Source organism: Dermacentor variabilis, chromosome 7, assembly GCF_050947875.1.
Source record: "Dermacentor variabilis isolate Ectoservices chromosome 7, ASM5094787v1, whole genome shotgun sequence".
NCBI classification, from domain to species: domain Eukaryota; kingdom Metazoa; phylum Arthropoda; class Arachnida; order Ixodida; family Ixodidae; genus Dermacentor; species Dermacentor variabilis.
In genome coordinates, this window is record NC_134574.1 from 122356685 (window position 1) to 122500863 (window position 144179).

Sequence of the window (144179 nt, forward strand, 5' to 3'; positions counted from 1 at the left end):
TCTTGATAAGTCGAACCAGTCGCAAACCAAGGCGAAATCTGAGATTAAGGAGGCTCTCTCTGCCTAACGATAGCATCAGACAAATCAACAACCGACTTAGTCATATTGAGTGTAGAAAGGAGGAATCAGGAATCAGGCTGCAGAAGATTGAGACATATCTTATTGAGACGGTAGTTCCCGTCACGGAGAAAATCTGTCCCAAAACGCAACCAATGCAGCACAGGTATCTCAGTAACTCTCAATTCACTAACATATCTCCAAATAATCAGGATGGCGCCAGCTAAAAGGGATTTCAGATTTTGGCGAAGGAACAGCAGGGGAATCAGTTTTAAATAGGCTGCCCTCCTGCGGGTAAATACATGGGAGGCTGAGAAACCACACGCAAATGTGCTCTAAGAACACTGACAATCAACCTTTCCTTGGCGGGCTACAAGTTGGAGTCTTTTCGAGGAGATAGAGGCATGGGTGTCGCCATTCTGATAAACAGGAAGATTCCTTATGTCCGACATGAGCTCCGCACGCTACACAGTAATGTTGAATTTGTTGCGGTTGAGATTGTTTTCAACACTTACGTAGCCAGTAGCAGTAGCATATTTCTCCTCAATTTGTAAAGTAGTTCTAATGATTCCAGACAGCACTTGAAATCCATCCTAACCAAGGTCCCTAAACTTTCTAGGGAGGCTTCACTGCTTGTGTGGGGGACTTCAATGCACGTCTTCAAGCCGGGGATACCCCTCTCACCGGCAAGGGGGAAATGCTGTGCATGCACGCTTCGGTCCTTAGTGCAATTCTTGTTACAGACCCCGAACATCGATCTAGATGCACTAGCTCCTAGTGTAGGGATTCTACTCTCGACTTGACTTTTGCCAGGGGGATCGCGGGTCCATTTGGCACAATAACGACATTTATCTGGGCAGTGAGCATTATATACTAACAATCAAACGCGATATAGTCGTTCTAAAGCTAAGGGAATATAGGCTGATTGGTTGGGACAACTTCCGTAAATTGAGAACCTCGGAAAGCTCACCCCCAGCTACGGCTGATCCGCGACTCGAAAGCTGGGTGGAGCAACTCGGATCTGACATCAGGGCGTCGGAGACGGTTATTGTCACGGACTTCCAAACGGATAAGATGGAATCTAGGCTCGCCTACCATTTAGAGTCCAAGTAATCGATAATAGCACGGTGTAAAGGTCAACGGCTGAGCAACAAAGCAAATAATAGCAATATTTAATAATAAACTCGAGGAAAACTCTAGAATTCTATGCAGGCAGCAGTGGGACGAGGTATGTCTTTCCCTAGATGTCATACACGGAAAAGGTGGCGGCTGGGGCCTCCTGAAACATCTCTTGGATGAGAGCGGCTCCAAGTCCAAATCTGCTCAACGGTCGCTAATATACAAAATTATTCACAAGGTGAGAAAAGAAATGGGGGATGACAAACTCTTGGATGACCTAACTAGTCAGTACCTCCCGCTCAAGAGTACGCAATCGGTCATCCCCTTTCGGTCGAATACTCGGAGTCTCCCAATCATGCGCTCAACGGAGATTTCTCACAGGGGGAAACTCGCCTTGCGATTGAGAAACTTAATAGTAGAACAGCCGCTGGCCCTGATCTGCCGCTGGCCCTCAAGCAGAGTTGCTACGATCTATATCATGCCCGACCCCAACCATTACAGCGTGTGAAGGAGGAACTCACCGGCCTTAAGGAAGAAAATGGCTAGTTCCTCTTTTCTCGCTCCCTTTCTAGAGTGTAGTGTTACCTTGTAATGCACTACTTTAACAACAATAACAAATAGTTATTATAGCAAACTTTAGATATGAATGTCTGAGCGCAAACTATACCAACTGGTATTTTGAGCTCTATCGGGCTAGTCTTGTTTCGCCTGTTTAGGTGATTAGGTCCAAAATCAAGGTTGACTCAATTCATTCCCACAGAAATGAAGGACAATCGCAAATGCGTGGCTCGAGTCAATATATTAGCCGGCAAGCTGTTTAAAGCAAAGGCATCAGTCTCTTGCCAGAAATCCACGGGATGGAAAACAAGCAGGGGTGCCCCCTGGTCTTGAGCTCGGCCATATGTAGGGGTTCTCATCTCGAAAGAGGAAACTATAATGATGTCATGTTCTATGAGAGCACTTTGTTCAACCACTGATGGTTTTGTAGCAATGTACTAGCTTCGACTTAATAGTTAGACAACCGCATATTTCCCTGTGCAGTACGTAGAAGTGCGCCCACGGACAGCACGCTCGCTTATTGCAGAAGACTATACCTCCCAAACCTAAAACACCCGAGATCACCTCAGCAAGCATAGATGGCTTTCGAGAAGGAAGATCGCAGTATCTTTATGACGGAGTGTCTAAGCACTGAGACGTTCCGTCTTTTTTGAAATTTTTTTCTTGCAAAGCATGAATAGGTCTTGCTCTGTAATATGTCCTATGATGCGAAGCGCCGAAAAGTACACGTACTTCTGGATGGCCCGGGTTGAAGAGCGGGGGGGGGGGGGGGGGCAACGGCATGCTCCTGTAACTGTATTACTCAGGTGTTACCTAACTGGCCATCGGCAATTGATCCCGGGCCACGCACCTGCGATTGACCCGCGAGGCCACCCGCGTGGCAACCTGGTGGCCGATAAACGATGAATTCAACCCTGCTTAGTGTCTAGCACACTCGATGAAAATGGAAAATGCACCCGTTAGCCAAAGCTTCTATGCCGTAAATTGCTATTGGTTGCGTGCTCGAGACTCACCCTGGAGTCTCCAAAGGCAGGCGACTGTTTTGAGCACAGGCGGTTCACGGCTGCTTCTCGGTATAATCCGTGCACTTGAAACAGTGCATGCAGTGCACGCACCTAATGTCACAGCGCATCTAAAGACGAAACTCAATCGAACAAATGCATTCATGAAGTAATTACGGAATAAAATACAAACGACCGTGCATATTGACGGCGCTCACTGACGCTTTAATGAAAAGCACATATTATGACTTAGGTTAGGATCAGTGACAATGCTGCATTAGTGGCTAAAAATAAATATACAAAGAACGTTCGCATAAAAATTTCATTAATGGTAGGCAGGAAAACGAATCAGAGGGAGATAAAACACCTTATTTTTTTCTGTAAGCTTACGCGCCGTGGCCGTTTAGTGGTCCTAGCGTGTTGCTGATGAGAACTACTGGTGTAAAATCCCTCGCTTCGGAAGCGCATGCATTGCCGGAGCCTATCGGCTGAGCATATTGCCGATCGCAATCTATCTTTGAGCCTAAATGGTGATCTGGTACCCGTATTTATAACGGCAATTTAAACAGCTAGATAATGTTAGACAGCTGTTTTGCGAAGATGGGACAATCGTGGCCAGTTATCCTCAACCTCTACGTAACTAGAGGCTCCAGAAGCAGCTTTCGCCCCTGCATCTTCCCAATCTCCGCACTATAGTCCCTAAGAAGAACAGAAAACTCAGCCTAAACTGGAATGCAGCTCAAAGAAAGCAGACTTCATTTTCAGGTGGAGAAGCTGCATGACACCGCTTTGTGGCATTGATCCATCGAAAATGGAATAAAGCGAGGGCAAGTGGCTGTGTAGAGCGGAACGATACGTGCATAGGCAGTGTGAGCTCATCAAAAAGATAATGGGAAAGTGAAATCATTCGCAGAGAGCTTCATTACCTGCAGCAATGCGGTGTTATGCCTCTGAGCACTGCTGAGCATGAATATGTCGATGCGGAAGTGCTGAGCCCAGCGACAACTGAATTGAATGAAGTCGCGATAAGCTGTACGCCATTCAGGGGAATATTGGGAACACAGAAGGAGCTGCGGTTCCTAGAGTCTAGTATGGTATCAAAATGATGCACTAATGACGCAGCAAACACATAGATTCTTTACGTACAGCGTTCTTAATCAGTCAGGCATTCAGAGCAGATGTCTGAGAGCACAAGCATTTGTTTGTTAATTTACCCAAATCACGTTCGGAAACGCAGCGGGAGGAAATTTTTCAGTATATACGCAAACAGGCTATTAAACGGCGATTGTATTGCCTACGTAACCTAGTATTAAAAACAGAAACAATCGCAACGAATGCGTAAAGCCCGTAAACACAATCACAACAACATTGAAAGGACAAAGCAGCGTACGACGCAGGTATGCCTTTGCAGAGGGGGTGAACAAAATCATGGTTCAACAATACGAGCTGCAGAGCGATGGCATGAGACAGATACAGCACACTCTATTAATGTTGCGTATATATATATATATATATATATATATATATATATATATATATATATATATATATATATATATATATATATATATATATATATATATATATATACACGTCAGAGTACAGATTACTGTGCTCTGACGAAGGCTAGTCTACCAGCTGACCACGTTCAGTTATTAAGTCTACCTAAGATGTCGTCGTCGCTTTCCTGCGTATGCTACGTCGGGTCCTGCGTGCTGAACTTTAAAGAAACCCCCGTTATGTATATATATATATATATATATATATATATATATATATATATATATATATATATATATATATATATATATAAATATATATATATATATATTTATGCTCAAGCACCATCTTTTAACAGATTGACAGATATCGATATAGATAAAATGAAGCTGCACGTCTTTTATTGAAATACCAAATATAGGCGCACCTCAGGCGCATTCTTCGCCGTCATCACCGCCGTACCCGTGATGTTGTGTATACAGTCCCAGGGTGGTACCACCGTCGCCGTGCATGGTTTGTTATGTGTGTGTGATAGCACTCGAATGTGAGACGACGATCCGGCTCGCGCGGTCAAGGGAGGAAAGCGTGGAGGAAGCGCGCCGTCTTTCGTCGCACGCACAGAACTAGGGGGAGGGGAACTTGTAGGACTGAGAGTGGGGAGGGGGAGATAAGTTGTGACAACACACTGGCTTTGTCTTAATGGCGATCGGCTTTAGGCATAGAGTTGAGGTGGGCCAAAGGATCACAGCTTTAGCTTGCTGTGTTCTCGCCATTCAGTTTGCGTTGAAGCGACAGACAGCACGAAGTTGACGTCGATTCCTGCTGCTACCACGCTTCTTCATTCAAGCGTTTTGACAGTGTGTGCCCGCGGTCAAAAATGTGTAATGTATTCACGTTTGCCCGTATGCGCGTCACACCACGCTTGTTCCTTTAATCAGCAAGCGAGTGTTTACAAGTTTATACGCTCGATAACAGTACTGGCCTTACTTCGTGTGGATGTGTTGTAAATTGCTATTACAGTCAACGCTTCGCCTTTCAAATGAAACTGCGACTTTTTCTCTTGTCCCCCTACTCTTTAACGCCGTAGCCTAAATGTCATACATAGGGATAAGGTGCGTGAGAAAGGCTGGCCCACGTTTCGAAGGGACGACCTAACCTTATCGGAACGATGTCCAGGGTTTCTGAGCCACCTTGTCCCTGTTTAGAACATTTACACCACAGTGTGCTACTCCATTTGGATTTTGCTTTCTATAACTGTAATAGACTACTGGGTCTGCCCTATGCATGACAGGTCCCGCGAAAAGTGATTTCCTCCTCTGAAGTTAACTATGACTATTGGCTACCCAAGTAAGCTTCGTAATTCATACTGCTCTCTTGTTCTCTCACGACCATTAATTCAGGTTCTATATGTTTCTCCACTGTTTTAAGGTTTTCAATCTTGGTCGTTATCCTGAAATTTCCTCTAACCTGCTTTGATTTCACTAGAATTGAGTATTTGGGCACGTTTTTATTCTAAAATAGGTATAACGTGGCTGTCTAAAACTGGTAAGCACTGTCGTATTCGCTCCAACTAGCTGTTATTCCAAGAACGAATTTTCCCGATCGGGGTTTCCTGTGACTAATCGGCGTAGGTATTCTAAGGGCTGACTGCCAATTAAAATTTCTAGTCCTCCTACCGAGATCTTGAAGATTAGTGGTCTGAATTATGACTGTATGGCTAGCAGTATACATGTTGTGTGCTCCATTGCTCTAGTAAGAAGTTATGGTGACGACTTCCAGCAAATGAGGATCTTAGCTGGCATAGAGACTGAAATATTGACGCGATTGAGTTTCTTCGTTCAACTCCGTTATCAATTGTACACTTATTCACAAACTGATTCAATGAAATCAGCCGATCCTGTAATGCGTGCCGGAAAGCTTCGGACACCACCGATAAAACACTCGCCCCAACAAGAATATGTGCAGTCGTGTTCAATATGAGCGGGAACACGCTTCCTACGGGTGAAGGTGCCCTAAAATTGCAAGCTGGCACCTACAAACGAGATATTACAAGAAGTAGACGTGTCTGAAATTACTAGTATTTATAAAATTTATTTATTTACTTATATCGGTACTACCGTACGGCCTCTTAATCCCTTCGACCATGGGTAGCGTGATGCAGCTCTTATTGAACGCGAGTGTATATTTACAGTGATGACGTACATATGCCTGCATTCGCGTACAATAACATGGCCATATGGAGTGGCTTAGTTTAGTTTTCCAATCATGCCGAACGACGGTGTGCCATTTGTGATGATTTCTATTCTTTGCTATACTTCTATAGATAATTTTTCTTTTCGCTCATTTTCGTATAACTTTAAAGCGAACGTGAAGAGTATAACATTTTTAAAATTGTGTGAAAAAATACTTTGGCCACTGAAGCTCTGCCGCTGCGCTAACAACATATTACTCAAGAACGGGCAAAAGAATGTTGAAAGTCATGAGGTGGATTCAGAAAGTAGCCGTCGTCTAAACTAGCCGGAGAACACTATGTGACATGCACAGAAAATTTAGATGGTAGGGAAAGAAACCAAGTAGGCGACATGTCAAGTCAAGTAGACTTGAGATGCCATCTCAAGTCAAGTTGACGGGGCACCAAGACGATAACATTTCTGCGAGCATATTGAAGACGTTCAAATTCCAGCCGGTCGACGCTCGCTCGGCGCCGTTAAAGTGGAAGGAGGGCAATGCCTTTTCTAAACGTCAGTGACCTGATTAGATACACTGAGTACGTAGAAATTAGCCTTCGTTTATATACCACATAATCAAGGAACGGAACTGCGTGCGGAGTGTGACAGTACATGCAATGCTTGTACTAAACTTCTACAAGATTATATAAATAAGAAGCACTTGAAACAGCGCACGAAGATGAAAGCAAACTGTGTGGTAGCGTTATTTTCTAATACACTGTTTGCAATTAGCTATAACAAATGACCACGATATTAAACACCTACATATGGGCGAAAGAGCCAAAGGTATCCTATTTGTTACATTACGTTCTGTTATCTTTGTGCGGTTTCTGTTTTTCTTCTTATCTGTTGAATGCTCGTTTTTACTCAACGCATGATAAGATAGGCGTCCAACAAGCGCAATATTCTTGCGATAAGCATTGGATAATTCTAAACGCACACTGGTGTGCTGCTTGCAAACCATTGTTACATGGCTATCCTACATAAACACATCCTATGGCGGCCTTGAACCGCTTTTCCTCGGCAAAGCATTTTGTGCTCTCCCCATGTGATTTTACGCTGCTTCTTAAGCAGAGTAAAACACAGAAACAGTAATATATTACTGTTATAGAATCATCGTCACCACCAGCCTATTTTATGTCCACTTAAGCACGAAGGCCTCACCCTGCGATATCTAATTACCCCTGTAGTGCCCCAACCGATTCTAACTAGCTCCCACAAATTTTTTAATTTCGTCGCACCACCTAGTCTTCTGCCATCCTCTACTGCCCTTCCCGTCTCTTGGTACCTACTGTGTCACCGTAAAGGTCCACGGTTATCTAATCTGCGCGCTGCATGACCTGCCTAGCGCCACTTTTTTCTCTTATTGTCGAGTAGAATATCGTCTATACCCGGTTGCTCTCTCATTCAAACCGCTATCTTTCTGTCTTTTAATGTTATGCCTGCATTCTTCGTTCCAACGCTCCTTGCGCGGTGCTCAACTTGTTTTCAAGCTTCTTTGTCATTCTCCAAGTCTCTGCCCCATATGTCAGCACACGTAAAATGCACTGATTGTATACCTTCCTTTTCAATGATAACGGTGAGCTTCCAGTCAGGAGCTTGCAATGTCTGCCGTATGCGATCTAAACCAATTTTTATTCTTCTGTGAATTTCCTTCTCGTGATCAGGGTTCCCTGTGAATTATTGACCTAGGCGAACGTGCTAGTTCACAGGCTCTAAAGGCTGACTTACGATCCCGAACTCTTGCACGCTTGCCCGGTTATTGATCACTACCTTTGTCGTCTGCATATTAACGTTCAACCCCGCTCTTACACTCCCCCTGTTAAGGCCCTCAATCATTTGATGTAACTCGTCTGCATTGCTGCTGCAGTGTTGCTGCCAATAGAAACTGACCGTGTCAACCTTTAACAGGCGAACTCTGTGGAGTGAGGTTAGCTTAGCAGTAGTCTTTCAGGAACTATCAGACGTTGTTTCGCATATTGTCGGCCTTAGTGAGATTAGAAGAACTGGTGAGGCCTATACATTCCTAAATAGCAGTCATGTACTGTGATTTAGAGGTCTCCCTGATGAGAAGCAATACGGGGCAAGATTCCAAATCCATAAAGACATTGCGGGCAACAATGACGAATTTTACAGAATTTATGAGAAGGTAGCAGTAGTCGTAATAAAGCTTAATAAGAAGCATTGATTAAAGGTAGTACAAGCCTACGCTTCAACATCCAATCATGACGATGAGTAAGTAGATCAGTTTTATGAAGATGTTCAATTAGCGATGAGAAAATTGCAAACTTCGTATACAGTACTAATGGGTGATTTCAATGCAAAGGTGGGGAAAAAGCAGGTGGGTGCACAGGCAATTGGCCACTACGGCGTCGATTCTAAAAACGCTAGTAGAGGGATGCTGGTAGAATTTGCAGAAAGGAATAAGCTGACAATAATGAACACCTTTTTCAGTAAACGTAGCAACAGAAAGTTGACCTCGAAAAGCCCTAATGGTGAAACAAGAAATGAAATTTATTTCATGGTTTCTGCGATCCCAACATAGTGCAGGATGTAGACGTTATAGGTAGGGTAAAGTGCAGGGATGAAAGGTTAGTGAGAGCAAGAATTTACCTCAATTTGAACAGCTAAAGAGTAAAATTGGTCAAGAAGAAATAGGTAAACTTGGAGGCAGTAAGGGTAAATGTACAAAAATTTATGCTGGTGCTTGCAAACAAATTTGCAGTCTTAGAACAGGGAGATGATGACGACATAGAGCTAATGAATGAAACCGTAATGAGGCTCGCTTCAGAGGCAGCAATTGAAGTGGGAGGCAAGGCACCAAGGCAACCAGCAGACAAGCTCTCCCAAGTAACAAAGGGCCTAATAAAGAAACGACAAAGGATGAAAGTGTCCATTTCAAGAGATAAGATAGAATTCGTGGAACTGTCAAAACTGATAAACAAGGCGAAAATAAGTAATATTCAAAATTTTAACCTGCGAAAGACTGAAAAAGCTGTAAAATATAGACGCAGGTTGAAATCAGTCAGAAGCAGACTTGGCATAGGACAAACAAAGAAGTATGCACTGTAATATAAGTAGTCTAATATCATCAGCAATCTCGAAGCTATAATAAAAGCAGCGTAAGAACTCTATACTGACCTGTTTAGTAGCCTGAGGCATCTGGAGTGTTCCACTCGAAACATATATGAACAAGATACGGAAACTGCTCCTATAACTAGAGGTGAGGTAAGAAGGGCATTGCAAGACGTGGAAGAAGGAAAAGCGGTGGAAGACGTAACAACAGTCAATTTAATGAAGGAGTCGCAATGCTAGAAAAACTAGCGGCTCTCTATACAAAGTCTCTCTCGACTGCAAGGGTCCTAGAAAACTGGAAGAATGCAGACATTATACCAATGCACAAAAAGGCAGGCGTTAAAAAACTGAAAAATTATAGGCCCGTTAGCTTACTCGCAGTATTGCATAAAATATTTACCAAAATAATCTCCAATAGAATAAAGGCAAAACGACTTGAGTCAAGTATAGGAACAGGCTGGCTTCAGGAAGGGATTCTCTACAATGGATTACATCCGTGTCAATAATCAGGTTATCGAGCAATCCGCATTGTACAATAAGCCTGTCTATATGGCTTTCATAGATAACGAAAAAGCATTTGATTCAGAAGAGATACCAGCACTCATAGAGGCATTGCGCAATCAAGAAGTACAGACCGCTTACGTAAATACCATGGAAAATATATTCATATTCCACAGCCGCCTTAAAACTACACAAGAAAAGTAGGAAGATACATATAAACAAAGGAGTCAGACAAGGAGATACAATCAATCCAATGCCATTCACTGCGTGCTTGAAACAAGTATTCAAGCTAATAAACTGGGAAGGTTTAGGAGCAAGGATCGACGGCGAATACCAGAGCAACCTTCGGTTTGCCGATTACATTGTTCTGTTCAGTTATAGAATAGGAAATCGAAAATGGAGAAGGGGTCTGAAAGATGGAGTAGCACACAGTTGTATAAAGCTTATAAACAGAGATAAGGTGCCTCAGGAAGGCTGGCCAGCGTTTCGATAATGTTAGATGGTCGTTGCGAAACGTTGGCCAGCCTTTCTGACGCATATTATTTCTGTTTATAACCTTTACTCCACAGCGTTAAAACATAAGGTGAGTAGCGAAAAAGTTGCAGTTTTACGGAAAGGGGAAGCGTCGACTACGATAGCAACTTACTAGACAGCCAGACGAAGTAAGGACAGCATTATCGACCATGTAAACTTGTAAACACTCGCTTGCTGGTTAAGTTAACAAACATGGTGGTACGCGCACACGGGCAAACATGAATACATCACACTTTTTGAACTCGGCACTCAGTCAAAACGCTGGAGTAAGGAAGCGCGGCAACAACAGCGAGCGAAGTTCACTTCGTGCTCTCTATCGTGTCAACGCAAGCTGAGTCGCGAGAACACAGCAACGTAAAGCTACTATCTTCCGGCCCACCTCGACTCTGTCCTTAAAGCAGATCGCCATTATGACAAAGCCGGCGCATTCTTGTCGAAGTACAACGCCTCCCCCTCCCCCACCGCCTCCTGCAGCACCATGTTCCGCTTCTCCCGGTTCTGTACTTGCGACGAAAGATGGCGCGCTTGCTCGAGGCTTTCCTCCCTTGATTGCGCGCGATATTCAGCCTTGATCGTCGGCTCACCCTCGCATGCTATTACTCGCACATATAGCATACATCGCGCGGCGACAGTGTTATCTTTCTTCCAAGTTATACTGAACATCACGAGGACGGCGGTGATGATGGAGAAAATGGGCCTGGGTGTGACGTATACAGTTTGTGGGGTGAAAGGATTCTTGCCTAACAGCATAATGTCAACAATAGTGTGAGCGACGAATATGCGACTGCAGCTCACAAATAAAACAGCTGACGAAGCTCGCAACAATATACACAAAACTTGTGCTTTAAATGTACAGCAAGGAATAGTCTACGAAGTAGGACCTCATATCCGCGATAAGATGGTCTTTCGCATTATGAGCAAAGCATAAGAAATCTCAAGTTTGCTGTGTAATTTGCTACTCGTCATGTCTCAGCGTGCATCGCATGTGGAAGTGCAAGTGCGTGCGACACTGACAGCTGTGGGGGCATTACAACGACATCCTTGCTTTTGAGGTTCACTGTTGTGCTGGCACGGGCACATTTGTGTGAAAAACAATATTTCAATCAATGTCCCTCTATTCGTGACTCAAATATGAAAATGTAAATTCGTTGCACGTGTTTTGCCTCGCTTGCACAAAGTTGCAGACTCACTAAATAAACGTGTAGGATTGAGAAAAAAGATTATCAAAAGCTCTTACAGGTATTCCTCAGTTAGGTGCAGTGTCTCCACATAACTTAGAATTGGAACAATATAGAGCATTGATCAAAGTTTAACCGCGAGATCTCGTAATTTACGTCGTTTAGTTGACGTAGGACTTCATAATGCCCTGTGTAGCGAGAAAGAAGTTTCTGGGAGAGGCCGACCCGACGACATGGTGACAAAAGCAGCACCCAAGCCCCTGGGGCATGCTTAACATCACGATGGCAACCATCGTAACGCTCTTTTTGCATATGCTGCGAGGCTAATAAACAAGATCGGGCGACTTGACGCGGCATGTGAGCGCGATCGATGACTTCACGAGTGTACTCTGTTGCAACACGTGGCACAGAAAATAGGAAGATGTCAAACGGCAATGTGGGGTCGCAACCACGGAAAATATCAAAGGGTGAATATCCTGCGGTACCATGTCGGGACGAGTTATACGCGAATGTCATGTAGGCCAGCGAGGCGTCCACGTCTCGGTGATCGTTGGAGACATACATCAACAGCATCTCCGTGAGTGTTCGGTTGAGACATTCCGTAAGACCGCTCGTTTGTGGGTTGTAGGTTGTGGAGAGCTTGTGCTCAATGGGCACATGAGCGGAGGAAGGCGTTGACAACTCGAGACAAGAAAGAGCGGCAGCGATCCATAAGTAACTGTCGGGAGGCACCGTGGTGGAGAATGGCATCGTGGCGGAGAAAATCGGCGACGTCAGTGGCACAACTAGTCGGCAACGCCTTTGTTATCGCGTAGCTTGTCGCGTAATCAGTACTGACGGCAATCCACCTCTTCTCTTTAGTTGTCATCGGAAAAGGGCCAAGCAGGTCAAAGCCTACGCGAAAGATAGTTTCGGAGTGAACTTGAATCGGATGGAGTCGTCCAACAGGTGCCAGCGGAGGTTTTTCTGGACCCTGGCACAATTTGGAAGTTGCGACTTAACGAGGCACATTGCGGTAGAGACCCGACCAGAAAAACCGGCGTTGTACGCGGTCGTATGTACGTAAATCTTCATGGTGTCCCGCCGTCGGTGCATTGTGATGTTGTTCGAGAGGGCTGGATCGCAAGATGACGAAACAGGACAAGGAGGAACTCAGGGTCATCAGGGTTGATATTTCGGCAGTAGAGGATGCCGTCATGCAGCACGAACACACAGCAAGTGCCTTTGGTGCTGCCAGAGTGCACTCTTGCAATGATGCGCCTTAAGGATTTGTCGCCTCATTGTTCAGGGCACATGTCGGTCATGTCAGTAAAAGCCATCTTGCAGGCCACCAGATCGTGCGTGAACGGATCAGGAGAATCCACGGGGTGACGAGAGAGGCAGTCAGAGTCCTTGTCCAAACGTCCAGACTTGTAGTTGAAAATTAATGAAAATTCTGGGACACGCAAAGCCCAGCGACCAAGCCATCCTGTCTGGTCCCGGAGGGAAGACAGCCAACAGAGGGTGTGGTGTTGTGTAAGGACCTAAAACGTGCGACTGTACAAATATGGCCGGAACGTGGCGACAGCACAAAAGAAATCCAAGCGCTCTCACTTGGTGATGGAGTAATTTCTCTCGGAAAGTGAGAGCAGGCGGCTGGTATAAGCTATCAGGCACCCGGTACCATTCTACTTTTGCGCAAGAACAGCGCCGTTGCCGTCGCCGCTTTTCGGACCTGGTTTTAGATTGAATGCGTCAACGAGGTTTCCCAGCACGGTAATCTGACGGCGCCGGAATTCACATGTCGTGGAGTTCAGGTGCAGGCCGGCTTTTCGGAAGACCTCAAGAATTGCATCGATTCGCATAAGCTGGCTGCCGAACGTGAGAGAAAAAACAATAACGTCGTCAACATGACGGACAGGTGGTACATTTGTAGCCTCGCTGAGGCGAGTCCATCCTACGTTCTAATGTCGCAGCATTGCATAGGCCAAAATGCATGATTTTGAACTGATATAAAACATAAAGTGAGGCGAAGGCCGTCTTCAAGCAGTCCATTTTATCAGCTCAAGTCTGCCAATAGCCGGATCGAAGACCAATGGACGAGAAGTATTTAGTTCCGCGCAAGCAGTGCAAGGCGTCACCGATGTGTGGTAGTAGGTAGACGCCTTCTTGCGTGATCTTGTTTAAATGGTGGTAATCGGCGCAAAAACGCCATGTACCATCTTTCTTTTTGACAACGACGATAGGCGAAGCCCAAGGGCTGGCTGATCAATTGATGACCCTTTTGCAGAGCATTTTGTACACTTCTGATTGGATTACTCTACGTTCAGCATGCGATACACGATGGGCACGCCGATGAATAGGATTCGTGTACGATACCAGCTGGATATGTTCGTGGCCTGTGCAAAGGTAAGGTCAGGTGCAATCATGTTCTCGAAGTCATCCATTAAGTAACTAAAGCTGTGAGCTGCAATTGGCCCTAAGAAACCACTCTCGGCACTCAGACTCTCAATGCCAAATTCATAAGTACTAGAAACGCTGGGCAAGAACTTGCTGGCTGGAAGCACTTGAGGGCAGAGGCTGAAATTCAGAAAGGGAAGAATGACGCCGTTAGCGGTAACCGTGACCAGCGTATGCGGAAAAGACACGTTCTGGTTGAAAAGCACGTCGACGATGGGGCGAAGCACACATTCACCGTCAGGAACCTGGGGCTGTGGGGTCAAAGCGACGTAAGTGATTGCCTCGGGTGATAGATACGCATCTTGAAGCGAGCACAAGCACGGTGCTCGGCGAGTTGAGGCAGTGATTACTGAAGAATGCCGGTTTCGCAGTCGATGAGAGTAAAATGATTGGATCAAAAGTCTAATGCAAGAATAATGTCGCGAGGGCAGTTGGCGATTACAGCTACGAGACTAGAAGTAGGGAGGCGGGCTATACTTAAACGTTCAGTACATAATTCAAGAACAACCAGCACGCCGCTGTCAGCCACACGAAGCCCTTGTGCAGCTGCTGTGGTTAGTGTCTTCTTTAAAAGTCTACGTAGGCTAGCACTCATCACAGAAACGTGGCTCCAGTGTCGAGGAGTGCTTGCACAGGTACGCAGTCTATTTTAACATCAATGACAGTTCTGTTGATCTGCAGATACAGATAATTTGCTGCAGTAGTAGACAATACGGCATTACCTCCGAGGCTGCATTTCTTAGTTTTTCTGAAAGGGCGCATTCAAAAGCAACAGGGGACGAAAGGCGACGTGGCTGGGTGAAATGGAATATGGGCGACGAGTTTGCGGTGAACGAGAATGGGGTCCACGCCGTGATGGTGGGTGACTGTACCACGTATTCTACACAGGTGACGTTCATCATTGTAGTTGTAGTTGTTGTCAGTGCTGTTAGACTCGGCGGCGGGCGAAGCATTACGGGTATTTCCATCAAAACGGCTTAGGTCGGTCGGTATGCGAGGTGTTGTGGGCCACGAGTTGGAAAGTATCGGGCGAAATGACTAATGCTGCGACATGGGAGACATATCCGCTGGTCATCCGCAGTTCTCTACTTAGCCGGGTGGCGATAACGTCGAGAGGAGCGTAGGGGTGGAGCGAAAATAGTAGAAGGGCGTGCGTTGGGCGCTGGGGTTGGCGATGGCAAAGACAGAGTGTAGACCAATGTTTCCAAGTTCCTGGGGAACGATGGCTTGTATGAGGGGAACTGAAAAAGGGGTAACATCAGGGCTACGACAGCAGAAAGCTGCGGGCGCCATCGCATCCAGTTCCCGTCAAACGATTCGCACCACGTCCTCTGACAGCGACGCGTGCTGCTGTGCGGGCAGATCTTTCCACGTAGACGTTGCGGTAGTATTGGGAAGTCTGTCGAATCGCTGCAGGACGCATCGGCTTCTGGCCTGTTAGAACTGCCGGAACTCTTTGGTGATGTCACCAAGTGCACAGCAGCATTTACATATAAGCAGATTAAAGGTGTCGTCAACAATTCACTTGAACACGTACCCGATTTTCAGAGCTTCTGTCCTCTCGTTATCGGCTTTACGACAAAGGGCTCGCTCGTCCTGGATGTACGAGACATAGCACTGCGTGGGAGATTAGGCACGGGTGACCACTTCCTGCTTGACGGCGATATTACGCCAGCTGGTTTGCCAAACAACTCTGTTAACTTCCTTTTGCATTGGTCTCATCTCATTAGCTTTTCTTCATGGTTTTCATACCCCACATTTGCCGTGCCGTATAGGTAGAAAAGGTTAGCTAGCATAATCGCAGGATCATATCTGTTCATTCCACTCACGCGTTCTTACATAGCGATCCACCCTTCAGCGTCGGTGCCATCGGTCCTGCAGAAAGTGCCGAGATCCTTGTGTTGCACAACCACAAGAGAAGGGGACAGCGACATAACTGGCGACGGTGACGTTGGAGGCGGCAACGAGGTAGATCCCGCGTGCTCACCGTCATTCATAACGCGGACGGTGGTGCGACGGTCACTGCGGAGCTCCGTTTCCAGCTGTGGTACCCCGCCCCTCAACAAGTATGCTACGGGGACGTTGGGAGTATAAACACCCTCTATTTACATTATATATACAAGTTGATTCGAGGTGGTTAAGATGGCTGAGCAGCAACAATGCGCAGCAGCCAACGTTTCGCGATCTTCTTCCTTTCTATTCTTATAGTTTCCGTAGCAATATCAAGGTTTTTTTTAGAAAATTGGCCATAGAAGAATAGCTTTGGTGATTTTCACAGCTTTGGTTGCAATTTGGCTGCTTCCTGTTGTGTCTGGAAGCTTCGCTTCTAGTCCTTAGATGTGCAGAATTGTAACGAAGCGCTTCGTTTGCTTTTTTACTTCGCTTTGCTTATAGGCATTTCTAAAAAGTCACTTTAATCTACCCGCTGACATTTACGTGGTTGTGGGCGAGCGTCAACGACCGGGGCTAGAGCTGTGTTCCATCTGTGCTTTAGCTCTGCTTGATTTCTTTTACGCAAAATACTTTCGTATACTGGCACGATATCTTTCGATGTTTAGCCACAGACGTTTGACTCATGCATGAATTCATGAATTAAATTTGCTTGGCAGTATGGCCCCTTCTCGTATCGCTAAGAAAACCAACACCTTCGCTCGGGAGTTTTTGGAAGGCCGTATACGATCACTTCTTTAGCACTGGTTGTGACAACTGGAGCCTGTGCTGATTGCTCCCTACTTGCTCTACAGTTATTTGGGTGCAGCTGTCCTCAAGGCAAGTGTGCGGCGCAGCAACTATCAAGACCAGCGGTCATCGCATCCGGAAGAGGGCGCCTGCTAGCCTGACGTCACCAACGAGGATTTAAAGGACGCGACCCTGAGACCCGCGTCATTTTTGAGGCAGTGGTTGCGGTAACTGGAGCCTGCGCTGATTGCTTCCTACTTGATCTGCAGGTTGGTGTCTGTTTTCTACACGAGATTGTGCATTCCTTTTTGCCATGACTGCTGCCTAGCCGTACGGGTGTATTTTACAGAGAAGCTGTATACCTCTAGCGCCCAAGAAAACCTCTAGCGCCCAAGAGATCTTCAAGAGTGATAAGAAGGTATTCGTTCCAGTCATCCAAATTTTAGATTGAGCAACGTTGGGCCATTCTGGGCATTGGAAGATAGTGTACGTTGCAAATGGAAAAAAAACATATATAGGAGCCGGTGTACACAACTTTGTACCCATTATCACACTCCAAAAATATTGTAATATAATTTATGATTCATCCACGTCTTTCACATGCATATTCACCAGGTACGGGGCGGGCGAAAATTAAGACCGTGAAATTAGGTGGTACTGTACTCAATGCCGCCATTACTCTGGCAAGCTCGATAAAGCATTCCCGAACACAAGAATACGTACAATGCCAGTGATGCTGTGTGCGGTAGCGCAGTTCTATCGAATGGCGCGGAGGCTCGCAAACACCCCAGCGTTGCCACAAGGACGCTGACAAAAATATGCTGCATCACAGCATACTTACCTCAGCAGTTCTTCAGGAACTCATCTTGTAGAAACTGCAGAGTCGGCTCAACCACTTCATTGTCCGTGTTAGTGGTTATTCTCAAGATATGGCGTCACAGTTTTCAAACAGTGCAAATAGCAGTTATACATATATATATATATATATATATATATATATGGGCTTGTATACGCAATGTTATCGTACGGCATTCTTGTTTGGGGAACTACGACATCTAGTAATTTTTTTTTGAAATCTCTTTCCAACTAGGAAATGCGCTACAGAGATGTCCTATGGCCGAGCTTCAGTATTACCCACGACACCATTATTTCAGAAACTTGTCATCTTGATAGCAAAAAGAAGCATATAAATATTGCATGTATACATATATACATCCATGGTCACCATTTGCCCTGTTCTTGTCTTGATAATTCTAGCAGTGGATATCTATTCAGGAGCAAACGAAAACGCGTACCACTATGCCGCACTCATTGCAGCAAGAAAACACTTAGCTACAAAATTAAAGAAAGTGTATTCGTGTGTCTTATGTGCTAAAACCAATATTTTATTAGGAGCAATGCTTATTGGAGCACTCTGGATTAATCTGGACCAGCTGGGGTTCTTTTACGCGCATCCAATGCGCGGTACTCGTGCATTTTTGCATTTGACCACCACTGAATAGTGGCGGCCGCGGCCATGTTCGTTCCAAGGCCTTCCGCCTTCTCAGCGCAACGTTATACGCACTACACCATTGCGGCAGCTGCACTAAGCTGCCAAGTCCCCACACTAAATATGCACTTCTTTTTGAAATGGAATGTTACTGTTCAAAAAAGAAGCTTGAATTCTCGAATAGCGAACGAAATAAATGTGACATTTCTCTACTCGATATACTCTATATTTATTGTGTTAACTTTGAAATGATTTCACGTTTCCTCCATTGGCTTGAAGCAGCTCACCCTGTCGCATATATTTACTTTATATAGTGGGACTGTACAAGTATATACCGATGGTTCGGTCACGCCATCTGCCACAACGGCCGCATTTGTCATCCCACAACTTGAAATTACTCAACGATTCCGATTAGACCACAAATCGACATCTACGGCTGCGGAACTTGCGGGAACACGGGAGGCTGTCCGTTTTATGAGAACGCAGACACCCCATAAATGGACAATATTGTGCGATGCCAAATCAGCGCTACAGGCGCTAAAATACTTTTTAAACAAAGGACCATACTATCTGCTCGTGCTTGAAATCGTCGAACTTTATCACAGTGCCGAGTTAAGTGGCCACGTGATCACCTTTCAATGGGTGCCTAGCCATTGTGGTGTTTTTGGTAATGAACTCGCTGACAGTGAGGCAAGATCGGCCTCCTCTTCCTCTGATGAAGTACGGATTGCCTACTCGCGACCTGACACCAACTCCATGATCAAGGCACTCATGCAGGACCTTACAAAGGCTTACAGAGCCCACTCTGATAACATTCACAGACGTCTACATATGATTGACCCAGACGGTAAATTCTGTTTGCCCCCGAAGCTTACACGGAGCAAAACATCATTGCTACACAGGATTCGGCTAGGCGTTGCTTTCACCCGTCGCTACGCACACCTCATCGGCCAATCGAACAGCCCTGATTGTGTACACTGCCAGATGCCCGAAACACTGCAACACGTACTGTGCGACTGCCCGGCATATATGCTGGAGCGAAGGACCTTAGACAGTTTCTTAGCCAGTGTTGGCAGGCAACTACTGTTGGAGGAAGCTATCCTCGGCCCATGTCCTGACACTGCAATTTCAATGCGTGCAACAAAAGTATTGTTGGAGTTTCTGCAGGACACCAAGCTCGACGAGCGGCTCTAGCGAGGCAACTGTCTCATGTACATAAGCACTCACCACTTCTCTTATCATCATCATCCATTCCAATACTTTCACTCCCCTTCCCTCTTCCCCAGTGCAGAGTAGCCGACTAGAGCGCACTAGCTCAGGTCGACCTCTCTGTCTTTCCTATCAATAAATTCTATTCATTCATTGAAATGATTTTGTTTTGAGTACATGTGTCTACTTGGAAATATTGATCAGCGTTTTATGAGTGACACGTTTTGCATGTCTATAAAAAGAACGCATATGTAGTTTGTATTGGTCATGCAGTAGGTTGTGTATGCATTAGTTATTTTTTCCGCGTGTAAATTTCGAGCGTGTTGACTTACTGACTTATCCTGTTCAGCATGCTTGTCAAATTTGTTGTGCAATTCTTGTAAAGTGCTTCTGCACAATGCAAAATGCTTCACGGCTGACCCGGACCTTGTTAGGCTCTTGCGTTTTGCTTGGCACGCTGTTTCCGTTGACAAGAAATGAGCTTTCACTTTCATCATTTCCCATGTATTTGGCTTTTACTACGTTTTGAATTGTCGCAGTTGGAGTTCTAGAACATTTATTCTTTTAAAGACTGTACTTGTTTCAGTTTTACTTTAGGCTTTTTTGCCGAGTAAGAAGAGTGTCGAATTTTTGGATTTGTAATAAAACAAAGCCAAACTGTTGGCATTCTGCTCTTGCGATACCTGCATAAATGGCGACAAGCCCAGGTAAAATAATGATTGCACAGACAATAGCTACATAAGTGAGAGCGCAACCAGGTATTCTCCGAAATAAGCTGTCCTTTGCAACAGCTTGAAGTCTATAGTCAACATGCATTATTGGTTTCAGCCATAGGCGTACAATGTTGGTGCACCCTAAATACAAAGCGATTGTACATTTGGTGATGGTACCGCAAGGCAATTTCGTTGCGGGGGGCATTAAAAACTTCCAGCTGGTTGATACTCGCTGAGTATTCTTAAAAAGTTGAGCGCCGCACATTGCTACAAGGTTTCAAGGCAAATACTTCATTCTAAGCGTCAGTGCTGTCAGCGGGGAGAAGCGTCAGTGGGGACATAGCAGACATAAATGATCCATTTATATAGCAAACAGTCAAAGAATAGAAGTACCTGTACCGTTACATAGCATATTTTAGGCATGTAATTAAACATGTAGTTCCAGCGTACATAAACGCACTAGAAATAAAACGCGTGGATTAAATCATTCCTAGGGTTAGCGCTTTCTTGTAATGCACTACTCAAACTAGCATAATTAATAAACAAGATAGAACACCTCTGCTCATCCATGGCTGCTTCTCAGACATGGATGATCGAGCGCAAATTATGCGAACTGTTATTTTGACCTATGTTGTGCACGTCTCGTTTCTCCTGTTTAGGTGATTAGGTCCATATTCAAGGGTGACTCAAAACATTCCCACAGAAATGAAGGAAATTCGCAATCGTGTGGCTGGAGCCACTGTTTTTGCCGGCAAGCGGTCTAGATTAAATGTATCTGCCTTGTGCCAGAAATCCATGGTTTTGAAAAAAAGCAACGGTGTCCCGTAGTGTTTAGCTCGGCTACATGTAGGGATCCTCACCTCGAAATAGGAATATATAATGACTTCATATTGTGTGGGGGCACCTGGTTCAACCACTGACCGTTTCGTAGCAGATCAGCCGCTTGGGATTAGAAGTTAGACAACCCTACGTTAACCTGTATAGTATTTAGAATTGTGATATTGTACGTGAATTGTGCTCACTGTGGCTTCCAAAGTTAAAACAAGTGCATAAAATGTTTTCGAACGGTCTTAGTGGCGCCCACAGCTTCGCTGTAAAACAACGACTTTTGACGAGAGCAGCGGGTTGCGAAGCACAGAATAACAAATTCAATATAAACGTGTTGTTTAGCTTCTTGAGGACAATGAATTTACGAACATATTTCAAGAAGTATGCACATCGCGCCGATGTCCGGCTTCCTTTTTCTTTATTTTATTCTTTGCAAAGTGCACTGGTAGTTCGTATATTTTTGGAAAATCTTATAGAAAGTAAACACGAAGACACGCCTAGAAACACGTAGAAAACCCAAACGCGTTCCAAAGACAAGGAAATCACGCATTTCTAACGCAGTCTTCTTCTTTGTTTCATGCTAAATATTTTCATTTTTCGTGTCCTTTTGCTGGGCTATTCTTCTAAGGTTAAATGAATTTACCCCACAACATGGTAGCCAACTTGTCCATTCACGGGTTAATGTTCTTACGTTCTGACTTCCACTTTGGCTCTGATAGAATATTTTTGCTACTCAGTGGGAAGACATTCGATAATGATCGGTCTGCTTTAGTGAACTTCATAGTAATGCAATTTTACACTGTAGTCAAGCATACAGAGTGTATTGTGTTGACGCTTATGTGTTCTGCATTGTAGCATACCTGATATAAAAGGGAGACAATGTCATAGGACATACTACATGTTCCGTTATTATAGACGTGCGCCAGCAGCATCTGCGGTCATGCTTGCAGAACTTAGTTCTCTAATAGATGCATTGTCATGCCTTCAGAACTATTTCTGGCTTAGCTGAGGGCATTCAAGCTCTTGCTAGAGCTGCCTTGTGCATCTCCCATAGGAAACCTCTACGGGGCCTAGTAGCCGTTCCTTAATTAAGCAAGTGCAGAAGCGTCCTCGCTAGTCGCACGGGCACTTACGCTTCTAAGAAGAAGAGTAGCGGCAAGCAACATTCTTACTCCTCGTCGCAATCTGATATGCAGGGTGCACATGAAAACGAAAGAAGGGAAAACGTTAGCCAAGGGCACGTCAGAAACCACAAAGTATGCCTGCCCCTCTACTTAGCCGTCCCACGCCTCGTACTGCGACCACTGGTGGTGTTTTCACGCTTGTGTTATTAGGTGACCCGTTGAAGGCCTACGAAAGTGCTTTGTGATCGTATTAAGGTTCCCTGAACCAAATCTGTGCTTCGCCAAAATACAATGTGTAAGTTTTATTACACAAGAATACTAACGCCCTGAAGTTGAACCAAATAATTTGAAATAAACTCTATTAGAAAATGCGTAGAAACACGTTCCAATGAGTCTTTTGAACAACGGAGCATGTGAATGTTTACATTACCTTTTTTACCTTTCAGGCAGCCATGGGTGTTAAGCATGCCGCATTTCTTTTGGTGCTGATGGCCCTTTCTGTCAAACTAAATGATGGTGAATAACCCTTTGTTTGCAGTGTTATTTTTTTTAAGAATCTCTTTTGACTGACTCGTATATCACTGCTTCTAGTTTCTCGACAAGTTTTTTAGATGCTTTTGGGGTTTTTTTTCTGTCAATAAATATTTACGGAGATGATGTGCATATTGCACTATTTTGGCAAGCCCCACCACATTTTCTTGTCAGCAATCTTCCATAACGCCATTCCACGGTCTAAATTCTTCGTAAATTTGTGCCTTTCACATGCACAAAATCATTACATTGCCTGGATAGATCTACAAGAACGCACTTCTATGACATCAAACATTAAGGGAAAATATATATTAAAACTACAACCTCGCACTTGCAATGCATATATAGAAGTGTTTTGCGACATACTTCCATGCAAGCAATTACCTGAAAGCTTTCTATTGCTACATAACTAAACGAACTCCTGAATTAGATAAATTTACAACACAGCAACGTACACTCATTGTTTAAATCTGGTGCTGGTATTTCTATGAAACGTATCTTTCATATACGTATATTTTACAACGAAAGCGAACTGAAATCGTATCTTCATATTATAGAACTGTTACAACAGGAAAGTGCAATGGGGAATTTTAGCGTTAGTAGCATCCTCTCGTGTTAATGTTTATATCAGGTCCTGTAGTGGATGATGTACATTCTATAATGGATTGCATTGAATGAACATCCCAAGAACTGCATAATAAGATAGAAAGAAAATACAGGTGCGGCAATGCTGCGTATTTTGTCGTACCGTACACTTGTTCTATTGTATAGTGTCTGTATGGTAAATGTTCAGAAGTTATAACACGTTATCTTGTGCAAATTCATGATTTACATTCCTTTGCAAAACAGGAAAATTCACCGTAATAAGGTGGAATGATGCGACATATCAAGCTTAGTGGACTCATAGTAATCAGAGGCCCTTAATATTACGTGGAAGCAGAATATTGCTTCCGGGAGCCTAACTTGGAGTTACTGCTGAGAATATAAATTGCTCACTAAATATTTCAGAATTTTTCGCAAAAATGTGCTCCACGCCTAGGTTGTTCCCGCAATATTTGCATTAAATAGCAGAAGAACGCTAATGTTAAGTATTAGAACAAAAATCTCACGCACTTTTTCTACTGTCGTACATATATTTTATCCCCGAGAATTTGTCAGCTGTAATGACCTGTATGCTTGCTCGATTGTGATGACGTTCTAAATGTGGTCTTGTTTATGCGTACTTGTCGCTTAACCTATTCTGTTTATTGCTAAAGTATGTTGACTGTCGTCTCTCCCCGGAAGCGTGAGACAACCCGAATTGAAATTAGCATAAATGTGTCAACAATTTCACTGTACATCTTACCCATGGCGGCACAAGTACAAACGACATCGCATAACAGGTTTAAAAAGTGTTGCAACATTCAGTGCAGATTAGTCAAAATCAGCATTTGTATACATAATAAAGCCGTCGGGCTTTGTGAGCCTTTCGTTTGCGACATGCATGGTAAATATCGGAAGCCGCAGAAGACGTCCCATACAATGTGCGCTCGTGACTTTGATTTGCTGGAATTCTAAACAGGGACATTTGATACGTAGATCATCAGCACAACTTCTCGCGGAAAAACATGACCTACGTAAATTTGTTGCGCAATTGTTTCTGACTGCTGCACGTACCGTTTCATTTTCTTTGTGAGCGTACGTTTCATAGCAATCTGCCTAACCTGCGTTATAACATGACCAAGGTAATTTAGTAAATGCTTGGTACTAGAGGATGGGTTTGTAATCTAATAAACCTGGTAATTCATGGTTTCTAACGATGTCTAGGCTAGAATGCACAAGTCACACGCAAGTTAAGTTCTAACTATCAATCTGCTGTGGCTGCCTATTGTTCTTAAGTTTATCAAAGAACCCGCTGCCATAAAGTGTAAGGGTGTTTCTTTTAATATGGAAAAACTGTAGGAGCGTGTATGTTTGACTTTACAGGAATTTCTGGCCGATGGTAAAGTGTTTCTGAATTATCGCTCGCAGACGAGCGCCACACGTATCAATGAACTTCCCGCAGATGCCATGCAAGCGTACAGGAACAATGACGTCGTGCGGGATTAGGCAAAACGGGAAACCAAATGCAATTAGAATATTTCCATAGCAGTTGACGTGAAAACTAAATACATTTCTTATTCAATAAAATGTATTCATTTACCCATTCATAGCAAAATCGCACATCATAATGAATGTTTAGTAGTAATACTGCCTTACTCAGCTATTACATACTAGCTAGTAAAAGGCATTAAAAAACAGAATGACAAGGAGACCTATGAGTATGCCAAGTTTATAGCGTTCATACGTGTGCTGAAGACAAAGCTTATAATAAACGTGGTGAATTTTGTATTCACAGGCAATTACATGTGCGTACAAAAGACATGTTATAATGGGCATAAGCCTAATTGCCTCATGAGGCAGAACGGCAGCCTCCTCCATCAGTGCAGTAAGTACTTCCTATGTGTATTATAAAGCTACTTCTAAGCTTGAGCTTTTCAAATAAACAATTGAAATTGTATTAAAAACAGTATATTATGCAAACGCTACTTGCATGTGCCACACATAAGGGTGCTTTTCTTAAACCAAACATATATTTCTTATATAAACAAGGTATAAGTGTTGCGAACGTGGTGTTTTCGCGGAATAGCTATAAGGCCATGTGCACATACCTTGCCGCTAATAACGTGAGCTTCGGTAGAGTAGATAACAAAATAAAAAAAATAAGCTTTGTTTTTAGGGCTGTTTAAACGGTAAATACAGAGGCAGAGCATGTATTACTCCAAACCATATTTTGAAAACTTGAAAGTTGCATTTTATTCGTAATATTCATCATTGATCGTCTATGTATGCGCTGTAAGTGACGATTGATACCATGGAACACCAACTAGCACGTACCCAAACCTTGCTTCATTATTTAACTCCCATGGTCGTTTCCGGCAATGTTGCAAACGAACTGGCCGAGAGTACAGACAGGACGACTAACTTTATTATTAGGCAGTGGTGGCACGCGACGACAAGCATGAGCAACACTGAAACTGAAGGTCTTTGCCAGTCGCAGTGGCTACTGATACGGCATGATTGGCCTGACAAGCACGTGAGGCTGTGTGCGGTGTCAGGATCTGCTTCAACAAGATATCATTCAAACCTCTTCCCACACTTCTTTAAGGGCATCGCAGTCCAACGCGCCGCGAGACGCGCTCAGACTCGATATTGCCTGGACTGAGCATTGGAATTCTATGAGGAATATCTAGAGTAAACTGCGATTGCCTAAATTTCATTTAAAAATGGGGGTGCACTAAAATGTCACAGCTTCCAAATTTGCGATATCGACAACTGCCCCGAAAGCAGCAATAAAAATTACTTCATCATTTGTTCGTATTAGCTTCTTGAAACTAACGTTATTATCGGCAAAGAATGTCCACTTCACCTAGGAACTCGTCTGCAAAACCTTCACGTTTGCACGACTGAGACTGTTTCTTCTGAAAAAATGTATCGTCTAAAAAAAAAACCTTATGGGACCCATACTTTAATACCAACTTAAAAATGTGACAACGAAAATTTTCCTAAAATTTTCGAAGGCAACGTCTTCCAAGGCGAGTTACTGACACTTTTCCGTTTCCAGTATGTATGTTTCTAACGCAATTTTCTTGGTTTTCTTCGTGACCTGATCCCAACGATAGTGCACTCCAAAAATATGACAGCGCATATAGCGAGGAGTATGGAAAATATTGTTATTACTTCTGGAGAATGTAGCAATGTCGCATTCTGACTTCTGCATTTCGCGTGCCGTAATCTCCGTGCCCCATTTAAGTATACGTGGAATATCAGGAATATCAGAATGGCGGGATATCCGGCTTGCGCCTAAGCGGCTCAAATGGTATCAGTAAATTGTTCCGCTTCCTTCCCAAATCTGGTGGCTATGCATCGGCCTACTCAAGTTTTCTACAGTTGATTAGTCCCTCTTCTCTATATATGCGATGCTGACGAACCCGTCCATCCGGTCACCTAAAATATCCTGAATGGTGCGGAGGACTATTAAAACTGCAAAGAAAAAAAGAGATTATCGACACCGAGTGGGGCGGCTCGTGTGAGCGCCATCTAACTCGCAGCTATAACAGCAAAAAACCGCATCCTACAGAAGGCATTTTTTGTTTTAAACATCGCTAGCAACCCGGGAGAAGGTTTGCTTCCTACAACGATGATGGAGCGACTGGGACTCTACAGGGGCACACTAAAGTCCTGTGCTACGAAACTAGTCTCGTGCGTTACAGAAGCACTGCAAGCCGAGCTACCGTCAGTGTGTCACCTACAAGTCACTTCAGACTACCTGCACTAAGGAGACTCTGTCCTTACAGGGCGCAAACATTGTATATCTTACGTACAATCATGTCGAATCCGATAAGGAAGCAACTGTAGCAGTGCCATCTCAGCCCAGGATTCGCAACACAATTAGGCGGGTTCGCTTCCTGCTGAAGACTGCTTGTATGCCCGCAAGCTTCAAGCTGCCACCCCGAGCCATGTAAGGAACCAAGCCACCGAATGCGTCTTAACTCAAGCGAGTTCGGTAGCACCAATACAACGAGTTGCCCTAGTGAAACCAACGGTATCCGTCAGTTCCGTGAAAATTACTCTGAGAGAAATTCGCCTGTCATACCAACCTCGTTGGTGACTGTATTAACAGTCAAATTGTCATGGGGTGCGTCAACCGCTCTTCTGAAGTATCTCAGTTATGGAAACTCACCGGAGGTGCCTTCAAACAAGCAGCGTCAACAATCTCGGAGTTCTAGCTGAGGAATATGCAGTGCTACTTCATCGTGTCCTTATGCGCTCGCTTCCCGAAGGCATGGCCATTCTCTACTCTTAGCTATTAAAGGAGAGTGAAGCCAACGATGCTGCTTCTACGACGCCACGAAAAGCGGAGGTGCGACAGGTCATGATGTTCCGGCAGGTGCAAGTAGAAAGTTGAGACGACATCCAGGTGTTTCGTTCAGAGTCCCTACAGAAAGTCACCACCTTGGGACATGGGCTCAACGGGCCCTCTCTAACAACCTAGATAACTCATGGTTATATTGCGCTCAGTTTTACAAACACGATACTAAGGAAGGGCAGGACGTGGACGGACGAAGCGCAAACTACCAACTGTTTGATACTGTTAAAGAACGCGCTTATATACAAGGAGATATGGTGCGGGGGGGGGGGGGGGGGGCTAAATATAAAAAGATATGACAAGGTGACGACATGTGGTTATAGTTTGGGTCAGGCATACATCCTTCACATTACCCGCACCATATCTCCTTGTATATAAGCGCGTTCTTTAACAGTATCAAACAGTTGGTAGTTTGCGCTTCGTCCGTCCACGTCCTGCCCTTCCTTAGTATCGTGTTTGTAAAACTGAGCGCAATATAACCATGAACGTTCACCAACTAGCCCCCTTCATTGCTTTACTAAACCTAGATAACATCAACACTAGGTTTGGTCGCAGCGTCTGCATCAAGTGACCATTTCTGTGGTGCACTGTGCTCATTTTCAACACCACACACTAAAGGATTGCTACTCGGCATTGTCATCCGATGAGAAAATGTGGGTATTGACTGGGAAGCATTGCTGTTTTAAATGCGGCTAAGAGGGGTAACTCGCATGAGCGTGCCGCAGCGCAGTATGGCTCAAGTGCAAATACTGCTAAAACATTGTTTTAGCAGTACACGTCAAATTTAAACAGAAAAGCAACAGCGCTTCCCTGAAAACAGTCAGAGCCGTATCAACAATGAGTCTATAAGAAGTTAGAAATTTCCAGTGATAAGTGCTTCGGTTAAAATAGCTACGTTCACATCGGCCCTCATAGAAACGACCACAATTTGAGCGTGCGCAAATCATCATTCTGGTTTAGTTCGGCTACTGCATGACACCGGAAGACAGAGAAAGCTCGTTTGAAGCACCAGAATGCTAGAACAGCTTGCGTTCGAACACAAGGCATCGTTCTTTCGCACGATTGGTGCTTCCTTGCTTTCCCGCCATTACTACTCTCAAATCGTCAGACCTAAACTGCATTGCCGGTTAGACTTCAGCCAGATCATGCTAAAGGTGTTGAGCGTCAATAATCGGCACCGTTAAGACTCCAGCCATAAGACAAGACCAATTTTCACGGTTTTGTGAACGCAAGATTATTACCGCTGATGAACACCGAGAGGGCTATCGGTCGAGACCGACAATCAGCATTGTTAAAGGTCTGGTCTATTTTAGGTGCCTACTGTACCGGAAGAATTGAGTGCCCTGGTAGTGCCTTCTACAGAGTTGAGGCGGTCTTCGGTTGGTCGGTGCAACGCATCTACTCATCACAACCCGGTAACGGCTTGTATATTTGTAACTTCCGCATAGGAAAGAAGCATATGAAATTTGACAGCCAACTGAGATGTGGTTACTTGAGCTAATAGGCATCACTGACTCTCTGGATACTGTCAGCATTTATGAGCATGCATCAGTTACTCAATCCCCAATCTAAGTGCACAAGAAAGCTATACGTTACGGTGTTTTCCTCTAGAAAAATGATTTGATGTGTCTGACTCGCACAAACTAAACACTGCCGCAAACCGGCCGAGGCGCAAGTTTCAGTGCTTCGAAGAACTGTTGCGCCAACTGCAGGAATATAACCACACCTTAATGTGTGCGCAAAAGGCAGCCATGTCGAGCGTGTGGATGAGTCTTTAAAGCCCGGAACGATGGTTTACTACTTTCGCCTAATGCAGTAGTCCGGCGAGAAGTCCTCACTACGAAAATTTTCAAAGTTTTTTACGCCTGTTGCTTTGAATGTTGGCAACTTATCCTTGAAATATACTTTTGAGAAAGGGGTGACTGTATTGCGGAGCTGCACCAACTTCTCTAGAGTTCAGGATGAATGCAATTATCGTGACAGCCAACATGCAAAAAAACTGTATTTTCAATGTTTTAATGCCACGAGAATACCCCGATGTTCTCTCCTTCCGATGGGCGGACCAACTACCTGACTAAGAGGGAACGATATCTGTAACTATACAATAGAGTCGCAGCCCAAATACTGCGAGAAAATAATGTAGAAGCTAGACACAAGAATTACGGACGCTCTCATCATTGCGTCATATTTTTTTTTCATTCCGCGAAGGATTCCACCATTTTAACGTCACCTGTTATGCGATGGTTTACTGCTGTACGGTTTGTGTACATCCGTTAGGTAATAAATAACAAAAATTTAGCAGGCTGCTCATAAGCAATGGCGCGGCCACACCAATGAAAACTATCTAGCTAGCAAGCCTGCAAGTACTTGCGTGCCTGTTGGCTATGTGGCAAGTAATCAATATGATTATACTGGATTGCTTCAGGCGCTAAACGATGGGAGAGGTTCTTGAAAAAAACTTGCGCAGCTTACTCTAGTGGTGCAAGGTTGGAGTCAACAACGGAGCTTGTTATCACCTAGCTTTTGGGTGGCTTGCCGAAGTTGTTTGTAGGTTTTTCGAGGCTTGGCTAGGTTTTGCTAAGTCCTTCTCTCGGCGGGCTTGACGGCGGAAGTCTTCGAGCAATGTCAGGCCGGGATTGCTTAGCGACGTCAAGCGTTAAGGCGCCGACTATCGTGTTCTCTGGACTGAAACTCAGGATCCTCGAATCGGCATTGCCTCTTCTCAGCCGCAGCTTCGGCGTGGTGTTCCGGATCAGCTCGGCGGTGACGCATCGCTTATCGCTTGGGAGTACGGCGCTATTCCTCGTATTCGGCTTCTTATTCGGGCGGTGGCACTCTTCGGTCTTCACATGGCAGCAATGTGTACGCACGGGGTAGAGGAGGCGAGAGGTGTGTCGCCGCGACAGCTGTTCCGAGCTTTTACTTGCCGGTGACATCACGACTCCGCCCTACACCCGTGGGGTGCGAGGAGGTTACGTGGTTCGGTGCTCTCGCAGGTGGTTGCTAGGCAATGTGAGGCAGCGCACAGCTGGGCTGAGTTTTCTGGTAACGCTCCACGGCGAAACTAAAAGCTTCAACAGCTGTGCGGTTCAAATCCTGTTCTCAACACAGAAAGCCTGGATTCCGGCTATTCTTGGAGGCATGGCGCAGGCCCAATCCAACGAATATGCGCACGCATGAAGCGGCAGCCATGCGACTGACAGGCAAGGCTTTGTGGTGGACTGGTCCTTATTGTTGTTACATCCTCATCTGCAATGGCCCCTGCGAAGATATTTTCTTTTGCTCGACTGGAAGCATTTTCTAGCGAGACCGATGAAGGGATATCAGCTAGTCCAAGTACCCTACTGGCGCCCCCTCCGCCACCACTATGTGCTTCAGATAGCGAACTTTAGAAGCCTGTCTCGTCTGCTCCGAGTGACGGCTTCGATCACGATCTTTCGGCGCGACGCTATACTAAACTACCTATGTTCTGGATCACTGAGGGCGTCATAGTTGCACCAGGTAGAGATGCATGATAACTCTGTATTTCCTCATGGTTTCCTGTCTTCTCACGGTTGTGGCGGCAGGAAAAAGAGTGAAGTTAATTGTGTCATGCAAGTTATTTGTCTGCAACTTTTACTGCGCCTCATATCTACATCTTCCAGTATTACACCAAACTATGTCCTCCGTTAAGAGTCTGGACAATACGAATTCCTTTCTTTTCGATAGGGATAAACAGCGCTTGAAACGGGGACGTGGAAGCACGACAAACGAGGCGCTGACCAATACGAACTGGGTTATCGCGGGGAATTCAATATATAGGACAAGTAGATGCCGTGGAGAAAACTGCCAAAGCATGATACCTGCGCAGATAAAGAAATACCATTGAAATAATCCCATCACATGCTTCGTTGTAACAGGGTTTCACGTTTTTTAACAATTCAATTAACTAGTCTCCCAGCCAAGCAGGGAAACAGAAAGTACGCTGATACAGGAGTTTCCGTGATTGGGTAAAAGACGCTTCGCTAATGTCACGTGATCTTGGCTCTTTATATCGTTCTAATACTGTGCAGTTAACGAGGATAGGTTGACAACCAGATTTTTTACAGTTCTGAGCTAAAGGGCAAGGTATACAACCATGTAGCGAGTATGCATGCTCTCTCAGCTGGTCATAATAACATCGGCCGCTTTGGCCGATGTAGCACCACCCGCACGTGCCCCTGAGTAAAAGGGACACTCAAGGCAAATTTTAAGTCAAGCTAAAGCATTAGATTAGTGCTAAATAATCTCTAAGACGTCTATATTATGCCGAACATAGCCTTAATAATCGAGAAATATAGGTAAATACCGGACATGATTACAGGCTCCCCTGTACATTTACGTATACTTGCTCGATGCCGAAACGACTCCTCAGTTTATTTCTGTCACTAGTACTCACCCAGTCGTTTCAAAAACATCCTTGTATTATAAGGTGAAATAAAATGCCACTTCTTACTCTCTATTTTACTTTTAGAAAAAGAATAACTCATTGAAAGTACCCTTGTCAATGACGCGGCTGGTCGAAAGGTTTCATTTTCATTCGACCGCGTGCCGCCCACGCTTTCGCGTTGCAGTAGTTTTGTTTTCGCGTAGTGCTCTGCTGGTTTTCCTGGCTCCTGAAACTCACAAAGGTAGGAAAAGAGTGGTGATGGCGTATGTAATGTCACCACTCCCCACCCCCGATTCGGTGGCGGGAGTTATGAATTTCGAAAAAGGTACTCGGACCCTTCAGATGTAATTTACTCACAAACTAAGTGTTTTCGTGGTATGCAACAAGCATTGCGAGGTTGTTGGAATGGTATTTATACAGCCCACATCGACTTAGTATTTACATTTGCCATTAGTGTGCGAGAAGATACAGACAAGTTGCTTTGTTTACTGCACTTACGCCGTGTCAACAAGAAACTGTTCACGGGCCACCAATAAATGACCACCATTTATTGCCACAATGCCATAACGATGACGGCATGTCGTTAAAGGGTTCGCGAAGCTGCACTCACGATGAAAGAATGGCAACGACTGAAGGACACAAAGACATGATGTCAATGGCACGGCGATCACGGTCTGAAGACGATGAAACGGCGGCGACGGCATTATAATCACGGCATGTGGGTGTCGATATTCAAGTGCACGCTGTTTCGATCCCACCGCTGCCACCAGATGTTTGGATCGCACCGCTGGTACGATCTGTTGGGAACTCGGCGCTGACGCCCGCAGTTGTACCCCAGGCCGCCAGGCCAACGCTACCCTTGGGGCTTGCGACCCAGGTACAACCACGGGCGTCAGCGCCGAGTTCCCAACAGATCGTACCAGCGGTGCGATCCAAACAACGCTTAGGCAGACAAGCTGCATCGCGGATGACCTTGATTTGCACTATATCCGGTGTTTGCATGCGCTATGTCCGGCACCGGCCAAATGTAGAAGACGGCGGCGTGATTAACACAATTTCAGTACGACCCACGCATTGAGCATCAGCCGCATCGATAAGAATCATATCCGGTGTTTCTTTACCCGCCGCGGTAACTTAGCGGTTATGGTGTTGCGCTGCTAAGCACGACGTCGCGGAATCATACCCTGGATATGGCGGCCGCATTTATATGGGGGAGAATGTAAGAACACTCACGTCCCCTTTGTTAGATACACATTCCACGTCGCCTCGGGGCCAAAATTAGTTCATATTCGCTTACTACGCCGCGCCTCACAATGAAATTGTGGTTTTGGTGCGTAAAACCCCAGAATTGCAATAAATTTTATTTCAGTGTTTATACAACTATGGCCACTAGTGGCTAAATATATAAAAAAAACAATGAATTGGAATGCGTCACCGCATCGCCTTCGCCTTGACCTTCTGTGTAATATGCAATATGGTATGAAGGTTATAAACGGGGATAAGGTGGCTCAAAAAAGACTGGCCAACATTTCGATAGGAGGACGTATCTTTGTCCAACGCGAAAATAGCTCCTCCTTTTAAAGCATTGGCCAGCCTTTCTCAGGTACCTACTACCTCTTTATATACCTTATACCACAGTTTACTAATACACCTGTCAGCCCCATACTTTATTTTGTAAAGTACAAGTGCGATATGCTGTGTGTGCAAGAGTGAGCCGAAAAGTACGGCATCTTACCGTGCGCAGTCTTCCCACGCACCGTCTTCCCACGCGCCCAATGCTGCAGGACACGTCCTCAACAGTGCTCTAGGGCATTGCGTCCTGGTAGCTCAAGTCAGGTGCATTCTGATTGATGACGTCATACTATCTCACCTTACTACCATAGGTTCTAATCTAAATGCTGCTGATAGAGGCGCGGTGATCCTAAAATCACCCCTTTCGACACGAAGAAATTTCAGGCCAAGTAGCATGAATTCATCAAGTATCGTGTTCAGGACTCCTATCTAGAAAGTGTTGCCTACGGGAGGAAAGGGGGATCGCATGCAGTAACATGATCAAACATGCACTAGGTGGCAGGCGAGCACCCGTCTGCTCTTCAAATCAGGTTGTGATGATGCATGGCTGTTGGAACAGCAGGGGCAATTGGCGGCGCCCGAGACCTATTGGAGGTAGTCTGCTGCGCGTAAGGAGGCAGAATGTGCGACCCCATGTAGCTCACCGCACGCGCCTACCTAAATGTCATAATGTGCGAGGTCGTACTTGCCTGTGCTACGCGTCTGGCAGGAAGATTCTCGAGTGGCAGAGATATCTTCCCATGCCACATATGAGCGTGCGCTGTGCTTCAGAAAGGGCCAGTCGTTCGCTTACATCGCGTGAACGGCGTGCAAACGTCTGACACTGGTGTTGAAAGAAGTTGCGTCCCGTTTGGCTATGTTTATATGTTTATAAAGTTTATGTCCGTGTCACTTTGAAATCAATGCAGTACCTTTGAGAACTGTAAAAGAAATAGAAAGAAAGCTTTATAAAATTTATAGTAAACTTTTCCCGAACCCACGCACGAAATAATCTGATAACGGTGCGCATCCCACACTGTGCTACGCCCGATGAATCACGCACATTTTGGGTGTAATGTGTGGCTGCTAGCCCTCCCTTCGTCACACGTGTAGCATCTTAAAACCGCGTAAGCTCACGTGCACGCATGCGGACACTCCTATTGAGGGATCCACGATGTCGGGCCCTAAAGGGGATATGCGACGGCTCATAGCTTCATACGCACATTCCTCCCTGGAGCTTAGGGATAAAGCTCCTGTAATCACAGCTTTCTAACGCAATGAAGCAAAAAGGTGCGCGAACCGTTCAGCCCTGACGACGGCGCTTTTCATCATGACAGCGTTGTGATAGCGAGTGTTCGTGTTGATCGAGCATGATCAGTTGACGTTGGTTTGTGCGGGCTGGACAATATGGCTAATAATTTAGCCAGAAAAAGAATGTTTACTGTATATGTGCGGCCGATCCTACAAATCCTACTTCGTGCAATTGTATAATGCTTTGCTATTTTGGTAACAGCTTTGCCTTTTGGGCGTTAGTCCATCTTTTTTGCTGCTAGAATTTCCCCTATCATATTTTCAGCCCCCTTTGGAAAGGCATGTCCGAGTGCGTGGAAGTTTTTTTGTACTGGAGGGAAACATCTTACCTGCCCCCATCAAAATAAAACCTGTATGTGCTTCTGTAGTAAGTATTAGTTTCGAGATTTTTAGAGAGCACCTTGGTAACTATAGCGTTCATTGTGGCACATGCATGTTGGGTTAACAAACTGACTTCATTTTTTGAAGTTTTGTTTTATAGTGGCTAACCCCAGACGCATGGTTATAAACCTGCAAGAAATAAATTACAACGCGCTTAAAATGAGTATACTCAGTAACCGCACAGTAATAAGCCGCTGCACGTTGTATTTCAATAGGTCTATTTAATGACGAAAGGAGGTATTTAAGCCTGATCTGTAATTGTTGACAATGGAGAAAGACAACAATCTAGCACCGCCAGTACTGCCTGTGCCTGCAATTCGTTTCCTTAATTACTATGAAATATATCTTTGTTTAAGGGCCTAGTCTTGCATAGTTTCAGTCGTAAATTCACAACACCGACATAACCGCCCACACATTAGGCCTCTATGCGTTCCACTAATAACAAAACAAATGATCATTCAGCAGAGTGTCGGGAAACCTCGTAGCGCGTAGCGAAAATGCAGGCAAATACGCAAACTTTAACGGACTTCTTTATAAATGGCGCTATCACAAAATGGGGCCAGTGCTTGGAAGAAAGCGCGGGTGATACGCTCTTTGCCACTTTGCAGGAAAATGATATTTGCTTTTTTTATTTCCAGTGATGGTTGTTTGGCCTTCTTCCACATAATTAGGGTAACTGGTTTTACTGATGAACTCTGGAAAAGCTACGCTCATGCAATATATGTTTTTCTGCTTCACTCTTGTGTCAATCATTTCTGCAAAATGATTCGTACAACTTCCCGTAATACCGTACTTTATTCAGTTGGCACACCTGCTTGTCCTAATGCCTTTGTGGTTAAATTGTTATCATTCCGTCGTCATACATTCATCGTGATGTACTCGTCAAATCAACGTCATAAAGCCATCGCGGTGATATCTTCAACGTGATGATATTCACCATCGAACTTTCGTCATGATGTCGTCTTCATGCCATCCACATCACGCATTTATCGCCATACCAATGAGGCCATGCCGTAATCGTCTGACCACATTCGTCAATCCTCACCCGCCGTGGTTGCTCAGTGGCTACGGTTCTGGGCTGCTTAGCACGAGGTCGCGGAATCGAATACCGGCCATGGCGGCCGCATTTCGATGCAGGCGAAATTTGAAAACACCCGTGTACTTAGATGTAGGTGCACGTTAAAGAACCCCCGGTGGTTGAAATTTCTGGAATACCCCACTACATCGTGCCTTATAATCAGTAAGTGGCTTTTGCACGTAAAACCCCATAATTAAATTAAAGTCGTCAATCCATCCACTTAATTTTATCGTCTTAAAGATGTTGTCATTCGATAGTGATTATTCGCCATTGTTATGCCATCGTCATGAGACAGTCGGTATGATGCATCCGTTTTTATACACTCTTCGTCTTGACATCCCCGTTGTTTCGTTGTCGTCATTCGAGCTTCGCTATCCCCCTAATTGCCATAATCCCATCTTCGTGACGCCTTCGTCATCATACATTTGTCGTCATATCTTTGTACTCTCGTTGTAATCGTCACGCTATCATTGTTACGCCATCTCATTATATAGGAATCATTACCTCATTGTTAGGATGCCGTCATCGTCATAGCGCACTTGCCTTTCCATCGACGTCATTTCTTCCGTATACTTCCTTCGTCGTCACTGCGTCGACGTTATTCAGTCGTCATCGTGGGCAACCTTAGACAACCTTAGGCAATATGGGTAACATGGGAAACATGGGCAACATGAGCAACCTCGGCAAGCGAGTGCCATAGCAAAGTTCGACGACAACGGTTTATTTCACATGTAGTTGGAACAACTGCCGTCTCGCAATGACCACTACACAGGTAAATAGTACATAGTTATGAAATACGGTGTATCGCTATATTGCTCGCATGGTAATAGCAGTAACGTGGACATTATTCTGGGGTTGAATTGTGTCTTCATTTTTTTGAACACATTAGTAATGTCATCGGACGCAGTGCATTTCTTCGCGCCAAGGTTTAGCAAAATGTTTAATTTACCACGCTCTCAGACAAATACATATCGCACAGGGGCAAGAAACAAAAGCGGATGCCAAAAAATCCACGTCATCATTATCGAAGCACAATGGTGAAGCGCGGCTGCATCTCGCGGTTTTTACATAAAAGGTTTCGGCGGTATAAACATGTTATGTCGCTATATTGCTTGAATCTAATGGAATACCGTCAACAGTCATCGTCTGATGTATTTCTTGGAGATCAGCCAAAATCTGGTATAATTAATTTTCGCTTTCTTCATGACTACTGTAAAGCTCCTTAGCGTATACCTTCATTGTTGGCTTACTGTATCCGAATATATATTTGCGCACAAACTCTTTTCCAATAAATCTGCTACATGGTCCAAACTTTGCGAAAGTTGAAATGAAATGTCTGCATCAATTTCCAGTTTTTATATTCAATACTGTGTTATTTATTTCATCGTCTGCCAACAGGCTCAACAGGCTTTAAAAATTTTAGTTCGATACTCCTTTCGTAATGCTTTCCAATGCATCCTCGAAAAGAGTACTTTAGATTTTACAGGCGCTACCTCACTTTCACCTGCCGCTGTTAAAAAAACATTGGGCATGTCGGTATATAACTTACTGTGCAGCCTTTTGGTGTAATATCAGGCGTTCCCTTCACCGGGTTACTGTCTTCAAGTTCATAAAAAATCACAATGCGTGCCTTCATATATATATAAACGAGAAGAAAGGGGACTAACCAAGGGGTTAACCAAGGGATCCGAATTTTATAATTCATAAAAAGCCCCCCCCCCCCTCCCAACAAACGATGACACCGAGAAAAACATAGGGGAAATTACTTGCACTTACAAATTCACTTACAGAAATGCTAATTTAATGGAAATGAAAGTGTAAGGAAAAAACAATTTCCTTCAGGTGAGAAAGAATCCCACGTCTCCGCATTACGCGTGCGATCCTCTAGCCAACTGAGCTACCGCGGCGCCGTTATCCCAACCACTTTCTTGCGTATTCATGTTGTCACGCTAGGACTAGCTCTGGGAGTGTCTGAATACATATATATGGGTGTTTGTGTGTATGTGCACGTGCATATAAAATAGAGATTACGTCAATCACGAGACCTAATGGAATCATTTTCCAAACATCTTCTGCAGACTCGACAAGCACGGCGCCCGAAACACCACAAGCCCTTGTGCAGTCTTGAGAGCACTCATGATTTCTACTGTGGCACCGTCAGTAAAAAGCAACCACTGAGTAATGCCCGAATAGCATAATTTGCTAGCAGAATTCATAATTCACGAGACTATTTCACTAGATGTTATATATACGAACATATTGTTTCTACAATTTCACAATAAAGGTGGCGGTAATTACACTGCGCACATTCCTGCATTGGAATCATGTGCCTACATGTGAAAACCTACTTCGAAATTTGAATTAATCTACCTAGCTATTTAATAAAGCTGTCCTTATCCAATTTGCGTATAGTCATATACAAAGAAAAGTCTCACTTGGCAGCTGCTTCTGCTTTACCCTCATACCTGTATATTGCCATGACATTGACTATAAACATTTAAACCACTAAATTTGCATCCATTTACATTTCGCCTATAATTGATCCCCTTGCAGCCAAAGAAAAATGTGTATGAGTGCGGTAACATACGCCATCTGAAAGCGCATTTTGTTCGAATTAAGACATTTTTGGAAGTGGATATTTAGCCACAAGGGAATCCAGCGTTTTGGTTTTGAAAAAGAAGCATCAAATTGACCGTTGAGCGAAAAAGCCAGCGTCTGTAGCAGCGAAACGGCATCAAACTTGCCATTGGCTGCGAAGCCACGTCCCGTGCTCGCCTCAACGGTGACGAGTGGCGTAAAGTGAGCAACTTCTGCAGCACTCGCGCAACAGGTGTTGCGTGGAAGGAGAGGGCATCGCCGCAACGCCACGTCACCCTTGCTTTAAATACCTGAAGCTCGTGTCATCCGAGCATTCCTTGTTAGCGTAGCTCTCGCCTACGTAGTAACTTCAAGTCGGTAATCGCTATGAAGAAAGTTATTTAGAAAAAAAGTGACAGCCCTGCACGGCGCACGCGGCACAGTCACAGCGTAAGCTGGAGGAGCGGCTGCATAGGAGCTCTATTTTCGGCACCACGCACTGCAGGGTCTTCGCGGCGGAGTCACTTTCGCGTCGTTGTCACGAGAACGATATAAACTGCCCCTCCCCCCCACCCCTCGTCGACAACGAGCTGCGGCTTCTGCTGCAGCTTGTCCTGCACGCTGCACAGTGGTCTGCTGAGCCCGCTGTTGCCTGGTTACTGCCGCGAGCGTTGCCGTACGATTCACTTCTTCAGAAGAGGTTCGCATATATATCAGTGCGAAGTAGGGATAGTAGTTTTAGCGGCTGTATAAACTTTTAAACATTCGCCTACTAACTAAATTAACAATGATAGAATGGGCAAGCGTCACTGAGCGAATACGCAGGAAGAAACAGACGCACAGCGACAGCGCTGTCTTTGAGCGTCTGCTTCGCTCTACGCTCTTCTTCAGTTGCGCTTACACAGTCTATCATACATTCACACCAACTAGCCCACCAACGTATTTGAACTAAATTTACAAGCACGATCTCATGCGCGCACAGGCAAACATCAACACATCTTCGCTCGTTAAGCGCGGAAATTAGCTGTAGCTGTCAAAATACTGCTGTTAGGAATCGCGGAAGCAGCAAGCGAATTCTGTTTTGTGCATCTATCGTTTCAACATAGAAGAAACGTCGAAATCACAACGCATACAAAGCTACCGGCACCACGCCCACGCTGGAAACATCGCAGATCGATTTCAAGATTAGGCCCGCACACTTTGGCCATGTTGCGGATAGCTTTCTAAACACAGGAGTGTCGGCAACACGTCCCTATGAATTGCGTCAATGGCGTCTACTGCACCGTGCGCTAATCGCATTCCCAATGCCACAGGAGACGCCGCGGTTGTCTCTAATGTAGTCGCCTCCACTCTGTACGGAGCGGAGGGCGAGGAGGACATCGAGGTACCCTAGCAGCGGCTGGAGAAGAACGCTCCACCTTCCTCGCCTGATCGCTCTGCCTCGTGCACGCCAGTAGAGGGCACGCTTCCGGCCCCCGTTCCTGGTCGCGCACGCGAAATTGAACCACGTTCGCCGGCTCACCTTCGAAAGCTTTCACTCGCGCATACAGTATACGGCGCGCAACGACGAATTTATCGCCCTAGGGCTTCATACTGAACCTAATGGCGACGTCGACGGCAGAAATGCGCCTGCAGTGACCATATAAGTGCTATTAATAATCATCACCCAGCCTGCTTGAGTCAATCAGACCCAGGTACACACAGCATGCAACTTATATATAATGCTGCTACATGTTAGGACACCTGGCGGAATATAACGGAACTGCAATGAAAGGTTTGTACGTATCGACGATAGGCAGAGTCGACGCGCACAGCCTAGGCTCCACAACAGGATAAACTAAAAAAAAAATGGCTGCGGATTATCTCAGTTAACCTTGTAATGCAAAGCCAAGGCTTGGTTTAGCCTGGTTAGGCCTTGATTTCACTCGGTTAACCTTTGATTTAGCCGTAATTATTATACGTAGGTATACAATCATCGTTAAGCCAGGCATGACATATGTGCCTAGGTCGGTGGCTCGACATGACTGCGATTAGGCTTATGTACACGCGCATCGTTCAGCAGTCCAACGCCTGTTGTGCCACAGGGAAAGCGCAAGTGATAGACATGAAAGAGGCGCCGCGAACATGCGCACCGTCGAAGCACGAACAGACAGGGCGAGATCGCGGTCGCAACATTGATCTCGACGGCGCGAGTGAAGCATCTTCCCGGGTGATAACCGCGGTGTGGTCAGACGCCGCTTGGCGACGACGGCTCAACGCCTCCAACTCCCGCGCAACGCTAAAAGAAGACCGCCCGGATCGGCTATGCGAACGCGGCGCTCCTCTTAGCCAGGCGCGCGCCGAGTCAGGTGGTGACCCAGCTGCGGAGAGCACAAGCGCTATGCTGGCGGCAGCGGCCGAGCTCGGCGCGGTGAGTCACGTGATGCGTTGTCAAGGCTACAGCGTAGCCGCGCTCAAATGAGGATCAAACTGCTGGCGGCTCGACGCGGCTAGTTAAGTTATCGTTTTAAAGTATTGGCTATGGCGCCACGCTGATATGCCGAGTGTCTTACGTGTTGGGCTAAACCACCGTCTCCTAGATAGCAAGCCTGTGCCCCCAGCTCTATGTCATCATGCTACTTGAACGAGAAGTTTCGTTAAAAAGCCCGCCGTGACAAAATTGAGGAGGTCAAAATCACGCGGCTTACTCGGGAGAGTCCTGATTAGATTATATGGCAGTCGGTCCGGCAGCCTGACGTCACGGATTGAAATGCACCCTCTTTGTGCTAGCTAGGAGGTGGGCCCCGTGTCGCAGAAAATCCGGTGGCATATAATCATAGTGTACTACAACCGCACAAGTCCTCCACGTGGTGCATAGCTTGTCTTACATTCTTTTCAGAGTTATCCCTCGGAATTTTTAGAATGACAGCTCATAAACGAATGTCAGGAAACAAAACACCGACAGTGCATGCATTTTATATTTTTTTGACATAGCCACGTCTGGACCACGTCCCGAGGAGGCCGGCGTTAGCGGCGCGGTGGACAGCAGCAGCGGCAGTAGGAAAGTCGGAGGAAGAGGCCAAGAAAGCTTCGCTTTAAAATACATACTTTTTGTTTCGCTCTCGTACTGCACACAGTATCACTGAATATATTCAAAATTTAGTGGTCATTCGGTGAGATCTATAGCTCCGGCTGTATGCAACACACACACTCCGTAATCAGCCCATTTTGCTAGCAAACTTGTTATGCGGAGTCGGCCACAAATATGGCAGTGTGACGATGACTGTGGGATGGTGACGCTGTGTTGACGATGAAATGGCGAAGAAAGAATGACGTCGATAAAACTATAAATGCCGTTATGCAAGGATCGCAAAGAGGCACTGCGATGTTGATTCTGAAACGCCGACAATATTACAGCTGTGTAATCATGACGATGAATACCTATAGGCAATGAAATGATGAGGAGTGTAACAGGACAATAGCATGGCGACAACGATGTGACGAAGGAAAAACCGGACATCAGTCACGCTTTTTCCGTTGATGTCGTGGACCTGCTTTGCTCTATACCCCAGTATACATTGCTAGACTCTATTAAAAGTGCATTGACCAAAACCCCAACGTGGCAATCCAGAGTACTATGGGTATTAGTACGAGTAACTTTATAAATTTTTCAGAGGCTCATTTGCACTCCACTTTTATATCATTTGAGGACAAATTATTTTTGACGAGAGAGGAGGAGGAGGAGTAGATTTTAATGAACAGAAAGGAGGAGAGGTCGGCCTGGAGACGAGGGAGGGAATCTGCATTGCTTCCTCTGTGGTACAAATTCTATGCGATATTTTTTGTCCCAGGTGGATCGCACTCTGGACCACGCCTTTAAAGAAGACGGGAAAGTTTCACGTGTTTTTAGATCTGTTGTCGGTTTCCTATTATCGCTAAAGCCACAGGCATAGGGCCTGTACGGGCACCAAGTAGAGGGGATTTTAGATGTTTTTTTAACTGACATGTGAAGAAGTTGACCTTCACACATAAGCTTCCCATTCAGAAATCCATTCGGTTTCTAGATATTCATTTTAGTTTTTCTAGGGGACATGTATGCTGCTCTTATAGGCCTCGGGACCCCGCCTATTGATTTCTCTCACTCTGAGACAATGAACAGAGCTATAGCCTGTCTTTGCCTTTGAATGTTCGCTAAAGAAATTGTGCCATCACAATATGCAAGAAAGCTTTCAAGCGTAGGTGACAGTACTGCTGACAGCAGGCTACCGCACAACAGTCATCACTGCGGTTGCTAAGGGTCTGCAGAAGTTTAAGGAATGAAAAAAGACAGACGATTATTATTTCATGGGAAAAAAAGGTGCACTTGAAGTAGTTCCCTACATTCATAAGGTCTCACATAATCTCAAGAACGAGGGTGATAGGCACGACGTTGTGGTAATTTTCTTTGCCCTAAATAAACGACCGCCTTTGTCCTCGCGTAGGTACAACAGGCGGAACAAACCGACATATCCGAAAGAGGCGCCGTTCGCCATATTTAAACTGCACCAGCGAAATTGCCTATGATATTTCTTTGACCTGCGTAAAAAGCTATATGTGTCAAACAGGAGGGTGTGTGAATGACGTAATTAGAGAGCAAGCCTTGAATATTAAAAAGACTGAGAGAACGCATTTTGTGGATCACGTGAAGTCTTGCAAATAATGTCAGGCATTATTCGTGACGCAAATATTCTACGTAAAAGCTACAGTGAGCAGGCACGCTTGATCCTTGAGGCATATCGCACGAAAAACAGGGGCGAAGGTTGCCTCAGTGAGCCTTCGTTAAGCCTGGACACAAAAGAGTTTCTATAGCTCGACGCGTATATCAATTAGGCATTTCTTGTTCATATATTCATATCTTCTGTTTTTTTTCCATAAGGTGTTCTGCGCATGCGCCTATGTTTAATATATCTCATGTCGACGTTGTCGAATAAACAGTTGAAATTAGCGCCTGTCCTGTGTATGACCATCCTTTTAGGCCATGTCTCTGGCATGCGCTTTGAAAATATTTGTGAAGCATGCACCAACTAGGCACAGAAAAAGTTCTTCTAAGATATGCATTCGTTGGAAATCTCTGATGGCTGCAGCACCTTCAGCATGAGGGAAGGATGCAATAATGTAGGTTCTTGCCCCTAGACCAGCGGTAAATGGATTAAGTGACTTTGGTGTGACATGTCGATTATTGGAATATATATTTGTAAATACAGTGTTGAAGGAGTGCTTCTTTCTCTGAGAATAGCTCATTAGAAAAATAGACTTATGGGTGCAGAGGGAAACCGAGACTAGAAGCTATGGTTTACCCGTCAGCATAAAATCTTCATCCTTTCATTCATTTAGTCATGCCCTTAAGCTGTTTTGTACGTGTAACTAAGCTTACGTCATTCATTACGCTACATTTGCCATTTGTATGCATTGACAGTTTTCTTTTATGCTCTATAGGCTTGTATACTGGCAATTTGTTTTCGTTAATTTCATTTTTCTATGTTGTATTTTCGCGATTGTGTTTGTTGAAATTAGTTAGCTTGCTCTTCGGTAATACATCTTTACATTGTTATTACTATATACAGCGGGTCCCATTGCAGTCTTTGACTTTGGTACCCTCGTCCGTATATAGTGTCTTACCAATTCACTTGTATTTCAAGAATAAAAAACTGAAACTGAAACTGACATCGAACAATAAACAGAAGCCAAGTACGTGATGCCCCACCTTCATACCAAAGCATCATCATCGCGTTTTCCCTCTTTACTACGGCTTCAGCATCAAGTTTTCTTTGTTTGGATAAGGTTCATGATGAAAGACACCACTGAGAATATGAGAATAGTGTTGTATTGCAATATCACTGTCACCAGTTAACTAGGACTATGAATTACAGAAAAAAATATTGCTCTCATCCTTCCCATTATGTTTTCTGGAGTTGTTCAGAACAAGACCTTTGGACAAGACAGCAAATTAAAAAGAAGCATCTGATATCAGCACTCCTTTGATTTTGAAACAATGTCATGTCGGAGTCATTAGGACTTTCCTCTTTGACGCTAGTCCTAGAGGCGATTCATTAAGGATGATGCAGTTTTCTTGTTGAGGCAAACTAGCGTCCTAATTGACAACGAGCAAGCACGAATAACTGAATAATGATGTTAACTGTATAGTGAACAGTCTATCCTTCAACAGCAAGTTCTATGACGCAAGCTTAGTGTTATTGTTCCAACCGTGTTATAGTGCAAATGAAATGGTCAATACCTTAATGGATCTACGAGGAACCTGCGTTTTCTTTTACCTAGCGAATAAGGAATATATTAGCGCTCCTACGTAAGTATGCGTTGTGGGCATGCATCGTAATATGCGACATTTCGGACACTTCAGAATGTAGTTGCACTGCCTTTGAGATACGAAAATGACAAAGACTTTGTCGAGCACACATTCAAGGGATCGGTTTTTAAAATCCGCAGTTATAACTCATAACTAGAGCTCTGTCGAACGCCTCAATTAATGCGTGATAAACGTAAAGATAGTCCACGATATAGTCAGGATTGGCATACTTGGTCTACAGCGTATCTCAGCCCGAAACAGAAAGGGATAACAAACATTCGCATGTGCCAAGTGCCCACTTCTTTCGCGCTGACACATATTCAAAACGCAGCGCTAAGTCACCCAAAACAACATTGGTCGTTTTGGCCTGCGTGTTCCCGACCTGCACAAGCTGGGCCCGTATAGATGGATAACTCGCATGTGGTCGATCAAAATGAGCGAGAAGATGCATTGTCACAACAATCGACCATAAATTATTTGCATAAGACAAATTTGCTATGAGACACGCATCTAAAAGAATTACTCCTGTTTCTATACAGGAATGGTTGCGTGTCGTATATCGCATATACATGCTGAGTCATGAACATTCGCTAATTATTTCTTTTCTTCTTCTCAATAGCTGCTGGTTGAGGAGAGAGTATTACAGATGCGTAAATACACAATAATAGGGTTGTCATGTAAGTATATTTTCCGCCCCCAAAGAATCACGGTGGATATGTGCAAAAATACAAACGTTTTCTGAAACAGTGTTTGGGTAATTGGTTGTAAATGAGACACCAGGGGTCCCATAACGTAAAGCTATTCTAATCTGTTTTCAATCCGATCTCGTGACCTCAAATTTACGTAACCGTTGACGCAAGTACCTGGCGGTGACCCGCCGTGGTGTCTGCGAAGCCCAATCAAAGACGCTCCTCGTTTATAGAAGGTCACTTTTGTTTGTATTAAAAGCGAATAGCATTGCCTACATACAGCGGTTATTCTTATAGTATTGGCTGTCGAGAGGCGAGGAGCACGCTAAAGTCGGCAGGGTTTCGGTGGTGCCTAGCCAGCGCAGTAAAACTACAGAACCGGATGAAAAGGGTGATGCCTGCGTCTTCGATTGGCACGCTTCACCTTACTATGCTTGCGGTGGCTGGCGGAAAATCAAGGGGGCCTTCAACGGAACGTTTAGAATGCTCATAAAACGGGTCCTCAATGAAGAATAGTTGGCTGAGCAATCTCGTGAATGTGCTGATTGGGCTCGCGAATAATATACGGTGACGCAAAATGCTTTGTTATACACCAGTATATCCATGCTCTCCGGCAGAGGCGAGTAGGCAGTGCTGAGCGATCGCCGGGCAGCCATCGTCTATTCCTTTCGGAATGGCGCAGTCTCTGGCAATTCAGGAAAAAAATTGCTTTTCGTCGGCATATTAAAGCATCTTGAAAACATGCCCGTCCCTTTGACGTGGTGGGTTTTTCTGGTTTTGTGACACCGCGTGACCGACAGGGGACGTGGGCGCAACCCGAAAACCTTTGAACAATAGCAGAGGGCTAATGGCGAAAAGGCATCGAATAAGAAATTATTTCTTGTTCTTTTGTTCTGTCTAATTCTGTCTGACCAGTGTGTACATGTCATAACAGATGGAAAACGATCGCTCTTTTCGTGACATCGCGTGACAGACAGACGAAGCGGGGGTGACCAGAATAGTTTTAAACCAATCGTGGAGGGCTTATGCACAATTGGAAAACATTGGAATAACTTTACGTTCTAGCGCCCCTAATACCTGCTTTTAAAATGATAATGAGGACGCTTCTGTATTGTGAATATGCTTCGTGTGTGTTTTTCACATGATATGCGTGCCATGTAGATGCATGCAAGATCACGGTAAATTTACAGCTATTGGTTGTCTCAAAGTATATTTTTGCAAACACAGTACTCGCCCAATGAATCCTTAATCTTTCCTCTAGCTGTAGTTATTAATTTGGAGCTCATTGAGTCAGACGAATCGGCTGTGGAAGGTGACATTTTGCCATGACTTTAAAAGCGTCTAATAAGAAATAAATTAATGAATTGTGAAGAGAAGCCTATTTGCTTATCGTCCGTTTGTTATTGCGTAAACTTGATCATGCTATATACCGTCAGTTTGTTAACTTTTATGGACTGTGATTATTTTTTTAGTTTCAATACGACGACTTTCTGAAAGGACAGTTACCCCTTACAGCGACCAGTTTAATTCGACCATGGCTGAGAATTCTACCGAAAACTTAAAACAGTCTTCAATTCATTCGTCATATTGCAGTGAGACGTCAAATCAAATCAAATCAAATCAAATCAAGTTTATTCATTACAAACAAAGAAACGGTTACATTTTTGTTTTACAGATGATGGCGGAAATTGGAAAAGCATTGGAAAAGGGTGGAAAAGCACATAACGTGGAAATTTGTTCTCGGCTCATTACAGCTCTTGCTAGACACGTTATTTATTGTGCATACGTTGCGCAGAAATAATTTAAAATGTGGTTTCTGTTCATGCATAACAGCGTGTTCAGCATATTGCAGCCAGATTTCTTTTCCAGAAATGTTTGGCTGAGTTTATCAACAAGCGACATCTAGAGAGGCATAAATTTTCAGCCTCTGATGGAACGCACAAAAAACTTCGGATTTATTGTTACCAAATTCGAACTGGGGCCCTATAACGTAAAACTATTCCGATATGTTTTTATTCCAATTTCCCGACGTCAAATTTCCGTAACCGCCGACGCAAGCATTGGGCGCTCACCCGCAGGGTTGTCTCAACAGACCAATCAAACGCTCTCCTCGTTCATTGGAGGTTGCTTTTGTTTGCTTGAAAAACGAATAAAATTGCCTACACCGAGCAGCTTGTCTTATATAATTGGCTGACAAGAGGGGAGGAGCACGCACAAGTGCAGAGGGACTCGATAGGGCCAAGCCGCTGCACTGAAAATCGTTAACCGTATGAAGAGGGCGGTGCCGGCATCTGTGCTTGGTCTGTTTTCCCTTACTTAGCTTCCGGTGGCCAGTCGAAAATCGCGGAGGCATGCAAGGGAAGCTTAAGAGTGACGGTAAAGCGAATCCTCAGCAAAGAGTTGGCAGAACGAGGCCGTAAACTTGCCAAATGTACTCAAAACGTTACATGGTCACGCAAAATGTATTATTATACGCAAATAAATCCATGATTTCTGGCAGGTGCGAGTAGCCAGTTCGAAAGCAAATGGCATCAGCCATCTTTTAATCCTTTCGCAACGAGGCAGCCTGCGGCTATTCAGAAGAAAATTCAGTTTTGTTCGGCAAATTCTTACATATTTAATTTGTACACTTCACTGACGCGGTCAGTTTTTGCGGTTTTGTGACGTCGAGTGACAGACAGATGAAGTGGGTGCGGCCCGAAAACTTCTGAGTAAGGGCCGAGGCAAATGGTGAAAAGGCGTCAAATCAGAAATAACTATTTCTCTTTTGTTCGGTCAAATCGAGCCTAATCAGTGTGTACAAGTCATATCACATGGAGGAGGGGGGGGGGGGCACTCACGGTTCTCGTGACGTTGTGTGACAGACAGGTAAAGTGGAGCGGTTCAAAAATGTTTTTGACCAATTTCGGAGGGCTGATTGCAGAATTGAAATAGAAAAGTTTGTAATAATCTTACGTTATAGCTCCTCTGATTGTTCAAGTGGTATTGATATAATACACTGTCGATGTTTTTGAGCAACAATGTTACCAAAAGATCATTAGTCAGTCCAATATGACAAAAGCACATTTAGTTGCTCGATTACTCCGGGCCAGTTTTGTGATGCTTTGCGTGCCCTTCGATAATGCCATTGGGGCTGCGGATGCTTTCTCAGTAAATTAGCTAGATTCAAAATGTTTGACTAATTGCGTACTCTTAATTGCGCCTGTGGCGTGACTGCTTGTATTTTACAACAGCGCAGTAGCAACTACGATGGTGACGGCACCACAAAAAGGGTCACAGGCTTTCGGGGTGCACGCAGCACAGTCACAGCGTCAGCAGGAGGCGCGGCTCCAGAGGAGCTTCATTTTTGGCACCACGGACTACAGGTTCTCCACGACGAAGTCTCTTTGCGTAGTTTACACTAGCCCGCATTGAGCTGACCGCGCAGCGTCGACAGCGACCCGCGGCTTACGCGGCTGTCTGCACAGCGATCTGCTGAGTCCGGCGTTACACGGTCGGAGCTGCGCACACAGCTCTACTATTCGGTTCTAAAGCAGCGGTTCGTACTTTGCGAGGAGGCGCCACAACGTATACCCAAGAGGAAACACGGACTTTGAGACGACGCGGCTCACAGGTCATAGTCATTGACACGTGGCATGCATGATACGATGCGATCGCTATATGTCCTGACGTCTGGTGAAATACAGCGCAACCGCAGTGCACACTTTGCAACAATCGATACTAGACGGCGCGCACCTCACGTCGCGTGAAAAGTGGCGTGATACGACGCTGATTTCGTGCCTCTGATGATGACGATTTTTTGGAATTCCCTTTAAAACGGGGCGGTGACGAATAATCACCTAGCCTGATTGATTTATTGAGGTGGACCGTTGTTCGTCTCTTTAACCTTTCTTTTTCTTCCTCACACTTTCTCTATAGTACCTTGTACCGCTACCTATACAATGGATTCCTTGCATGCTACCTGATACAATAATATCCAACTGCAATGCGAAGTGTGCTGGTGTCGAAGCTACGCGGTGTGCATTTCGCTTCGCGGGGCTCTTCGCGCGCTAAGACGCGTGTATTGGACATGTTGCGGCAGCCACAAGGGAAGGATTACGTGGCGCAATGGCAGAGTGGCCGACTACCGCACAGAGAACCCGGGTTCGATGCTGGCTGGAACAACATGGTGATTTTTTTGTTCTCATTGCTGGCAATAGCTGCGACCGAATGCGGCGCTGGCGGCGGACATCGCCAACTGGAACGGCTCATGGAATGGATCCATAACAGCTTGCTCTGAAAAATGACAATGACGTTGCGAAGAACTTGTAATTCATAGAAAAACCTAAACTGTTACAACTTGGAGTGATCCGAAAGGTAGTGCATTGTATAAACAGGTCCATTACTGAAGCCGGTGAAAAGTGAGCTATCGTCTGAAATCGATAGCTGTCACTTTGTAAGACAGGGACTCCTCGCGTGCTCTCAGTTTTATATGTAAGCTTTCATTGTGCCAAACAAAGTACGCATCACATGGGATGAAGGTTCGTTTGAGCGAAGAAATGGCACAGGCGGGCTGGAAGGTGAGCGGTGTTTTGGCGAACTTGCTAGCGTTTTCTATGAATTATAAAATTTCCTAACAAAAGAAACTCCATATATATACATATATATATATATATATATATATATATATATATATATATATATATATATATATATATATATATATATATGTGTGTGTGTGTGTGTGTGTGTGTGTGTGTGTGCGTGTTCAAATAAAGCAACTTTCTTGGTATTTCCTAGTGAAAAGTACAATTTTCACATCTTTTTATGCAAACCTGTCAAGCCTCCCAACACACAAATACCGTCCATGTCAGCCAGCTGGTCTTGCTTCTATTTGGCACAGTCCTGTACAACGTTTTCATTCTTCCTTTGTTAAAGGGCGCAGTGTTTCGGCTTACATCGTCAACAAATAGATGGGACGGATTTGTTCGCTTGTCACCAGGGTGACATTTCCTTTGCGGAAAGATTTCTGCAAAAAGGACTAACCTACTTATTGCTGCAAGCCTTCGTGCACGAGTAGGAGGCATTCATCTGCCCTGTAGCTCGGTTTTTCGCCTAGGCATCTAGAAATGCAGGTAAGGCCCAATCAGACAGTGTCTGTGCGTTTGAAGTTTTACACAGTCACACATCTACTTGCTTGTGAGAATGTTATCGCTATTAATATATACCGAATGAGTCTTAATTTTGGCACCTAGCTGTCTGTCACAGATAGTATTCTACAATTTTAAAACACCATTGAGCTGTGATGTCAGGCAACCGGCGAGTAAAAAAAAAATTTAAGAAATTAAGTATGTCTCCATATTAACAAAAATGTACTGGCGTATGCGTATTAATCTAAGTCTTCTATCCTTTTCGCACATTTAGGCTATCATGTTTAATCCACTAAGGTTGATTCAATTTATGAAATATTAATTCACGGTATTTCCTTATTACAGCCAACAATAGCAGCAAAATACACAGCTCTGTGTTTCCTTATATTTCTGCCAGCAGCATTATCCGGATATGTGAAGGGCGAGAAAGGCAGAAGCAAGTATACCTGAACTTTTTTTTAATTTTCACTGCATATTAGTAATATAGAAGCTAAGATTATGTCTTTATTATGGTATATTTATTTTGTGAGCAAATTCTTAGGCATCGAAAACAGAAACGTGCATAACGAGATACTATCCCATATCGAGAGAGTATCTCTCGGTATGAGATTAGCCGGAGCAGTGGAGTACGCATTCAAGTTCAGTGTTTATTTGGCAAATGTGGAGCTTTGAAGGTATGGTAATTGAGAAAAGGTTAGCTGCCTAATGAACTAAACATGAATAACTTTGTTTTCGACTACCGTGGACAAGCTGATCTTTCTTTTTTGCTTTCACAATAAATAGAGAGGAGATGGAATATATTTAAGTACACATAACTTGACTATTTACTACCACCGGTTTGTGAGACGTGTGCTGGCACTCTTCTATCTCGGTGTTTTCAGTCTAAGCGTGTGTGAGAGTTCGGTAACTTTTACTTCACTGAAATTTACTTGTCACTAAATATACGCCAGGAAAGCTGTCCTTATGTATGCAGCAAAGCGCAAGCTACAGTATTTACCTTGTTCAAAATACACAGATAGTTTTGTTATCAACAGTATTAAAAATACCTTATGACAGATGATATATTTATTTCGATACCTCAATATAGGTTATTTGGCGATCGTTCTAACACTGATCAATAATACAAGGCAATATTTTAACGCATTTGAAGATATATTAATTCTGCATACATTACTGTGAAAGAAAGGAATTGTATGATTTCTCCAACCATGTTCGTTTGCAGAGCTTTTTGAGGTAAGCTATAACAATGAGATAAGCGCCTTGAAAGTTTTCGCAAGAAGGTTTACAAAATTTTGTTACTATGAATTTTACAATGCAGTAGAGAATAAATATAACCATTCCAAAATTGTTGTTGGGGGAATTTAAAACGGATATGAAAATTGGCAGAATCCACAGAATTTATTTTCAATAAATAGGCTTGGGAGGTCCTCGGCACGTTTTCGTTAAGTCATCATTAACTAGGTATTTTTTAAAGAATTAGCAAGTCATGGTTTCCTGATAAGTTGTTTTTGAGATTTAATATCGCCTACAAGTCCATCATTTTGTGCTATTTCAGCACAAACGAAAAACAATTCTTGGGCTACTCTATGATTATTTCGGCCTGTTATAACAAGCTCTATTTAGCCTGTATACGAACCATGTGTACGCATATTCAAGATCAATCAAGAAAATATCCTTGAGAAGGTTGTGTGCTGTAGTTCTATCATCCTTTATGACACAGCTATCTAAAACGTGCAAGCTGCAGATGTTGTTTAACCGCATCTAGAAACACTAATATAGGTACCTATGAGAGATAAAGTATTGAAGGCGTGGTAGTACGTTCAGATTTGTTTGATGAAAGAAAACAGATACAACTTGAGCGGCAGAAAATAATGTGGTTATGGCCAGGAGTGCTTTTTTTGGTAATATAATCCGAATTGTAGTCTGCATTAGAAAAATCATCTATATTTCTTTGGCGTATCGCGAGATTCCGTACTCTGAGTGCTTCTACAATTAAAGCAGAAACACTTGCGTAAGTTCGATGCATTGCCGCGCCCATTGTTTCTTTAATTAGCCCGCAGGAATATATGTGAGTTGACTTCACCATAGTAGATTTTCGTCCCAGTTTATCATAGCTCTTCCTGAAGCAGCTGTTTCACAACTACCAGTGTAGCAGATGGGTAGGCCGCAAAAGCAGCCTTTTGACTATTAAAAGGGCCTTGACGCAATTTGGTGGCTTTCCAAGAACGTTAGATTTGGCAAGTGAAAATATCCGTGCACCTTAAAGGGCAGCTCTAAATTGTTGCGCGAACCTCGTATAGTACATGCGGCGCAGATCTCTCATTAGCGCCAATAAAACCGACGTTCCTCTCTACGACATGCCTCGCCACCTAAAGTATATTGGGAATGCCACACGCCCGAGTGACGTCACTGGTTTGCAATACGACGGTATCAAAATTTTACGCACGTACTTGTACCAACCTATTCATTAGTAGTTACATGTGTACGTATTTATGAGGGGAAAAAATTCACAATGATAAAAGCGACAGTCGCAATTTTTTGGCGCTAGGGTGTTTGTACAACATAGAAGTAAGACCGCAAGCAGCAGACGTATTTTTTTACCCATGTATTGGCGAATGTGCGCTCGAAAATTGCTTCAATAAATATTTCGTTTGAGAAAGCCAGGATCTGCATTCCGCGCGTCGCATGTGTGAGGCACACAAAATGAGGACGAGAGACACAATGCCTAAACTTTTGCAGTGCTGCAGAGGCGACTGCTGTTGGTAGAACGCAAAATCTTGTATTTTCATCTCGCAGCAGCCTCTTCTGTGCGAACAAAAAGCGTGGTTGGATTTCGTGTGCACAAGACGCGACGTGGCATACCAGGGCCGTATTATATTCTGCTCAAGGACGGCCATGAATGATAGCTTGTTTTTCTGCGCTATGAAAAGAAACGTATTTGAACATAAAAAGAGAAAGAAGCAGTGAACGCAACTGAAGGTTGAGTATGCCTCACAGGACAATGGTTTGCGATAGATACACACTGCTGCATGGCCTTGTAGACCGAAACTAAATGGCAGTGACGGGGCTTGGATGAGATTAATTTTAGGTGTTTGCAGCTGTATTTTTCTACAGTTTACAAAATACAATGTCCCATATCTCTAGCTGTTTAGAATAACACGCTCTGATAAAATTTGCAAGGCACAATATGCGACACGCTATCTGTGAGTCTGTGTAACAAAACATCCATGCGCATATTGCATGCTGCGGTCGTTTATTGCAGTAAGCCAAAATTTGAGCATACGCAATTGCCTATCTAGGCTTTGAATATTAACAGCAAACACTGCTGTTTTTTTATTGTGATGGTCCCTAAAATCACCATTGGATTGCAGCAATGGACGCAAGCTGCACCAATGGGAGCAAAGCGATTAACAAAGTGAAGAGATATTATCTGTCCGTTTACGAACAAAAACTGACCTAATTGAATTGAATTCTGAGGTTTTACGAGCCAAAAACACAATCTGATTAGGAGGCACACCGTAGTGGGGGACTCTTGAATAATTTGAACCAGCTGCAGTTCTTTAGCATGTACCTAGATTAATGTTCACACATGCTTTCGCATTTCGCCCCCATGGAAATGCCGCCGTCGAGGCCCGGATTTGATCGCACGACCTCGTGCATAGCAGCCCAACGCGAAAAAATCGACTACCTTTGTTCATATGGGTCTCTTCCACATGAAATATAATGGTGAATACTAATTTGTATTGCAGCCTAGATGCAACTAGTGTGCCGAGAAGCTTGATTACATACCTTTAAATTACGCCGGTAACTTGGCTAATCCAATCTCACCATTTACCTGCCCGTTATTTTTAATTCACCTTCCATTCCCATAATTTTTATCTTCAAATCAGGCAAGAATGAACTTTACTATGTAATACGTGGCACACCCTATTTCTCTTACTATAGATATAGTGCATAGCTTAAGCAACATCAGTTGCTTACAATTGTTTATGCAGACATCATGTCTAATCAGGTTACGGGTAATGGATGAACGTCATGCCTAATGGAGAGATTCAATGTAGAAAAGATACTACAACAAGAATGTAAGCACCTGTGTCACCACAGTTTTATCTTTCCAGTGAGCGCTATTCTTGACATTCTCACGTTGAATGTTTAACCGGTAAATTTGAACAAAAGAATGCAGGCTAGACTATAGTGTGGTCCGCCAAAAAAACACTTTTTAGTTAGCTTACGTTATTTGGTACATCCCGAACGATCCTTGAACTGACAGTTTCTTTCTTTATTCAAGTATCGTTGCCAGTGGAATGCCACCCGCATTGCGTTGTTGGTAAACAAGGAGCATGCTTTATTCCTGAGAACAATCTATGCCAGTGCTACTGCGGTAAGTGTTTTATAGTTGATATACATAATGCTGGGGGCCTGAAAAGTTGTCAAGGTTATTGGTTAGCCAGCTGGCATGCCGGGGTGAGATCTCACAGCCACTCCGACGAGAGATTTTGAACGGCTGCAAGTGCTTTCGAATGGATCCGATCACAGCGAGGAAACGAGTAGAACACGTATCGAGTGCTCTGTTTCAATCAGTAGAATACGGAATGGCTTGAGAGGGCGCTGTATAGACCTCGATAACGATCGTTTGGGATAGATAAATGTACTCAATCTCACAAATCGCTTGCAGTTCTTCCGAGGGAACGAGGAGTAAACAGGCAATAACCATGAGCAGCAGCATATAGTTCAGATTATAACTGTCCGACGATTTAGCAGGATGAGAGACTTTGCTCGGTGCATGGTACCTTGTAGCGATAGGTAATACGTGATAACCTTTGCGCCAACACGTGGTATACTGCGAAATAAGCTGCCGCTGAGAAGACAACGCAGCGAGGATGAACACATCTCGATAGACATTCGTCCTTCCTATTGAATGAGGAGTCCTTCCACATCTACAGAGATGTAAATGAATTGAGAGATGGGCTGTGAAAAGCCTGTTAACTACAAACGTGCCATGAGCAGGTGGTCACCACTGCTTTCATCACGTAACGCGAAAGGGCATGGTATGAGAAATGTAAGCGAGATAATAGTAGTTCATAACAGGGTGCATGCGGCGAAAAAAAGAATATATATTTATATTAAGAAAACCAGTAAGCTGTACTAAAGGCAGCGCGAAAAGGGGCATGGGGAAGAAAGGAGGCGTGTCAGCACGATGCAAGCCGTGAAAGGGGTAGTAAATGACGTGTGGAATGTGAAGCAACCTATAGAAATATTATTCTAATCGGTTGGGATTTAATGTTGTTGTCATTATTACCCAACGTGGTAATAATAAACACATAAATAAGGTAGGACTCACAAATTTGCTTCTTCTAGTTGGCCGGAAAGCCTGATTCTAATATTGTAACTTCTCAATAGTTCAAGGAGGAGAATAATTTTACCATGGTAGCATCGGGGAAATTCCGAAGACTTGTTACATTTGACGTGAGGCTGATAAATCATCCTAAAAGCGCCTCTGTATGACGAACGTACTGTTATGTACAGGGTATTAATTCGAGAAGGAATATGACATTTAAGGGGGCTGCAAGTAACGTTCCTTTTCTTTTGCAATGAAGCTGTTATAATCTAGCTGGGTTTCACATTGCATCCGCAGTTTCGTCGCTCTGGCGGAGAGAGCTGAAACCGAGTGAAAGCAGAGTATGCAAATAGCACCACGCAGCATAACGACGTGGCGAGGGTGGGCGGAACCTAGCGGGGGAAAAGGAGCGGTATGCAAGCGGGCGAGGAACGCGGCCCAGATGCGTGCCCTCTCCTGTGGTCCGCGAGACAGGGGAGTCAGGTGAAGGAGTAGGGGCGTTCTTCTCAAACGGCTGCTAGGGTTCCTCGATGTCCTCCTCGCCCGCCGCTCTTTACAGAGAGGAGGCAACCACGGCGTCTACTATGGCGTTGACCACTGGAATCGTGCACGTCGTAGTTGACGCCTTTGGCGGACACCACTTGGACGCGTTGCCAGCGCTCGTGTCTCTTGTCTGCGGTTTCGCACTACTTTACAGGCCTTCCCCCAGCTCCACTGAAATATGGTGTTTGCGATAGCAGAGCCACGCATAATTTTTTTAGAGAGAAGTTAGAAGCAGTGCTGACTGCTTATTGAGTGGTAATCATGTGACGGTAGACCTGTCAACGTGGTTTATTCCTTGTCCTACATGCAGCTCCACGGCAAGTGTTCATAACTGGCATACATAAAACAACGTATTTTTTTCTTCTTTAGTTTTTCTGTATACTACACGAGGCGGGTCCAAGGCACTTAAGGCGACGAGCTTTGGAAAAATACCGTGGTTTTTCTTAAGGACTGCTGAAGCCTTTGGCAACGTGGCAAAGTGTGTAACGATATATTTCTGCAATATTTGCTTTAGATGATTTACCTTTGTTTATGTTGGCGCAGTTAGGCTTGCCAGGTCTGGAGAGAGCACCATCAGTTATCTGTTTCGAATATTTCAGGGCATTTAGCGATGAAATTAACTTTCTTCTAGCACGTGTTCATAACACGGGCCGCGTAGCTCCAGCGAATGCTGTCCTGTAGGGCCGGACTTGACTGCTGTAACAGCAGAAATATTAATCGGTATCAATACACTTTCTGGATTGCTTTGTACTTAATCTTGGCAAACACGGTTAATTCCAGGAAATTTACACTCTGCGGCGAGTAATCGTCACAAAAAGCAAACAGTAGGACGACCACAGCTGAAGGATGTTATAAATTTAAGAGATAAACTTGCCAATGAGGCAAAATTAAGAATACGTCATAAATGAAAAACTTTAAGGCCTGGGACCTCTAGCTGCGACAAGCAATAAATGTGTTTCTTTAGTACTGCCATAGAATATTCACCTAATTAGGACCAGTTGTCGTTCCCATACTTTCCTTCGACGTGCGCGCAATGAGCGCAAATAACCTCTACATTGTTACGTTCAATAACCACTGTAGGGTGTGTGAGTAATGTGTAGCACTCAGCGGGTGTATTGACCAGACATTTTTTAGTGCTGCTCACATTGCCGTATCTTCATCAGCTTTAGAGATATCTATTCATCAGCAAAAAACTAACAACGATGGTAACAAGGAAACCTATAAGAATTATTTGAGTGTCCTTGATGCTAGACTTCAAATGGTTGGTATCCTTCATAAAGGACAAAGGATTAGGGGAGATGTGGTGAATTAGGCTATCAACCTAGTCCATTGCTTACTGCTAGGCAGCACAGACCGTTTGTTTTATCAAGGGGAATCACAAACGATTGTTGAAGTCTCAACCTTCTAGCAAAGTTATTTATATTCTAAGAAGCTCAAATTCCAAACGTTAGTAGTCGCGTCAAAATTGAAGCATTTTGATGTAGCGATGAGCTGTGCGGTAGAGTCTTCAACGATAAAGCACTCGGCAATAGCGTGAGTAACTCCGTTATTGTTTTTAGGGAAATTGTTCGAGACAGCCTTAGCTTCGGATCTAATGTGGTGTTGGTGAAGACCAACCTAGCCACGAGCAAATTTATTTTCCTTCATTTCGGAGAGTGCTGACAGTTTATTATGCTCACAGAAAACTCATCAACACAATGACACTCATCACTCGGTAGTGAGTAAAGCCCTGCTAATAATACCCTGTGCTGCCTACGCGTTCTTTCCACGTGTACACATGTGATCACGTGTATGCCCTTTTCCATCCCGAAGCTTAAAGAAAAAGTGTTCGGTTGTTCAGTCCCCCTGACGAAAACTCGCCCACCTGCCACACGATTTGTAAAATAGTTTTTTTGTCGTGGTTGTTCGAAATTTCTTTCGTCATTACTTGCTTCGGCTGAGCGAACGCTGTTCATTGGTTAGACACGCACACAGACACACACACACACACACGCATATATATATATATATATATATATATATATATATATATATATATATATATATATACACATTTTTGAGCGTGACCTCTTTTCGCCCGCGACGGGTAAATCAGACACTCCGTGTACTCAAAGTAAGTTTACCTTTAGTTGCACTCAAACTTGGTGTGTATGGATCCAAACGACACGTTCACTGACTGTCCACCACGTTTGCCAGTACTGTCAACTTGCCGTAAATCCACCAAATAGTTTCGAGAAAGTTTCCGAACAAATTATTTGTACACTTCTTTTTTTCCGGTGATTCAATTTCTGTATTAAAAAACGTAATATAACTATAGCTCTACATCATACATTAAACGGAGGTATGATTACTCTCTCATTACGTGGACTCTTTAGAAAATGCCAGAGATATCACCGTAACAATATGTTTTCTTTGTGAGTAAAATCCTTTAGCACCGCCTTCAAATTGATCATTTGTGTGTGACAAATTTATCGAAAGTTCCTCATATGTCGCGGCTGGAGGAAATAGAATCACAAATACCGGTTTAAGACAGCTTATCAAAAAGTTTAAATTGCTTATGCTGGAGCAGCATGCAATATTAAAAGATGCACCTTGACCACAACGTTACCGTTCAGTGGCGCAGACAAGAACAGTTTACCAAACAAAGACGGGGTTGTAATAATACGTCTTTCCTATTTTCTTATTCAGTGGAATATGTAAATCACTGCGAGGTTGTACGACGACATCATCATTGCCCCAACAACCAGATTCACCTATGTAATAATAGGGGCGACGTATGCGAGTGCAGTTGTGGTAAGTGTAACCATTTATGTAAACTAAATTCGGTAGATGCTACTGTCTTTTTCGAATATACCTGGCGCGAAGCTTTCCTGAAGTGGTTAAGGATATACGACACATTTACCCCTTTTTAGTACACGTCCTTGGCGTAATAGAAATTCTTGTGCAGATTTCAAGTGTACTATCATTTGATTCGCCAATCTTCTGATGTGCACACGGGCCGTAATATGGCAATCATCATAAAGATGCGGTGATCATCTCAATGAAAAAGTTGGTGTTGGCACGATATAGGCATACATACAATTGTAGCATATTGCTTAGAAACGTAGGCCTTGAGAAGTTAGAATTGCTTGCTACACAAAGGAATGATGCTCTTGAGAAACCTATATTTCTTGCATTGAATATATATAGATACTCCTTGATTTAGCACTGAGAAATACGTAGAGACGAGGCCAATAACCTGGAACAATCTAAGAGTAGTAAATATGACAGTCCCTTTATGCGAGCCTGCTATTCGGCAACACAAAAGCAGCAGCATGAACCCAGCCAGCGAATAGCCTACTGAACAAATTGCGATAGATTTTACGAAGCATTAGGAAGGTCGCGCATTATAAGGACGGACTTAATATAAGTGAAAAAAGGAGCACTGCACTAGGAAACTTATTGCGTATTGAAGTCAGTACATTCTTCGTGTTTGCTCACATGACGACAAATTATTTATGTAGGCTCATTTCGCCTATAGGATCAGCGAAGTCAACTTATTTAGTCCTTGAGTGTGGTAGGATTTGCCGCAATGTTGATAATTTCAATAAATAATTTCAACAAAATATTCAAATTTGGAAGGGGAAACAGCGAGTATGACGAGGACAAGGAAAGGACGACAACACATGCCCTAACAACGTTCTCTTCATTGAAAAAGCACAATTATTGCCTTGTTGCAATAAACATAAAGTTGATAGTCCGCGCATATGTCGCCTTTTTTTTTTCTTGTCCTCATCTTACACGCTTTTTGCCGTTCCAAGTAGTACACCAACTAACTCAACATCGATCCCTTATATAATAGTCCAAATCATTTACTTGCATCTAACTTAACTGTTCATTAGTATATTAGGAAGAAAATTAGGATTTTGTGCACAATTTTCGTGCCTGATTTTCACAACAATGCGACCCTTTATTTTCGTGGATACTCATGTTCTGCAATGCCAGTTTATTGACACGTGTATTGCTTCTTTTTCACAGTGCAGTAGAGGTCTTCGGCAGAGATAAACCAAATATTATTTGAAGTACTTTCTCATAATTTTTTCATCTATACCTGGCATTGATGTCATACCTTATACAGGTTGGCATTGGGACTTCACATATAGCTTCCTTCTATTTGAAAAAAAAAAATCGATTCGTGAAGGATTAGAAAGTGCGCCACCGTTATAACCTAGCCAAAGGACATCCTAACCGTAGTTGCATTAAAAACTGAAAGTGTGCCAAAGGCAGTGTACAAGAAATGAAAATCTTCACCAAAGGCATTGTCGTACATGAACAAATTGTACTGCCCTTCTTTGCAGCTGTACAATGAGAATATCTCTAGGTTACTCGCTTTGCTCCTTAATGTAATTTTGCAATATGACGTGAGGTAACACGTCCATGATCAAGCTAAGCAACCGTATGAAATTTTAGAGGGAAGTATAATAACTTCCCATTCCAACATTACTGCACACTGAAGTTGATTTATTATATGTTTATTATGTTTAATAAATGTACAATAGATTAACCTAAACAGATGTAGTGGTGAATTCTTAGTTCAATTTGTAATTGTACAAACGTAGGCACATTAGGCTGGCCTTGAAACATCTCACACTCCAGACAATATACCAGTCTGCATTCCTGAAACATCACTCTGATAGCAATTGTATACAAACTCCATTCAAATTTTCGCCATCATGATCTGCGTCGGCGTCGCCGTGGTGGTCGATATACAAGCTTCCGTATGCTAGGATAGATGCTGCAATATTGAAATGCCAAAGAGGCTGTGACCAGGTTTTAAGGTCTCGACTGAATTCTTAGTCCAAACGTTTAGGCATTGCCACCGCCATGAACACTCATAAAATATTTCATTCGCAGCGTGTACCTTTTATCATATATATTTGAAGCTAAAATTTCAATACAGTATTATGGTGCATGATCTCAAAGTGATACATTTCACTGGCAACGGCATCAGTCCTGCGCACATACAGCAGAAGAATAACTAGTATAGTGCCATTCCAGGCCCTACATCGCATGCTTCGAAGGGTATAACACCAATTTTGACACGTCAACTCTTAATTCAAAGAGAAATTGGCACAGTAAAATAGCTGAATAATACTGACGTTGTTACTCGGTTGAAGACAAAAGCAATACTCCTGACACTGGAGGCGCATTTACATCTTCCTTGCCACCGCCAGCGTTGTAGAGCAGTCATGCCTTCGGTGCATGTGTGGACGGCGCGTGCAAGAATACAATGTCTTCTGAAACGCCTACGGCGTCTCACTGTAAAAACGACGCTGCCAAGTGGATGCACCGCCAAACAGGCGCTCAAACGCCTCGTGAGCAGAGCCAGCGCAGGGTTTCGCTCTCTGCTGCCGGGAAAGGCGCACGCGCAATATAAGCATGCTAGCGTTCCCGCTGAGCTGCTGCGTATATGCTCTGGTTTCATGACAAGCAAATGTCAAGCTAACGTTATGTGTTATTTCACTAGACGCTGACTAATGAAGAGAGCGATTCGGATCGGAGACCAAACGGAGATAGCCGATATTCTATTGACATTGACAGAAATGAGATGTAGCTATTCCGACCACGCATTGCATAGGCCAAGTAATCGGTGGACCACTCGATTTCCAAATGGGCGCCAACAGACGGGAAGCGCTGTAGAGAAGAGCGGAAAATTAGGTCCAGTGGTGAAATTAGAAATGTTGAAGGTGCAAATTAGAATTAGCGAGTGCGAGACACTGGTAAGTGGAAATGTATGGAAGAGGCTCTCGTCCTGCAGTGGACATAAAAATAAGCTATTGAAGATGATTATGACTTTTACGGGCTGTTTATCGTCGTTCTCCTTTTCGGGCTGTGCCAATGGGTCACACGTGCAACCACCTCCGGTCGCGCTCGTGAAGCCGACATTCAGAGACGCCTAGTTTCCGGGGCACTGTTGCATCTGTCCAGCAGGCGGGTTGCGACACGCTGCGTCAATCCAACATTTCTCCTTTGCACGTAGGGCTAGGCATAGATACTTTGCAGCTGTATCATTATGTGATTGAAGATACTCCGGCAACACGTATTTGAGATATACATATAGGAGATACTACCGCAATTATTGTATCCTATACGATAATTTCCATTTGTATCTTAAGACACTACGATGGTAAACTTGTTATAATATATCTATATAATGTATAAGCAGTAAACGCGTATGAACAAAAATGATTTCTTGGAAATTTGTCATGTCCGATCGATCTTTCTTCATTTTAATTAAATGTTCTTTATGTCTGCTCGTTATATGTTCGTTAAATATAATATTTGTCCTTCTTGCTGAAAGTGTAATATTCTGAGTAAATATGTCTGCATTGCTCGAACTATGTTACATTAGTCAAACACACATGCAGCCGATCCTTGGAATCACTGCTTAGTGAAAGCCACTGGATGCAAGGCAACCAAATTCGTGCATTCTTCCAACTTCGTAACAAACACCATGCAGAGAAGCTTCGATAACGACAATACTGCGGCATCAAAATTTGCGCGAAAGACGCCGCGCTCACAGACGTACGCAGTACAGTACAGTGGCTACGAACAAGCGTCGTGGCACCGGCCTAACTAAAAACAAAAAAAATCAAGCACCCAAAAGCTCGACTGCGCGCAGACGTTCGCGCGCTTGTTCGTGCCCTAGGGTCGCGAGCTTCACCTCGTGAATGGGCTCCACCAATAGGGAGGCGCCAACCTCTCCGCCTGCCCTCGCTGAAGGCCTTTGGTAGATAGATAAAAGTATGTCACTGCCTTGAGTTTTAGTCAAGTGGCTTAGTGGCAGCAGTATTAGCTAGAGAAGCGGATTTCAGTCAACGTTTGCAGTTTAGCCCGGTGATGCTCTTACAGCATCTTGTATCTTCAGATAGACGATACATTCTTTCATGCATCGGAAATACAAAAACTGGTACACGTCTTGCCATATGTATTCAGAATCAGAATCAGAATCAGAATCGGTTTTTATTGAGATCATTAGAATGATTACAAGTTGTTAATATTCAGGAGGAGGTCCCGGAGTCAAAGACTGCAATGGGACCTCCTTTACAAAGTAAACGTAATAAAACAAAAGTACAGCAGTTTTCAACAAATGGTTAGAAAATTACAGGTTTTAGTATAAATACCATGATTGAAGAATTACATATGCATAAATGTCATGAAAAAAAGCTCAGTAACACAATCTCGTTGACAACTGATGAAGTAACTGCGTAGATGACGTGACGAACACAGTAGAATTTGTTAACTCGAATGTATATGTGATGCAAAAACAGAAGCCTAACGGTATGGCAATGAAAATGAAATGAAGGGACCCTGAAAGAATGGTTATGAGTATGGACTAGGCATCAGTATTCGACATAATGTAATCTTTTAGTTGTTTCTTAAATTCGTGAATTTTAAGTGTTTTTATGTAAACTGGTAGTGTGTTCCAAAATGCGATGGATGAAAAATGAACGCTCTGTTTGCCATAATTAGTATGGATTTTAGGTAAAATGAAGTTCCTATTTATTGCAAACCTAGTGCTATTAGTATTTAATAGAGAAGACTGTGGTAACAAGCTATCACATCGTGTGTAATTGATTTGGCGGAACAAAAAGGTACCTAGATTATATTTAACGAGTTGTGTGACTGTAAGAATGTGATTAGTTCGTAAAAGATATGAGGCGTTGTTATTATATGGGCTAAATGTAATTATCCTAATAGCCTGATTCTGTAGAATTTGCAATGAGTTTAAATGGGTTACGTAAGTGTTTCCCCAGCAAGTAACGCAGTAAATAATGTGGGAATGAATAAATGAAAAGTATAATGATAGTAATATTTGATGGTCAAATATGTTTCGTGCTTTTAGAAGTACCCTAATCCCGTAGGTAATCTTCTGTTTTAGTTTGGTTATGTGTTCAGTAAATTTAAGATGTTTGTCTACTTCTATGCCAAGATAATTGCATGAAAAACTTGCAGGGATAGGACTTCCGCCTAATAAGATAGGAGGAATGGAGTGAAGTGTTCGTTGGTGGGAAGTGAATACAACAAATTTTGTTTTAGACGGGTTTATCTGTAGCTGGTTAGTTTGGCACCACTCCATCAGGCTGTGTAAGTCGCTATTAAGGTTAGATACTAAGGTTGTAATACATTTATTGGAATTAATAATAGTAGTATCATCTGCATAAAGTATACATTTCGAAAAGGACAGGCAGTTAGGCAGATCATTCACGTATAATAAAAACAAAAGCGGACCCAGTATGGAACCCTGGGGCACACCAATATTAGTGAACATGGTTTTAGAATGAACGGCTGAAATGGTTACTACTTGCATTCTGTCTGTTAAGTAATTTTGTAGTAACAAGAGCGCTGGGCCGGTGATTCCCAATGATTCAAGCTTACGAAATAAGATGCGGTGATTTATTTTCTCAAACGCTTTGCTTAAATCTACAAACACTGACGCTGCATAATTCCCTTCATCGATAGCTAGTTTTAGTTGATCGGTTAGAGCAACGAGAGCCAGTTCGGTCGAGTAACCCGAGCGAAAGCCGTATTGGAATGGTGAGAGAATGTTAAATTTTGTAAGGTAATTAGTTAAACGTTTTTCTATTAGCTTTTCGATTACCTTACTAAAGAATGGTAATACACAGATGGGGCGATAATTGGAAATTAAAGAGCGGTCACCTTTCTTAAAAATTGGGGTGATCTTGCCTTGTTTTAGCTCTTGTGGGAAACTGCCTGATTTAAACATGACGTTGATTATGTCAGCAAGGACATCACTTATTAGGGGTGCAATTAATTTTATATGGGAAGGGTGTAATTTATCGATGCCGGCGCCGGTTATTTTCATGTTGTTTATAATGTTTAGAACTTCCTGAGATGTAGTTGGAAATAAAAAGAAAGAATGTGGCAGGCGCTGGGGCACGGGATTGTCATGCGCAGGTGGCTGTAGCTCGCTGCTAAAGAAGAAATCAGCAAACGCATCAGCTATTTCTTTGGCGGTCTTGTATACCATACCCTGATATGCAATTTCTGTTATATCTTCGCGATTATTTGCCCTGTTTAAGAAGGAGTTAACAATTTCCCATTTCTTTTTTACGTTTTTATCGCATTCCAAAATTTTCCTTTCGTACCATGTTTTTTTAGCTTTTTTCAATGTGGCAGAAAGGTGGTTAGAAAACTTTTTGTACCGGATGGCTAAATTCTTGTTAAATGGTTGTCGTTTGGTTTTCTTATAAAGATTATCCTTTTTGCGCATTAAAGCTAAGAGCTTATCTGTTATCCATGGATTTTGAGGGGACGCGTACTTCTTCTTGCATTTAACTTGAACGGAATGACGATCAACACATGACTTAATCATAGAGATAAACAGTGCAAATGCTTTTTGTGGATCATTTGTAGAAAAAATGGGGGACCAGTCAAGGTTCGACACGGCTTCAAGGAATGATTGTTTGTCTAATATAAACTTCGTGTACGTGATTTTTTCGGAGCCATGAGTGTAGTGAAAATTTAGAAATATAGGATAGTGATCAGTTATGTCGGTCATCATAACACCTGCGTCTGGTGGATATGCCAAATTTGATAATGCATGGTCAATTAATGTACCTATGGGGTGGTTAGCACATCGTGTCGGTATCTTAATTAAACATTCATAACCAAAGCTGTTAAAAGAATCAGAATAATGTAAAGCATTAGTAGACGTACTATCAGCGAGGTTAATGTTGATGTCGCCTATAATTATTACATTTTTGTTTTCATCTGCTAGCAGTCCCATGACTTTATGGAGAGCAGTACAGAAGTCTATTGCTGATGACGAGGGTGAACGATATATGCAACCAATTATTAGGTCTTTGTTGTCCATGTTGAGGAAGTCATTTTTAAGTTCAATCCAAACGTCTTCACAATTAGTTACATTAAGTTTAAGATCGTTTCTTCGGTTGTAAGTAATATCTGAATAGATGTACAGCGCTGCGCCGCCATGGTTGCTGAACGGACGATTGGAGTATTCAGGAATAAAACTAGAAAAACAGAAAAGGTGTTTATCGTGGTCGCTCAACCAAGTTTCAGATACTCCGATGATTGAAAATGGGAAGGTGAATGAAGAAACGAGATCGGAGAATTCATCGAAGTGCTTGCGCAGACTGCGCGCATTCAAGTGCAAGACAGATCGCTGATGATTTGAAAGAAGATTGTTTAACTGGTTAGCTGTGAGATAGGTGGAAATTGTGAGACTTGCCTACGGGACAGGCGTGGCGCAAAGGTGGATTAGAGCTAGGTTATTACTGAAAGGTCGGATTCGGTTGCGATGCGAAAGACGCGGCTTTCAGTTGTTTTCCGGGCCTTGATTTGACAGTTTTCTGTCCACAGAAATCTCCAGTTCTTCGTTTTTTTCAGACTCAAGGCTTTGGAAAAGAGAGCTTTGTTTTCAAGTGTTAAATGTTCATTAACGAAGACAGGGTTCTCTTTTGCTGTTGCGAGGCCAATATCGCTCAGGCAGAGTCTAGCTTTTCGTGCTTTCGCGACGAACTCGGCTTTCTTCGTTCTCGAGCAGAAGCGAGCGATGATGTTTTTATGTTCTGTTTTAGTAGGAACACGATGAACAACGTCGAGGTCACTGGCCGTTACTGGGCAACCAATTTTGTTGCCAATAGTTTGTATGACTGTCACACAGTCCTCTCCTTGCGTGCAAGGGATGCCCTTAATCTCGACGTTGTTTAATCGAGAATATTGCTCCAGTTCGCCAACTTTCTTCTTGAGAGTGTTGTTGTTTGCTTGTAAAGCTTTGTTTTCGGATTTCAGCTCTTTGTTTTCGGCGCTCAGCTTTTCGACGAGTTTGCTTAGAAATTCCACGCTAGTTTCTAAACTATCAGTTCTTTGCTTAAGTTCTACGACGTCTATGCCCGAATTGCTCGCCCTCAGCAGAAATTTCCCAAAAATGTCATCAAGAAGTTTTTCGCTTACGTTTCCAAGCTTAGATTCAATGTCATCAATTCTTTTGGCAAGCTCCGCATTAGTAGGCATTGTTCACCGACCACACCCGGAAGGCCGCACGAGACGACGCAAGCTTGGCAGTACAAGTTAACACAAATTCAGCAGCAATGTTTGGCAGCGGCTGCAGCAATATTGGAATCACAAATGACAATGATACAAGCGCATATGACTAACCTGCGGATACAAAGAACGCTGGTCAGTCTGTGTTCCTGTTGCCACAACCGCTGCCAGAATAAGGTGCCGGTACCGCTGCGCCTCCTTATATCCTTTTCTCACGGTGGGCTGGTGGCGCAAGCGCAACGCTGGTTCCGATAGCACCGAAGATTTTGAGTGGCGCAGCTGCTGTAGGCCGGGTGGACACACGTGGAAGCAGATAGCGGTACGTTGGTCACGGGGAGTGGAAGACGACGACACAAGCCTGCGGATACAAAGAACGCTGGTCAGTCTGTGTTCCTGTTGCCACAACCGCTGCCAGAATGATACAGATACAAGATACCCAGAAAGCATCGAACATAATATCTAACATACATGTATCTTTGATAGTGCCCAGCACTGCCCGCATATGGGTAGAACCATGGACGAAGCACCGTCCGAGAGCGCAAGTGCACAGCGATAAAGCATCCTATTGCTGTCACTGCTCCTCCGTTAGAGTGAAAGTGCCATGTTAATTCAACCGATTTTTTCTCTGCTAAACAGTTTTGACACGTCCGACAATATACATAAGTAAAAAAAATTGAATATTTAAAATTGCTAAGTTTTCATTCGACAGATTGGCCTCCTCGATGTGTGCTTAGTTTCTTTTCTTTATTTGTGCAACGGTTTGTGGCGTAGAAACATTTGGGGTGTAAAATATATTCTAATAACATTTAAGTCAAGCCGGCGCGCACAGGCAACTTGTGAAAACATTTCACACCCCATATTGCCAATTAAATTCAGTATTCGCGATGAACGCTCGCAGCTAGCATTCATGCCCCTCGATGATACACCATGGTGATAATACCCGTAGAAGTCTTTAAAGCGAAGCTTTGTTTGTCACTCCTCCAGGACTTTCCTGACCACGGCTGCTGCCTGCTGCAGCTGTCTTGCAAAAGAGTTGAAACCAAAAAAGATAATTGCATATCGGTCCAATGGGAGATCGACACCTTCATCACTCTGCACAGCATACCAATGCTTTAATCATTAGGTCGCAATAGCACGTATACTTCTACCGTGCTAACGGCAACTAGCTCTTTCGTATGATCGAAACGCGTGTCACGGCGCATAGCACGGCTGCGACGAGACCACGTGTGCGGGCTCCAGTATACTTTGTGCCAAAGCCACATGAAAGAAAGGGGCAAATTTAAAGCCTTTGATTAGCCGCTTCAAGATAGCTTTGCTTCACATAGGTTCCGAGACGCTCATAGCATGCCCATAATTTTATTATTAGTTCATTGTTTATGAGCAAGAAATGCATGCACTTTGATAGGTTTTCATGCGTCGGGCTAATCATTTCCACAATTTTACCATTGCTTATATTCCTTTCGAACTCTTTGCAGTACCTACGGGATTGTGGTGAGCTGAAGAAATATTGAAGACCTAATCGCTCGACAGCTACTACGCGAAATGAAAAGAACTGTGTACGCAGATGTAAATGAAATAAATATCTCGAAATAATTGAGATGCTTGATTCATTCTGCCAAAACCAAGAACAGGGGAAAGGATATAATTAGCTCAACGCTCAGCAGGACGCTTTCGTCCTGGCTTTTATTGTTGTGCTTTCTTTTCTGCGTTTGATATACACATTGACTTGTGCAAGGCTCTCCATTTCAAAACGCCAGGAACGTCAATTTGCATCGCAAATAATTCAAAAACAACATCTGTGAACACCAAGGGGGTGCCAGCGTGCGGGTGCTCCGAGATTGCACTGGTTCCCTGTTTGCATCTCACATGGGGGTTAATTTCCGCCAGCTACTAATAGAAGGTACCAGTTACAGACTTGCAGACGATTGTCACTGTATCCCACCCAAAGAGATGGTGTACTGACTCTCCAGGAAAAGCTGGGCTATATCGTGGCAACCACAAAGGCGCTGCTATATCAAACACTCTCATGGTGGCAACGGTACTTATCTCTATACTGGCCAAAATTATTTTAAAAAACCCAGAAATACAGAAAACCTACAGCAAAAACACGTATTCGCACTTTCCACGTGCTTATCCACAGTATATAATGATTCATTCCATATATTCTTTAGAAATATCCCATTAGTACCTATAACGTTTACAAGACTGCAGGCGCCTTAGCTAGATGGCGCCACCATAGCCAACGAGGCGTGTACTTGCCCAAGATATCCCTACCAGTCGCCCACTTCTTATGAATCACTGCTCGGTTTCCGCGCTTGTTGTTGACTTGTGTTGAGAAGTCAACTTTACCCTTACTAGGCTCCACAAACTCCATGGTAAGACTCCTTGGTAAATACAACAACCGCATTGCTTCGTATCACCGTACAATCATTTTCTGTACTAACATTGTTTTTATTGACGGTTATAGCGGTGCCTATATGTTTACTTACTCCAATGCATGGGTGCTGAAGGAAGCGTTTCCTCTAGCGTTAGTCATATATCCTCCAAAAAGCAGCTGGATCGTGTTCGCCTCCATAGATGCAGCGTACTTCAGGAGCGTTGTTCAGCATTAAGAGGCCATTAGTGACAACAGTGCGTCCCTGGATCACAAACACGTGGTGCGCGTTTTTGTTTCGAACTGTAGTGCACAAATTCAAAGCTACCCGAACGTTAAGCAGTAATGGAGAGCTTACTTTACGGACAGCACCAGTGAGGCTTGCTCCTCAACAAATGACAAAGGCAGCACTATGGAAGTATTCATGCATGGCTGCTAGTGGCTGTCTTATTCGGCATTACAGTTTATGGACTGTTTGATGAACCAGTGAGAAGCCATAAGCTACTCTCATGTAAGGCTTGCACTCTGCCAAAAATTTCAAAAGAAACATGCACAGACTGTACACGAGTAAAGCGGCACACTTGTAGCACCTATGTATTCAGGTATCGTACTTATAAAATTTAATGTCTTCTGTTTTTCATATCATAAGACGCCAACAAACACTGACACCAAGGACAATATAGGGGAAATTACTTGTGCTTAAGAAATAACATAAAGAAGCGATGAATTAATGGAAATTAAAGTGGATGAAAAAAACAACTAGCCGCAGGTGGGAACCGAATCCACAACCTTCGCATTTCGCGTGCCATGCTCTACCAACTGAGCTACCGCGGAGCCGTTTTGCCATCGAGTTTCTTGGGTATTTATGTGTCCTAGTAGAACCCTGGGAGTGTTAGCCAGCGACACTACTCACAGACCTTGGCGGTGGACGTGGAACGTCCTATTGCCGCAGGCGACACGAGAACGTGATCTTTTTGGGTGAAAGCAACTGGTCAATAAACCCACATATGCTACCTGAAGGCGTCAATGTTGCCGGATTCGAGACCCTCGTTATGTAATAAACGGGAAGAAAGGGGGTTAACCGAGGGGCCCGATTTTTATTATCATATCTTAAGAAGCCAACAAATACTAACACCAAGGACAACATAGGGGAAATTACTTGTGCTTAATAAATGAAATAAAGAAACGATAAATAATGGAAATTAAAGTGGAAGAAAAAAACAACTGGCCGCGAAATGCGAAGGTTGTGGGTTTGGTTCCCACCTGCCGCCAGTTGTTTTTTCATCCACTTTAATTTCCATTTATTTATTGTTTCTTTATTTCATTTATTAGGCACAAGTAATTTCCCCTATGTTGTCCTTGGTGTCAGTGTTTGTTGGCTCCTTATGATATGATAATAAAAACCGGGCCCCTCGGTTAACCCCCTTTCTTCAGTTCATTCAGTAATGTTTTGATTGTTTAGGTCCGTACTTTTTGCAAGTAATCTGTAATTCGCACGCCGTCCTGTGTATTTCAGTTTACTCCCGTTTTACGCTGTTTGCGTGCGAAGTTATGACCAACTGGTTTACGAAGGTGCGTTATTTTATTTATTATTTTAACCGCAGGAGAGAACTATGCAATTCTCTGCAGGCAAGCTAGTTGTATTGGCTTCAATACAATTTTACAAGCACGCGATCCTCTTGCGCATGTTCGCGCGTTTACTGTTGCCAGGTTCATTTTCTAGTGGCCTCCTATGCTGATCCAGAGATTTCCAGCATGCTTTACTGCACTATACATGTAACTATGGCCTCTTTCAAGTGGTCTGCAGTCCCAATACACTTATGGTCAGAGTCGTATTGCCAAGTTCTATATGGAGGTAGTGGATAAGCATTGCACAGAGGACGCCATTCGTGTTTTGGTGAGGACATGCTTGTGAAGCTCATTGGAGATTCCTGATGTGGTGGCAGCTTAAACAGTAGAGCCCTACTGGCTCCTGGCCCCTTTTTGGTGGTTTAAGATTGCACTGCATGCATTAAGATATAGTGGCCAATACCAAATCCAAATTCGGCACTTGCATATAAAAAACGCCGTATTCTACCTCTACTACACCTCACCTCCCAAAACGTACGGCGTCTCAGATTGCCAAATAGAGAGAGTGGGAAGTCTGGGTAAGTAAGAAAAAATAGCGAGGAGTGAAATAAGACCAGATTTCGGATTACGCTCGTCTACTAGACCAGACGCAGCGTCTCTATGATTCAGCATTTCCCGTACTACTATTATAGTATGGTAAAACAGGCGGTGGTGCATTCTGAACAAAAAGAAAGGTTGATACCATATTTTTAGGAACTCACGTATGACATGAAGTTGAGGCACGCTCCCCAGAATCTGGCGTGGTTCGTCGTAGAGACAATAATAATAGAGCGAGTGTTCGATAGCCTCCTAACAATTTCACTAAGACTGCACTAAGGTCATGAGGAAAACGAGAACCAGGCAGCCAGCGTTTCGACAAGTGGACTTGTCTTTTTGAAGGCCACTTGCCAAAACAAGTCCACTTGTCGAAGCGTTGGCTCCGGCTTTCACCTTGTTGTGGTTTTGCTCATGTTCTTGAATTTCCATCTCCCCCTTCCCCGTGTTTCTCCCGCACTAAGATCAGTCATTGTATTTTTACCGCAGTGTAAATTAGGCAATTTACTGCGATGCAAAGCTAACACAGCCGAGTTGCAGCACATAGAGCGAGATATGGCTGCGCTCGAAATGGTTGATTGTTGCTTTGAAAAAGGAACCATATTTTCAAAGGTGTGGAAGTACGTCTATGATACTTGATTAGAAGCCTTAAAAGGTAAGAGAGTTAGTGGAGAAAGCTGGTCCTGCTTCTTCACATGTGGGCTTCAGACTCATAAGTGTAGAGGTAGAGTACGCCTTCAGGTTCGTGGCTCCAGCTCCAGCAAGCGTAGCTGCTCCTGCGAGGTCGAGCTAACTAGTGTTGCTTCCAACTCTTCTAGGGCAGGACTACGCAACGTGATACTTCGTGCAAGGTGATGAAACGATCTTGCAGAGTCCGCTCTTTATTATTATTCGCACTTCAACATGGGCATGTAAAGCGAGGCCATCGTCAAAACAAAGAATTATCAAGTCGCAATGGCATCATCATCATCATCATCATCAGCCTAGTTACGCCCACTGCAGGGCAAAGGCCTCTCCCATACTTCTCCAACTACCCCGGTCATGTACTAATTGTGGCCATGTTGTCCCTGCAAACGTCTTAATGTCATCCGCCCACCTAACTTTCTGCCGCCCCCTGCTACGCATCCCTTCCCTTGGAATCCAGTCCGTAACCCTTAGTGACCATCGGTTATCTTCCCTCCTCATTACATGTCCGGCCCATGCCCATTTCTTTTTCTTGATTTCAACTAAGATGTCGTTTACCCGCGTTTGTTGCCTCACCCAATCTGCTCTTTTCTTATCCCTTAACGTCACACCCATCATTCTTCTTTCCATAGCTCGTTGCGTCGTCCTCAATTTCAGCAGAACCCTTTTCGTAAGTCTCCAGGTTTCTGCCCCATATGTGAGTACTGGTAACACACAGCTGTTATACACTTTCCTTTTGAGGGATAGTGGCAACCTGCTGTTCATGATTTGAGAATGCCTGCCAAACGCACCCCAGCCCATTCTTATTCTTCTGGTTATTTCAGTCTCATGATCCGGATCCGTGGTCACTACCTGCCCTAAGTAGATGTAGTCCCTTACCCCTTCCAGTGCTTCGCTACCTATCGTAAACTGCTGTTCTCTTCCGAGCCTGTTAAACATTACTTTAGTTTTCTGCAGATTAATTTTCAGACCCTCCCTTCTGCTTTGCCTCTCCAGGTCAGTGAGCATGCATTGCAATTGGTCTCCTGAGTTACTAAGCAAGGCAATATCATCAGCGAATCGCAAGTTGCTAAGGTATTCTCCATCAACTTTTATCCCCAATTCTTCCCACTCCAGGCCTCTGAATACCTCCTGTAAACATGCTGTGAATAGCATTGGAGATATCGTATCTCCCTGTCTGACGCCTTTCTTTATAGGGATTTTGTTGCTTTCTTTGTGGAGGACTACGGTGGCTGTGGAGCCGCTATAGATATCTTCCAGTATCTTTACATATGGCTCATCTACACCCTGATTCCGTAATGCCTCCATGACTGCTGAGGTTTCGACTGAATCAAACGCTTTCTCGCAATGGCATGGCACCCAGTAAAAAATTACTGTTGGTTAACCTTTGATATATTGTTAGGCAATTGTTGAAACAACGGACTTCAACAAATTCACAACAGCCATTGAAATCGCTCAACACTTGCACAACAATATTACCGTTCAGTGTTCTCAATAAATAATTTATTGAGTGATTTCTGGTGATTTTTGTAGTTTTTTTGTTGCGTAGCAGTTGAGTCTAGTATGCAATAATTATGACTAGCATATGAAGACATTCCAAAAATTTAATGCGAAGCGCTCCAGCCTCATACTTATCTCTTTGCGGCAGGCAGGTTCTTCTTTTGCCTCGCTTTCATTAAAAGAAAATAATGTCTGACCGATTGGCTGGCATCGAATGTCGGCTGTCGAGCCCGGTGCTCCAACCATTAGGCCATGAGTGCACGCATACTCCTCTTGTTCGAAAGCCAGTAAGCTCTGAAATGCTTGGAGGGTGCGCCGCGTGCCACTTCCTCGAGCTGTCGCTACAGCTGGCACTTTGAAGCGCCTATGTCCGGGACCACCCTGCTTTCGTAGCCGTTTTCGCTACGTAAAAACTGCAACGCTAGACTAGCTTCATGACCGCCCAAGTTCATAACGATTTAATATTTCTTCGCCGGTGTACAAATGCCATCGTTGTTTTAACACACACTGGATGACATAGCCATTGGTACGATCCAAAATGAGCACGTTTCAGGGAGCAGAAGAATGCGAAATTCACTTGCAAACACGGTGACTACGCGCACGTGGAGTTCCCCAGAAGTAGACGCGGCGGCAGCGCGGCCGGCGATAAGACAGGTGCCGACACGCGACGTCGCTACCTTCGAGCATCGGACGCGCTGTGGGAATCGTAGGATGCAAGCGCGCACACGCTCCAACATACACGTGAGAGGTCTTCAAATTTCCTTCGACGCATCCTCTGTCCGGAAGGCAAACATAATTTTTTTATCCAAGGCCCGTTTTACTAGAGATCAAACAACGAACGCGCTTCGAGATCGCAGCCCGCAGCCGCTATAACCGCTGACATCAAAGAGCTCTGGATTCAGCAACAACCGCAACAGTATCACAGCTAATCGCTGTATCTGCGGCTGCTCCCACCGCTCGCCTTGCAAGAAGCACGCGATTTATTTGAGCCTCGCGGAACTGTGGAGCTATTGTCTCCCAAGCATGCAGGTCTCTGATGTTAATTGGAAGAAGCCTAAAGGGAAATGAAAGAAATACAAATAACGGACTCTTATCCTACCTTACTTGTCACCTCGTCATCTCCAGAGGCGCTATAAACTATTTTAGTTGTGTTACTTTTGTAAAAATAAAGAAATTAGTAATAATTGTTATGTTTAGGTAGCGCTACAAACGCCAAGGTAGCATTCGGGTACGTGCGTGTGCACACGCGGTTGTAACCGTTGTAGGTTCGTTTAGCGCACACTTTTGCAACAGTACACATGGTTACCGCTAGTTTCGTAGTCCCATTTGTTGGCCGTATTATTTATTGTTTACAATACAAATAGGTTGTTCTTAAAAATTTATAAAGCTTAGTAGATAAAAAATCATTACAAATCAATTAGCGATTTGTCAATGCGGTTGTTTTGTGTTTGAAATATCTTAATAACTGAATACGATAGTGAAGCTGTGAACAGCTTTCGGATTCAGTTACTTGGTCACAGTTGTGCGGTGGTTCGCACCTCGCGCTTTTCGATGAATTTTTTTTTTCGGACATCATGACGCACATTTTAGTGAAATGCTTTAACGACGATAAGTGGGACGTTTATCCGTTGAAGTCATTGGCTGACCCAGCTACTAGTATTCGACTGATGTGCGAGCCTGGCTGTTTTGATGAGTTGCGCGGCAGAGGTTATGATGCCTGTTGGAGAGAAGGCACACCTCAACCGTCGCAGCCTAACTTCTGCACACAGGTAAGTAATATCGTTTTCTTGAGCACGTAGACTTTTTTTTTCTATTTCGACATTGAGAAGCGTGAGATGTTAAGCACACCGTTCACTTTTTTCAGGCAAACCGCATGCCTCGGAGCGAAAGCGCGCGATAGTAACGCTCGCTGCCGCCGCCACTTCGTTTGAAACAATAGTATACCATAAGGTTAGTGTGATATCCTTTTGCGCTGTAGCGGTTAAGCGTGCCTCGATTGAGGCTGCGGCTAATGTTGCGCCGCACCGCAAAATATGTTTCGCCTCTTTGGGATTTGCGGAGAACGGCCAACCGATAAGCCGCAGCTGTCACGCGGTGACTGTACACGGATACACAGCGCAAAGGAAGAGAGGTGTAGTGACGATGTCGGCAAAGAACACAGCCGCCGACGGGCTCGCCTTATCGCCTATCACCGACAAAACTTCCGCAGTAAGCATATTTATCTTGCGCGGCGCGTTGCAGTTGAAGGCGTACCGTACAATTTTAATATGCGATAACCGAAACTGCAACCGTTCTCCGCTGCCTCTTTAAGCTGGACCGATCCAAATGTGCGTTGCTTGCAGAAGCGAAAGGAGCGCCAACCGGCGCGTTCTCGCCTCGAGCTACGCGTCGCACTCGAGCACCGTTTGCGCGGCGTATAATGACGCGTGCATGAAGCTAGCTCACTGCGCACTGCGCACTGAGTACTCTCCTCAAACGTCCTCATAAACTTGAATAGTATTGCGAACGCAAACATAGAATTCAGAGACTATACGCTTGTTGTTTCCACGGCATTAAACCCGCTTGCGCTTAAGTGTGTTTTAGAATAACAGAATATTCGCCTTTTGGCATGGTACTTATGTATTCCAGACAAGTGAGATGCGCGAGAAGCTCGAATCCTAAAAATTCCCTTAATTTTGGACGTTTGGATGGGACGACCAATCAAGATAGAATGACAGCGTCATTATAAGCTATCCATACAGAAGGCAGGCGTTTGTTATTGAATAAAAATGTAAGTCTGGTATGATTAGCGAGATGTACACGTGGGAGGACGGCAAATGTAATATGATGATGAAATAAAATTAGTGGCGGTCATATCCTATGCGCAAGGAATTATTTATGCCATATACCACACCTCCTACCACCCGGCAACCAATTTCTATTCACAGGCAGTATCGTTTATGCACGTTCATGGAGGCGTCAGGCAAACTCTGTGTTAGCTTTTTTTTTTTTTTACTTTCTTGTCACATGCGCTTAAACGTCCGTACATTTCAATGAATAAAAGTGTGCCATTCAACAATCTGGGCGCCTTATGGCATATGTGGGGGTAAAATTTTGCGCACCTGTAAAAGAAGTAGAAATGACTTTTATATGAAATAAAAAAGTCATTTCAATAAAATGAGTATCCCGAACCAGCAATGGCCAAAATTACCTGCGGTGCTTACTGCTTTACCTCCGAAAAGGCACATAATGTTCCACGAAAGTAGGTATCTGATTGCCGCCTTTTTAATGGCCAAAATTATACCGTAGACGCATAGAGAATTTCTGGACAAGCACTGGGTCAGCATGACATGTATTCGGGCATTGCACATAGAGTGGCTCATACAAAAGCAGCGCTCATGGTGTGAAGATACGCTGTCATCTTTCCAAACACGTACCCATTTTGTTATAGCTGCTTTATTATTATTTTATGCTATAGTTCTTCTGCATACGAAGGCATCCTTTCTTAGACGATTCGCAAGCTGGATCACCTCACATCTTTACGCGGATATTACACTAACTAAGGGTTCTCTGGGACATTTATATGATACTGTAGTTGATTTGATATAATTTTACCTAGGCAGAAGTACCTGATGTTGAAGGCCGCCTTTGCTCGTGTGCGTCGTATTTAATTTTTTTAGGTATAAGAGAGGGAGAACAATGATGTTAGTTGGACGGCGACCTACTTATACAAATAAATGCCGCCTGAGGGTCCTCTTAAACGCCTCCTTACGTTTTTGGGGTGCACAAGATCCCACATTCTACAATGGGGCTAGATCTCTCTTCACTACAAGGTGACTAGATGAAGCAAAAGTTCTATAAGTCGCTTCCCCAAATACATATATCCTCTCGGCGCATCTGCTACATCAAACCATTGGCGCATTTGCGCAGCATGAGCTTGCCTTGGTCGAAATAAAAGAGCGTAATAACACTACTACGCGGCAAAAAATTTCATGGGCAGCCACCTTGTCCTGTAGACCGTTGGTTGCGTCTTGTGCAGGTGTATCAATTTAGCTTATACAAAACGTAGTTGCTGCCGTCTTACAATTGCCGCACACTGTACGCGAAAAACACAATAATTTGTGGAAGTTGGATAAAGACGGTACTATACACCCGTGTGTCATCAATAGTTCACATCAGCAACCGTTATTTTTTTGGTGCAAGAAACTCGTGTAGCTCTCATTTGAATAGGCTATCATCTGATAAGAAACAGCACTCCCTTGGCCATCCGCGCCTAGGAAGACGTCACGAACAAACACAAAAGTGGGTTGTTTGCGTGCTTTACAGATACCTAACGCATGGTTGGTGCTGGATTAGTTCTGTTTATGTCTTTATATATAAGTTTATGCGCTATTACATAACTAAGAAAATAAGTGTCTCCGACTTCTACATCGGAGCAAAACACCTGCAGCTTGGAAGATTGATGCTCTAGCCATTAGTTGAGCAGGCGGAATAGAACATCTTCGGCCACTGAGCTGGTCATTCGATCCAGCAGGAGCGACCTAGTGCGTTGCTTCACGTCAATATGTCGCACCCGCAAGTAGCTTCGACAGGGCTTGAGGAGTAGTAGGAGCTGTTGCAGCTTCTCGCCCAGCAAGGGGGACGAGACAGATTGACACTTAAGTACTTAGAAGTCCTCCTTACGCAAATCTTTTATGGAGTATTCACATCACCTCCATTTCAGCTAACGCCTCCAGGGCATTAGAATTTCGGCGCCACAATTTAAGAACTGCGCCTTCACCATTAAGAAAACTAGCTCACATAACTATTGTACGGCCACAAATTAAGTACGTCTCTAGTATATGGTCTGCTTATAAAAAATACCTCATCGAACACCTGGAGAGCATGCAGAATAGAGTGAGCCATATCATTAAAAAAAATTATAGCAATCAATCTAGTGTAACTCAAAGGTCGATCTTTCGTTGCAACAACTAACTAGTCTCCGGGATATTTCCCTTCTATTGTTACTTCATAGATTCATTCACACAGTTGGCCTATAGTTATCAAACCTAAAAAAACCATCACCTACGTCACAAAACTGAACAATTAGTTTAGCTTCACCCAAATTTATGGTAACACGCCTCGTAATATACCTCGTAATCGCGCGAACGAGAGCGGCGAAAGAGTAAGCGAACGCGGCGAGCTTCAGGAAATGAAAGGAGAGAGGGCGAACAGGAAAGTATAGGATAGCGCTGCAGTCAAAATATGAAGCGCAAATAGGATGTAGAGCAGGGGGAAACGACCTGCCTATGCGCTGAGTTTCCCGCGGCCACGGCATCCGCAGCCGCGCGCGCTATCTGATCTGGCCTTCTGATTGGGTGCGAGGGCGGGGCAATGGGTGGGGAGGGCCACAACTGGCCGCTCTCATCGTTGGTGGAAGAACAGCGTGAGAAGAAATGCATTGTACTGGGCAAGTCGGGCTGTGGGGCGACGATGCACCGCAGCAGCGCGTTTTCTGTATGGAAACAAAGGGTTGCATGAACAGAGGTCTGTCTGCGGCACTTTCTGTGAACTGCGCCTACGTATCAACCCCGCGCTGTCTCTCACGAATTCCAGATTAGCGAGGCAAGCTCGCCACACTTCACTCTATTCGCAATGTGCTGCACGCGACAGATTGTCGCCTCCAGCTATACTACTGACAGCGTTATCTTCCTCTTATAAAGCGCGTACCTATATAATATTAATACAAAGTATTGTCACGCATATTGAATACACAAATAGCGCAGCGCTAAAATTTCACATTAGGAAGTTGCATAATTGCCGGTGCTTTTTTTTCTTTTGTGCTAGGTATAGAACAGAATGAAAGAAGTATGCTTATTCACAAGTGATCTGGTGGAAAATATTTGAATGCAAATATTCATCAGAGCTAAGTGCTTTCCTAAATCTTTTACAACCTCAAGCTTTGTAGTTTGCCACACTCAGACTGAATAGAAACAGATTTGGGACGTAGCATATTTTTCATTTTCCCTATACACCCGCGAATCGAAGCACTGCTAAATATCCATGTGGTTCTTCAAATTTTGAAGGGACCACTTTTGTTTGGGTATTGTGCATTTTAGTAGCGGTAAGTTATGATTTTTTTGGAGTAGACATCATGGGATAGCTGAACGCGAGGAACACGCACAACTACAGCTTAATTAAAATGTAAATATGAAACAGGGAGGCACTTCCTTTTATGTGTAGGCTTTTCATTTGATTCCCCATAATACTGCCAACTTCACCTTAGCTACGTTCTAACAATAGAATGCTTATATTTTATTGAACACACACGTTTTTTTCACTAGGCAGACTCAAGGCTGTGGTGCATTTAGAATCATGCAGCTTTGCTGTACTGTTATCCTCTTTCAGTCAACAACCACAATTTACACTACACTTTCCGGTCAACAGTGTTGCCAACACAAGCTTCTGCATGCAGAATATTATTCTTTTTATTCTTACCTGTTAACCTTGCGCAGTAGCATTTATCAAGTGCACATTATGTTAAAAACAACTTCTGACTCATTATGTTTTAGGGCTCCGTTATATTTAAGGGCATCCTGGAAGGTGCCCTCGCACTGCGGGAATCGCTGGTCACAGCAATCGTCAATGTAGATGCTTGAATTTATGTTAATGTTATGATATAATTTCATGTTTCACTGTAGGTACTACTTCACACTAAGTGTATGTGTGGTTTGATAGGCATTCCACAGCTACCTTAATTCTGCACAAGAAAAGTAGAAAGATACCTGTAAAGGAATGGGTCAGACAAGGAGACACAATATCTCCAATGCTATTCACGGAGTGCTTGGAAGAAGTATTCAAGGTAGTAAACTGGGAAGACTTAGAAGTAAGGATCGTCAGCGAATATCGCAGCAACCTTCGGTTTGCCGATCACGTTGTTCTATTCAGCAATACTGCAGACGAGTTAAATGAAACGACGGAGGACCTTAACAGAGAGAGTGCGACAGTGAGGTTGAAGATTAATGTGCAGAAGACAAAATAATGATAGATAGCGGGTTAAGGCAACAAAAGTTTAGGATCGCCAGTCAGCCTCTAGAGTCTATGAATGAGTAGGTTTACATAGGTTAAATTCACACAGGAAACCTTGATTATCAGAAGGAATTAATAGAACAATAAAAATTGGCCGGATCGCATGCGGCAGACATTGTCCGCTCCTCACTGGAAGCTTACCGTTATCATTGAAAAGGAAATTATTATTATTCGGGGTTTTACGTGCCAAAACCACTTTCTGATTATGAGGCACGCCGTAGTGGAGGACTCCGGAAATTTTGACTGCTTGGGGTTCTTTAACGTGCACCTAAATCTAAGCACACGGGTGTTTTCGCATTTCGCCCCCATCGAAATGCGGCAGCCATGGCCGGGATTCGATCCCGCGACCTCGTGCTCAGCAGACCAACACCATAGCCACTGAGCAACCACGGCGGGTTGAAAAGGAAAGTGTAAAATCAGTGCATATTACCGGTGACAAAGACTGATGAAGTTTTACAACAAGTTAAAAACCGCGCAAAGAGCGATGGAACAAAGCATGCTAGGCATAACGTTAAGAGAGAGAAAGAGAGTGGTTTGGATCAGACAGCACACGAGTATAGCCGAAATTCTACTTGACATCAGGACAAAAATGGAGCTGGGCAGGTCATCGAATGCGCAGGATATATAACCGTTGACCATTAGGGTTACAGAATGGGTACCAACAGAAGGGAAGCGCAGTCGAGGGCTGTAGAAGACTAGATGGGGCGATGAAATTAGCAAATTCGCAGGCGCTAGCTGGAATCATTTGGAGCAGACTGGTGTAATTGCATATCGCAGGGAGAGAGGCCTTCGTCCTGCGGACATAAAGTTGGCTGGTGCTGGTATTGATGATGATGATGACGGTGATGATGATGATATGTTTGGCAAGGACAAGCAATCGCGCGGTGTCATAGCTTGTGTTGGAGCAATGCACAATATTCAATTAAGCTTTGTTGCTTGATATATTCAAATTAAAGAAATCCCTGCTTCACCCTTCGGCATATCCACAAACACAACAGCTTTAAAGAATATAAATACTAGTGGCTGTTGGTGTCGCAATGCAGGTAGAATTGCAAGTATATTTAAAATTGCAAATTGAAATTTATTTTACCATTTTAAACATATTGAAGAAACACAATTTACTCTATCTTGGAAGTAATACTTTTGTAACTGTATTTTAAGGTACAGCTGAACAATATGAATGACGAACCAGCGTCTCTATGCAAGTACTTCCCTTCCAAACTCACCTATGTTTACGCCCTCGTTAGTCTCTCTCTGCACTTATTACGCACAAAAAGTTGGCATCGCTTTTTACCGTACAAGAAATTGCCTTCAGTCATTCATTTCGCGTATTTCACAGGAATGGAACTACCTTCCCGGATCGCTCACTTCCACTGTTGATCATTATCTTTTTCGCAGTTCCTTAACTAACATTGTATACCTAGGAATGTACCAAAGCTTCTAAACTATCTTAGCTAATATTCTATAACTAGGAGCGACTCATGCCTCTATTTGTCTTTTTTTCTAGCCACTCCTTCTGTAATGCCTTTGGCCCTGAGGATAATTCAGATAAGTAAATAAATGAATGAGTAAATAAATAATTAAATAAAAGGATTCTTTTCGCGTCGCAATATGAAATATTTTAGTCATATCATTAAAGGAACCCGACATCAAATACGGCAGTGTCAACATGCGTATTTGGTAGGAAAGACGCACCTGGTGTTTTCGGCTCTCCAAATTCGCTGACGCTGGTCCCCACGAGTCCAAAACGTAGACACATCAGAGAGCATCACGCAGCGCCAGTGCTCTGCAGGCCATAATGCATGGCTTTGTGCAACTGGAGTCTTGCGTTTTCATTAGCTGCTCAGAGCAGCGGCTTCTGCGGCGGTATGCATTGGCTGCAGCGGCCGCAATATGTAGGTCTGCAACGTTTCCTGTAGCCCGCTGCCTCTGCCCACGAGGCAAGTTTTCAAGGCCTCCCACGTCGAGGTAGGCCTGGAAAATTCTATTAATTGTAGACAGTGCACAACCTGTTTTCTCTGCTATCCCACGTTGAGGCGCACCATGACAGCAAGGAGCAACAATTCGAGCTCTTTCTTTGCGACTTACCCTCGGCATTGTCAGTTTCAAATGACGCGTGAAATATCGGTCCCAGTGTATTTGAGCTTTTGCCGTGGCTTTAAAGCTGTGCGCTTTATCAGAAAAAAAAGAGAGTGATTAAAAACGTCACGTTGCACTCCGACCGTACCCGATCGGCCTCCTGCGCTGTTGGCATCGCAACCAGATGCTGATAACATGGCATCGGTGGAAGCAAAGTCAAAGCGCTGTGCAAGGTGTAATCGGTGGTAAGTATAAATGTGGCGCTCCAGTGGCAAAGCAAGAAAATGAACGCCAAATAGAAGCAAACTATTGCAAACAGGAAATTCGCGCCTCTCTCTGATAACGACAGGCAAGCGGCCTCGATTTGGCCTATCGCCACGCATTCCGCTGTTCGCGTTTCATTTGCAGCCGATAGTTCGTGCCCGAGTGCTATGACAATGGCAAAAGTGTGGTGGTTTTCCCAGAAAGACTACAAGAAGCGTTTGGCGGTCTGTTTTGCTAGATTTTCGTTGCTTTTCCAGTGAAGATCAACATTAGCTTTGTTATCTTAGGAGCGGTAGCCTTGGCATAAGGGAATCATATCACGCGGCATAGAAAGGTCATCCTGGTAAGAAAGAGGAAAGCACACACTACTTAGTACGCCGTATTTTGTGTTATCTGCATTCTTCTCCAATGTGCGGAAATTTAAAAGCTCTGTCCCTTCAAATTGAACAAATGCTGCCCTTGAGAAGCTTTCAAAGGCGCAGGTCAAGTACCTTAATTTTGAAATGTGAAGAAATCGACGTTGAACTAATAAGAATGGCTAAACAAGTTACTGACATCTCTATGTGTCGTGTAAATTGCAAACGTGCCTCAGTATTACTAAGGATGGCCATGCATTGCCGATAGTATAGCGAACAATGAATTGGCTACTATTATGGCGGAATGTACTGCTACCTTGTGTATATTTTATGCAGACAATTATCTCTGCTGTTATTAAATTAAAAAAAATTAAATTGTGGGGTTTTACGTGCCAAAACTACTTTATGATTATGAGGCACGCCGTAGAGAAGGACTCCGGAAATTTCGACCACCTGGGGTTCTTTAACGTGCACCTAAATCTAAGTACACGGGTGTTTTCGCCCCCATCGAAATGCGGCCGCCGTTGCCGGGATTCGATCCCGCGACCTCGTGCTCAGCAGCCTAACACCATAGCCACTGAGCAACCACGGCGGTTTCTGCTGTTATTAACACACGAACGAAATGCGCGAAAACTTCGGCATATCTGAAGTGGCTCATTCGTATACTTGCCTTGGAGCAGTGCGTAATTTGCTTCTATGCTGCGTTTTAGATGACAAAACGCTCCCTTTTGCCTGCAGATTTTGCTGGTGAAGTGACAAGAAAGTTGTGTAGAAGAGTATCTAGAGGAAAATCTGCGGCGTCATCGAGAAGTGTGGTGAATAGCCATCAGCAGAAATATACCAGCAGCGACGATTACGGCAAACGTAGAAAAAATATACAGATGAGTAATACTGATAAGGTCATCTAAGTAAAATGCGCTGAATTTAGGTGTCAAAGTGTTTATTCCTGCCAGCATACTTTCGAGTGGCTTAAGAATATCTTGAGGCTTGTGCTATGTAAAGATTTCCGGAGGTCTTTCCTATTTCTTGCGTGGCAGTTTTGACTGTAATTTTCTTTCTTCTGTGAAATGCATAAACCAACATAAGAAGATTCAGTAATTCAACAAACTTAGGTTGCAAAATAATTAAACAGCCATCCACAGTTTTTGCTACATTCTTGAACAAAGACTAGGGAGCTCATGAAATGTGTACTGAATTAGCTGATTTAGCCCTGGAAGGCTAAATATGTATCCTTCAGTGAGAGGTAAATCATAAAATTATCCAGGATATTTAGCACAGACAGGCAAAATGCAGTTGCTGAAGTGAAACTGCACATGATAATAACAGGCAATTTTGTACATTTCAGACTAAACGCTGCACAGTAAATAAATGTTTATTATCACCTTCTTTCACAAAACAAACGGACACATTCTAAATATCATTCGTAACATTAATGCACAAGTACAAGCACCTATGTGTAAGCACAAATATTCACAAAGAAAATACGGTTGAAATCACTGCAAGCATAGCGCGCAAAGAACGATCCACAAAGACTAGACATGACAAGCGCTTGTCCTGTCTAGTCTTTGTGAATTGTTCTTTGCGCAATATGGTTCCAGTGTAACTATGTTTTACCAACCAGCCCAAACCTAGACTCTTCTAAGATCACTGAATGGAATGTAGCATTGCCGTAATTTAAGGAAAATAAATACTTTTATAATCTATTTGGCAGTATATAAACTTAATGTCGTGGTGACTGTTGCGTCACATCGTTGATGCCAGTTTTTTATATATGGCAATGAGCTGTAATAAAGCGTTAAAGCTAACTGGCAACGTTGTCCTACTTATGGCGCCGTGGCCAGGTATAATCAAGGAATTGATTTTATCAATTCGCATTGAGAAGCAGATAGCAGAACACGACGTGACCTCGGAAGATGCAAGTGACCAATGTTCAATCGCCGGCCACAAAACATGGTAAATGACGTTTGTATGGGGATAACTTTCACTATAATGGCTAAATTAAAGAAATCTTATGGCGACTCCGTGAGGCATTTGTTACAGAAGTATGGTAAAAGTGTGTCGTCTAATGCACATATAGATCACAGAAAAATTTCAACGTGCTGTGCGAGTAATTTGAATTTGACAACAAACGAGCTACGTTGTCATTTGCACACACAAGTGGCAACACTTTACCCATTCACCCATTTACATTTTTATCGTGAAAAGGTATCTGTGGCGAAGAGTTTTTGTTTTATTGCTCGCGAACTTAAGTCAACTCTTTCAACTTATAGGTTCCATGAATTATAGTTGCACGCTCCATGGAATTACCGCGAATCTGTCGAATCGGACGATATGGAACACTAGCGAATATTTTCTGTGGTTAGACTGATGAAGTATTTTTCTCAGTAAGACGTCAGTGACAAACAAACGTCCGATGGCTATCACGATTAGTCCATAGTTCGAGTTTTCATATGCGACATCCTAACTACAGCTTGCAGACATTACTTCTACACAGATTGGAAAGCCTCATCTCTATTGATTGGCAATCGTCCGACAAAGGGACTCAGTTGTATATCTCAGAACAAATATTCTGCGAAGGACCAACTGAATCAGCCACGCTGAAAACATGTGACGTATGCACCTTGACTGCATAAACTTTTTGATGCAGTTAACATTCTTAGAGGATTTTACTCGCTTTGCGGTATGTCTCATTTTACTTCTTTTACTAAGAGACCTAAGTTGTGCACTAGCACGAGCCACATGCTATGTATTGGCTGCTGTCTCACCGAGCTAATATGGAACATTTCGTATGTGCCCGAATATTGTTGCTGGCTTCTCTGGGACTTATTAAACATGGGTCCTTTGGTAGATGTTGTTATGTATGTACCCGGACAGACAACTTTGACAGAGTATATGCAATAATGTTAGGAGTTCAATCTATGCTAATCCCCCAGAATGAGTGTGCGAAGGTTATGCATGAAGTATGTTGCCTCCAAGATGTTGGGCATGCGCCCCGTTCACAATTCCCCTGCGTCGGGAGCGGCAGCTTGATAGAGTGCCTTTACAAAAAGTTACAACCAGGATGCAGAGAATATTCCCGAGTTTTAACTGAGATATTATAATTATAACGTGTACTCTGTATATTGTTCTTATATTATTTCCACGATGTAGCACGCCGTAAGCGTGCTACATCGTTTTCCTGCAGTTATGATACGCTGCGTCACTGCATTGGTGTATTGCTAATCGCATTAATATCAAATTTGTTGTCAGGTGAATACTCCCAATTTTTTTTGGAAATCATTGACTGCAGAGCGAATCTCCCAAAGGCTTTTCGCAAGTTGAAAACTGACAGTCTTGTCGATAAATGTTCTCCCGCAGGCCCATATATTTTACAATGATTAACTGTATGCAGTTCTGTGATGTTCAAGCGTCGAAACGCAACGTAAACAGCGTCCCCATTGTAGAGAGCGGATTGTCTGGGAAGTTATGGATCACTGAGCCACTATTGCAAAGCTGGTGCGGTAGACCTAGTACATATTATGATATGCGATAGCATAGCAGGTATGACACCATTGGAAGACAGGCATGGTTAACATAGGTGTAAAATATCTTATCTCCACCCATGTAGACAGCTCCGTGAGCTTCCTTGATCTTCAGCCGTGAATTTCTGGCTTTGTCCCCGCTGCTTTCACCGTTTTATTTCTTTTATTCTTGGCTCCCAGTCGGCCCCATCGCAGTTTCCTACACTTCAATATTAGTCATGGTTGCAGTGCCAGGCGGTAACTCTGGCAGTTTGTTAATCTGCGTATACTTTATCTTGTGTAGCATAAGAAGAACATTCACGAGACTGATATTCAGTGCGTTCGCTTATTGAAGGGTGCATCCCGTGAAGGCTGCGCTTCAGCAATTAAATTTGAGTACAGCATGTAATCGGCTTATATCCGAAAAATATTTCTTGAATAGCTCTTCGCTAGACATTCCGCGCTAGCAGGACATGCGCGAGAAGTACTGTGAGTTCGTCGTGACCTGAATTTAAGTAGTAGCACATTCGGTGTCACACCTAATGGAGTACTGTATGTGGCAGAAAGAGACGATTTTTATCGTGCCTTCGTTATTTTCCGGTGGTTCATGGATAGCTTAAATATACACTGTGTTCTAAAGCATATGTTGCGCTTTTATTTTTGTTGTTCAAGCACTTCAGATTGTGCTTAAGTGCTCATTAATCTTAGAGCTAATAAACTTTCAATATTAGCAGCATGTTTGTAGTTCAGACGACCATATACACTAAACTTGAATCAATTTTGAACAAGACAAATCAAAAGACCTGTGCGAAGGACGGTGTTCCCGGTGCAGAAAGCGCTTGAAGATGATTTTTGAAATTCTTATGTGATTCAATGAAAGCTTCAGAGTGAGATAAATAACGCCCGAAACTTTATTTCATCGCACGCTCCATATTTTTTAACGCATTTAAGACAGGGCCGCTGGCATCCACAATTGAAGCTACAGAATCAAACTATGATTGATATTGCTTTAAAGAAGTGGCTCATATACGAAATGTTTTCTCCACAATCCTGTTACAAGGTTTAAAATCTTGCAGAGCTGCTTCAAAACGAAACGCTAAGTGCGGTTTGTGTAGATAGTGTAAATTTTGACCACTGACTCGTTAAGCTTCTGCAAAAGCACAGTGAGCTTAACAAGAGGTATTTCTCTCATACATTAACTTGTGCACATAAGCACATACCGTACCATACATGCCATACATACGCACATACCGTAAGCCCACGTGTGCTGCCTTCTACTTGTATGGCGTTGATTTTACAGGTTACGGAAACATAGTCACCCAACCACGTAAGTGTTTCAAGCTCTTCTGAATTGCAGTTTCGAGTCTTCCTACATCGGCGACCCCCTAATATTTCTAGTGCATGGTGGACGTACCGGCGGAGCGTTTCCATTCTAACGCTTGTAGGGAGAAGATGTCGCAATTCAAATATTCTTATAGTCATATAGCGCTGCGCTACTGCTTTACCGCTGTTGCTGTCGTCTCCGTCACCAGATTGGCGCGCGCTAGGTGAGCAGAGCCTGCTGCATACGTGGCGCAGATTAGCTCGCGCGTGGAAACCAGGCAGCAGTCACAGCTTGTAGCGCTATGGTAGATGTTTGGAGGTTTGCGTACCCGCACGCGGCCAATCGCATGCGCTGAACAAGATACGACGTTTGTAGCACTTCGCGGGCAAGCTGAAGAGATTAAACTCAGAACAAAAGCTGAGGAGCTGTGATCCCCGTAGCATTTGCTCTAGTTTGTAGCAACTGGAGTTAGTATGGAATCTTCCAATAGTCCCGTTTTTTTTTTGGCTACTATTGTTTCACCTGTGTGTACGAAAAATGCTTCTTGTTCGTCCACATCAATATGGACCAGTGTTATGACAAAGTAAATTGTTTGCAAGGCAGGAAAGGTTATTTTACCTACATTTTCTAGGCACATGTTGAACGGTAGTTTTCATCATTCTTCACTTGAATGCCATATTTTATGTTTCTAGCACATGGTCGCGTAGTTAGTGCCATAGTAGATTATGTCTTGTGATTGAGAGAGAGAACGAATGGGAAGAACAGTCTCAGGAGTAACGTAATGATTCGAAGCTGTCATGTGACTGCGCACGGCGCGGTTGCCTACAACTCAAGTTTTGCTCCGTACTGTTCGTACTTAGAATAAGTCATCGGGCTGAGCCCATTATAGACGCGAACAAGCAGGAAAGTTTATATGTGTGTCAATGTTAGCTCAATAAGAATTGAACAAGTATAAGTATAGCATTTAGAATAGCACATGATGAAGTTTGAAATTTCCCCTGTCTTAATATGTACATTTTATTTTCCGTCTTTAAACGAATCAATTCACTCAATCAATTACGCCAATTACATTTTTAATTAATTACTTTACGCCACATATTTCAAACTACGAATAACAGCCGCTGAGTTCGCACGGCGTGTCCGCTTGGAACCAGTTAACTGGACCGCCCCCCTTCTGATATATTAGTTTTCATATTGTCCGTTGAAATGCATTGGTGTTCCAGTTACTTTTCTGCTTGAATGCATGAAACAGCGATTTCTTTTAAACAAGCAACTGGAATGCCAAAATATTTCGTCAGGCCATTCGAATTATGAAGCGTAAAGTAAATCATAAAGAAAAGTTTATAAGCATAATTGGGTTAATTATTCCATTGAACATCTTCATTTCTCGTAGAGGCAATGGCCACTTCTGCGAGTAATTTAGATCAAGGGTTAGAATTGTGCTTCTCACATAGGTAATATTTAAAAAAATTTGCTGCAGCTAAAGAACGAACCGTACATAATTTATTAAACATTTCCATCTGCGAGTTCTACGAAGCCATATTCTACTAAAATGTTCTGCTAAACAATATACTACACTGGGCTTTTTATTAGCGGCATAAGCCAAGCACAACAGAGCCATTATCCTCGTCAACCTTATCACTGTCGCAACATGCCATTTGCGGGTTGTGGCTTCCCGCGTGAAGCGAGAATTTGTAAGCGCCGGTCCTGTGTACTTGTCTCCTCCTGGTTTCTTTCGCGCTTTTATTTTGCTTTCATGCACTGTTCTGGTACTTTTGCCTCCTTAATGCTACTGCATTAAAATTCTGTACCTTCGAATCATGCTTCGCCGAGAGATATGGTAAAGTTTAATAGGGACTAGTTGCTTTGGCTGTAGTATATTTCGGGCTGACACAGCGTTGAGAAGTTGTTGAGCACTATAGGCTTATATTGTGAAAGGCAACTATACTGTTTATCAATGCTGACGTAACTTGCACCTGCGGAAAGTGCCGCAACGTACGGCGCGCATGCATTGCTGGGCACGCCGCGAGCAACTACCACGCCGACAGCAACACCACTGCTTCGAGTGAATCACTGCAAGGTCAGAGCGGTGGGTTTTAACGCCTCCCTGTCTCTTCTAGCCGACATAACGCATTGGCTTACGTCACGCTAACAACGGAAGCTACAGAAGCCACGTGAACAGAATTTCACCAGATATCGGTCGCACTTTAGGTGGGAACTAGGCGCGCCTCCTAGCGCTCGGAGCTGGTGCGTGCCACTCCGAAACAACCAACCGAATGGGTTCAGAGTACTAAAATTCAATCCGCCAAATGTAATACACGTTGTCGGACTGCTCCGGAGCACTTGAAAACCACATCCCGAATGTACCATTATTATGAGTGGCATAACAAGCACTAGGCGTTCGTGTTGTCCAGTGACCAGCGTCCCAACCATGTCCCGAGGCCATGTCACATTCGCTGCGCCGGCGTCGACGTGTCTGCCGGGAATGCCACGCGCTCCAGATATAGCCTAACATTGCCGGCCCTGCCGGTGCATATAATTTTCGGCAATATTTGCTGCAGGAAATAATGCCGCTGCGATCGTACAGCCACAATTTTAATAATGGTAAGTACATGGATTTGTCTCAGGTTTGTGCTTGTGGCTTCAGAAGTTATTGTGGCTTTGTTTATTGCTCGTTAGCTGCCTCCATTGGCCAAAATTTCAAATCAAGATCCACTTTTCGAAATACAGAAGGCAATACACTGTGCGAATACGCAAGGCAACCACTAATTCCCGCCGTTCCCCCTGTCGACGTGGTCATATCAAAACGTGCCAAGAGTCTGAAAGGACTGTCTGGCTGACGATAAATTATGAAGGGTGTTCCATGCCGCATCCATACGCATGTGTGCATTGCATAGTCGCTTCAACATTTGGCTTCTGCTTTATAGGTCCTGGGTTTGAATCCTGCGGTGGCGACAATTTTATTATTGTTTATACAGTTATCTATAACGCAGTATTCAGTTAATATGACAAGTTTGCCAACTCACGAAGCAGTTTAAAGCCAGAAGGGCAAAGTGTACGCAAATTCATGCACTACCCATCATTCTCATGCTCTCTCAACCGACCTTCTTGCAGCTTCTTGTATGAAAATTTATGCCCCGGGAAACTGTGAGCGGGACATCGACACATTGGCCCCCGACACCACCCAAGGAGAATTGATTTACTTTCAACGTGTCCGAAAACACCATGGCCATTGAAGAAAGTACATACTGTGTCGAAGAAATGATTTGGGGTGAAAGGGTTTTGTGCATTTTTTTTTCTTTTTTAATTTCTAACCGAAAAGGCTAGTCACTCTTCTGAGGGCGGATATAAAGAACCAGCTGGAAATGGTCCAAAGTATCAAAATGGTGTCCTGCATGTACCTGTAGCGTGCTAGAAGTTACAGCTTCAGTCGTATTGTGAAAAAACACGAAGAACTCGGAAGCAATATCTTTTCCAACTTGACTGGGAGCAACTAGCGTGTGCAATGGATTTCTGTAAAAAGGGTGGCGGGAATCTCGTTTTGTTCTCGCAGTTTGCCCGGATGCTCTCATTTGAGTACCCGGAAAATTGCTGTGACTTTCGACTGAAGGTCACTTGATAGTCACTGACAAGGAAAGCTAAAAGCATTTCATGCTTAAAAATTGTACTGCCTAACGCAAAGCGTCTACGAGGTCACCGATAGTATTCGAGCAGTGATACAAAAATTACTATAATTTCGTAAGAATGCGACTATTGAGGTATACAGCTTCACTGTGCTTGATGTATGAGCATGGGTAGAAAGAAAGCACCTATAGAGAAAAGGTGGTGATGTGTCCAAATGGCTCTCCTGTCATAAATATTGGCGGATCCCACGCACTGTGGGAATCGATGTAAGCGAAGATTTGTATGCTGTTTACTTTATTGACGGTAATCAGAGGTAATGTTGCTGGTTAATGTGTAATGTCTTTATCGTTCAGTCTAATACAAGAATGATGAGTCGAGGGGAAAAGTTACCTTGCGTGCAACACTGATGTTTGTCTGCGTAATCCACACAACACACAGAGAGACGTGTTTGCTTGAGGCGTTGTTGTGCGTTTGTTCATAATATCCGGGAAAGTTGACCCTCATCATTGCCCTATATTTCAACTATAGTTTAACACTCCTTCCACGATGTTATGTGCCGTATCAAGCAGATAGCAATGTCAACCTTCTCGAAGCTAATGAATAAGGGCGCACAACAACGCCTCAAGCGAATATGTCTCGCTGTGTGTTCTGTGGACAACGCAGACTATGCAAACAAACAGCAGTGGTGCACGCAAGGTAACAATTGACGTCAACTCACCCATAGTGTTGAACTAAACACTGAAGAAACTAAACATTCGCTGTCAACATCACCGTTCATTATCGCCGCTGCGAGTAGACAGAACGGAGAGCTTCACTTACACCGATTATGACAGCGTGTTGCATCCGCACGATTTTTCTCTTTCGTCGTAAACGACTGTCTCCAGCCTGCCAGCTTTGGTATCATGAGTGGACTTGGTTAACTGTTGACCTTGAGATGACGCTGAGTAGCGTTGGTTAACAGTTGCGTGGTTATATAAGGACCCTGGTCATAACTTGCAAACAAAGTTGCCTAGTACAGTTGAGTCGGGAGAGCCGCTGCCGCACAATTAGTTGCGCAACGCATGCGTAATGAAGAGGTTATTGGATCAAAGCAACTTGCGGCCGGCTATTTGTTTCTGGTTCATATTAATTTGCATTTATCGTATCATTTACATATTTAGATTAAGGAAAACAAACATTTCTTTAAATAGTTCTCTTGGATTCAGTATTTGGGGAATTGATTCGTTTGTGGCTAAAAAAGTTGTACAGCTCATTTCCCCATATTTATGTTTTGTTATGCACGTCTGAAGCTTTACGTTGCATTTATACACCTATTCGCCACTGTGTACAGTGCTCGCTAACGTGCACTCTACGCAAGAAGCGTACAAAAAATTGCAGTGGTCCAATTACCAACAAACTACTCACCACAACGGCACACGCACATCTCCTTTCCTTTTTCGCATCTTTCGGTACTGTTACTGTCGCAGTGATAGCCCGGCAGAGGCACACAAGGGGCACCAGCACTAACTACAAAAGAAACATATTCTTATGACATTATATTCTGTAGTGGAACAAGTATATTCATAACACCTTGATGATACGAAAATGTTCCCCTCTTGCAGTACTCTATAGCACAATACTGTTTTCGAAATATATGTAGAATATATTCAAAATGCGCAGTTATCTTCCAGCACTGACTGCGTCCACTATTTTGGTTGCAGTGGAGCTGTGAGACAGCTGTGAGTTGCGACCCTCGGTCTCTTCTCCGTATGGCCGTGGGCCGATCCCAAAGTTAGTGCAATACCAGGCCTACCCGCGGTGGAGTTGAAGGAGGCTTCAGGCACTCCACCAGCTTACAAACGTATGTTTAATATCTTGGGTTCAAATATAACTCGTATTAGGCTGATCAGGACAGATACTACACTTTGACACGCGTCGGCCATGTCTGCGTTTGCACCACCCTCTCTTTGCCGGCGTTGCCAGCGCTTGCGGATCTACTTTCCTATCCTTTCTCTCTCCCGTGCTGGCAGTCTCGTCGAAACATTACGCGTGTCTGCTTTGCTCGGGCTCCTCAGGGTGGCAGACCCGTCATTCACGAGAACGTATCATACAAAAAAGAATGAAAAAATATGTGGGTCATGCGCTACACAGCTTTGCTGGTCATTCACCTTCATAGAGTTGAATTGCTCATGAGTTTACCCTTCTGCGTTTTTTCTTTATGAGCCTCTGTATCAAACAATAAATTCTCAGTTGGAAGTAAGCGGTCGTCCGGCTTGGCACAGCACCAGTTAACATTTTCGCTCGGAAGGCTTACGGGAATGTCCCAAGTTCGCGTAACTTTAGCGTAACGCTAAAATCCTAAGGGGAACTGCATCCGCTGCTGATAATGTCCTTGCAAAATGTGCGTCTCGCTTTTGCCACCAGGCGCAGATGCGGCAGATCACATTAATGTAAGATGTCGTTTAAAATAGCATGCTGATTATTATTACCCTTGCTTATTTGCCTTGCATTCACATACCATAAATCGCTCATATTTAGGAACAAAACTTTACCAAGTGTAGTGTTTCTCTCCATTCGTTTGGCAGGGCGTTGCTTACACATGCGAAAACGGTGGTAGCTTTCAAAACAGCATTGACTCTAAATGCACAAAACGGGAACGACACTAACTAATTAGCAATTATTACGTTGACGGAATTCATAGTAACACGGTAAAGTAAAGATATTAAACCTCGTGTCACAGAAGGAGACACATCGCACGATAGAGTCTAAACCAACTAAGAAACTATTTGAGCATGCGAGAATGAAGCATAATGAATTTTTTATAACCCTTCGAAGCTGTGAGCACAGCAGTTCAAAGTCAGATGAGCGCATCTGGGGCGGAATCCACTAAGCGAACTGACGAGAAAATTTTGGCGCAAGAAAAATCGTACGCCAAAAGCATATCCACAAAGCTGAAAGTGTTCATGACATCAGTAAGCTTGCGATACCCGTCGCTGCAAAAACGAACGCTGTATGAAAAAAATAAGCATATGTAAGGGTAGCACAGGTGCGAACTGCATCCCTTCGCCAATAGTAAGCATAAGTCGATTCACAAAACCTAAACAGCTATTACAGATGACCACCATCATAAGAAATCTCTACAATAGGGATGCAGATCTTATTAACATAATTATGTATGTGCCTCTCGAGCTGACGTGGGTAAGAGCTGGAAGGCGCTGTTGCGGCTGATTGGCCAGAGACCACAACTGATAGCCATGGATGGCGTGTGCTTATATATTTGTGGCAGGCTTTGATTTGTCATCTCAAAGGGCATGGATCTATTCTAGTGCATAATGGTTGAGCCTGCGCTGCTGTGGAAAGCAGTAACAATCACGATGTGCGGCGAAATTCTGCCTAACCTCTCATAGGCTGTGTTTCCGTATGCGTGCAATAGCCTACATTTTCATACTCGTCATGAATATGTGTGATGTGTGGTGCGCGACATGGTGCGGTGATCGGGACGCTCAGGAGCAGACAACAAGGAGTGCGCGCGCCGAGGCAAATTCCGTGCTGGAAGGAGAAAAACGACAACGCCGAAGAGTGTCCGGCACGTGAACGCGCGACGGAAGAAAAACAGCTAAAAGAAAAAAAAGCAAACCAATTAGGAAAGACCATGGGGCGTCAGGCAGCCGATCGGAGAACGCCTAATCGGCCAGAGAGAAGAAAAATTGGAGGACGCTTAAGCTTCGCCTTCAAGAGTGTAACGCGACAGCGTTCCCGTCGACCCGCCAAGGGGTGTAAGACAATGGGCTACGGCGCAGCGACTACGCGCCCCGCATCGGACGCGGTGAGCGTCGAGCAACGCAGCGTTCGGCGCGACAACGAAATGTGCGCCTGAGCAAGCGACGCACGCCTGAGCCTTAGAAACAGCTCGTTTCTAAGGCAACACCGCGTTCACTAGAGGCGCTTTTGTACCGCTTTGAAGCATCGAACTCGTGGCTCAGTGGTAACGTCTCCGTCTCGCACTCCGGAGACCCTGGTTCGATTCCCACCCAGCCCATCTTGGAAGGTGCTTTTTATTTATGAAGTGCCTGCCGTGATTTATCGCTCACGGCCAACGCCGCGGACGCCGACGCCGACACCGACACCGATGACACCGGCTTTTCTGCGACACGAGCTCCTTAACGCTATCGCGTTAAAAAGCGTGGTGCGCTGGCAGAAGAGAGGAGACGCAGAGGAGACGCCGGGAAGACGCCAGGAGGAGTTCTCCCGGAGATCGCCGGCGGCGGTGGAGTAAGGAAGGGCAGGGCTTGCTGTCTTTCGACTCGGACGATCATCGCTTTTTCCGCTGCTCCTTGGCCTTCTACCCGTGCGCGAGAAGAGGCTCTCGCAGCACAAGATTGTTTCCGCCTCGCCCGGAGAGCGCCCGCCGCGCGTTCGCCACCGTCGCTACGCCAGTTTGAGTCTGGTGACACGCGGTCCCGCGTCCCTCGACGAACTCCGGGCAAGGGAGAACCTGGAATTCCGTGCCACTCACATGCAGGGTGAGTAGAAGAACTAGTAGAAGAAATATTGTGGGGGTTGATCCTTCAATGCGTACAAGATGATCTGTTGTCGACAAGCCTTTTCTGAAGCCACACTCATACGGATCAAGTATATTGTTGAGTTCAAAAAAATGCATGAGTCTCCGAGGAATATGCGGAAAGTTCTCATGCAAAGTTGTCAGGTTTAAAATTACGGCGAAGTAGTCACTTCCATACAATTTACTGATGACGGACCATTCTAGATGAGGCAGAAGGGAAGAAGAACTGATTGATATATCTATTGCTGAATATGTGTTGTGTTGGACACTGTAACACGTCGGCTCCTTCTTGTTAAAAAGGCAGGCCTTAGAGGTCAAAAGAAAATTTTCAATTAATCGACCTCTCGCGTCGCATCGCCAATCTCCCCACATCGTGTTGTGGGCATTAAAATCACCCACGAGTATGTAGGGGTCAGGAAGATGATTATTTAGGTTATGGAAATCATTTTTTTTTTCAGGTGACGGTTAGGTGGTATGTATAAAGAGCACACAGTCACCAGTCTGTTAAAAAGGATTTCCCGAACCGATATGGCCTCAAGAGGCGTCTGGAGCGCAATCTGTTGACAAGCTACAGATTTTTCCGCAAATATTGCAACACCGCCGGAGGCGTCAGCCTCGTTGCGGTCTTTGCAATAGATTATGTACTGACGTAAAAAGTTTGTCTGTGTGGGTTTCAGATGTGTCTCTTGAACACACAGCAACCTTGTATTATGTTTGTGTAACAGTTCTTTATTGTCGTCGAGGTTACGTAAAAGTCCTCGTACATTGCACTGCGATATTTGTGTTTCCATTACGATAAAGTGTAGGGTGCTGTGTGTTTAAGAGATAAGGATTAATTCATGGGCCTTTTTCAGGCGCCGTGACGGGAGTTTTGTCTCTTTTGGAGCGATCGAGAGTGCCTCGCCGCTCCTTAGGTGCTGGTGGCGCCGTCTTGCTGGTGGTTGTGTCCATCGCCTCTAGCGAGGCGCTGGCACACGCTCTTCCGAGCGCTTTGTTTGGCGTGAAGGCCTCGGCACGTTGGACGAGGCCTTTGAGGTCACCTGCCCGGAGGTAGATGGCGCCGTCTACTGGGTTGGCGTAGCAGCGCTAGCTACAGCCGCCAGGGGGGCGGATGGCGTCACTGCAGCCTCACTGGATGTGGGACGGTTAGCCGCCGCAGACCGTTGTGGCGCTGCCCCTTGACGCGCCACTTCGGCAAATGTGTTCTTAGGCAGGTATGCCACCCGCCTACGTGCCTCCTTAAACGATATATTTTCTTTGACTTTGATCGTGACAATTTCTTTTTCTTTTTTCCAAGACGAGCACGACCGCGAGTACGCGGCGTGCTCTCCATCACAGTTTACACAATGCAAAGAGTTCTTGCAAGCTTCAGACGTGTGTTCATGGGCACTGCATTTCGTACATATTTGGCGGCCTCGGCAGCTCTGCGAGCTGTGGCCAAAACGTTGGCATTTGAAACATCTCAGGGGATTTGGCACATACGGTCTTACATGGAGCTTGATGCACCCGGCCTCGATCGACTCGGGCAGGACGCTTGAATTAAAGGTGAGTATTAGGTGTTTGGTTGCAATTTCTTTACCATCTCGCTTCATCTTGATTCTATTGACATTTAAAACTTTTTGTTCACTGAAGCCCTCCAAGAGTTCAGCCTCAGTGAGCTTCAGCAAATCATCGTCCGAGACAACTCCGCGGGTGGTACTCATCGTACGGTGCGGTGTTACTAGTACTTGGGTCTCCCCAAATGATACTAGTTTAGGCAGTTTCTCAAATTGTTTCTGATCGCGGAGCTCCAAGAGGAGGTCACCGCTAACCATCCTCGACGCCTTATAACCTGGGCCAAAAACTTCGGTAAGGGACTTCGATACAGGAATGTTGAAATTGTTCGCACTGGTTTAGCTGGTTTTTCAGAATGGATGATGTGAAAACGAGGGAAAGATTCTTTTTGCCGACCAAAAAATTGGAATAGTTCATCGGTGCGCCCTCAGGGAGTGGGGGGAAGGAGTAAGCCATAAAGATATGTGAGATTTCGGCAGTAACGCCAGCCACCCACCGTGGAGTCCTACAAGGGAACGCTGCAGGACCCGTGAAACACGGCGTGCAAACGCCAGCTATACGTTACCACTATAACCAAATATAAAATAACCTAGGTTGGCTATTCACACAAAGTTAACCCTTGCTGCCTGGAAAAATTGGAAGTAAGCGGAAGCTAGGAGAAGACAGGAAAGATGAAAAGTGAGAGAAAGACGAAGGCTAGAGGGAGAGAGACAGGAAAAGGCAACTACCGATTTCCCCCGTGTGGGTCAGTCCGGGGGTGCCGTCTATGTGAAGCAGAGTCGAAAGGGGTGTGTTGCCTCCGCCGGGGGGCCTTAAAGGTCCAAACACCCAGCATCGGCTCAACCCCCAGGAAGCCCTTTTCCCCAGACACGGCTAAGCCGCGCACGGCTACACGCGGACGGGTCCAACCCTCGTGTGCTCGGGTACGTGGTGTCGCAACACAACAAACGCCTGCTGACGCAGACGCCCCCGCGGGGCACCATGGAAAGAAACCAAGTCTTTGTTTTGAAGCATGACAACGCGATTGTGTTGAGGCTTCCAAATTGTGAAGCGAGGGAGCACAGAAAGCTCACTGGTAAGTTTGAAGTATTGAACTTCTGCTAATCAGGCTCTGAAAACGTTACACTCTGTGCAGAATGTGTGCCTTGCAAGTGTGTTTACTAGGCATGACTAAATCTTGGGCATATCTTAAGTAAGCAAATGAAAACGCGTTCTACGAGGCAAACTGAGCAACTATGCAGGAACAGGTGGAATACTAATATTTGGTGTAAGATTAAGAGATAGGTAGGGATTTTTGAAGAAAGCAAACGGAGCGAAGACATATATGTGGCATTATGTTAATGTGTACAAGAAGTCGAAAAGTTGTGCAAGGCTAGATGGCTGGCCAATTATTAGTCAACACAATAGGTTGACATAGTAGGAAAATGTCATTGTTCACAATAGAGAATGAAATTAGGAATGTTGCAGGCACAGCATGCGACTGGCGGAAACGAGATTGTATAAGCGGCGGTGGCAGTGGCGCTCGTGTTGAAATGGACGCTGAATATGCTGAAAGGGATGATGACTCACGTACGAAAGGTGTCACACAGTTAGAATGTCGTGGAAGTCTCACCACAGGTGCACCCGCAAGGTCTCTGTCCGTCGTAGTAGCAATAAGCGTAAGGGTGTTCTTTACTATAGCAATCAGGACGACATTGCGCAGCCGCTGAAAAAGAAGCACCACGTAAGTTTATTCTACATTCAGGACCTCCCTGCTTTCCCTGTGCTTGCTCTCTCTCTCTCTCTCTCTCTCTCTCTCTCTCTCTATATATATATATATATATATATATATATATATATATATATATATATATATATATATATATATATACATTTATATAGTTGAAAAAACGAAGCAGCACACTTACGAACATTGCAGCTTTTAACGTTTTGAAGTTTCAGCGTTAAAACATTAAGTGCGCTCCTTTGTTTCTTCAACTACATGTGCCACGGACCTACAGAACTTTTCCTTGAATCATATATATACATACACACATGCGTTCTCCTTGCACGTTTCCCTTCAGCTTGTAGTTGTATGTCGAATGTGCTGCTATTTCGTTTGCTAAGGTTCTTCTTGTCTACAGAATAAATTGTAATACGTCAGTCTCATTCACTAATGACAATATACTTGGTAAGCCTGAGTGAATTGAATTTTACCAATGAAAACCTTAACTATGACAGGCAATATATACAACGTTTTCCAGCCGGAAGAAACTTTCAAAAGTTTCCTGTTCCGGATATCTAAATTACATGAACAGATGGCCATTACTTCGATAAAAAACATTGATTCATTGAATATTTCACATAATGACGCAAATTACTAAATTATTACGAATTTAACAAGTTGTCTGACAAAATGCATTAGCGTCCTAGTAACATATTAAAGAAAACGCTATTTTATGCATTGATGCACAATAATAACTGGAAGACTAGTGCATTTCTTCAGACATTTTGAAAGTGAATATGCTGAAAGTGGTGCAGTCTTGAGAATTCGTTGCAATTGGATACCCCTTGTGAACTCACCGGCTATAATTCACAGATTGAAATGTGTGCTGTCTGGTAATAAATAAATGGTAATAAGCGTAATTAGGTTAGCTTTGATTTCTCGTACAAGGAATAGCCGCCTCATACAGTAACGTAGATCATGAATTGTACCTATGTGACCTGACACAGGCAATTTATTAGAATTTGGTGGATGTAAAGAATACCCTTTAGTGAAAAAACGTATTGAGAGTTGTCACCGAATAGATGAAGAAGCGAAGGAAAACGCGAGAAATTTCCGCACTTCGGTTCATAAAGGATATGTAGCGATAAACATGCTGCGATAAAAAGAATATGAATACTGTGTCAGGCTGCCTCAAATAAGTAAAGATGCTACAAAAAGTTACAAAAGAAAAAATTCTCCACCAGCAGAAGACCAACCCATATACTCCGCGTTACGCATAAATACCTACAGGAACGCCTCTTTCTCCGTACACTTAATTTGTGTATTTATGCACGTGTAATAAACAGTCATAAGAGTTTTGTCAGCGCCAGTTCTGCATGATGCGCCGTATTGGAACCATTATTTGAATTGCCTACTCTTAAGAGCATGTTTATAGCAGCCAACTGCCTTAAAGTACCTGCATACTAACTCGACGCATAGGCTGCCATGTTTGAAACTGTCGCTTTGCGAAGATAGAGAAGAATGACGGGGATCGAGATGCTCTATTAGTATCACGACGAAGGTAGGACAACAAATGCATGAAGACAACGCGATATCCATATTGGCTTGAGGAGGATGGCATGACGAGTGTCAGATGGCGAAGCCGAAGTGACGACGGTAGAATAGGCACACGAGCATCATAATGACAATTGTATTGCCACCACTGGTATACGACAACTAATGCAAAACGAATGCGTAATCGCGATGGCACGTGGTCAGTGTGATGACGAAAGGTGATTGACATAGGTGGAATGAGGAATGTGCAGGAATAGGAGGGCGTCCCAATCACGAGCCCATACCAAGTGGCCCAAGGTATTATATATCGTAGGTCTTTTGATCAGCGTAGTAGGCGCGATGTCGACAGCATGACAAAACTCAGATGAAGCTGGAATGGCAGCGATGGATGACCGCCATGGCGTCACGACCATGATATCATTCCCAATCACCCTAGCTTGAAGACGACTTGGGCCGCTATGTTGGCGTAAGAGGCTAGATAAATAGATAAATGGGCTCAAAATGCCTGAATCGAGCGAAGAATTGTAATCGCTTTAAAAGAAAATAAGGCAGAACCCATCTCACAGTTACTGACGACAGTAATGCTTTTAGCACAGAAAATATGTACTAACACATACTACGCCAGTCAAGTTTATTAATTTTGGTAACATTGATTCAAGTGAATGAAAGGTAATTCTGGTATTTTTCTTGCTACGGCCATAGACAGTATGAACTGTCTGCCGTATTGGCGAATATACTGCTGTAGCACTCGCTTGCTAAAGTCGCCAGTGAGCATGAAGGCCTGACGACCACTGTATAATGGCGCAGTGAGGTGATAGAAAAACAAATGTTCAATGATGTCGATAGGACAGAAAAGCTCAGATGACGACGACCACTTGACGAGGACACGATTATGACAACTGGGTCCCGAATTGCGAATCACCACGATAGCATAAGCGTGGTGGAATTGCGACAATATTAGGAAACAGGTGCATTTAGGTAACTGTCTAGCGGTTCCACAACAATGGCGATTGATGTCACGGCAGTGGCATGATCACAAGTAAATTACGACTGCGTAATTACGACATAATGATAAATATGGAATTATGTCAATGGAAAGACGAGTGCAGTATAATAACGACGCCATGACGAGAGAGAGAGTTGCCATTTTTGACGTAATGAGGAGGGTCAAAGAACAGCGTGAGGACATGACGAAAGTCTGATAACAAAGCAAGAACTATGACGATGGAACTTGCACGACTGCATTGCGACAATGTTATCAGAAAGAATACGTGACGACTACTGGTAACGATGACACCCTCACAAAGATGCCACCACAATGACAGCATGTCGAGAGCCGCATGACGCAGCCGGAGTGGAAACGACGGAAGGACCACGACAGCGTCACAATGACATTATGAAAACAGATGCATGTCGATTGTATGACTATGACGGCATGGCGAGATTGAGATAACAAAGGTGGAATGATGGTGATGCAACGACTACGACAGCATTACGACGACGGCATGACAACAAATGCGTGACAACGACTGCATGACAATGATGCATAAGCACCAATGGCGTCAAGATGACGGTAACACGAGAACTGCATGACGAAGCAGAAGTGATCACGATGGAGTGACCACAACAGAATTACAATGAGGTTATGGCAACTATTGTATGACGTATGTATGCCGAAGATGGGGTGGCATGAATAAGGTGATAAAGTTCTAATGATGACGATGGAACGGCTAGGAAAGCTTCATGGCCATGCGAAAACACCTAGTGGCCCGAAGTTCTAGGCAAATTATGCCAATGTTCGGCATAGAAGGAATGATGACGATAATATTACGAGAGTTAAATGACGAAGCTGGAAACACGACTGTGGCATGAGGACGTAGCCATCCAGATCATGTGCATGATGACAATGTTATGGCGACGATAGCAGGTGACCGAAATATGACAAAGCTTAAATGACTAAACTGGTATAATGAAGGTTAAATGAGCATTGCCGCATCTTGATGACCGTACAATAACAAATGCACCATGATGGCCCAATGACAGCGACGCCGTGACAACGATGACATGACGAGAGTCAGATGATGAAATTTGAAATGACCACGATGTAACCTCAAAGGCATCACCACGACAGTATGGCAACAAATGCGCGAGGACTCTGCGACGACAATAGCGTGGCGATGACGCCATGACGACGGTCGAGTGACAAAGCTTGAATGAGGACGATATAATTACAACGGTGTCAAGTCCAGGTACCTAGTGACCCATGCTATGAGACAACGTCGACGTAGTAGGCTTTAGGACAACGGCATGACAAGAGCTACATTGCGAAGCTGGAATGACCACCACTGAGCGAATACAACGGTATCATGACCACACACCTGGTCGTGTTAGACGGAAGACAACTGTATGGATGACTAGATAGATAGATAGATAGATAGATAGATAGATAGATAGATAGATAGATAGATGGACAGATGGATAGATAGATAGATAGATAGATAGATAGATAGATAGATAGATAGATAGATAGATAGATAGATAGATAGATAGATAGATAGATAGATAGATAGATAGATAGATAGATAGATAGATAGATAGATAGATATGCAGGCAGCCTCAAAGCGGCTGAAGTAGGCGAGGAATTCTAATTGCACTAAAATATTGACGCATGAATTGTATTCTGCAGATTGTACAGTCTGTAACATAAGTCGTCAAAACAGGTAAAAGCAAGAGCTACCAAGCTTTTGTGAATCATTCATCAAACTGAAGTACTGGAAATGCTATCATAAAAATGTAAATGATTGAATAATGTGTTTTTTATAAAACCTCATTGATTTGTAATAATCTATGTCTCGTTAAAGAAAGTTTTCAGTCGACAATGTGGAAGCTCCTTGAAAAATTGCTAAACAAAATAATCTTAACATCTTACCGTATTTTAAGTATGCGGACTCTATAGCTCCGGTGCATATAAATCTTACCTAGCTCACGCGTGTTTCCAATTTGTTTTTAAAGGTAGTTGTACATTAAAGGTAATTGCCACTGCAATGAAACCCGTTCCATAATATTAAATGTCGGTTGTTAAGCGTCTAGATCCTAAATATTGACATTATTGCTATTGAACCCACAAACATATGACTTGGCACATTTTTCGGTATTCTTCTTGCCTGACTTAGTCTTCATGCACTAGCCAACTTATGTAACGCATTATTGTACGTAAAAGCACATTCACCTAAATTTTTATAGATCACTCTTTGTATGTTTTAACCTCAAGCAGACTTAAAGAGGCACGAACAACTCTTAGCCACTGCGCAAGGTGCTTTATTTGCAACGGACGTGATAAGCAGTCTTTAAGAAACATTCTAACGTATTTAGTTTTTGCAGCATGTCATTTTCGTGCCGGTAAGGACACTCTATGAATTAAACATTCATAACCTCACCGTATTTCATTTATGACCCTGTTGTCAGGCACTCATGTTGGGCGACAAAGTGATGTTTAATGTTTTTATTCCTAATACCACGTTTTATATGACAATTCCACTTACTTAATGTTCCTGTTTCGATAAGCTTTAGTAGCATTAGCAATGTGATTGTCGAAAGAAAGCCCTTGCATGTCACGCTTGCCTGAAAATAAACAGAATATTATTGTAGGTGATGCCTGCTCTTCGTAACTGCAGTTCGATATCACTTCCAACACGCTCTGAAAGTTTCAGTCCTCATTGAAAACGTCCTAACTATGGGACATTGCCGGAAGTATTTTCAATCACGTTAACTTTTCTGGCTCATAAAAAGCGCCAAGTCACTGTTTTACATATAAAGAAATTTTTAATTATTCATTTATTCATACGTATTGCCACTAGGTGCCTTAGGGAATAAAGAGGCCAATGGAAGATACTGAAAAATTCACTATGCAGGTTTGGTTCTATTAATACATTGTTAGCTGGAACGATGAGAAGGTATCATTACAGGCCATTAAACAAAAAGTCGAGCAATTACCCAAAACAACATAACAACACACATGATTAGTTACACAGTAATAAACTTGTGTTTACAGAATTATGAAAGGTAATATCCAACAGTGGACATGACTGATCCCGGAAGGTGGTTACAGTTCTGTGGGGTGCCGGGTAGAAATGAATAACATCTTTGCTTTAAGCATGCCATTATTCCCACCTTTTGTGCACGATTGAGACGAGGTAAAATGTATGACGGGGGAAGAATAAGGTCATTGCGCAGTGAGGGACTGCAGTATATTTCGTGAAAGGTACATATGCGAGGAAACTTGCGGTCACAGGCGAGTAGCGCGAGCTGTAAAGACTTGTTCACTAAAGTGATGCAGGCAGTAGTACTGTAGTTCCCGAGAGTACAGCGGACAAAGTTATTTGGAACTTGCTCGATGACACAGGATAATAACTCATAGTTGGGGTAGCAGATGAAAATGGCGCACTTGAGTTTGCTTGGGACTAAAATTTTGTAAAGGAGGGGTTTCAAAGAAACAGGAACAGATGAAAAGCTCCACCGGAGGCATCTAAACGAGCGGTTAGCATTGCTAATTATTTTAATAATAAGAATAGACTAGGTAAGAAATAAAGCTATGTGAACATCTAGGTAGCAATAGGACATTACGGAGTCAAGAGCGGAGTTCTCGAGTACGCAGAAGACGGGCAAGTTATTGTATGGGAGACACGTAGTACCTTACATTTAGTTGTGTTGAGTTCCATCAACCAAGTTTGACAGTAGTATATATATATATATATATTTATATATATATATATATATATATATATACATTTACATATAGTTTACGTTTTGTAGAATTGGGGCACCGTCTTGGTCTGTTTTTATTTTTGAACACTGCACGATCATCGGCACATAATTGAATGTTAAAGGACACGCATTGGGGCAAGCCATTACTAAAAATGAGAAACGAAAGAGGGTGGTGGTGGTGGTGGTGGTAACAACTTTATTGAGACTCTGCTCAGTTATGACCTGGCAGACCCGAGTCCTAGAATGGCCCCTCACGAGGAGCGACCCCTTCGGCCCAGGCAACGAGGGCTTTTTGTACTTTTTCTTCCGGCGTTCTGAGCAGCTCTTCCCACGTCTGTTGTGAGGGAGCTGGCAGGAGCGACCTGGGAGGAGGTAAGCCCTCGCACCCCCAAAGAATGTGATTTTGGGTAGCCAATGTTTGATTTGTGCAATTTTGACATATCGGGTTCCATTGCCCGTTGGTAATTATGGCTAGCCAATGTGGGTTGGGAAACGATTTAGTTTGGATTCGACGCAGGATCGAGGCTTGCGCTCGCGTGAGGCTTGCGTTTGGAGGCGGGTAAATTCGCCTTTTTTGCTTGTAATAGTTTGTTATTTCCTGGTATGTCGTCGGTGCCTCACCATTGGATCCGAGTCTGAGGGGCACATCTCCCGGTTGATTAGACCTCAGGCTACCCAGTGCGCCTCCTCGTTCCCTTGATTCCCCGAATGGGCAGGGACCCATACGAGTTCAACAGTGTTTTCATTATTGAAGTCCCGTAGGACTCGCGCTGCACAGACGCCTATGCTGCCTCTCGAAAAGTTGACTATTGCCCTTTTGGTGTCGCTTATGATAGTTTGCACGGAGGGATTCATGATGGCCAGAGAGGGTCGAGTACTCAATCTTCGAGTACGCTAAAATTAACGGGGCTCAACGGAAAAATGAAGGTGTTAACAGATACGAATTGTGAGCATGTAGAGAGGAAATACTCCATTCAAAAATTATTCTCAATGTTCAGTTTGCCTAATTTAAAAAGTAGTAAACTTTCAAAAAGCTTTTGAGAAATATATGCATGTAAAGTCAGCTATAAAACGGCGATCAAGAATTCTATGTAGTTTATGTGTGAAGGAAGCCAGCTATGTTTCACAGGAAAGGAGTCATTGGACGCCGAGTTCAGCCTTCCCAAATAATTATTTAGCATCAACGAAATTGACAATGTATGTGAAAAAGACATGTTGTACAATTTTGCACAAAATACCAGACAATGAAATCGGGCGGCAACATTGATGAATTTTTACTTCCTGATTTATGAACTGCTACTATCTTTCTGACTCCCAAGTCGCACGGCTGTGAATATTCTTCAATCTATTGGTGCAATACCTTAGACAGCATAATACTGGAATATATTCCATTACATTCTGGCAATTTACCATTGATGAGGTCAATTTCTGGGCTTCAGGATACTGCCAATGACTCGATAATTTTTTTCAATGACATGGGGTCGAATATTGGCTGGACCCATATTTAGACAATCAAACCACTGAACAGGGTCGTCTACTGTTAGCGTGAATACGACTTAGCGTGGCATCGCTCCGCGGAACGCCAGCGTGTCCGGCGCGCATCGAAGCGAAGCCGCGCAGGCGCACATGGCCCTCAGGGAGGTGCTTCGCGTCGTCTGCTACAGCGCGTAGAGGCGAGTAGAGCCGCAAATGTTTTCGGCAATTGACATTCTATTCTCTTTGAATTTTGACCTTAATGCCAATATCTGGTCTCAAAAGAGGAAAAGCTTATAATAGCATGCGGACACATCGATGCTGTGAAACTGCTCAAATGGTGTGCGCGTCCGATGTCGTATTCCGAGAGATTACTGCCCAGTGCGGTAGAAAACAAAGCAGGTGTATTCTTCTCTGTAGGTTGCCATGTTTTTACGCGCGTCTACAATACCAAGTATGTTCAGGCTTTCGCATATGGACCGAGGTTTTACATCGTCTTTGCGATTCTCAATCGAAGCTTTCCGCCACATCAGGCGCGTGGCAGCATACAACACGGCAGCGGTGTGATGACTTGTGAAACTAGTTTCGTTTGTTCGACGTTCGGGTAAACTTGTAAATGAGCCTAGTTTTCAAGGATTCTTGGTTAGACTTTACTGTCTTATTATCGGCTATTGCGGTCGCTTGACCTATTGAACCCTTTTTTTATTTTGTGATTTGTAATTCTCAGCAATTCATTATGGCCCCTACCTTTCCGAATCTCTTTCGGTTTGAGTAAATCGAGTACGCAGTGGACCTTGGTTAGTCTCCATGTCACCACAGCACAGCAGCAACAAAGAAGGATCAAAGCAATTGCGAAAATTTCACTAAGCACCTATTGGCATGGGAGCGCTACCAAACAGCGGTCGTCGCACTTTCTAGCGAACATAGAAAAGCGGTTACACACCAACGGAGCGTTAAAAACGAACGGGCTATCTGTACTTCCGCGACGGCTGCTCCCATCTCCACTCAACACCTACACATACACAAACGTGACGATATACACAAACGTCGACACAAGTTTTGAAAGCTAACATAGGTGAGCAATTGCAGAGCAACGTGTATCACCACATAACAATACAAGCTCCCTGTAATGCCCCGCTGGAGCTCTTAAGGTATCAAAATACAAGTGACGCGCCATTCCGGCTCTGCGTAACTGGACGTCAGGCGCAGCTGTTGAAAGCCACGACTACAACTGCTGAGGGAGCTATGCAACGCTTTATTGCTCGATTCCTCCTGCGGTGCATTACACAGCCACCAGAGAATGTGCACTTGCGGACGTCCCCTGCGGTGGAATTCCACAGCAATACGACCAGCGGCAGCACGCCGACGCTGGTCGTACTTCCGTCTCTCTTTCCCTTTGTAGCTCCTGGTATTCATGCCGCTCCCCGGGAGTCCCAAGTATGCGTTACCTACCTATACCGCAGCTGCAAGAGCGATGAATTCATTTACTAGGCTTGGTATTTTACATATGACAGGCTATTCACGTCACTGCCCATGTCGTTGCAACAATAATCTTTACTGGAAAACGTATTCGGGAAGAGCTACGTGCGTGGCATTTTTATCAGGGGAACTTTATCATCAACGATGTGGTTCAGATGCTTGTTTTCTGCTAGTTCATTATTGAAATGAGTCCTGCGATGTATGGAGTAGGCGTGATACCAACGAATCTGTGCACATTTCCCTTCAACCACTGAAGATCTTTTTTCTTTAATAGGCTGAAGGGTTTTCTTTTCTTGAAGGCAACGGCGAGAGATACCCTGACCAACTTGAAGAGCTTCGCTGTAAAATACTTCATAAATTTAGTTAATATTCCAGTAGAATATGTTGATATGACACTGCAGCCTTGGTACATTGCACCATGCCTTGCTAAGCTGATGATCTAGATTATTAAAAGGACCGGCGTGGGGGCACAGTGACTATGGCGCTCTACTGCAGAGGACGATGCGGTGGGGTGGAATACTGCCGGTGGAGCTTGTATTCTTACGGGAGCGGAATGTAGAAACAATTGTGCGCAGCAGCCTATATGCGTGTAATAGAAATCCCGGTGGTCCAAAATACATTAAGGGCTTCACTGCAGCGTTCCTTACAGCTAACTGTGGGCTCTAAAGAAACTATGCAATTTTTACACATCTAAACAATTTGCATTTATACGTATTCGATGCTAAATTCGAATTAGAAGAATTAACATCATTGCTTGCAATGGCAGCGAAAAACAAATAGAAAAATAGAGTATAGTTTTAAAGCATTAGTAAAGAAAGATAGTTGCTCAGAGTGAACAATTTATTTCCTGAATTTCACGAAATTATCCAACCTTTTAACTTTTGTTACCTATTTGATGTCAGTGAGAATAGATAGAAATTCACTATACCCTGTAAGAAGCCATGCTTCTGTGGCTCTCGCAGTTGTGCTCTGTTCTTCATGGCGCCAACCCCATTATATATATCTGCTTATACCCATGCATTTGGCTGCACTTGATACATTTGCGATTCTAGGAAAATAAGGTATGCAAAACATGAAGCTGCGCAAAGAGATGACACAAGGAAACCATTGCATTGTTCGCGATACCTTTGCAGCACTACCGTACAGTGCTCAGAATTGCAGGGTTCTCACTATCGTTAAATTAAGATGGAAAATTGATTGGGAAATTGGTAACAAAGCTTTTAACTTATGAGGAGTATATGGCGCAAAATTGTGGGATTGCGGTTTTTTTTAATTTCATTGTAAAATAATAGTGTTTATATTGCATTCGAGGGTTGTGATAAAGATTACACTGAAACTGGAAACCAAGTTGCAAATGATAATGCTAGTGATGCCAACGCGAAGCTTAGCCTTGTTACACTAATATTTTTTCCTTTAAATAGATTTTATAACCATGCAATGTCCTTGAACTGTTCAAGTGCGTCTACAAACAATCGCCACGTTACAAACCAACGAAAACAGAGCAGCCGGATATGCAGACTAGCATGTTTTTTCATGGAGTGACTGGTGAAACAATAACGACATAACGGGTTCGGAGGAGCAACGTGTAACGTGGCGTACACGGGAATATCGGAGAAGGAGTAGCGGATCTTGCGTGGGTCTACGGAAAGCGCGCTATATTTTGCACTGATCGTAGCAGCTTGAATGTTGAAAGACGTCTTTTATAAAGCGCCAGCTGTTGTTCGCGTAGTAAAAGGCATCTGTGCGCGGCATAGCAAATATGTGTGATGCCGATGTGCAAAATTTCCATAGCGACAGCTGTATTATTTGCTTATAGCGGCAGCGGTGCTGTGCACGTGCTGTGCGACACTGCAAACAGTAAAAGTAGTCGTACTGTTGTAGCGTTATTGTTTACTGGTCATTACCCGCCTATCGGCATGCGCTTTTTCGAACATCGCATATAGTATAGCTAATCAATTTTCACATGTTGGTTGTAGTTCAAAGCTCGTTCTGCACATTCGATATTTTTTTGCCAAGAATTTGAAAACATATATGAACGATGGTGCCACACTGATATATAGCAACTTTAACTCACATGCTTGGGACTGTTACGAAAACCCGTACAGTGCTAACTCCGCAACCCTTCCGCCGCAGAGAGCCGCTGCCTTTCACAGCCTCACTCTCGGCGATCAACTGTTGGCCGTGCAGCAGGCCCGGGCGGCGGCAGCGAGGCAACACTTCGACGTCGCCACGTAGGTGATCTAAGGCCCCGTTGGCGAAAGTTCTGCAGGACTATAAATAAAGCTGTTGCCAAGCAATATTTAGCTGCAAGTTATATTTCTTGCCATGCTGAGTTAGAAGACGTCAGTCAGCATGTTTTTTTTGTTCTTGTTTTCAAAAACACATCGTACAATCTAGTTTCTTCAAACAGTCTGTATAGCAAGACAGTGAAGGGGTATCGCTTGCCGAAATAGCTAATCTTTTATGTGCGAGTAATTGAATGCTTCGAGTAATTTGGCCCAAGAAGTCGAGGAAAATGGAGGCAAACCCAGAAGGCGCAAATTAAGTATGATATATGAGACCAGTTAACACAGTGCAGACGAAATATATATAACGGTGCCACGGTTTCAAAAAAAATGTAGAAAGTTTAGTTTCCTATTGATGATGGTGTGCTCAGCAGCACTCATACTACATCTTATCAATGATAACGGGCGTCAAAGAAGGCTTAGGTATGAATGTTGAAAAACCAGACGCTTAAGTACTCAGGAAGGAGAGCAATTGTTGTTCATTCGTAAATAACCCTTAGGCAACTATGAGCAACACATCATTTTGACCAAATTTGCCCTGAATAAGCACGATATACTGCTAAACATAACTTTACTAATCTGAAGTGCTGGTAATTGTGTAGTTTATATACATATACACACACACACATATATGCATCAGTATAATCATCACCCGCCTATTTTTGTATCCACTGCAAGACGAATGCTTCTGCCAGTGATTTCCCAGTAACACCCACTTGCTCTAGTTGATTCCAACTTCAACACCTTCAAGCTTTCTCATTTCACCATCCCGCCTTATTTCTGCCGTTCTCCAGTGCGTTTCCATTCCCTTGGAACCCATTCTGAAGCTCTAACGATCTATTGGTTGTGTGTCCAGTGCATTAAATAGCCTATCCAGCTCCAGTGTATCACCCAATTTGAGCTATATTATTAGATATGGCTGTGTTCTCTCTGCTATTTATTATTTATGTTTGTTTTATTATAACTTTTTTATTAACCGGATGTAAATATTGCCTAACCAGATAACGTGTTCTCAGGGCGGTTAGGATATATGACGAAAATCCTAGCACACCCAGTTAAAGATTTTTTAGCGTGCGGAGGGCAACCGCGGACGGGGTTTACTATCAGACATCATGTCGAATTTCCACGCTGGTTCTCTTTTTTCTGCGTCAGACGTCGCGTCTTGCGAATAACAATTGCAGTGCTTTTTTATATTCTATTATCAAATACAGCTTTTTTAAAACATCCCACTTCAAATTTTTTGCTGTGAATTTTGTTTCTGTATCTCCTCTCTCAGAAACTACTCTGCATAGGTCGGTATAACTCTGTTGCGACAGACCTTCAACGTGTCCAGGAATATATTTAGGTAGAATAGATATGACACAATATATCTGGTAGCAAAAAATTTTGACAAGAAAATGAAATCCTGTTAGAGCACTTAAGACAGGAACTAACGAGTGATGTTTTGATACCTAATTCGAAATGGAAGTCTAAAAATTGGTTAGTTTTTCAAGTGGTACGTTATGTCGTATACTTGAAGACTAAAATGGAAGCACGAAACGAAGGTAAAGGCTGCGCAACAACCGCTCAGAAAAACATACACGTAGATTTTCGAAACTATATGACTCTCCGTAATTACAGAATACTAAAGTAGCAGGTATTCAATTTCACACTTCGAGGGAGAAGTACAGGTGGGCAGGTCTTATTGCACAAAGAGTGAGAAATGGGCGGACTCTTGATGCCGGATATTGTTTAGCACGCGCAGACAGTGGCTGGCTAGGGAAAGAAAAATAAATGCAAATATTCATTGTCCATCCATGACGGCAGAATGTTCTGATGACTCCGTTGCATGGCACCATATAGAGTCAACATGTTGTAGCTGATCGACTTGCTTTGTCGATTGTTTATTGTGAAGGCTAAAATTTTAAGTTTGCGTCGGGTGCCGAACGTTTGTCTGCTAATTAGATCTGCAAATTACACTCATTTTCTTTCTGAACTTACGCGATGTCTTCTGGTAAATCCTGAGTTGTCTACCAAAGTCTACTAGACCGTTCCTACTTTCCAACAATGCGTATCACAAGACCCTTCAAACCTTGTTTAAAGCATCATAATAACTATTTACATGTAAGGTTTTGGGGACATGCCAATGTAAATTGGACTCTCAAAACAATGCGAGCTATCCACTAAACCCTTGTTCTCGAGACCTGGGGCGAAACGGCAAAAGTTTTTTGCATCATTGCTTTCTTTTGTGCGTCAACAGCAGTTTCAAGACGAATCTGAATTCGCGGAATAATCCCTTGTTTCTGATACGCATGTTCTTCATTGGGCATGCTATTTTTATAGAAAAAAGTAAGAAGTCGAACCCTCTGTTGCGCCTTCCGTGTTTTAACGATATGTTAACGATATGGATATGCACCACTGTGGTGCAAGTAGAAACCACCCAACTCCACCTTGATAAGAGTAGCACTTCTCTATGTACATACACCTGAGATCACCGTCTCCTTTCTGGATGATCGTCAAACTTTCAATACGTCTACGTGACATCACTGCGTAGATGTCTCACACTGTGCATTCTTATAATAGGGTGTCTTCATATATAATTTGTGGGGGATGTAGTACACTTATAAAAATTGCATGGGCATAAACTTGTGACCTTTGCGACAGCCACAAATAAAGATCACAGGAGGTTTAGTGCTGCTGAGGAAGGAACAACCAAAGCGAAAATTGCTTCAATAAATATTTCCATCCAGAAAGCCGGGATCTGCGTTCCACGCGTCGCACGTGTGAGGCACGCAAAATGAGGAGGAGAGACACAGTGTCTAAAATGTTTGCAGTGCTGCCGTGACGACAGCAGTTGGCAGAACGCAAAATCTATTTTCATTCCGCAGCAGCCTCTTCTGTCCGAACAAGGAAGCGCGGTTGGCTTTCCTTGTGAACTGTGCGCGACGTGGCATACCAGGGCTCTAATATATTCCACTCAAGGGTGGCCATGAATGATATCTTGTTGTTCGGCGCTATGAAAAGAAACGCATTTGAAAAAAATACAAAGAAGCGGCGAACGCAACCGAAGGTAGACGTTGCCTCACCGGACAATGTTCTACGATGGACAAACACTGCACCCTGGCCTTGTAGCCCGCAAACTCATTGGCAGTGACGTGGCTTGGACGAGAATAACTTTTACTTGTTTGCAGGTGTATTTTTCTACAATTTACATTTTACAATGTGCTCTATCTCTAACTGTTTAGAATAAGACGCTCTGATAAAATTTGCAAGGCACAATATGCGACACGCTATCTGTGAGTCTGCTTAACAAAACGTGCATGTGCATGCCTATTGAATGCTACGGTCGTTTATTGGAGTGCGCCAGTATTTGAGCTTAGGAAAGTGCCTATCTGGGCTTTGAATATTAACAGCAAACACTGCTGTCTTTTTTTATTCTGATAGTCCCTAATATAACCATCGGATTGCACAATGGACGCAACCTGCAACAACGGTAGAAAAGCGATTAACGAAGTGAACAAATATAACCTGTCCGTTTACGAAAAAAAAACTGACCTAATTGAATTGAATTCTGGGATTTACGAGCCAAAACAACAATCCCATTAGGAGGCACACCGTAATAGGGGACTCCGCAATAATTTGAATTACGTGCGGTTCTTTAACGTGCACCTAAATTTGTGTACACGGGTGTTTTCGCGTTTCGCTCCCATCGAAATGCTGCCGTCGTGGCAGGGGTTTCATCGCACGACCTCGTGTGATAAAAGCCCCACGCGAAAAGTGACTGCATTTGTTCATGTGGGTCTCTTCCACACGGAATGAAATGGTCAATACTAAGTTGTATTGTACTCTTGATGCCACTAGTGTACCGACAAGCTTGATTACATACCTTCTAATTACGCCTGCAACTTTGCTAATCCTATTTCACCATTTACCTGCCCATTATTTTAGTTCACCTTCCATTCCTATGATATTGCTCTTCAAATAAAGGAAGAAATAATTTTACTGTGGAATACGCGACATGCCCTATTTCTCTTATTATAGATATAGTCCATAGCTTAAGCAACATCAGTTGCTTACAAATGTATATGCAGATATCATGTCTAATCAGGTATGCCAAATGTAAGCGACATAATAGTGGTTCATAACAGGGTACATGCGGTGAAAAAACAATGTATGCCTATAATATGAAAACGAGCAATATGTACTAAACGCAGTGCGAGAACAGGGATGGGGAATACAGGAGGCGTCTAAGCACGACGCAAGCCGTAATAAAGGTAGTAAATGACTTGTGGAATGTAATGCAACATATACAAACATTCTTCTAATTTGTTGGGATGCAATGCTATTTTCATTTTAACGTGACGGGCTAATAATAAACATATAAATAAAGTAGGGCTTATGAATTTCCTGCTCCTGATTAGGCCGAAAGCCTCATTCTAATATTGCAGCTTCTCAATAATTCAAAGAGAATAATGTTAATATGGTAGGATTGGGAAATTTCCAAAAGACTTGTTGGGTTTGACCTGTGGCTGATAAACCGCATGCTAAAAGCGCCTCTCTATGACCAACGTACTGTTGTGTACAGGTTATTTATTCGTGAAGGAATACGAAATTTACGGGGTTGCAAGTAAGGTTCCATTTCTTTTGCAATGGAGCTGTTAGAACCTAGCTGGGTTCCACATTGCGTCCGCAGCTTCGCCGCACTGGGGGAGAGAGCTGAAAAAGAGTGAAAGCAAAGTATAAAAATAGCATCGCACAGCACAGCAACGCGGCGAGACTGGGCGGAACCTAGCGGGGAAGAAGGAGTGGTACGCAAGCGGGCGAGGAACGTGGCCCAGATGCGTGCCCTCGCCCGTGGCCCGCCAGACAGGGAAGTCAGGTGAAGGAGGAGGGGCGTTCTTCTCCGTCGGCTGCTAGGGTGCCTAAATGTACTCCTCAGCCACCGCTTCTCACACAGAGGAGGCAAGCGCGGCGCCTACTATGGTGTTTGCAACTCGAATCGTGGATGTCGTAGTAGATGCCTTTGGCGGACGCCATTCGGACGTGTGGCCGGCGCTCGCGTGTCTTGTGTGTGGCTTCGCACTACTTTACTGGCCTTGCCCCAGCTCCACTGAAATCTGGTGTTTTCGATAGCACAGCCACGCTTAATTTTTTAGAGAGAAGTTAGACGCAGTGCTGATTGCTTTCTGTGTGGTAATCATGTGAGGGTAGACCTGTCAATGAGGTTTATAATACTGGTCATACATCCAGTTCCACGGCTAGCGTTAATAACTGGCATAGGTGAAACAATGTTATATTTTTTCTTTTTAAGTTTTTCATTATACTACATGAGGCGGTTCTAATCAGCTTAAGGCGAAGAGTTTTGGAAAGAATACCGTGGTTTTAAAGCGAAAGCTTTACTGTCCGCGAACATGCGATTTCGCCGTGTCGGTGCTCCGAGGAAGCACATGACCTCACAATGCGCGCCTCTCTCTGTCTCTCTCGCTCCCTAGTCGCTACTGCGCACGCGCCACTAGTAGCACCGAGCCACAGGTGTTCCACCGCAGCGCCGCGCCTTTCCTCCACCGCCGTTTGGTATAACGTCATACCGCGTTCCTCGTCATTGCGCTCACCTCCGCTCGGTTCACCACCTGCGTGGCATGCCTGATAACATGTCGCAGGATTGAAAGGGAGAGCTCGCATGTGCCGCAACCACAGTTGAACCGGCAGTATGGACGGCTACAATTCTGATAAGCAGGAGGAAGCCTGGAATCGACATCGGAATGAGATGAAGCAGAAACAAATCGCCCAGGAAACAGGCGAACGGCGCGCCGAACGACTGACTAAACGCCGCAACAAAGCTATACAACCAGGCTAACCTGGACTTGCAATCAAGATTAACCAAGGCTAAACATGCTATGTCTTAGCTTTCGCTACGTGTATCCTGGCATAGCCGAGCTAAGCTACTGCCAATTTTTTTCTGAAGCCTTTGGCAGTGAAGCGAAGTGTGTAAAGATATGATTTACCTTTCATTATGTTGACGCAGTTATGCTTGCCAGGTCTGTAGAAAGCACCATCAACTATCTGTTTCGAGTATTTCAGCACATTTAACATTGAAATTCACTTTCTTCGAACACATATTCATAATATGGGTCGCGTAGCTCTAGCGAATGCTGGCCTGAAGTGCCTGACTTGACTACTGTAACAGTATAATCGGTGTCATCTTTTCTGTATTTATTTGCACTTAATCTTGCTAAACACGGTTAAGCCCAGTAAATTTACACTCTGCGGCGAGTAATGATCGCAAGAAGGAAATAGGAAGAGCACAGATGAAGGATGGTATAAATTTAAAAGATAAACTTGCCAATGAGGCAAAATTAAGAATATGTCATAAATGAAACACTTTCAGCTGCGTGACTTCTACCTGCGACAAGCAATAAATCTTTTTCTTGTAGTATTGTAACAGAGTATTCACCTAATTAGGACCAGTTGTCGTTCCCACACGTTCCTCCGCATGCGCAAAATGAACCCAAATAACCTCCACGCTGTTCAATAACCACTGTAGGACGTGTCTGTGACGTGTAGCAGTCAGTGGGCTAATTGACCAGAAATTTATGTGCTGTTAACATTGCCCTATTTCCATCAGCTGTAGAGATATCTATTCGTCACGAAAAGCCTACAAAGATGGTAACAAGTAAACATAAAATAATTATTTAAATGTCTTTGATGCCAGACTTCAAATCTTTGGTATCCTTCGTAAAGGTTGAAGGAGTAGTGGAGATGTGGTGAATAGGCTATCAAAGTAGTCGAATGATTACGGCTAGGTAGCACAGAGCATTTGTTTCATCAAGGGGAATCACAAAGAATTGCTGAAGTCTCAACCTACTGGCAAAGTGATTTATATTCTAAGAAGCTCAAATTCAGTATGTTAGGAGTGGCGCCAGAACTGAAACATTTTGATATAGCGATGAGCTGTGCGGTGGAGCCTTCAACACTAAAGCACTCTGCGATGATGTGAGCTGCTGCTTTATTGTTTTTAGGAAAATTGTTCGAGAGAGCCTTAGCTTCGGATCTAATGTGGTTTTTGTGACGACCAACCTGGCCACGAACAAACTCATTTGTCTTCATTTCGGAGAGTGCTGACAGTTTATTAGACTCATAGAAAACGCATCAAAGCAATGACTCTAATCACTCGGTGGTGAATAAAGCCCTGTGCTAATAATTCCACGCGTTCTGTCTGCGCGTTCTTTACACGTGCACACGTGTGATCACGTAATCGTCGTCTTCTTACTGCTCGGCTCTTCGTCATTGGAAATACTATACCGTATCACTACTCCCGGCGGCAAAAGCGCCGTCCCGGATCGACTAAAGGCCGGACTCTGAAGCAGTGTAGTAGCTCTTGAGCCTACTGACGTGCACGACATCACTAGATGCCAGAGTAGATGACGAGGTTGAGCTCACAGGAGCAATTTCGTACGTCTCAGGCGTCACCTGACGCAGCACGCGGTAGGGCCCTGTGTATCGCGAAAGGAGCTTTTTCTCAAAGTCCGGCGTGACGAGAGGGCGACCACAGGAGCACGAGTGCACCAGGCGATAACTGTACGTCACGGTGGCGGGCGTTGTACTGACGCTGCTGCGTGGTTTGCGAGTCCGTCAGTCGAGCACGGGCAAGATGGCGCGCATGGTCGGCGGGGGCGATGGCGTCGCGCGCATACTCGGTTGTTGAGGTCGCAGCAGGAGGAAGTACCGTGTCTAGGGGCAAGGTCGGTTCGCGACCGTAGAGTAGATAAAATGGAGAGAATCCGGCGGTGTCGTGCCGGGAAGACTTATAAGCAAATGTGACGTAAGGAAGGGCAACGTCCCAGTCGTGGTGGTCCTTCGAAACGTACTTGGACAGCATGCCGGTAAGAGTTCGGTTTAACCGCTCTGTCAGGCCATTGGTTTGAGGGTGGTATGAGGTAGTCAGCTTGTGTTGAATAGAGCAGGAGCGCACAATGTCGGCGATAACTTTCGAGAGGAAGTGACGACCACGGTCAGTAAGCCGCTGTCGCGGGGCGCCATGCACTAAGATAATGTCACGCAAGAGAAAATCCACAACGTCAGTGGCGCAACTGGTAGGGAGAGCCCGCGTGATAGCGTATCGGGTGGCGTAATCAGTAGCGACGGCTACGCATTTGTTCCCAGAGGATGACGTGGGAAAGGGACCGAGGAGGTCTAATCCAACACGAAAGAACGGTTCCACAGGGACGGTGATCGGCTGGAGATGACCGGAAGGTAGCACCTGACGTGTTTTCCGACGCTGGCAGGGATCACAGGCAGTAACATAGCGTCGGAAGGAGCGAGCGACACCAGGCCAATAGAAGCGGCGGCGGACGCGGTCGTACGTGCGGGTTACCCCAAGATGTCCTGCAGTGGGTGCGTCATGCATCTCAAAGAGCACCGACTGTCGTAGATGTTTTGGCACGACAAGAAGATCAGGGCCATCAGGGAGGAAGTTCCTTCGGTACAGAATGCCGCCCTGGAGGACATATCGGCGAACGGATGCGCTGGTAGGTGTAGAGCGCAGACGCTCGATGAGTACTCGCAGCGATAGGTCTCGGTACTGCTCATCGGCGATATTAGCGAAGGCAGACACAGAGAAAATTCCGTCGGCGGTACTACTGTCGGCGTCGTCAGGCTCGTCTACCGGGTAGCGAGACAGGCAGTCAGCGTCCTTGTGTAGTCGGCCAGATTTGTAGGTGACAGAGAATGAATATCCTTGGAGCACAAGGCCCAGCGACCAGGTCTTCCTGTAGGGTCTTTCAATGAGCATAACCAACAAAGCGCGTGGTGGTCTGTGATAACAGAAAAAGGTCGGCCATATAAGTATGGGCGGAACTTCGCAACCGCCCTAACTAGGGCCAGACACTCACACTCAGTGATGGAATAGTTGCGCTCCGCGGGCGAGAGGAGCCTGCTGGCGTAAGCGATAACACGGTCGTGGCCACGCTGGCGTTGTGCCAGTACTGCGCCAATTCCGTGACCGCTGGCATCAGTACGGACATCTGTAGGCGCAGAAGGATCGAAATGGGCCAGAACGGGAGGCGTTGTGAGAAGGTCGATTAGAAGCGAGAATGCAGAGCCCTCGTTATCGCCCCACTAGAAAGGAGCGTCTTTTTTCAAAAGCTCGGTTAGTGGTCGTGCTATGGCCACGAAATTTTCCACGAAACGGCGGAGGTACGAGCAAAGGCCGATGAAGCTGTGCGCATCCTTGACACACTTCGGAACAGGGAAGTGCGTAACAGCATGGATCTGGCCTGGGTCCGGTTGCACTCCGTTCCCGTCAACGAGATGTCCAAGGACGGCAATCTGGCGACGGCCGAATTGGCACTTCGATGCGTTGAATTGCAGACAGGCTCGCCGAAAAACGTCCAGGACTGCTGAGAGGCGCTCCAGGTGCGTAGCGAATGTTGGGAGAATACTATAACGTCGTCGAAGTAGCACAGCCACGCGGATAATTTGAAACCGTGAAGAAGGGAGTCAATCATGCGTTCAAAAGTGGCAGGAGCGTTACATAGGCCGAACGGCATCAGCTTTAATTGATAAAGACCGTCGGGTGTTACAAAGGCAGTCTTCTCGCGGTCGAGATCGTCCACGGAAATCTGCCAATAGCCGGAGCGAAGGTCAATAGAGGAGAAATAGCGAGCACCGTGGAGGCAGTCAAGGGCGTCATCAATCCGAGGCAGGGGATACACATTCTTTTTGGTAACCCTGTTAAGGTGCCGATAATCCAGGCGAAAGCACCATGAGCCATCCTTCTTTTTTACCAGCGCAACAGGTGACGCCCATGGACTACATGACGGTTCAATAATGTTCTTCGCAAGTATTTTGCGAACTTCGGTGTGAATAACTTGTCGCTCAGCCGGTGATACTCGATACGGGCGGCGATGAATAGGAGGGGCATCGCCGGTATTTTTGCGATGTTTAACAGCTGTTGTTTTGGCCAAAGGACGATCGTTAAAGTCAAAAATATCTTGGTAGGAAATCAGAACGCGGTAGAGCGCGAGCGTGCTCGGACGGTATGTCGGGTGGAATCATTTTCTCTAAGTTGGCGATGGTACAAGTTGCCGACTGCGATGGTAGAGGAGGATCGGTTGAATTGTCATCTACTGAAATCGATGCTACAGAGTGATCCTCGAATGAGCAAAGTTGGGTCAGAGACATCCCGCGTGGCAGCACTTGTGTCGTCAAGCCAAAATTGACCACAGGCAGGCAGGCGCAATTCACCGTAATAGATAAAACTGTATGAGGTAGCGTGATCCCGTGTGTAAAGAGGACATCTTGCATAGGAGCCGCGATGTAGTGACCGTCGGGCACTGGTGGGGATGACACGAAGTCAACGTAAGTCTGTGCCGCAGGTGGCAAGTGAACGAAGTCGATGGAACTGAAGCGAGTAGGGTGTTGTTCAGCGGGATCCAGCACAGGCAGGTCGAGGCGGAGAGTACTGGCGGAGCAATCGATGAGAGCAGAATGTGCGGAGGGGCAGTCTAGGCCGAGGATGATGTCGTGGGGACAGTGAGCGATGACTGTGAATAGCACGGTAGTGGAGTGATCGGCGAAGGAGACGCGGGCGGCACACATACCAATTACAGGGGCTGTTCTGCCACCGGCCACACGGACAACAGGCGTCGTGGCGGGCGTGATTATTTTCCTCAGCCGGTTACGAAGGTCAGCGCTCATTACCGACAAATGCGCCCCAGTGTCTATGAGAGCAGATACAGGAACACCGTCGACTTGCACGTCAAGAAGGTTCAGATGAGTGGGCAACGTCAGGAGAGGAATTGGCGGCGTAGGGAGCAATGCAGCGTCACCTCGAGGCGCTGCATCGTCTAGTTTTCCGGCTGGGAGCGGCGTCCGAAGAGATTCGGCGAATAGAAACGACGGGGCTGGGGAAGCGAGATTGTCGTCGTTGGGGCGAAGGCAAACGAGAACAGGGGCGGTTCGGCGCAGGAGAATCGGTGGCGGCATTATCTGAGCGGGCAGCATAGGGACGAGAAAGGCTACCTGGGTGGCAAGAGTAGGCAGTATATGCAGACTGGTTGACGGAACTTCAGCGACTGCGACAGTGCTGAGAAATGTCCTCAATTCGATGGCAGGGAAAACAAATTGGCTTGTCGTCTGCAGTGCGCCATTCAGAGGTGTTGCGGAAACGTGGTGGGTAAGAAGGTGCGGGACGGGGTGGAATTGAAGAAGCCGGGTGGGTATCAGGGCGGCGGGCCGAGCAGATGGTGTGAATACCCATGTTGGCGAACTCCCGGCGGACAACTGCCTGGATCAGGGAAACAGTGACTGCAGGTGCATTGGAGGGCCTGGAGTAGAACGCAGCCGGATAGGCGGCGTCGATCTCACGCCGGACAATCCTGGTAACATCCCCAGTGTTGTTGGGACGAGGACCGTCGGCACAGGAAGATGTCGCTGGGGTGTTGGGCAGACGGGCAAACAGTTGGTCGATAAGTCGGCTTTTAGCGAGTTCCAGGCGGCGGCACTCTTTTATAACTGCATCCACTGTCGCCACGTTGTTAAATACGAGCAAGTTGAAGGCGTCATCGGCAATGCCGTTGAGGATGTGGGAGACCTTGTCGGACTCAGTCATGTGTCCGTCAACTTTGCGGCATATAGCCAAGACGTCCTGAATGTACGTGACGTAGGGCTCCGTTGATGTCTGCACACGACCGGAAAGCACCTTCTGCGCGGCAAGTTCGTGACTGTAGGGGTTGCCGAGCAAGCCTAGAAGCTTCTGCTTAAGCGAATCCCAACTGGTCAGCTCATCTTCGTGCGTCCGATACCAAACTCGAGGTATGCCACGGAGTTAAAAGACTACGTTGGCGAGCTTGATAGTAGGGTCCCACCGGTTATTGCGGCTGACGTGTTCGTACAGGCTGATCCAGTCCTCGACGTCTTCCCCATCTTTTGCCGAGAATACGCCAGGATCACGGGGAGCGGAGCGGGTGATGTAGGTCGTCGACGTGGCAGCAGGTGTCGGAGCCGGCGGAGTCGGGTTGTCGTTGCCGGGAGCCATGAAGGAAGGCTCGACGTACCGTCTACTGCGAAGCTCCGTGACGAGGTACAGGGAACGTACACCTCCACAAGATATGTTACGTAGGAAGACACCGACGAAAAGCTATTTACAAGTATATTTACAAGGCAATACGCCGCAGGTGGCCAAGAGGCAACAGCCCGCGCTAGCTTCCAATCGTCGTCGTCGTCTTCTTACTGCTCGGCTCTTCGTCATTGGAAATACTCTTCCGTAGCAATATATATATATATATATATATATATATATATATATATATATATATATATATATATATATATATATATATATATAGGGGTTTTCTTCAAAGTTCAGCACGCAGGACCCGACGTAAAATACGCAGGAAAGAGACGACGAACTTTTTGGGAGACTTCTTTTTCTTACTTAACGTTTTCGGCTGGTGGACCAGCCTTCGTCAGAGACGACTCTGACGAAGGCTGGTCCACCAGCCGAAAACGTTAAGTAAGAAAAAGAAGTCTCCCAAAAAGTTCGTCGTCTCTTTCCTGCGTATATATATATACATATATATATATATATATATATATATATATATATATAATATTGTGCTCCCATTTGCGGCCGTGACCTCCGTTTGTCAGCAGCCGATAAGTTAAACACTCCCTGTACTCGAGGTACGTTTACGTTTAGGCGCACTCAAACTCGGTGTTTATGGATCCGAATGATACGTTGACTGAAGGCGCAGCCACGTTTTCTAGTACCTTCAACTTTTCATAAATCCACCAAAATGGTTCGAGAGACCTTGCAAACGAATTATTTGTAGACCTATTATTTTCCAGTGATTCAATTTCTGTTATGAAAAATGCAACGTAACTAGATCTACACTAAACGGACGTATGATTACTCTATCATTACGTGGACTCTTTAGAAAATCCCCGACGTATCATCATAACATTATATTTTCTTTTCGATTAAAGTCCTATAGAACCGCCTTCAAATAGAATGTCTGCGCTTGAAAAAATTGTTGTAAGTTCATCATATTTCGCGGCTGAAGGAAATATATTAACAAATGCCGGTATAAGACAGCTTTTCGAAAAGTATAAATTACCTATGCTGGTTCAGCATGCAATAATGAAAGGTACATCTTGACTAAAACATTACCGCTCAGTGGAGCAGACAAGAACAGCTTACCAAAGACGGACGGGGTTGTAGTAATGCTTCTTTCCTATTTTGTCATTCAGTTGAAAATGTGTAAATCACTGCGAGGTTGTACGACAACATCATCATTGTCGTAACAACCAGATTCACCTACGCAATAGCAGGGGCAACGTATGCTAGAGCGGTTGTGGTAAGTGTAAACGTTTATGTGATCTAAATTCGGCAGATCCAAGTCACTTTTTCGAACCTAAGTGGTGCGAAGCTTTCGTGAAGTGGTTAATAAATCATGACAAATTTGCCCCTTTTGAGTGCACGTCTTTGGTATAAGAGGTACTCGTGCACGGGTTCAATAAGACAAGTGTTGTATTGTATTGTTTTTTTTCTAAGCATTTGAAATGTACTACCATTTTATTCGCCAATCTTCTGATGTCCACAGGGGCTGTAATATGGCAGTCATCAGAAACGTGCGGTGATCATCTCAATGAAGTAGTTGGTGTTGCCACGATAGAGGCACACATGCTGTTGTAGCGTATTGCTTAGTAATGTAGGCCTTGAGAAGTTAGAATTGCTTGCTTCACAAAGGAATGATGCTCTTGAGAAACCTATATTTCTTGCAGTGAATACATATAGATACTTTTTGATTTAGCACTGAGAAATACGTAGAGACGAGGCCAATAACCTGGAACAATCTAAGAGTAGTAAATATGACAGTCCCTTAATGCGAGCCTGCTATTCGGCAACACAAAAGCAGCATCATGAACCCAGCCAGCGAATAGCCTACTGAACAAATTGCGATAGAGTTTACGAAGCATTAGGAAGGCCACGCATTATAAGTACGGACTTAATTTGAGTGAAAGAAGGAGCGCTACAGCAGGAAACTTATTGTGAATTGGAGTCATTTTTTCTACCTACTTGCTCGTACCACGGCAAATTATTTTTGTAAGCTCATTTAACCTATGTGAACAGTGAAATCACCTTTTTCAGTCCTTGAGTGGGGTGGGACTTGCCACAATGCTGATTATATCCATAAATAATTTCAACAAAATATTAAAATTTATAAGGCGAAACAGCGAGTAAGACGAGGACAAGGAAAGGACGACAACAGATGCCCTAACAACGTTTTCTTTATTACAAATGTGCAATTATTGCCTTGTTGCAATAAACACAACCTTGGTAGTCAGTGCATATGTTGCCTTGTTTTCCTTGTCCTCATCTTACACGCTTTTTCCCCTTCCAAATGGCACGCCAGCTAGCCCAACGTCGATCCCTTACATAGTATTCAAGAACAATTACTTGCGTCTAACTTAATTGTTCATCATCATATCAGGAAGAAAACTGAGATTTTCTGCACCATTTTTGGTGCCTGATTTTCACAATACGACCCTTTATTTTCATGAATACTCATGTTGCGCAATGCCAATTTATGGAGACGTGTATTGCTTCCTTTTCACAGTGCAGTAAAGTTCTTGAGCTTAGACAAACCAAACATTATTTGAAATACTTTCTCAAAATTTTTTCGCCTATGCCTGGCAGCGATCTCGTATCTTATACACGTTGGCATTGAGATTTCACGCATATCTTCCTTCTATTTAAAAAAGAATATACTCGTGAAGGATTACAAAGGTCGCCACCGTTATAACCTTGCTAAAAGTCATATTCGCGGTAGTTGCATCCAAAATTGAAAGTGTGCCAATGGCAGTATACAAGGAATGAAAACCTTCACCAAAGACAGTGTCTTACTGGAACAAATTGTACTGCTCTTCTTTGCGGCTGTTGAATGACAATATCTGTAGGCTACTCACTTTTCTGTTTGATATAATTTTGAGATATGACTTGAGGCAACACGTCAGTGATCAGGCTGACCAACCGTGTGGGACGTTAGAGGGAAGTATAACAACTTCCCATTCCAACATTGCTGTGCACTCAAATTGATTTATTAAATGTTTATTTTATTTAGTAAAATGTACAAAAATTTAACCTGAACAGATTGAGTGGGGGATCCTTAGTTCAATTTGGAATTGTACAAACGTAGGCACATTAGACTGGCCTTGAAACATCTCGCACTCCAGACAGCATACCAGTCTGCATTCCCGAAACATCACTCTGGCAGCAATGGTATAGAACCTCCATGCAAATTTTAGTCATCATCATCTTCATTGGCGTCACCGTGGTGGTTTGTATGGAAGCTTCCATATGCTAGGGTAGATGCTACAATATTGAAATGCCAAGGAGGCTGAGACCAGGTTTTAAGGTTTTGACTGAATTCTTAGTCCAAACTTTTGGGCATTGCAGCCGGCGAGAACGTACATCAAATATTTCATTCGCAGCGTATACCTTTTATCAGAAATATTTCAGGCTAAAATTTCAATACAGTATTATGGTTCGCGATCTGAAAGTGATACATTACAGTGGCAACGGCGTCAGTCCTGCGCACATACAGCACATAATAGCTTGTATGGTGCAATTCCAGGCCCTACACCGCATTCCTTGAAGGGTAACACCAATTGGGCAAGTCAGCATTTAATTCGAAGACAAATTGTCATTGTAAGGTAACTGAATAAGCCTGACGTTGTTACTAGATTGAAGAAAATCAATGCTCCAGATACTGGAGGCACATTCACATCTTCTTTGCCACCGCGAGCGTCGTAGTACAGTCACGCCTTCGGTGCAGGCGTGGATGGCACGCGAAAGAATACATCTTTAGAAACGCCTACTGCGTTTCACTGCAAAACCAACGCTGCCGAATGGATGCACCGTCAAGCGCTCAAACACGCAGGTTCCGCATCCTGCTGCCGGGATAAGCGCACGCAAAATAAGCACGCTAGCGTTTTCGCTGAGCTGCAATGTATTTGCTCTGGTCTGGTAATAAGATGTCAGGCTAACGTTATGTATTATTTCACTAGGCGCTGAGTAATGAAGAGATCTATTTTGATCGGGGAGCAAACGGAGACAGCCGATGTTCTATTGACATCGACAGAAATGAAGTGCAGCTGGTCTGGCTATGTAATGAATATGACAAATAAGTGGTGGACCATTAGATATACAAAATGGGCGCCAAGAGGCGGGAAGCGCAGTAGAGGATAGCCGAAAATTAGCTCTCGTGGCGAAATTAGGATTGTTGCAGGTGCAAATCAGAATCAGCGAGCGCGAGACATTGATAATTGGAGATCTCTGGACAACCTAATGGATGCCTTCGTCCTGCCGTGGGCATAAAGCTAAGTTGTTGATCATGATTATGACCTATACGGACATTTTGCCAAGAACCATAGCATTGCTTTCCCTATTTCACAAAACAGTCCATAGCACGCGCCCATCCACCCTGTCGCACACTCGTCCATCACGTACCATCTCGGCGTCTGCATAATCATTTCAGTTTCCAGCGTATCTTTGGCCGAACCAATGCTTTCAATTCTTCCGCGTTACCATGTGCCATTCAGCATTGGAATAAGCTACCAAACGACACAGTTGACATTCTTGACCCTGTATCCTTCAAAGCACGCTTATGCATATTATTTATATAATTCATCACAACTAAAGCATACTGCGCACCTAAGTAAACACTTTTAGCCAAGTTGTATAGTTTTTCTGTTTTCTTCTTGATTGAATGATTGTTTTGTATTGCTTTCACATTTTTAGATATTTGTTCTTTCATGTTTACTCGCTGACAATGTATAACTTCTTTTTGCTATTTTCTTTTTCGCTAATTCCCTGTATCCTCCCCTCACGACATACTCCTTCGGGAGCCTGTAGGGTAACTGATTAAATAAATAAATAAATAAATAAATAAATAAATAAATAAATAAGGTTTCTCATCGTTCCCATTCCGGGTTGCACCGAAGGGTGACACCCGTAACCACCTCCGGCCGCGCTCATGAAGCAGCCATTCAGAGACGCCTGGTTTCCGGGGCGCTGTCCCTACTGCATAGCAGGCGTGTTGTTACGTGCTGCGCTGATCCGCCATCTCTCACCCGCATACATGGCTGGGCAAAAACACTTTGCATTGGTGTCATAGTAGAATACAATTTACTCGGGCAACATGTATTTGATACACACAGAAACAAAATACCTCAGCAATAATTGTATCCTTTACGATCCTTTCCATTTGTATCTTAAGAGAGTTCGATACATTTGTAAACGTGTTATGATATATCTATATAATGTAGCAGCAAACGCGTATGCACAAAAATGTATGCTTGGAAATTTCTTAAGACCGACCGAGCTTATTTAGTTTGAATAAAGTGCTCGTTATACCTTAAACTATTTGTCTTTCTTGCTCGAAGTGTAATATATTCGGTTTAATTGTCTTTATGACCCGACCTATAATATATTAGTTTAACTTCCATCCACGCGATCCTTCGAATCGCTGATGTGTGAAAGCCCCTCGACGCAAGGCAACCAAATTCTTGCATTCTTCCGTCTTCTTAACAAAGCACCCCGTCATGCTTCGATAACGACACTATAGCGGCATCAAAATTTGGGCTGAGGACGCCGCACCCATTGACACACGCAGCACAGTACAGTGGCTACGAGCAAGTGTCGATGCACCGACGCAACGAAAGACAAAAAAAAATTCAGCGCCACAAAAGCTCAACTGCGCGCAGACATACGCGCGCTCGTTTTTGCGCAAACGGCGCAAGCGCCACCACGTGACTCTGCTGCCCCAATAGGGAGGCACAGGTTCTCCGCCTGCCCGCGCTGCATGGCTGTGGTGGAAAGATAAAAGTAGGCCGCTGCCATTAGTTTTAGACAGTCGGCTTAGTGGCAGCAGTATCTGCTTGAGACGCCGAGTTGAGTCAACTTTTATAGTTTCGCATGGTGATGCTGTAATATCCACAATACCTTGTATCTTAAGATACGCGATACATTCTTTCATGCATCGGATATACAAAAACTGATACACGTCTTGCCGGATGTGTTATGATACAGATACAAGATACCCAGACATGATCAAAGATAGTATCTAACATGCGTGTATCTTCGATAGTGCCGAGCACTGCCCGCATATGGGTAGAACCATGGATAGAACACCGTCCGAGCAGTCCCAGAGCAAGTGCACAACGATAAAGTATGCTATCACTGTCGCTGCTTTGCCGTTAGAGTGACATGGCCATGTTCTCTTAACGCACGCTTTGTTTGTTAAATAGTTTTTGACACTTCCGAGAACAATATACATTAGTAAAAAAATTATCAATATTTGAATTTGCGAAGTTTTCCTTCGGCATATTGGCCTCCTCAGAGTGTGTTTAGTTTTTTTGTGTGTTTGTGTGCAACGGTTTGTGGTGAGGAAACGTTGCAGGCATAAAATATATTCTGAAAACATTTAATTCAAGCAGGCGCGCTCAGGTAACTTGTGATAACTGTTCATATCCCGTAGTGCCATTTTAGTTCAATATTCATGAGAATGGTTGCAGCCAGCATTCATGCCCCGTGATGATAGAGCTTGGTAGTCAGACTCCTACAAGTCTTTGAAGCGAAGCTTTGTTTGCCCCTCCTCCAGGACTTTCTTGACCAAGCTTGCTGTCTGCTGCTGGTGTCTTGCAAAAGAGTTCGAACTAAAAAAAAATAATTATACATTGGCCCAATGGGAGATCGAACCTCAGTCACCCTGCACAGCATCCCAATGCTTTATTCATTCGGTCGCCTTAGCACCTATAGCTCTACCTTGCCAATGGCGACTAGCTTGTTCGTATCATCGCAGCGCGGGTCACTGTGCGTAGCACAGGTGCGATGAGAGCACATGCGCGCGCTCCGGTATCCTCTACGCCAAAGACGCAAGAATGAAATGGGCAAATTTGAAGGCTTTGATTAGCCCACTTCACGAAAGCTTTGCTTCATGTAGATTCGGAGCCGCTCATTGCATGCCGATAATTTAATATTATGCCATTGTTTTTGAGCAAGAAATGCATGCCCTTTGATATGTTTTGACGAGTTGGGAGGAACATTTGCACAATTTTACCATTGCTTATACTCCTGCTTTCAAATTCTTTGCAGTACCTCCGGGACTGTGGTGAGCTCAAGAAACATTGAAGACGTAATCGCTCGCCATTCTTATGCAAAATTTAAAGAAAAAATGTGTACGCAGGTGTGCGTGAAATATATATCTCGAAATACTTAAGATGCTTGATTCGTTGTGTCAAAACAAAGAAAGGGAGAAGCAGATAATTAGCTCAACGCTGAGCAGGACGCTTTTTTCGTGTCTTGTGTTGTTGTGCTTTGTTTTTCTTCTTTTGATGTGCGCATTGACTTTGTGCAAGGCTCCTCGTTGCGAAAGGCCAGCAACTTCCCTTTGCGTTGCAAAAAAAAGTGAAAGATAAAATGTGTGAACATCTTGCGGATGCAAGCGTTCGTGCCCTCCGAGACTGCACTTGTTCCCTATTTACATTTACATCTTCCTTGTTAGCCCCCGGTGGGGGTGACCTCCTGTGCTGATCCTGAGATTCCTAGCGTCGTGTGCTGGGCCACACATGGGACTACGGCCTGTTTAATGTGATTTGCGGTCCCTAGGCTAAGGCCAAGGGTGTATTGCCAAATTCTTTATGGGAGTAGTGGATAAGTACGGCACGGAAGGAGGTCATGTCTGATCTGGTGAGGAATACGTTATGAAGCTCAGTGGGCATTCCTTAATTGGTGGGCGCTGAAATAATGTAGCCGTACTGATTCTCAGCAACTTATTGGTGGTTTAAGATTGCCTTAATATTTAGTAACCTAGACGAGGATTCCAATTTTGGAACTGGAAAAAGAAACTGAATATTCCAGCTCCACTGCTTCTCTTTATGTGGGTATATTTTAGTCATGGAGGACTAGATCACAATTATTGTAAAACACGCAACGTTCCCAAATGTGGAGCATCCCTTTCTTCTCAGCCTACACCATTATTACCATACAGTCTCCCGTAACACCATATTGCTATGGTGCTGTCGATGTGTAAATTGTTTTCTAGCAGTACAGATGCGCTTTTATATATCCACCTTACAAAAAAAAATGCAGCTCATGATTTTGCCTCCCAAAGTCATGATATGATTACGAGACACACTGTATAGTGGAGGACTACGGATTACATTTCACTTCTTGGGGTCTTCGACATGCAGCCCAATCTAGGTGCATCAGCATTTATCCGTTTCGCTTTCAATTCAAATGCGCCCATCACGGCGGGGATTGAAATAGCCACGCCAAATTTGGCAGCGCAAAGGGATCGGTAATATGCTACCACAGTGGTAATTCCGAAGGCAGTATTGCGCTGCGGGGAACCTAAAAGAGTGACAGGATTTCATTTTGAAATTCGATGCGTGAGAAAATTTAGACTAGCCACTCACTATGTGCTTCAAATGCTACCCATATTCGTTAGGTAGCCTAAAGGTTAAGCTGAACAATTAGAAATGAGGACTACGCTACCTTGACATAGCGCTTTCCCTGCCACTCAACGCACCCTCACTTGTATTAGTAGAATGAAATGGGCAAGAGAACCGAACGGTTGCCTGCAAAATAACTTCGTTGTGTGCATTTGCAGGCACTTACCAGAAGATTTACTGTTGCAGAGAGATCAGCATTTTGCCAACTTAGAAGGCGAAATTTTAGAAAAGATATTAAAAGCCGAGATTTTAAAGCCGCTTGTTTCACGGCTGTTCAGCGTGGAAAACAAGGTGTAATTATTATTGAAAGCATTTGCCTATGAGACATCTTATAACGTTCTCAGTGGCAATGGTTGCTTTTTTCTGTTTCTTCGGACTTGTTGCAAAAATGCTGTGCAAGCTGTGCGACTTCGCGTCCACACAATTTCTGTTGCTCATGAACAGTCAAAAAAGAAACAAGGCAACTACGTGCTTATGCTTGAAAAGAAAAACAAAGATCTACAATTCAAAAAACTTGCACTAGGAAGCCTTTGTGCCAGGCGGAAACGGATAGCAGTAGTGATAACCACAGTGAAAATTTTCTACATTGACTCACTTGGCAGACAGCGACGCAAAAAATGCGTCCGATCACTGCGGCCATTCAACTCTGCCGTAGCTAGGGCAGCGCTCCGGCTTCTCCAAAAGGCCCATGCCTTTTGGAGAAGCCGACGCTGCATGAACACGACGCTGCATGAGCGTCGTGTTCACAGAGACTGGTCTACCTGCTAAATAGCGTTGTGGATACCACACCATTGTAAACGTTAAGGTATATTTATGCAGTTATTTGTGTTGGTCACAGGAAATGATTTCCCTTCAGCGTCATCTGGCGCACTAACCAGGTGTCAAACAACTGCGAAAGATAGCTGCAGTAACTACTCAATTTATTGTGCCACAGGCTTTCTTTGTTCTATTGTGTGCCACAAATGCGTAAAATGGGCTCTGGCAAAGTATCACTTCTCATGCTTTGACGGGGAAAGTTACTGTTGAGTCTCTCACGCGCCGTTTGAGCGTGTCGCTAATGCAAGATAGTTATTCGAAAATACATGCACGTCGTCCATATAAAGCTGTACTCCATACGAAGAGTTCCTTGCTGATCTTACGAACGTCTGAGATGTAGACCGGTTATATACTTGCACAGCGGAATATAGTTCCCAGGTTTGGATTACCTTACGGTTTGCTCTGTGACCACGCTGCTGGACTACTTTCCTCAGTGAACGTGGCCCTATAAGAGCGTGCAGCATTACGAGATATTCTTCCCAACCATGTTTTCTTTTTCAGAGCGGCTTTTCGCAGTCTTTTCCCTCATGTTAGAATATGTTTAGTCGGCACCAAAGAGCACACAGAGAGAGAGAATAAGTTTATTGAATTCGTACAGTGGAAGTCAGTCTCCGACGTTGGCGTTGTCAGAGCCGGAAAAGGTACCTAGGTCACGCGTCTTGTGTGACGACGATGGGGCGGTGCGCGTCGGATGGTTGAGGCATGGTTGCTGACTTTCCCGAAGCGTTCTCGTCCTCGCGTTTTGCTGGCATTTTAGATGCAGCCAAGGAGCGTCCGCGGCGTAAATACTTGTTGAAACTCGAAGAGCCCGCACTCTCCAGCAAAAATTGACGGGGAGAAAAGACACTTGACCATTTATTTCCAAGATATATAGAACGGGCAAAAGACAGGCATGCAGGCCGGAGCCCGTGCGCACGGCTATTGGCGATTGACGTCTTTGTCAGTCTTCTCATTACCGTTCGCTACTAAAGCGCCTCGTAGTAATATATATATAAATATATATATATATATATATATATATATATATATATATATATATATATATATATATATATATATATTATAATATAACCTAGATTGAAGACGTAGTCTTACAAAAAGACGCTTCTGTTTAATGGCGGGGGCCAGGAGAAGCACATGCCACTCACTCGCTGCATCGTCTTTCATGGCACCGACATTTGCGCGCTTCCCACGGTGTGGGAGCCCCACATCATTTTGTCAATAATATATATATATATATATATATATATATATATATATATATATATATATATATATATCTGCAGGTCTGGAAAGAATGCTTGTGCACTATCTGTCTAGAACCACTAGGGAATATCTGCAGTAATATTTCTCAAACACCTCAAGGATAATGAAAACATAAGAGTGTAAGAAACTCGGAAAGCAAATGGTGTGAAAGACTACTGACGCTCACGCCATGGTTCCCTGTCACATCTTGATTTTCCTAGTGACGATGTTTCGTAGTAATGGCTGTTAAGCTTCGCTTCCCTCAACTATATATTCCTTGAACTCTCAAAAAAGAAGCAAATAAAGCTTTTGCTCTATTATTTTTATTATTCCTAACTACACGCTCCTCCTTTCTTTCCTCTTTGCTCCTCAGCACCTTCGCCCTCGATTACTTTCTCCACGTCTATTAGTGAATCAGAGTAATCACGAAAGGCGAACGACCATGCGATCCAGCGAAAAATATTAAGCCATGGCTTAGTTATATTGACTATCAATGAGCAATTTTAGCAAAAGTAGAAAAGGATGAGAGTTTTCAGTTGAATCGGCACCATATCCACCTGACTCAAGCCTTTGTACGCTCATGGAGATGCGCTTCCTGCGAAGTCTGATTTCTCATCACACACGTCAGTTTACTGCGACCAATGCAACAGTCTGTTTGCTATCACAACAAAAAGAAAGCTTTCCCATTCTAATAATCAGGTTATGGCGCTGGATTCACGCGTACAACAAAACTGGACATCCGCTAATCACATACAAGATGACTCGTTGTATTAGAAATGAAATCCAAGAGTGGCAGATTTTTGCGCTCTTGCTTGTTTGCATTGTAAGGCAATTTTCTACAACCTCTGTACATTTTAGGATTGGAACCGCTCTACTTACTGTAGGTCACAAATAATTTACCAGGTACACACGTAGGGCCTGTTCTTTTCAGCACCATCTTCACGTCTTATCGTGCAGCATCTTACGTTTTGTCTACTAATGCTTTTCCCGCAGTATTTAACATATGTTATTTTTTTTTTCAAATCATATGTTTCCTTCTTTCAGGTTAGAATTTGCCTAACAGACTGACCGTACAATATTTATTGAGATAAATAAACAAACTAACGACTATCTTCAATAAAGAAAAAATTTATTGGTCAATATGACTGGAGGTCCTCACACTAGACTAATTATAAAATGCTCGCAGTTTTCCACTTCATACTTGGACGGGAGCTTATGCCTTCAATTCTGAAAAATATATAGCGAAAATATGAAACAGTATTACAATTCTTGCCATGCTGTGATAATACCAGTAAAGTACATGCAAAACTTGCATAGTATTGTCACGTGGTGGTGACGTTGAAGAACACAGTAGCGATACTGTGAAAGAGAAAACGAACCTTTATTGGGTGAACATGTGCCCTCAAAAAGAGGCTACACTTATAGCACAACGATAGCGGCGAACACGGTCGGCGATTGTCGAAAATCTGATCAGCGGATCAAGCGCGTCAGCTTCTATACAGCAGTCGTCGAATGTTCCAGACTAAACGTTGGGACCTGCGAGCATTCCACAAAGTTCTATACTATTTGCGTCAGGTGATGAAATCAGATAACAGAAGGTTCGGCGACAACAGACAGCGGATAGAAGCATCGATAACTTTCCAGAAACTTCGGATACATGCAGGCGCGTCCCGCGTGGCGTGATAACATATGGCATGATAAACATGGCGTGATAACATGGCGTGATAAACAAGACAATGACAGCTGTCGTTATTTTCATCAGGCCATGAATAAATCATCAGCTGACCTATACGCAGACTACAATGTGGGGTTAAGGACCAATGTTCGCACGTAGCTAACCAATATTTGAGCTTTTATTTCTGGGTGCAGTAAAGTTTGCCTATGCTACCTTCCTGTACGTGCTAGAATATGCGCACTAATCAGATAAACAGGTGCAGCGCGTAATAATTGCAGCACTCGGCACCCGAGTCCGCATTGCATAGACATACCATTTACGAAAGCTGAGACTAAAAGTGATTTGCTCAAGACGTAGGTACAAAAATTTAATATGATCCCACTTAAAGTAATCGTCTTCAAATCAAGAACTATGCCCAGGTTCATTAGGCGATTGTTATTTTACCACAATACAGGTCAGGGCTCGAAACAGGGTTTGGCTTCGGCGTCCGTCAGCCCGTCGCTTCCATTACGCTGACAACGGCCGTTGTCACCATCAAGTCTCCTCGTCATGCCGAGATTCACAATTTCCTCTGTAGCAAATAAAACGTAAACTTTGTCCTCAACAGCCATCTGTGGAATCTGAACCCACGCCACTGCAGCAATTAACACTTTGCACTAGAGTGCGCTTACTATATTGAGCTACTGTGCGAGAACCCTGGGCAATAAATTCAGGTTTCTTGTGTTCCGCACTTATTGTAACGACTCTGGTGTCTCTGCGTGCATTTCTGACACGCTTATAAGAAATGTGATGAGAACGGATTCACAGTACAATGATGCTAACATGTGCAAGAGAGAAATTGTTCTTGACCATGCGGCGGTCCTTGGTGCGCCAGTCTTTTTTGCCGGGCTTGTGAAAACCTTGTCGATAACGCAAAGGAAGCGTACATACTGATGATGACAAGCCTCCAACTTGGCACATAAACAGAATGTAGGATTGGCCAAGGACTAGGCCTTTGGTGCAGAATAACAAAGCATCAATGTCGTCACTACTAACCACTTCTAAACTAATACGCCACTCACTATGTTATACTGCAGCTCAAGGGATTCATCGCGGTCAATTAGCTTATGTGGCGGCAATACTCCCATACAGGGAAGAAAGGACACTCAAAATATTGTATGTATTACTGCGTGATGTCGCTCATGTTACTAGCTGTGCAAGTTTTGGCCTCAGGCTTCAATATTGGCGAGCCGGAGCTAAGAAATTGATTCGTCGCGTTTGAAAAACAAGATGTCTTTAACACAACAGCTTCTTGGTTACTTCAGCTTAAACAATAATATCCTCAAATCTGGTGCAAGACACCTTGTTATTTAAAGGCTATCAAAATGTCACTCTGCCGGCGCATCGGGCCGCTAGGTGTTAGACATTTGCTACAGAATCATACAAATTTTAATTATGACTATTTTACAAAGCCCGACTGTTACTTTACTGAACACAATGTAAACATTACCAATTAGACAACTATCAACACTATGCATCAATAAAGCTTGGATTTATTATACTGAAATATTAAAAAATTGTACAACCCCTAACAAATGAGCCTTTCACCCGATATCTGAGACCATAAGGTCAAATAAAGGTATGCATATGTTCTAAACAAATCTACCCTACATAAAGACCGAGTGTGCTGAAGCTTATTCATGCTTTTAAAATTTCAGCAACTTCATTACTACCCCAAAGAGAAAGAAAATTACATGCATAGTAAATAAGGTATATTTGCATCGTACTTACCTAAGCAAGATTTCTATCTCTAATATCACATGCCTTCTAATTGGGATAATATAGTCGGCAACTATTGTTTCGGATTTCTAATAATAATATTAGTAATGAGTTTATATTAATCTACGAGTGCTCGCATCGCCCTTCCTGTGGAATCCAAAAGACCGTAACCGCTGGCTTCTTTGTCATTCCCTCGCATCGGATGAGCGGAGATAGTTGAGGATAAACAAGGTCAATGTGACTAAGGCGTCTCTCTTCGCTCTGAAAAAATGTTGCTGCCTCAGCAATTGATTTCCCAGCCGAATGATTCGAGTATGTCTGCTGATATTTATGCGGTTATCTTCACAAAATTGTTTTTAAATAATATAATAATTGTTCCCAACATGTTGACCCCAATCCATATTTACGCTTCATTTATATACAACCTTAGAATGGACACATCTGCATGAACTATCAGAAAGCAGATATATGCTAGCCTTAACAACAGATTGATTTTTCGAACAGCAAAGATGTCATCTCCTTATGATAACTTTATCATACATGCGTCATGCATACGCCCTTTTAATGAGGAAGGAATTGAACTTCAAAACTATTAAAACAGTAGCGTTGCTAAACTTCAAGCATGTAGATCACATAGCAATTTTATTATAAGATGTTCTGGTGTGGAGGCTACTCTCTTTATGCCTGATATCGTCTACCACAGAAATGTTTCATACTGAAAAAAGAGAAAATGGCTCACCACAGCGGCATAGGCACACGCTCTCTCCGTCGCTGCAATTTTGCTCATTGTTAGCGCCGCAGTCAAGGCTGAACAATGGCTGACAAGGAGCACTGGAACTAACTGCAAAAGCAGACTCATTACGAACGTTGATTTCGCTGGTATGTAAAAGAAAAATACCTCAGCATTCCTTTAACGATCAATGTCGGCGCTATTGGAATCAGCACCGAAGCAATATAGCGACACGCAGCCCTGCCACCGCCAAAATCTGTCTTGTACGATACGCGCCTGGAGCATGACCCCTCTATCGCGTATACCTGCGGATGTGCGTAAAACTTTAGCGGCGGCTCCGTGTATTACGGGGAATGGCGACAGGTTGATTACGCTATGACAAAACATTTTCTGAATATACTTCACACTTTGATTCCCCCCGGTACCGTATACTTCTAAACGCTTTTTCTTCATTGAGAATTGCACGCACCATGTGACCCCAGCTGGCATCAGAATGGTACAGAACAAGTGGCTCTTCAACATTTATCGAAGCCGTGGTCAAAGGAGTTCATTGAACGTCGGCACATACATGGTCAAATACCTAGTTACTGAAGTTGCCATCAAAGAGGCTCACTGAAGAGCGCCGCATATCCAATGTAGTATACTTAGATATTCATGGTGGCCCGCTTACCTAATGATGCATACCGAGTGACTGAACTTGGCGCAGAGAATGTTCATTAAAAAGAGGCACATATCCAGTGTCACATACTCAGTGACCCACGTTGTTGGTCGGATGGCAAGTATCCAAGCTGATTCATCCAACGCAGCCACCAGATGCTCTACCCACTAGACCATGGGCTACACAGTGAACCGAATTGGTGAAGAAACGGTAAGCCGAGGACAAACACACCGCCAAGGACCTTTCTTCCTAACTCATTTCTTAACGACCTAGAATTGCTGATGTCCAAAGAACAGTCGCAGTTAAAGCAAAAAATCCATGTCGACACTCTTACTTCACCTGCTTATTATAAGGCCTCAACGTTCAAGTCCTGTAGTGTAATATCAATAGATGTATAAGACACACAAAAGGGCTGAACTTACCTACTAAATAATATGGCTTGTATTGTATAATATATCAACAATGAAATAAGATACCAGGTTCCGTAGGACACTTTCTCTAGAAACACTTCCACAATTCCAATGCAGTTAATCGGTTGCAACGAATTTAAGGTTGTAGCATGTTTCTTTCATAATTGATGTGGCACATGCTCTTATATATGGAAGATCTAACAGCAATATTTACAGTCTATAGGGCCCGGAGTATTCATAGTATACATCATCATGACATGATCGATGCGAGTATTGTACGTAAAGATAGACTTGATGATTCCCCTAATGATGCTCAAACGTGTACATCTATCCCATGGACTCTCGACTACACATCTTGTCAAGGTAGGGCCCTTCTTCAAGTAGTGTCTGAGTTTCACACTGGTGTTAATATCGTGCTCCAGCGTGGACGACTACCGTCACCTCTGGGTGACGGAGGAAGCCAGCAACGGACGTGATTGAAACGCTCCTGCCCCGAAGAGCCGGCGGAACGCCTGATATTTTGGCAGGACCGTGCACCGGCGCGAAGTAGGCACGCTACGTACCCGCCACCAGAGGAGAGCGGAAGGATACTACGCGTGCACGGACTTGGAACGACGACAAAGGGAGGGCGCTGAGGTTTTTCTGCCGCACATAAAAATTTCACGGTAGGCTAGCCAGAAACTGTTTCGCTGTACAATAAAAGCTTATCAATTGCGTTCATTACTGAATGAACTTTATTATTCTCATGACTAGGTTAAACATATATTATTCACAATGTCTCATTCAAGCTATTGACCAACCATAGTTATATTGTGTGCTCAAGACCTTAGTTTCCTGTGGAAAAATAAAGTCAATTCACAAGAATCTGTACATAGGCAAACAGCTAGCCTCATCGGTTAAATCGTGAAATTGTTAATGGAAGTTGTCTACACAAAAGAAACCACTGAAGATTGGTTTAATAAAGAAACTCGATATTATGTGGTTCCCCGCTCACATGGGCGACAACGTGCTGCCGGGCTGCCCGAACCCCAATGAGATGCTCACCGCCATGCGCGAGAATTAACGCGCCTCGACGGCGGTGGAGCTACATTGGATCCGGAGAAGCTCGACCACAGCGACCCCTTATTTACCTTTCATGAGATCGTCTCCCACTATAAAGAGGAACGCAGGCGCTTCCCGCCTCCACACCCCAATCTATGCAGATCTCAATCAAACACGCTGAGGATGTTTCAGACGAGGTCATATTCCTCGCGAGACTTCTTAAGCAGGATTTAACCAGAAATTAACCCACAGTGCCCGGATTGTGGGGAGGAGGTTAGCACTCAATCTCATATGCTCTGGCAGTGTCCTGCGTTACGAGATACGTCTCCCACCAGGGAACGGGACTGGGACGAAGCCATATCCCGTACGGAACTCAAGCTCCAGTCCATGGCTCTCCAGGGGGCCCGTGAAAGAGCGGAGAGGCTTGGCCTCCCGATTCCGGCATGAGAGCAGCCAGCAGCGAGCCGGGGGTCCCAACGGGTCTCCGCCGGATAGTCCCTCAGGACCTCAATAAAAGTTCATTTCTGTCTGTCTCGAGAGAAGATGAAACTGTGTGTCAGCCCAGAACAAAATTATTAATTTACCTGTAACTTTAGAGACTATAACACTTTTGTATACATTGCAGAACCACTCTCCGAGCAAATTTTGCCTTGTAGAGCTCCCTTATACGCCATATTGAAGACAAGACAAACACGGGGAGGGCAGGAGGAAACCGAGGTAAAACCTTGTTCTCGTTTTGCTCATGCCACTGAAGATAAGCAGGCAGCAACACATTACTTTTTAAATATTACCTCCACAAGCAAATGTGCAGTGTGAAACAAACCTAGAGGGACGACTTTCAACGGCAAGCTTTCCAAGTGATAGTAATCTATTTATTGGGATTCCGAATGCTAGTGATTACTAGCTCCTTGAAAAAAAGGTGTTCGCCTCTAACTTTCTTGACACAATGCTTCTTTTGCCATAAATTGGCGCAATGCACAGATATCCCTGAAGTGTAAATGAATAAAACAAGCACTCAGTGTTTACACAGCAGATCTTGTACTTCCAACGCGCAATAATTTATTGTGGGAATCCTTGATCCAGAGCTACGGACGAAAGAATTCAACTGTGGATGACAGCTTAACGATTTCTCCTTTAGAGGTTCACAGGGCTCTGTAACTGCTATTGATATTGGCAACAGTATAATGCTGAGGAAGATGGCTGCGTCAATATATTGGAATGAGCTCCTAATCACTTCGCATCTACTGGAAACCTCAACCATTGTAAATATTCTAGAGCACTGAACGAGCATGGCCGCTTTTAGCCCAATGTGGCTCTTAGTCAGTAAAGCTATATGAAAAATATTTTGTGTACTGTTATCGTGCTTTATGCTACGAAGGCGAGTCAGAACATCTTTGCCCCTATATTTTATTACCCAAAATAAGGCACATACAGGTAGTTACAATACGTACTATTCTACGGGGCTTACAGTATTTTTCCGGCATTTAAGCAACACTGTCTCAATTATTTGTTCCATCGCAGCACTAAATTTAATGTACCCCTGTGGCCTGTTTTGCTAAGTCAACGACGCACGTAGCTTCCCCGAACGCTCTTTTTTTGCAAGTCTTCACAGTATTTTGCCTACTCAAAACAACAGCACGTCACAATTCTTCAAGCGAGACACCTTTTCCCATACGCGGGCTGCATTTCCATATATATTTCGAGGGGCATTTGTTCCTTTGCTCCATAAAAAAACTAGTCACAACTGCGATCTTGAACAACGTGCACAAGCACCGTGCCACGGAGCTACCGGCAAATAGGGCCGGGCCGGTCCAAGGAAGGTCTACCGTTGCGAATGGATATCTTAAGTTCACATTTAAAGAAAAAATAGGGGCAAGGCCTTCATGACTTGTCCTAAATAAATGGAAGACAGCAAAAGAGAACGAGAAAGAAAGAAACAGAGCATCATGACAAATAAAATAAACACTAGTTCATGTACGGATGGCACACCACACACCACACCACGTCATTAGAGATTAACTTGTCGATGGGAGCACGCCGCATAAAAACCGGTGCAAGTTTACGAGTAGCTGTGTAGTTCGCTACAGAAAGAAATGCTTTTATTTCATGTAAATATGGTAGTAATGTAAATAACCAGCAATTTTGGGTCAGAAAAAGTCCACTTTGCAGGTAGCACAAAAAAGAGGAGGGGAAAGGCGAGATTTGTGAGAGTCACAAGTGGCCATTTACTTTCGGGTGCTTCACTGGAATGATCAGAGTGAAACATCGTACTCTTCTGCTGGTACTCAAATAAAAACATGCAGCTGTTATTCTTACCGCAGGTGCATTTGCATTCTCCAAGTCCATTAATGAAGCAGAAGGACTTCGGTTTATCTCCGGAGCAATCGGAATAGCACGTAGAAACAGCTAAACAAAAATAACATCATAATTAGTACGGGACTTATACTGTAAACCCTATTTCTTACGGTCGTCCATTGTAATATATCTTCATAAGTAGCATTTATATTAAAAGTAATTAAATGTCCTTCCTGTTACGTTGCGTTGCGTTCCTGTTTTTCTGTATTCCTTTCTTTTCTCTATTCCTTATATATATAAGCAGCGCAAACGCTAGAACGCTTATTAGATTTATTAATTCTTCTCGAAAAGGAATAATTTTCGCAGAGAAGTATACGTATATAGCGCATTACAAATATCGAAAACAAGCAACCTGGTACAGCCGTAGATTGATTTAGTACAGGGGAAGAATTGACAAGCTAGCCAGATTTGTGTAAAATAACTGTACGAGGCGTTTTTGCAGAACGTTAAACAATCATTTCTTAACCTTTAGGATCCATCCTTTCGGTCAAATCCAGAATACTCTCAATTACACAAAATATGCTTATTCCGCATCTTCCATTGTCGATAGCACCCTTATATGCACTCCTATGCTAACCGCTTCAGCAGCAATGTTGTTTCCCTTTGAATTAAGGTCACATC

At 44.0% G+C, this 144179-nt stretch overlaps 2 protein-coding genes, 1 long non-coding RNA gene and 1 pseudogene across 9 annotated transcripts; 2 read left to right on the forward strand and 2 right to left on the reverse strand.

The window, feature by feature from the left end:
* Positions 1-16809: 16809 nt before the first annotated feature.
* On the forward strand, positions 16810-38841 carry LOC142587854 (uncharacterized). 4 transcript variants are annotated; one of them, XM_075699158.1, is made up of 6 exons: positions 16818-17138; positions 17219-17287; positions 22679-22748; positions 25141-25230; positions 35247-35348; positions 38519-38841. In XM_075699158.1, the coding sequence occupies exons 3-6, from the start codon at positions 22685-22687 to the stop codon at positions 38566-38568; spliced, it is 306 nt and encodes a 101-aa protein (XP_075555273.1). In that variant the 5' UTR covers positions 16818-17138; positions 17219-17287; positions 22679-22684; the 3' UTR covers positions 38569-38841. The 4 variants fall into 4 exon arrangements, with proteins under 4 accessions (XP_075555274.1, XP_075555273.1, XP_075555275.1 ...); XM_075699159.1 differs by lacking the exon at positions 17219-17287 and having other exon boundaries at positions 16810-17138; positions 35247-35333; XM_075699157.1 differs by lacking the exon at positions 17219-17287 and having other exon boundaries at positions 16848-17138.
* Positions 38842-50051: 11210 nt separating this feature from the next.
* Positions 50052-69702, forward strand: LOC142587855 (uncharacterized). Of its 4 annotated transcripts, XR_012829627.1 has the most exons (6): positions 50085-50196; positions 50946-51142; positions 51503-51597; positions 55446-55538; positions 59727-59831; positions 69581-69702. XR_012829627.1 is itself a non-coding variant. In XM_075699161.1 (5 exons), the coding sequence occupies exons 1-5, from the start codon at positions 50098-50100 to the stop codon at positions 69598-69600; spliced, it is 408 nt and encodes a 135-aa protein (XP_075555276.1). In that variant the 5' UTR covers positions 50052-50097; the 3' UTR covers positions 69601-69702. The 4 variants fall into 4 exon arrangements, 3 of the variants coding, with proteins under 3 accessions (XP_075555276.1, XP_075555277.1, XP_075555278.1); XM_075699161.1 differs by lacking the exon at positions 50946-51142 and having other exon boundaries at positions 50052-50196; positions 51503-51593; XM_075699162.1 differs by lacking the exons at positions 50085-50196; positions 50946-51142 and adding an exon at positions 50259-50587 and having other exon boundaries at positions 51503-51593.
* A 15793-nt stretch (positions 69703-85495) lies between these two features.
* LOC142587857 (uncharacterized) lies at positions 85496-105969 on the reverse strand. Its single transcript, XR_012829628.1, has 4 exons — positions 105916-105969; positions 100727-100819; positions 94425-94526; positions 85496-85632 (listed from the first exon to the last, which is right to left on the reverse strand). It is a non-coding gene; the product is annotated as an uncharacterized LOC142587857 (long non-coding RNA).
* LOC142589104 (U2 spliceosomal RNA) lies at positions 94770-94942 on the reverse strand (annotated as a pseudogene).
* Positions 105970-144179: the final 38210 nt, after the last annotated feature.

What these genes read in the sequence shown, in the direction of transcription:
- LOC142587854 (XM_075699158.1), top strand. Translation starts at nt 22,685, where the DNA reads ATGGGTGTTAAGCATGCCGCATTTCTTTTGGTGCTGATGGCCCTTTCT. An exon ending in TTCTGTCAAACTAAATGATG is followed by an intron (nt 22,749 to 25,140) that starts GTGAATAACCCT and finishes TTGTATTCACAG; the next exon opens with GCAATTACATGTGCGTACAA. An exon ending in AACCTGTATGTGCTTCTGTA is followed by an intron (nt 35,349 to 38,518) that starts GTAAGTATTAGT and finishes CATCTTCTGCAG; the next exon opens with ACTCGACAAGCACGGCGCCC.
- LOC142587855 (XM_075699161.1), top strand. Translation starts at nt 50,098, where the DNA reads ATGTTGCGGCAGCCACAAGGGAAGGATTACGTGGCGCAATGGCAGAGT. An exon ending in ATGCTGGCTGGAACAACATG is followed by an intron (nt 50,197 to 51,502) that starts GTGATTTTTTTG and finishes TCCTTATTACAG; the next exon opens with CCAACAATAGCAGCAAAATA. An exon ending in GAAGGGCGAGAAAGGCAGAA is followed by an intron (nt 51,594 to 55,445) that starts GCAAGTATACCT and finishes TCTTTATTCAAG; the next exon opens with TATCGTTGCCAGTGGAATGC.